The sequence below is a fragment of the Brachyhypopomus gauderio genome, chromosome 16 (genome assembly GCF_052324685.1).
Source record: "Brachyhypopomus gauderio isolate BG-103 chromosome 16, BGAUD_0.2, whole genome shotgun sequence".
In the NCBI taxonomy this organism is placed as follows: Eukaryota; Metazoa; Chordata; class Actinopteri; order Gymnotiformes; family Hypopomidae; genus Brachyhypopomus; species Brachyhypopomus gauderio.
Window position 1 is genome coordinate 21,550,251 of NC_135226.1, and position 115,000 is coordinate 21,665,250.

Below are 115,000 nucleotides of genomic sequence, written 5' to 3' on the forward strand. Positions count from 1 at the left end.
GAACGCCAAAGGTCATTGCACGGACCTCAGCAGAAAAACACCCAGGAATGGATTTTTCCTCATCCGCTTCGTTTCCTGTGTCAGAGTTTTCATGGCTCTCCCCACAACGGGGGGAAAACTCACCTCCAGAATAAAAACGCAGTCCTGCTGAGGGTGCATTATCCTCCAGGAAGCCACGAGTGTGGAAACCTAGAAAACCCTTCAGAGGGATCCGCCTGGTGCTGGAGTTATCACACACCTTTAAGGAACAATGGAACATTCCTTTGTTCTCATTAACTGGACCGTGGAGCAGTTTGTGAGTTCATGTCCGGATGAACGGAAAGCGATGCCGAACACACAGAGTGCCCAGAGAAACTGTTTCATTCATAAATCTGCCAGCACTTAAACAGTGTCAGTCTCCACCATGAGAACGTCTATCATATCCACGGGGGATCGGTACTGAGTGCCATGGTCACTTTAGTGCCTTTGTCACATTAGTGGGTGCACTCACTTCTCACCACATTCTGTCCACACTGGTCCTGAAGACAGCAGAGTCCTGAACCATTCGCTCATAATTCTCCTTATGCTCTAAGGACACTGAGACCAGCGAACGTGTTTTCATGCTTTTTCCCACACCTAAATGGCTTTGCCCACATTTGATGAGACACAAAATGCCCTCTCACCCTCCTTAAAATGAACCCTGAGCTAATCTGAGAAATTTGCATTTACAGAGACCAGTCAGCAGGAAATCAGACAGGGCTTTATTTGGTTGTACGTCGTACCGCATTGCACTACATTACGAACCAAGAGGCTAAAACCAAACATACAGCAGAGGTTCATTTGAGCTTTTTTATAGCAACTACAGCCTCTTCTAGGGGCGACTGCATCGTGTGCGATGAGAAAGCACTTTATCTATACCTAACCCTACAGCACACAACAATACAGATGATAGAAGTATATTATTCTAAAAGGGATCATAACCTGGATGAGTAAGCAGGACTCCGCTCTAGAGACCGACTGCTCAACCACCTCCTCGTCTCTCTTGCACCACAGACAGCTTGAGGACTACCTGCTATACTGCAGCGAGCCCCATAATCCCCCATCAGGGCTCAGCACGCCGCCACACCGATAACTGTGAAGTGTCTTTATGAGATCGTAAGAATGAACAAGTGCAAACAAGGCAATATGTGTATTTTAATTTTGTTAATGAACACAGACCTGCGGACACTCCAACACTGGAGTGGGAATGTGCTGTTCCTGGGTGTGCTGAAGTTACAGGGGGGGATTAATGGTACATCAGAAGTCGTCCTGGAAATATGCTCGATGGCTTTAACTGGATTGGCTAAAACTCAACTGCATGTCCTGCTGTCTGTAGGAGGCGCTGTTCAATGCCAAAACAGCAAAGCTCGGTTAAAAAGAACAAACGTTCTTTTTAAAAGTCACTTATAGATACTTTCAGAGATTAATAAGGATGGAAAGTGTTCTGAGGTGTTCAGTGATTTCAGTGGTGGGTCCTGAATTAATAATGAAAAGCCTAACATTCAGATTTTTTACTTTAATTTACGGAGATTTAAGTATGTTGTGCAGACATTTACTTAATTTCTGAAGTGCTTATTTTGGTGTCCTGCAGACTGGTTGGTTGTGCTCACACTCTTTATACAAACAGCCTTTTATAGTGGGGTTCTGATCACTTCTAAAGCATTTTTGCACATTTTCTACACATTCAGTAAATAAAAAACAAAGCAATCCATTTATTTGTCTATTTACACCAACCAAGGAGTATACTCATCCTAAATCAAATCAAATCAAAATCAAATGCAGTATTTGATGAAAATATGATGAATATATTGGTTAGATATTCATATTTCTCATTTGATGAGTAATATTAAGATGCGTGGTGTGAAGCAGTGATGGTCTAGCACCTCGCTATGACACAGTCTCGACACAGTCTCACCGCCATCTCACCGTCACTCCCACACAACAGGCAGGAGCAGGAGAAGCTGCAGTGGACCAATCAAGGCTCAGACCATTGACGGAGCCGCAAATGATCGCCAGCCTAAGTTTGGCAAAGGTCATTTCACAGAGAGCCAATTGGTTAGGTCAGTGCCATGCAGGAGACACACAGGCTCACATGAGAATTAATGACTGAAGAGAGCCCAGCAGGTCTGTGCAGCTAGACAGGTCTGTTCAGCTAGACAGGTCTGTGCAGCTGGACAGGTCTGTGCAGTCAGGCAGGTCTGCGCAGCTGGGCAGGTCTGTGCAGTCGGGCAGGTCTGCGCAGCTGGACAGGTCTGTGAAGTCAGGCAGGTCTGCGCTGCGTGGCAGGTCTGCACAACTGTGGCACTTCAGCCCCTGACTGTTTGACCTTCACATGCAGCAAAAATGGTACAAATTAAGCCGCCTATAAAGATGGAGATGGCTTCACCCCACCAGAACTCCAAAATGCTCCGCACTCCAGTACAGAAGCTGTTTAATAAACGCAGCACACTCCCTTCAAAGGTTCTGCTCCACTCAGCTCAACCCAAATCCTTTCAACATTGCATCATCAAAGTTACAATAGTTGCAGAACACACTCCCCCCAGACTCCAGAACTGCACAAAACCAGAAGAAGGAGAAAAGGAAGTGTACTGGAACCGAGACCTCTGGGATAACAGATGGTCACCCGCTCCTTTGGAAACACAAGACGCGGTCGCTTTAACAGGGTCATAGGTGCCCGTCTGACGCCCCACGAACGTCCCCATCACCCCATGCCATCTGGAGCCTGGTCTCCCTTCACAATCTGCTCAAGACTCTCACAGCATTACACACTAAACGGTCTTTCCCGGTACTAGAGAGAATTTTGAATATTATTTTCTCTTTTGCACAGCTAAAAAGGCTATTGTAACATAATTAAAAAATGCTTGTTAATTTGAGTGAAATGCTATGAAATAGCAGTAGGAGAGGCAGTGCTCATGGGAGATCCGTCCAGACCGGACAAACAGCTCCGTCTAGAATCCATAGAGAGGCGTCTGATTACACATCAAAGTGATGACAATGGAGAAAACAGCATCCTCGGCAGGAAAGACCATCTTGAGCAAAACAAAGTGGTGAATTGGCGGCATTCTCGTCATTAGACTGAAGTGTGATAATTATCAGCAAAAATGGCAGTGAAGCCCCACTGCGGTCCAGTCATTAGTCATCTGGCACGTGGTCTATTGTACAACAAAAGGAATATAATGTCCAACCCTGTGGAGGAAGCAGCTCCCCTTTAGGACAGCACCTTGTGCACAGACCTTGTGATGGTCCCATGAGGGCAAATCTTCAGGTGTGCTATCACCAAAACAAGGCGATCATTATAGTGCCTCACCAGAACAAAGAGACATGCCCAGCGGAAAATGGACCGGATGTAAGTGATCGCCAGACTTCCTGCTACAGAAGAGCTGATCCGTGCGGCACCTGGCAGGGTCAGAATAGGAGCCCGGTTTAACGTGGAGGGCTTTCCAGAGGTTAGCACCCCTCACCGAGCATGCAGGAGAGCAGTCTGGACTCTGCAAACGTCCTGATGAATATTTCATGGCCCTGGAGAAGAGGGCGTGGGCTGAGCTGACACGGCCCCGGCTGACGAGGGGGAGGTGGAGACAGGCTGTAAGGGGAGACGGTGGGGGATATAGAGGGTGGAGCAGGGGAGGGTGGAGCAGCTCGGGGGCCACGCCACACACCCTGACAGGAGGCTCCGCTCCACCCGCTCCGGGGCCACGGGGCACCAGACTCGCTAACCAGCGCACAGTCAGACTGGCCCCACCAACACACTGCTCCAATCACTGGATGTGTGGAGGGTATGAGGGGTGTGTGTGTGTGTGTGTGTGTGTGTGGGGGGGGTAATGTGGGGTGGTGACTGGCTGCACAGTTTGATTTCTTAATTCCAGACACAACCTTCAGTTATTCATCCCACAGCTGAAGTAGAATTGGGCTTTTTAACTGAGTAGTGTAGTAGCTGCCTGTGTTTGCTAATGCTAAGTGTATTTCATGATGAAGAATGTCTTCTCCTACATGGAATTCAAAGTGAAGGACTTCAGGGAATGTGTAGTGAAGAATCCCAACTTCCATGCAGTATTCCATTTTGTGTCAGTTTTTTAAGGCTGGATGTATTTAAACCTGCAAACTGCAGTGGTGCTAAATGTAAATGGATGTAATCTCTGGTAGAAGCAGAGACGCGTGTCCAAAGCACCACACTGCAGTTAAAACAGACAGAACGGGGGAAACGTGGGTCCATCATTTCAGGTAAAGGAACCTTGGTGAACTGGAGATGGAGAACCCTCCGCCCACGTGGTGTCCTCCGCCCACGCTGTGTCCTCCGCCCACGCTGTGTCCTCCGCCCACGTGGTGTCCTCCGCCCACGTTGTGTCCTCCGCCCACGCTGTGTCCTCCGCCCACGTTGTGTCCTCCGCCCACGTGGTGTCCTCCGCCTACGTGGTGTCCTCCTCCCACGTGGTGTCCTCCGCCCACGCTGTGTCCTCCGCCCACGTTGTGTCCTCCTCCCACGTGGTGTCCTCCGCCTACGTGGTGTCCTCCTCCCACGTGGTGTCCTCCGCTCACGTGGTGTCCTCCGCCTACGTGGTGTCCTCCGCTTACGTGGTGTCCTCAACCCACGTGGTATCCTCCGCCCACGTTGTGTCCTCCGCCCACGTGGTGTCCTCCGCCCACGTTGTGTCCTCCGCCCACGTGGTGTCCTCCGCTCACGTGGTGTCCTCCGCCCACGTGGTGTCCTCCGCCCACGTGGTGTCCTCCGCCCACGTTGTGTCCTCCACCCACGTGGTGTCCTCCGCCCACGTGGTGTCCTCCGCCCACGTTGTTTCCTCACAGCACTCAAGGGTCTGTGCCAACACGCGTTCCTCTTACCTCACTTTTTAATGATTTTATAATTCATGTGTTTTATATATCATTAAAATGTATATCTGCCCTTTCAAAAAAGCTTATTCCATACTTGATTTATCTCATTTTACAGAAACAATCCTAATCAGAACATTTGGAATTAGTTTAGATTTCTATTTCTTTATAAAAGGCAATTGATTTTTACAGAGATTTCTAACTAACACCTTTATCAGCTGGGCACATGGAGGAGGCAAAGAGCACAGCCCCATGGGTAATGACCCAGTCCAGCAGCACAGCCCCATGGGTAATGACCCAGTCCAGCAGCACAGCCCCATGGGTAATGACCCGGTCCAGCAGCATAGCCCCATGGGTAATGACCCGGTCCAGCAGCACAGCCCCATGGGTAATGACCCAGCACAACACCCAGTCCACTCTGTGCAGTCTTTTAAACACAGATGGCATCATTTCATATTTCTAGAAGACATTTCTTCAAATTGCAATCAAAGGTTTATTATAAATTATAAGTGTTCTGCAGAAATCCATGATTGCTCCCCAAACGTCTAATCCTATAGATATCACCCAATTAGATCTCTCAAAAAATAGCTTTGGATAGAATTACTGTTGTCATTATTGCTCTTATTTGCATATTTGAGACCTCACAGCTTGTGATGAAATCAATTTTCACCTTCACTGCTTCAGCTGTGTTTGCACCCCCCCCCCCCCCCCCCCCCCCCACCCAACCCACAGTGCGGCACTTGTCAGGTGTTCTCTGACTCAGTCAATTCAGCACTTTTCCTTTTTACCTTCTTTAGTATTATTAAATATGGAACATTGGAAGTACCTGAGCATTTTGACAGGCTGCACTGATACGTCACTACAAATTTCTTCAAGATGGCCTCTGAAATTACTTTGGCAATCATGAGAGCCCACTGTGTGTCAAGTGTTAGGATCTAATTCTGATGATGAGTGTTAGGTTCTAATTCTGATGATGAGTGTTAGGTTCTAATTCTGATGATGGGTGTTGGGTTCTAATTCTGATGATGAGTGTTAGGTTCTAATTCTGATTATGAGTGTTAGGTTCTAATTCTGATGATAAGTGTTAGGTTCTAATTCTGATGATGGGTGTTAGGTTCTAATTCTGATGATGGGTGTTAGGATCTAATTCTGATGATGGGTGTTGGGTTCTAATTCTGATGATGAGTGTTAGGTTCTAATTCTGATGATGGGTGTTAGGTTCTAATTCAGATGATGAGTATTAGGTTCTAATTCAGATGATGAGTGTTAGGTTCTAATTCTTATGATGGGTGTTGGGTTCTAATTCAGATTATGAGTGTTAGGTTCTAATTCAGATAATGAGTGTTAGGTTCTAATTCTGATGATGGGTGTTAGGTTCTAATTCAGATGATGAGTGTTAGGTTCTAATTCTGATGATGGGTGTTGGGTTCTAATTCTGATGATGAGTGTTAGGTTCTAATTCTGATGATGAGTGTTAGGTTCTAATTCTGATGATGGGTGTTAGGTTCTAATTCAGATGATGAGTGTTAGGTTCTAATTCTGATGATGGGTGGTAGGTTCTAATTCTGATGATGAGTGTTAGGTTCTAATTCTGATGATGAGTGTTAGGTTCTAATTCTGATGATGGGTGTTAGGTTCTAATTCTGATGATGGGTGTTGGGTTCTAATTCATATGATGGGTGTTAGGTTCTAATTCAGATGATGAGTGTTAGGTTCTAATTCAGATTATGAGTGTTAGGTTCTAATTCTGATTATGAGTGTTAGGTTCTAATTAAAATGTTCTAATTTGGATGATGACTGTTCTAATTCACTGATCATTCACTTTACTGTCTCTTTGAACCATTTAGCATCTGACGTTCCAGAGTCTCATCATTCTGTTCACATCTGTTGATGTGTAAACATGTAGTGGCTATTTTCACAACAGTGAGTTAATGTTGAGTAAGATTTTGTGTAAGGGGTTTAAAGAGTCACATAATCACATTCTGTGGTCATAAACCCATTTCGAGTATCAGCACAGGGAAAGAAAATACATGGATATGTATTTGAGCCTGAGATAAGAAATATGGCCTGCAGTATTTTTTCCATAGACATGCAAAGATTTTTGTAAGCAACAACACCTAGTTTGCACACAGCTGGTCCAACAGTCTACATTACGCATATAGCCTAATCACAACGTCCTTATAAATCAATATAACCCTTGAGCAAGTTTTAAACAGAAGGTAGGTTTACTACTATAATAATTACAAACTCAGCATGTGTGAGATTACTTAAGTATTTAACGAGTTCTGACTCCTTACCGAACCTCCCATTCAGCCCAATAGTCTAATTATACAGGCTCCGAATTCACCCTCGCAATTAGCGCTTTACGGTACCGAGGGAACAACCCCTCCTTCTGGGTACGTGCGGAAATACAAGGTTAAATAAGTCCATTGGTCAACAGGCTTCTTCACAATAGCGAAAATACGCGATTCGTCTAATCTCCAGTCTAAAACACACAACAGCGGTGTGTGTCCACGGCGCCAGCACGCACACACACACACACACCGCCTCATGCACGATGGCCACCGCGTCACATCACATCACACATGAGGACGGCGCTGGTTCCGAGATTGCGTCTACACACAACAGTAGTAAGAAAACAGCACGCAAGCACTATAGTCGGTGTAAATGTCAGAGCATCGTGTCCCAGCCTGCGACTCCCTCCATGTCATGCACGCCCCTCTCACACGAATTTGAATTCAAACGTGGATCCGTGCAGGACAACCCTTCATCTGCGAGGCTATCACGTGTGTATTTCACGCTGACATTTTCATTTAATATAATTAACCAACGGTTTGACAATGATGATCGATTGACGGTGAATGGTTTTAATAGCGCATAAAATCCTCTAAGAGCCATTTGTCATCCCGGGAGCGGTGGAGAGTGTGTGTGCACGCTGGTAATACGCCTTGTGTCTGCGCGTCTCTCCTGGCCTGGCCACACAATACATCTCCACGCGAATGGGCTTTCACTCTTTATTCATGCGCCCATTTTAGGAAAAATGAAAGAGATTCGCACATCGGCACACGTCAAACGGGAGAGCATAAAACCCCAGGCCAGCGTTAATAACACCATCCCTCAGACAATTAGACATCCTGCACTTCGACTCACCTTGAGCTGACGTTCCTCGGGTGCTGAATACACTTGCTATCAAAGTGGCCACATACCAAATCATAGTACTATTGCCAACCACAAATAATAGCTCAAAGTGCCCCTTCCGATAATTTGCTCATATTCAAATTCCTGGCACCGCTCCGCGTCCGTCCGACGGCCGGATGTTCATATCCTGCGCTCGGTCCGTTCAGCGGGTCCCTTCATGCCGCCCCAGCCCGTCCTCCCTGTGCATCCTCCCCGAACTCAGCGCACCTGCACCAGCGCGTTTGTGGAAGACGGAGACGCTCGAGCGCAAAGCGACACCGAGTGTGGGAATGTAGCCGCCGGGCCCGCCTCCTCCGCCGTGTGATTGGCTGCCGTCCCGGGGCTTTGGGGCGTGTATTGGTTAATCACCCGCCCCCTGGTAGTGAAACGGCGTGGCAGACGCTCCTATTCAAGGTGAGTTGGAGCGTGCCAGTGCAACCGCAGTATCATGCGCACTGACACACACTCGAGTCCGCGCCTTTATATATTCTCCGTTTTGTCTCTGTTTGCAACCGACCGTCGCTGCACTTTGCGTTACAAACCACCGCAGGGAGGATGCGATCCCCTCCATCGCTCTCCGCACCCGCGGATAACGTGATTTCGAGCCCGCACGGACGGCGAACATCTGTCGCGCACCTAAACGTTGAATCCCAGACACGCGCTCCGGTCTTTAGACACGCGCGGTTTGGAAGGGTGTGGCGCGCGCCTTGACGGACACGGCACGGTAAACCCAATTTTGACAGCAGTTGCACTAGACCTTCGCGCCACGCACTGCACGACACACGTTCATCTACCGTACACGTCCTCGCTAGGTGAGACTGAAGGTGCGAACTGCTTGGACAATTTCTAGATCTTTAAAGTAGATTCTGGCTTTCAAATCTTTTTTATTATTATTTTATGAAAGCAAACTAAATCATGAGTAAGGTGTTGGTCCTGACACAGCTGTGTACTAAATCCACAGGGAGATGTGGAGTGAGAACGTGGTGATCGAGGATAATGAATGATCTGGCATAAATAATGGCCAGTCACACTGGGGTCTGCACAAATTTTGTCACTTTTGTCAACAGGGAATTCACAGTGTCATCTGCACATCACATTAATTGTCCCTAATTGGAGGGGATTAGTCTACAACATAGTTGAAAATGCAGATATCACAAAAAAAGGTTTGGTTAGCATGCAAACAGTGTAATGAAACAAACTATTACAAATGATAATGGGTGTATAAAACAAGGTGTGTCCATACAGTACATGAGTGTAATTGGGAGAGGATGCAGGATTTCACCAGGTGTCTGTGTCTTCTGTGTTCCTCTGCAACAGAATGTGTGAAGGTAGGAAAATGTATGTCACGTGTACATGAGTGTGTCTAAAATATGGGTCAGTCATTTTCTTCTAGCAAGTGGCATGATTGCAGTGGTGTGTGCTTCCTGTGTGTATGTTCAGAGTGACTGAGGAGCGTTGCCAAATCCAGTCAGCCTTAAGACAATAAACATGTTCCCTTTAACTACACACATCTTCATAGCGGAGTACTAATAAACCCCTGGAAACACGCTCTTTCAAACAAACTGGTAAAGTCACAATCTTCAGACTCGTGGACCATTTTCATAAGGTGGCAAATATTGTTGGCAAATATTTATACGGTGGGAGAGAAGATGAATTCTGAGCCACAGAAAGTTCACTGAGGCTGGTCTTTAGTTTCATAGGTGTCCAGCTCTTTGAGTTTGGAATGTTTCCTTGTCTAGGTTCAGATGCCATAGCACTACTTGCCATGGAAACCCTCACCATGGTACCCATTCTGTGTCTGCCGTTTTGGGAGGTTAGTGTAGGGCTGTAGGAACAAACCGCTGGGTCCATTCGTCTCCATATTTAAGATGTAATCTGTGCTTGAAAGGTGAAATTGTCGTAGCTGTTAGAGAAGAATCTGTTACAAATGTGGGCGTAAAACATAATTAAAAGATGAGTTTACTGTCAGATGAGCTGAGCTAAATCATGGCAGCAGCTGGTATCTCTGCTCTGCACTGAGGTAGGACTTGGTGTTCCAACCCCTCCACAGAACTGCTGTCTTTTACAGACCTGCTCCTCTCCACAGACCTGCTCCCCGCCACAGACCTGCTCCCCTCCACAAACCTGCTCCCCTTAATAGACCTGCTCCTCTCCACAGACCTGCTCACCGTAACAGACCTGCTCCTCTCCACAGACCTGCTCACCTTAACAGACCTGCTCCTCTCCACAGACCTGCTCCCCTTAACAGACCTGCTCCTCTCCACAGACCTGCTCCCCTTAACAGACCTGCTCCCCGCCACAGACCTGCTCCCCTCCACAAATCTGCTCCCCTTAACAGACCTGCTCCTCTCCACAGACCTGCCCCTTGACAGTCCTGTTCCTCTATACAGACCTGCTCCATTTCACAGACCTGCACCTCCACAGGCCTGCTCCCCTTAACATACCTGCTCCTCCCCACATACCTGCTCCTCTCTACAGACCTGCTCCTCTCCACAGACCTGCTCACCTTAACAGACGTGCTCCCCTTCCAGACCTGCTCCTTTCCACAAACCTGCTCCCTCATTAAAGTGCTGCTCATATTTAGAAAGGCTGACCCACCCCGTCCTGACAGGGACTAGAGCATCTCCCCTGACCCTCTGGGGGAATAATGCCCAGTTTTGTAGGTCCAAGCCTGTGACTTCCCTTATGCAGGCGTGACATAATGACACTTACCCCAGTTCCACTGAGCAGGGGTGACACGCACGGGCTAATTAGGGTGTGGTCGGTTCTGCAGGGCACGCTGCAGACACAAATAATAGAGCTAAAGAAGACATAAAGATCTTCTAAATGAGGTCAGTGAAATCACACTGGCGGCGCTTTATCAGTACTGAACAAGTGAGCCAATGACATCATCTCTGTTTCTGCATTTAAGACTTCATCTGTCATGGTTGAAATGCCAGCATATAATCACTTCAGTGCATGTAATCCCTACAGAACACCACCACAAAAACACGCATATTGTCACACACACACACACACACACACACACACACACACACACACACACACACATACACACACACACACACACAAACATACACACACATACACACACACACACACACACACACTTCCAACTCATCAGTGTTACCACAGCATCCCCCCCCCCCCCCACACACACACACACACACACACACACACACACACACATACACACACACAAACATACACACACATACACACACACACACACACACACACTTCCAACTCATCAGTGTTACCACAGCATCCCCCCCCACACACACACACACATACATACACACACACACACACACAAACATACACACACATACAGACACACACACACACACACACAAACATACACACACACACACACTTCCAACTCATCAGTGTTACCACAGCATCCCCCCCCACACACACACACACACAAACATACACACACACACACACAAACATACACACACATACAGACACACACACACACACACACACACTTCCAACTCATCAGTGTTACCACAGCACCCCCCCCCCCCCACACACACACACACATGTATTTATAATACATATATTATATAGTATATATATGCACAAAGGAATCCACCATTACCACTACCACATGTCATACACATGAGCAGTTTGAGTTTAAAATTAAATAATCTTTCCAAATGCTGACAGTCAACTTTTTCAGTGCTTGGTTATTGATTTTGCACCACACCTGGTTCTAAATCAGAAAGCACATGCTAAGTCTTTAGCAGTGGACTTCTACTCTCTGCTAATCCAAGCAAGAGAGCATTCTTCATGTTCAATTCCAGAACCAGAGATACATGTGACCTTTAACCTGACTTGAGGCTCCAGTGTGTGTGTCTCCATAAGGGGTGTGTCCTTGACTCTTCCTCCTCTTACAGCTTAGCTGAAAATAAGCAGCGGGCATTTGCCCTCCAGTGTGTTTGATGTAGAAAAGTGGGTCTTTGTAGCCCTCCTCCTCTCAGACGTCACAGGGCTGCCCGGTGATGCCAGGAAAAAACCCACTTCTGGCATTTTAGAACCACCAGATCTCACACTTTAAAGGGGAACAGCGTCTGTTGTGTGGGGCACGTTTCATGTTTCAGAGTGTGTAAACGCGGCAGACCGAGTCTCATTCACAGTGAGTCTGCAGCTACACACAGACGGTCTGCTTGGGTTCACAGATCAAGCACAAAACTGCAATGATTTGAGTCTTTATGTCAGACAGAAATAGAAATACTGAGACATTTTACTAGTCAGAAGTGTTGCTTCGACAGCTACATTTTACAGGCATTGACTGATGTGTGTCACTCAGTTCTAGCACACAGTGACGCGTCTGTGCACACTTATTTGGTCCACATAAATTCCACCTGTGACAAAATATTCACAAGCAGCTTGCAGTGCCTTTGATGGATGGCAGTGAGTTCAGTATAATTCACCTCAAACAGAAGTGCTAACAGTCTCTGTGTTGCACCTCAGACTCATCGAACAGTGAAAGGACACAGGTAGCTCCGACACACACAAGGCAGTCAGGGGATTGAAAGGTGCACCTCAGGTTCCCAGCTCCGGCTAACCTTCCCCGGCACAGTGTGGCCCACGGCGTGGGGGCTCTGCAACTCTGGGGTGAGCAGGAAATGCCCAATGTTTGATTCTCGTCCCTCTTCTAAAGGAACAAGAGTGTAACTCATTCTGCGAACTGCAGATAAGCAGAAACCATGCTCTGTTCTCTTGAAAGGAGCAATAACTCATTTTTACCACCAAAATATAGCAAAGAGTATTTATAAAAGATTATTTATCATTTTTACTTTTTGAGATCAAAATCAAATTTCTTTGTATTTCTCAATGTCGCGGTGGTCCGGTCCCAATCCCCAGGGGACCCCTCCCTCACCCAGACACACCCACACCAGACTCCTCCCTCACCCAGACACACCCACACCAGACCCCTCCCTCACTCACAGTCCCCACCTACTGACACACCTCGTTTCGCTACTCCTCTTTCTGATTCTCTCCTTCCATAAACCTGCAGGTGCTGGTGTCCAGTGCTGTGCTGCTCCTGAAGAGAACTCAGTCAGCTCACCTCGTTACTCTTTATTCTGTTTCTGAGCACGTAAACTATTTAGTGTTTTGCGCTACGAGACATATTTAAGCACAACAACATTTTTGTTATTTGTTTCGTTGGGCATTATGGATATTAAAGAAATGCCACGACCACCCTCACCTCCTGCTGTATCCATCATTCACTCTCAAATGAACCGGGCTCCCAGCACGAAGGCGGCCATGGTTTAGATGTCTGAAACTTCCAGGCCACTAGGTGTCAGTATAATGGCTATTTCTTAATGTTCTTGCTCCTTTAAACTTTGAGATCATGTAAATGGGCAGCAGTGAAGGATGGCGTGGACAGATGAGAGATGTCATTGCTGAATAATTAACCCTAGCTGCAGAAATTATGTGCCTTAATAACCCAACAAACTGTTTTGCTTTAATTGACCCCTCTAGATGAGAAGACATGTTAAAAGTCTGTCGGTCGGTCTGATCCTTTACACAGAAAAAAAAGACACAAAGACATTTTCCCTATAAGTATGTATCCCAAAAATACCATTTGAAGTGTCTTTATTATTAGATTTCTATCCTCACAAATATACAGTACATAAGAATAACGAGAAGTTTCATTTTGTTTCGTTTGTTAATCTATTTGTGTATTTCACTCAGTCCTGTGTACAACATTACATAACATTACACAGTGAACGGTGTAGAGGTAATTAATACAAGGACCGTTTGGCTGTGCTGGAGTAATGGAATACATTATAGTGTAATGGAATACATTATAGTGTAATGTATGTAATGTATATAGAGGGTGTCATACATATTGCATTTGGTTTACAGTTTAGGTCACAGGTGAACTGTCACTGCTGCACTCTGAAAAGGCCCTTAAGTTGAGCTCAGAAAGCCCTGTTACCTGGCAACCGAACACACCATGTTAGAGAGTATTAACTGGCTCCCACAACAGTGATATGATGGGGGGGGGGGGGGGGGGGGGGGGGGCTCCAATGCAGAATATTGTGAAAGTAATCTTTGGCTCAAGGAGTGAAATGGCATTTGGTCTAGTGTAGAACAAACACGTTAACATCCCTATGGGATTGTTATAGGACCGAAATATGTGTCTGATTCACACTGTCCCCTGCACGACCCTCACAGGGACGGAGAGAGCAGAGACCCAATACCCGTAAGTCGATCTATAATCCAGTTTTATCCAGTAACGATGCAACTTGCAATAAGCCAGCTGTGTTAATGACACTGTCCAGCCGTGTTCAGGACTGGGGTCTGTGTGACGAACAGGTCACGTGATGCTGGTCACCAGCGTTTGTGATGACATTATGAGCAGCGCCAGCCATGCACACAGCCCGGCAGGCAGGACACAGGACCAGTCTAGCACCGGCACTGACGGTGTCACACCGGTGTTTGTGTAGAATAAGACAATTCTGCTGGTGACCGAGTTTGGGTCACACCTTTACAAGTAATTATTTTAGCCTGCCAAAGTACCCGAGGGACGGTTGCCATGGTTTCATGTTGACATTGTGCTCACGTGATGCCCACAGCTCCCAGAACTGCCTCTAAATCCATTTGAGCTCTTAAGAGCCCCCAAAATATTTTTGAATCTTCTGAATATGGAAAAACTTTCAAATGGAGATCATCCTCACCAGCTCCTCTCCCTCTATGTTTGGGCAACATGAAGACACGTTCTGCTGGTCGCTAAATGTGCCGGTTGGTGTGGCGTTGGCACGCGGACACGCTAGTGCAGTAACGGCCGATGTTAGCGTTGTCTCCTTGGCAACATCCACCCCTGGCAGTGTACCACTCTCCTGTCCAGACATATTTCTCTCTTTCATCCCCCCCACCCCGCCCCATTCGCTCTGCAATCATAAACCAAACTTCTCAGAAGCTGACAGCACGAACACGGGTGAGCGTATGGAGATGTAATGAAGGACCATAACCCAAGCATGGAACCCTCTCATCTGAAGAATGTTGGCTCCCCCGTTAACTGACGTAAAGAGCATTCATCCAATTCCTTCAATTTACAGGTGTCCATCTTCTCGGAAGATGTGGCTCATAATAAAGAGAGCTCAGTGAAGTCTCGCTATAATCACATAATGTTTCTAATGACAGTGTGTAGTCACATAGTCTAATACAGTCATAGTGTAATACAATCATACTCTAATACAGTCATAGTGTAATGTAGTCATAGTCTAATACAGTCATAGTATAATATAGTCATAGTATAATACAGTCATAGTCTAATACAGTCATAGTGTAATACAGTCATATTCTAATACAATCATAGTCTAATATAGTCATAGGGTAATATAGTCATAGTCTAATACAGTCATAGTCTAACATAGTCAAAGTCTAACACAGTCATAATCTAATACAGTCATAGTATAATACAGTCATAGTGTAATACAGTCATAGTCTAACATAGTCATAGTATAATACAGTCATAGTGTAATACAGTCATAGTATAATACAGTCATAGTGTAATACAGTCATAGGGTAATACAGTCATAGTCTAATACAGTCATAGTCTAATACAGTCATAGTATAATACAGTCATAGTGTAATACAGTCATAGTCTAATACAGTCATAGTGTAATGCAGTCATAGTCTAACATAGTCATAGTATAATACAGTCATAGTGTAATACAGTCATAGTATAATACAGTCATAGTGTAATACAGTCATAGTCCATTCCCATTGCTGAAGAGCTCTGAATTCCCTTTTTGTAGGCTCTAACACCAGGTCCTCTGTATTAGAGCACAGTCATGTAGGAGGGCCCTTTAAGCAGTGGTAAATCTCAGAGGTTGGACCCCATACTGTGACCCCGTACCCAATACCGACTACACCTCTGCAGTGCTAAGAAGAACCTTTACTACACCACTCTGTGGCACTCCTTCTGACTTTCTTAAGTTGGCAATCACGCATTCTCCAGAGCAATTAGCATATAGTAGATGAGTGTTAATGCTCTCTGGCTCTCATAATGCATATCACATGCAGTACTGTCAGCACAACCGTGTCCCACTCTGTGTCCCATCAAACCATCAAAGGGGACTAATGTCATGTGAATTGGTGCACTTTACTTTGACAGTCAGTATATATGAAGCTGTACATGTTTTAGAGATGAAAAGAAAGGCTTGAGCGTATGACAGTTTCACAGCTGAACCACTTCACGCTCTCAGTGAAATGATATGAGACTCATGGATCGCAATTTTCATTTAACAGTGAAATGCATCTCCGTGTCCCTTACACAAAGCTGCTTCATATGTGATATGAAAGCTTGTCATGATGTGCTGATTGCTGACTCCGTACTGGTGTACCCTACACTCATTCAGATTAATTCAGCATTCAGTACCTTTCCTAGCCCGGCAACCCAGGGTAATTCTACAAAACCCAGTGATGTAGAAACTCCAGTTAAAACCACCACAAAAAGAAGAACTTGAATAACATTAATACATGACATTCGTTGTATTGTATTTCATAATGTTTAATAATTCTACTTAATTATAATCATTATTGTTATAACTATAATTAGGATTGTATCAATATTATAATGAGTAGTAGTATTAGTATTAGTAGTAGTATTAATCAGTAGCAATCAAATGAACAAAGAAGACCTCCCTTTGGGTTGTTTTAATTAATCTCTTTTTTTAATCCATTTAATTTTTCAACTGTTGGAGTAGTGTATGATACCTACTTAAGCCACTGTCGTTAGTTTATGAATCAAAGAATATTGTATGCATATGTAGGTTACCAAGTGCCATTTTGCTATCAAACAGTGACATCTGCTGTTTGGATTCGGGATTTTATATCATGTGATGGAATATATGGCCGTGGGGGCTTTTTGCATTTAAAATAAAATTCACAGCGTATATATACGCTAAATATAGATGCAATTATTAGCAATCTGCATTTTCACACGGATGCTCTTTCTCGCGAGCACGCCTACAGGAAATGACGTTTCACCGCAGCCTCTTCCGCGCGAACGTCCTTGTAGCTATGGAAACACGAGCGGCAGCATCCTCCCGTTCGTCCACCGCGCGCTGAGTGTGTGAATCACCGCGTTCAAAATGGCGCTGGGACGGCACACGGTTGTGTTCGTGCTCTTCTGCTGCCTGTGTAAGTGTCTCTTCTTCATTACCCGCTACCTGGTTTGGAGTGAAGGGTGTTATTACGGTGAACGGTGTGTTACCCGACCGGGTGAGTCTGACTGACCAGCTGGCGAGCTGCCTGGTTCTGGGTATTACATTTAGATTAATGTTATTTACATGGAGGTTATTTAGATGAATGTCCACGTCCTCCTAGCTTATATAGTGTGTGCTTATATGTGCATGTTTGCACTACTGGTCAGAAATGTTACTCAGCCCGGCCAACAGTACACTGGTATATAGTACAGTAGTATCTAGTACATTGGTATATAGTACACTTGTATATTAGTGCACTGGTATGTAGTACAGTAGTATTTAGTACATTAGTATATAGTACAGTAGTATTTAGTACACTGGTATTTAGTACAGTAGTATTTAGTACACTAGTATATAGTACAGTAGTATTTAGCAGAGGTGGGGACTCGAGTCACATGACTTGGACTCGAGTCAGACTCGAGTCATTAATATTAAGACTTTTGACTTGACTTGAAAAAATATTCAGAGACTTAGACTTGACTTGGACTTTTACACCAATAACTTGGGACTTGAATTGGACTTGAACCTGTTTACTTGCAAAGACTTGATTTTTTTTTTTTTTACCCCAAATCTAAATTTTAAAACGCATATTAATATTTATAAAGTGTGCCCCATTAATTTCATTTCCGTCCTTCTGACGCAGACCAGTCCTCTGCTTTTCCACACTCTGTACGTGTGTGTGTGCGTGAGCTGCAGCACAACCAATCAAATGGGGGGTTGGCGAACGTAAATTTTTACCGGGCGGGGTGTAAAATGGACACAAATTAAGTATTATATCGCGGTCGATCGATCGCCAGTGGTTGGTGCCAGAGCGAACTAGTAACTCATTGAATCATAGATGTGGATCAGAGGTAAATAAACTAGATTTTTTTCCGGCGTGAGAAATCGGATGTGTGGCGTGAGAGCGTGTGAAGACGGTCAAATGCGTGTGTCTCACGCTTAATGCGTGAGAGTTGGCAACCCTGGGTTCTGTATCTGAACTCGGGGAAGAGAGCCTCTCTCTGTCACCATCATAATATCCAGTTCTATCTCAGCATGGATTGTGTATTTGAAGACATCTACGTCGAGAAAAAAATATATTGACAAAAGTGGAGCGAGTTTTCAGCTATGGGGACATCATTCATCATGCACAAATGACATACAGACTTTTGGCCAGCAAATGCAATGCAGAATAGTTTACTGAAATGTCAAAAGTTGCAGATTCCTGTTAATTGTTCAGTTCTTATATTTGTTTGTCTTGTGTCACTCACACATGGACACACATGTTCTCCAAGAAACCAGATAAGAGAAGAGAGGGAAAATGCTGGTTCTTTGTATTGTACTGTGAAAATATCAGCACTTTTTATTTGAACATGGAGTTCTACTTATGACTTTTTCACAGAATATTTATTTCTGGTAAATTGTAGTTTAAAGTATGAATATTTTTGCAGCTAAGTTTAACAAATTGAACTGTGCAATAAAGAGGTGTAATTTTAATTTTTTTTTATACTTCATGTTTTCAGTTGCACATGTTTTATCAAGATTTGAGGAGAATACAGATTTAAAAAAGAACGCATATTTACATTTAAAATATACCTGCAACATTGGTTAAATAAAAAAAAAGACTCGAAAGGACTTGAAATTCCAAGTTTCAGACTTGGGACTTGACTTGACTGTTGCCTGTCTTGACTCGAGACTTGACTTGACTTGAGTGTCTTTGCTTGAGACTTGACTCGGGACTTGAGGTATAAAGACTTGGACTTACTTGAGACTTGCAAAACACTGACTTGGTCCCACCTCTGGTATTTAGTACACTGGTGTATAGTACAGTAATATTTAGTACACCGGTATATAGTACACTTGTATATTAGTACACTGGTATGTACACTTGTATATTAGTACACTGGTATATAGTACAGTAGTTTGTAGTGCACTGGTATATAGTACAGTTGTATTTAGTACACTGGTATTTAGTACAGTTGTATTTAGTACACTGGTATTTAGTACACTTGTATATAGTACACTTGTGTTTAGTACACCGGTATATAGTACAGTAGTATTTAGTACACTGGTTTTTAGTACACTACTATTTAGTACACTTGTGTTTAGTACACCGGTATATAGTACAGTTGTATTCAGTACAGCAGTATTTAGTACACTGGTATATAGTACACTGGAATTTAGTACACTGGTATATAGTACACCCGTATTTATAGTACACTTGTATATAGTACAGCAGTATTTAGTACACTGGTATTTGGTACACTGGTTTTTAGCGTTTCACCACTACTGCCCAGCACTGGGGTTACACTGTGCTTCCTATATATAACTCTATGTTCCTCTATGTTAAAAACACAGTTTAAAGTGGAAATATATTATTAGTGTGTCCCTGTTTCTTTGTTACTGATGTTTAACAGCAAAACGGGAATGTGAAAAAAAGGTTTTTGGTGTCTCAGCGCTTGTTACTGAAATGTGTGTGTGCCTTGAATGTTGAAATGTGGATATTCAGCTAATGAGAGTGTTTACTCCGCAAAGACCAGCGACCTAACGCCACAGCGCCCGTGTGATTATGTATCGTAGCGGAGAGGCGTGAAACTGTTACAGCTTTACTTAACAACAAATCATGCCACCAAAACAATGCCCAGTACTTAATACTGAATCAATTTGACACTGTCTGGCTACATTTGCCTGGTTTATTTGTAATTGAAGCCTAACTTTTGAACCCAGACATCAGAAGTTTCTTCTGTGCACGCCTGTCTCAGTACGTGCTGCACCTTTAATGGGAAACGCATGTTAGAAACGTGTAGTAACAGTATACATAGTTTCACCACAGTTTTAGTCCATTAAAATGACTTTGATTTGAATAATAAGGAAACTAAAAAATGAAGTGTCGAAGTGTCTCGATTGCGCACTCGTGGACACCTGACGGGCTTTAGCGGAAAGTTCTGGGTCGTTTTCTGAAGTTCTGCAAGGTTGCAGGCCTGCGAGCGTGTAAAATATTAGGTTGGTTCAGGTGACCCGTCCCCAGCCCTGCGGTTCGGTGGTGTTAACACACCCTCGTCCACTTCACCTCACCTGTTCCTCTCGGATCATCCCTGACACCATTTTAAGGGCTGTTTCAATTCTGTGTTGACGTAAATCAGACGTGTGAGGTGTAATCTGTAGCAATGCTGTAATGATGATGAGGAAATCTCCGCTGACACCGTCTTAGTTGTATATAATAAGTTTATCACAATGAAGATCAGCATCAAATCAAGCACTGTGGACTGCTTCAGGCTAACTGACTGAATCTGCTCTACCATACAGCTGAATGTCTCTCACATATGCTTGTTGTTTTTTACAAAGCTGGAGACCCACATTCCAGCACAATATCTGTTTCATATAAAACAGATTTATGAAATGGAGAGAGAGGTTTCACAATACTGAGACTAAGAGAGAAGGAGAAAGATCGGGGTCCTCCAAACCTGGACCTTTGCCTTTTTAAATGAGGCCCCTCACTAAATGATTACCATATGGAGCCCCAGCGTTCCTAATATCTACACAATACGCTACCTAAACTGAATGTGTGACCTGAACCCTTGGAAGTGAATGTGTGGACATAAATGTCAGCTGCAGAATTTGCCCAGAATGAATGGCGACCTGACACAGTTTCCACTTCAGTGGCGACAGAGTTGGCAGACAAAGCCATTTATAAGTGTAAGAACACAGAATCTTAACTTTAACTTCAGTCCGTGCGGTTTCTCATTGCAATCATCCCCCTCTCATCGATATGACACTGTAAATCAGGTCAGCTCCTCCATGTGCTCTGTCAGTGTCCACCACTGTTACTCGTGTGTGGGTCTCAGACATGATACAAATACTACTGAAACGGGCCCCTGCTTAACGGGGATGCTGGTGGTAATTAAACATAGATGAATGCCATGCTCGTTAACATTATTTAGCATTTGATACCCGCATAAATCAGAGGCAGAAGGTTTTATTACCCAGTCCCATCATTCAGGCTCTTGTCTTATAGGACTAGAAGTTAGAGGTGTGCAATTTATTTTAATATTGGTTACAGAACAATTTACAGTGTTATAACAAAAATGTTATAGCCTGATATAGTTTAAAACAGTTACAATTTAACACACCTTATGTAACATATACTAAATAAATTGAAATAAAAGAATCTCTGGTCAAAATAATTACTTTTTTTGTTTACTTCATCACATCCATGTTTGAGAAATTCCACAAGCCAGGTTTGCTGAAGCCTGCATCGTAAGTGGACTATCTGGGAGTTTGCAGAAAATGTGCTCTATACCCTTAGGACATAGATCATCATCAGCCTAACTGGACACAGCCTTGGGAGCCTGCATGTGAATCTGTGAGTCAGCAAGAAGACTGAAGACAGGAGATTTAGAGTGGGAGTTAGTGTCTGACCTGTTGTCTTTCTTGACACGTTTCCCTCAATATCCATAAGTTCTTGAGTCTTCCTAAGTGTGGTTTATAATACTGTATACCGAAGGCCAAACATTGTAGAATCCGTACATGCTTTGCCAAAGAAAATAAAATAGGGCCATGGCCTTTCCATGGTTAAATGTCAACAACAAAATATAAATAGCCCAAAACCCATTATGAGGAAGTCTGGGAAATGTCATCTGAGACCTGAAGTCCCATCTGTCCCAGCTGTGGTAATATGACGGCCTGCTTCAGTTTCTCATGGTTTGTATATTAGTGGAATGTTTAGTTTTTGTAAGAATGAAAACACTGCATGACTCTTCATAGGGAAATGCAAAAAGAAATACACAGCACCCAGACCAAGGCTGTACTCTTACACACACCATGAAGCAGTCCAACAGTTCTCCACAGCACCCAGACCAAGGCTGTACTCTTACACACACCAAGAAGCAGTCCAACAGTTCTCCACAGCACCCAGACCAAGGCTGTACTCTTACACACACCATGAAGCAGTCCAACAGTTCTCCACAGCACCCAGACCAAGGCTGTACTCTTACACACACCATGAAGCAGTCCAACAGTTCCCCACAGCACCCAGACCAAGGCTGTACTCTTACACACACCATGGAGCAGTCCAACAGTTCCCCACAGCACCCAGACCAAGGCTGTACTCTTACACACACCAAGAAGCAGTCCAACAGTTCCCCACAGCACCCAGACCAAGGCTGTACTCTTACACACACCATGGAGCAGTCCAACAGTTCCCCACAGCACCCAGACCAAGGCTGTACTCTTACACACACCAAGAAGCAGTCCAACAGTTCCCCACAGCACCCAGACCAAGGCTGTACTCTTACACACACCAAGAAGCAGTCCAACAGTTCTCCACAGCACCCAGACCAAGGCTGTACTCTTACACACACCATGACCCAGTCCAACAGTTCTCCACAGCACTTGGGAGACCGGTGTTCCTTTTTAGAAGTGAGCCAAGTGTCTTGTAATAAAACACTGGAGCATGAACAAAAGTAAATCAGTAAACAGAAAATCAGAGTTTTAACAGAAATATTCTGTACAACATCCGAAGACACATAACAATAATTTCACCACTCTTTATTTCTGTATTATTTAGCAACCTTAGTTTTTTCCTGTGTTTTGTGTAAAAGAAGTTCTAAGCCACCCATCAGGGTCACTATGCAGTCTGTGGGTTGCCTGTGATGCTACAAATAGCACATGCTAGTCTGCTGGCTGGTCCATTTTTAAGGCTGTTGGGGAAGAATCTTAGGTTCTGCTGAAATTGCACTAAATCTGTCCGCATTCTTAATATTGCTCCAGTGCTGTGTGAAGTTTCCTTAAAACAAACGAGGATGAACAACTGCATGGTTTGGGATGAACACCAGAACCCCTAGCAAGGGTTTCATAAATAATGTCTGTGCATTCAAAGGTACAAATCAACATATTTTAGAAAGATAAGAGGAAAATTAGGCTAATATGGTTTTCCAGTAAGTAGTAAGCAGAGAGAAGAACTAAACTGGAAGGAAACCATCTTAAATAAATACCTCATATACATTCATTTTTCAACCCTATCAAATCAATACTGCACACCAAGGAACCTAAATCTGTGTTTTCTTTCTAATTAGGTTAAACTCTCTCTTCTAAATAGACAATGTACACATACAAAGAATGTCCTATAAACACACAAAGACGAGTCATTGTAAAATTGTTCAGAATTTCTCCCCCTTTTGATGTAAAATGTAATGGAGTTGTGCAAGACTTTGCTACCAGCAGTCAGAAAGCTGATGCCCACCTACATAGGCCCTGTCCTTCGGTGTCTCCTCCCACACACTCTGACTCCTCCCACACACCATGTCTCCTCCCACACACTCTGACTCCTCCCACACACCATGTCTCCTCCCACACACTCTGCATTTTTGCTTTCTCGGCCATTACCAGTCTGTGCAACCTAGCAAGAGAAAACTATCTAGCAAGCAAAGCTCTAGTACAGCCAGGCCAGTTGTACAGTGACCTATAACTGGTGTCTGTTGGATGGCTTTTCTAAGGGTGCATGTTTAGCACATGCTTAAGCAGTGTTTTGTAATATTTTTATTTTTATTGTTTATTGCTGTGCTGAATGATGTATGATATATCACTCTAGTTCAGTATCATACAAACGTTCATATTTTTAATATGTATTCTGGATCTTTAAAGTTATATATTAAATTGCAATTGTCAAGATGCTAAAGAGCTTCCAGTTTTAAACCAATGTTTAACCAAACAGGAAGCAAATATCAATGAAAGTCATATGTCAGGTCAGAAAGCAGGCGGTATCTCTAATGCCACCGGCGCTGAGTGAACGGATGGTGGACACAAACGCTGAGAAGAGTGAGATTTAATACGGGCAAATCCATAATCACGAACATCGTCATGGTCCAGTATCAAATAGCCAGGGAGATCAGAACAGAAACACGACTAACACGAACTACAGGGGCATACAACAGGGAGATCAGAACAGAAACACGACTAACACGAACTACAGGGGCATACAACAGGGAGATCAGAACAGAAACACGACTAACACGAACTACAGGGGCATACAACAGGGAGAAAACAGACCAAAATACCAGACAGGGCAAAAACAAACCACCAAAGACTCCTAGAAACTGTAAACCAGACCATACCTGCAAATAACTATAAGGCTGTATAACAAACAAATGATCACAAGGGGCGTGGCTACAAATGACTGGGGCGTGGTAGGAGAACACATGGGAAAACCAAAACATGAGCACATGGAAAAACAAAACAGAGGCATGACTGACAGGTGGGCGGGGCTAAACGTGACACTATAATGAACTGGTTCTTTGGCCGTTCTAATGATGTCCTGCAGATCCAGGTTAATCTTCACATATGTCCCTGATACTACTGCCAATTCATATGTTTGGCTGATACAAGTTCTGTTTTTTTTTCAGGCTACATTACAGCGTTTGCTGTAATACTCAGAACTACAAACAAAGACGTGTGGGCAAATGAGTTTGAGCGTAAGTTAAAAAGCAGACCTAGTACAGACCTAGTAGACCTTATACAGTTCATCATACCTGTTCATGCTGTTCATCACCCTGCTGGTGAAACCATTAACACTGTTTACTCTTATTTATTTCTTATTTGAAGCAATTGAATTGACCTGCCTGATAGAATCGATATCTACAAACAATCCCAGGATTGAATGGAAGAAAATAAAAAATGGGGTTCCCAGTTATGTATATTTTCAAAGCAAAATATCAGGTAACTACTAACATTCAGATCTTGATATTTGATATTAAAGGAGACATAGTAAACAAAACCTGTCGAGCCAACTCCTGCATGGCACAATGGATCTATAAGCTCAGAAATCTTGGAGTGATTCCTTTTTTATGGAGAGCACGAGATTCTCCAAGCTGTTGGGATCTGCTGCCTAGTGTGACATCACATGTAGCAGATGTAGTCACGCCCTCACAGTAAGCACTCACAGTAAACACAGTGAACACTCACAGTAAACACTCACAGAGAACACAGTGAACACTCACAGTAAACATTCACAGTAAACACAGTGAACACTCACAGTAAACAGTGAACACTCACAGTAAACACAGTAAACACTCACAGTGAACACTCACAGTAAATGCAGTGAACACTCACAGTAAACACAGTGAACACTCACAGTAAACACTCACAGGAAACACAGTGAACACTCACATTAAACACAGTGAACACTCACAGTAAACATTGAACACTCACAGTAAACACTCACAGAGAACACTCACAGTAAACACAGTGAACACTCAGAGTAAACACTCACAGAAAACACAGTGAACACTCACAGTAAACACTCACAGTAAACACAGTGAACACTCACCGTAAACACAGTAAACACTCACAGTAAACACAGTGAACACTCACAGTAAACACAGTGAACACTCACAGTAAACACTCACAGTGAACACTCACAGGAAACACAGTGAACACTCACAGTAAACACAGTGAACACTCACAGTAAACATTCACAGTAAACATTGAACACTCACAGTAAACACTCACAGAGAACACAGTGAACACTCACAGTAAACACTCACAGTAAACACAGTGAACATTCACCTTAAACACAGTAAACACTCACAGTAAACACAGTGAACACTCACAGTAAACACTCACAGTGAACACTCACAGTAAACACAGTGAACACTCACAGTAAACACAGTGAACACTCACAGTACACACTCACAGAGAACACAGAGAACACTCACAGTAAACACTCACAGTGAAAACTCACAATAAACACTCACAGTAAACACAGTGAACACTCACAGTAAACACAGTGAACACACAGTAAACATTCACAGTGAACACTGACAGTAAACACTCACAGTGAACACTGACAGTAAACACTCACAGTGAACACTCACAGTAAACATTCACAGTAAACACAGTGAACACTCACAGTAAACAGTGAACACTGACAGTGAACACTGACAGTAAACACTCACAGTGAACACTCACAGTAAACATTCACAGTAAACACAGTGAACACTCACAGTAAACAGTGAACACTCACAGTAAACACTCACAGTGAACACTCACAGTAAACACTCAAAGTGAACACTCACAGTAAACACTCACAGTGAACACTCACAGGAAACACAGTGAACACTCACAGTAAACACAGTGAACACTCACAGTAAACATTCACAGTAACCATTGAACACTCACAGTAAACACTCACAGAGAACACAGTGAACACTCACAGTAAACACAGTGAACACTCACCTTAAACACAGTAAACACTCACAGTAAACACAGTGAACACTCACAGTAAACACTCACAGTAAACACAGTGAACACTCACAGTAAACACAGTGAACACTCACAGTAAACACTCACAGAAAACACAGTGAACACTCACAGTAAACACTCACAGTAAACACAGTGAACACTCACCTTAAACACAGTAAACACTCACAGTAAACACAGTGAACACTCACAGTAAACACTCAGTAAACACAGTGAACACTCACAGTAAACACTCAGTAAACACAGTGAACACTCACAGTAAACACAGTGAACACTCACAGTAAACACTCACAGTGAACACTCACAGGAAACACAGTGAACACTCACAGTAAACACAGTGAACACTCACAGTAAACATTCACAGTAAACATTGAACACTCACAGTAAACACTCACAGAGAACACAGTGAACACTCACAGTAAACACTCACAGTAAACACAGTGAACACTCACAGTAAACACAGTGAACACTCACAGTAAGCACTCACAGTAAACACAGTGAACACTCACAGTAAACACAGTGAACACTCACAGTACACACTCACAGAGAACACAGAGAACACTCACAGTAAACACTCACAGTGAAAACTCACAATAAACACTCACAGTAAACACAGTGAACACTCACAGTAAACACAGTGAACACACAGTAAACATTCACAGTAAACACAGTGAACACTCACAGTAAACACTCACAGTGAACACTGACAGTAAACACTCACAGTGAACACTCACAGTAAACATTCACAGTAAACACAGTGAACACTTACAGTAAACATTCACAGTAAACACAGTGAACACTCACAGTAAACAGTGAACACTGACAGTAAACACTCACAGTGAACACTGACAGTAAACACTCACAGTGAACACTCACAGTAAACATTCACAGTAAACACAGTGAACACTCACAGTAAACAGTGAACACTCACAGTAAACACTCACAGTGAACACTCACAGTAAACACTCAAAGTGAACTCTCACAGTAAACACAGTGAACACTCACAGTAAACACTCACAATAAACACAGTGAACACTCACAGTGAACACTCACAGTAAACACTCACAGAAAACACAGCGAACACTCACAGTAAACACTCACAGTGAACACTCACAGTAAACACTCACAGTAAACACAGTGAATACTCACAGTAAACAGTGAACACTCACAGTGAACACTCACAGTAAACACAGTAAACACTCACAGTGAACACTCACAGTAAATACAGTGAACACTCACAGTAAACACAGTGAACACTCACAGTAAACACAGTAAACACTCACAGTGAACACTCACAGGAAACACAGTGAACACCCACAGTAAACACAGTGAACACTCATAGTGAATACTCACAGTAAACACAGTGAACACTCACAGTAAACAGTGAACACTCACAGTAAACACTGAACACTCACAGTAAACACTCACAGAGAACACAGTGAACACTCACAGTAAACACTCACAGTGAACACTCACAGCGAACACTTACAGTAAACATTCACAGTAAACACTGAATACTCACAGTAAACACTCACAGTAAACACTCACAGTAAACATTCACAGTAAACACAGTGAACACTCACAGTAAACACTCACAGTGAACACTCACAGTAAACACAGTGAACACTCACAGTAAACACAGTAAACTCTCACAGTGAACACTCACAGTAAACAGTAAACACCGTGAACACTCCCTTGCTGCAGCTGTAGATTCAGTGTGCTTCTGTATGAACAGCAGGGCTTTACACCTTTACAAAGTGCACCATGCCCGTCACTCAGGCAACCAACGAGTAGTGTACACCTTCACAGTCTAAAAATAGAAGATTAGAATATCTGAATATATTTTTTATTCTGCAGATATATTTCAAAGAGCTGTGTTGTGAAAGAAAAAAATGTGTCTCCTTTAATATTACTGCAAGTTAAGCTAAACATCCAAAAATTAAACCTCTTAAACCATTCGGTTTGTTAAAAGGACAGCGCTGGTCTTGAAGAATGATACATGTTCCTCCTCCAGGAGACCTCGAGGACAGAGGTGTGTTACGAGAACCTGCTAACCTACTGATCCTGAATGCCAGTAGATCAGACAGCGCCCTCTACAGGTGTGAGGTCGCCGCCATCGATGACCAAAAGCCCTTTGACGAGATACTCATCAGCTTGGCTGTAAGAGGTACTTTCCTCTGCTCCTGATTGTGGGTGTCTCTGTATCGTTGGTGCGCGGTGGTCTCGGCCAATAGCAAACGAACGCTCTGCCTCTCATTGGGATGCACAGTGAAGCCGGTGGCCCCCAGGTGCAGCGTGCCGGACTCCGTCATCGTGGGCTCCACGGTGGAGCTGCGCTGTAGTGAGAACGAGGCCTTTCCCCCGGCACACTACCAGTGGTACCGCAACACAGAGGAGCTGCCCGAGGAGCCCAAGACCAGCGCCCGCTTCTACAACTCCTCCTACGTCATGAACACCCAGACGGGCTCGCTGGTACAGCTACACAATCGTTTGCTTTTTCTAACATTTACATTCTACTTATTACTCCATTTGATGACCTTACAGAAACCAATGTTTTTATGATACTAACAATTTCATGTGTGTGTGTGTGTCTATGTTTATTATAACTTGTACCCTGGGCATAGGAAAGATGTTATATAAATGAAACAATGTTATTATTAACCTTAATAAAAGAGACCGACGAATGTGTACTGCTTATTGAAGTATACAAAGATACTTGTTTTATAGTGTATTGTATACATCTTGTCTTCTCTTTCTCAGAAATTTAGGACAGTGAAGAAAGAGGATGCAGGGGAGTACTACTGCCAGGCCAGGAACGAGGCAGGAACCTCCAGATGTTCCTCACAGCCTATGGAAGTCTGTAAGTCAGGGTTCCTCAGGTCTCTGGATAAGAGTCCCACTCCAAACAACAAAAATGTATGAGGTTGCAGGTGACCAATACTAACATGGATTCTCACTAAATGCCAGTAGGCGTCCGTGAGAGAGCCACCAACGAATGGAGGTGATCAGGGCCAAACCATTCAGGATCTTCCTGTAGTTTAAAAATATGTATTACACTACAAATACCAACGAAAACATACCTGGAGATTTCCTTCCTTTCTGCAGCAACCGGGCTGTGGGCAGCAGGACACTAACATCTCTGTGGGCATCAGGACACTAACATCTCTGCTGCTCCTGCGTCAGCTCACCAACCAATCAGCACTCAGGAGCAGAAATACTAGTGTTGGCTGTAGTAAAAGGAAATCTACATTTCAAAAGTACAGGAAGATCCTGGCAATGTGTTGAGAAACAAATCAAATCTTTCATTTAGTTCTATTGCACCATGTTGGTGTTGGACTCCTGCGGGTGCCTCTAGTGTCTGACAGACCCAGAGGTCATAACAGAGGCACCTCTGCTGTCTAAAACTGTCTGCTGGCTCCTCGGCTGTCCATCACACTCGGGGGTTGTGTTCCTGAAGTCCTGCTGTGATTTACCAGTGTGAGGTGTGAATGCCATGAACTGTAAAATAATAATAATCATCATCATCATAATACAAGCTGTGCATGGCCATCTCAACACTGACAGGAGCGATGCCTGAGATTAGATAGGAAATTTTTATTCAATTAATCAGTTTGATTCTTGATTTTTCCTCACACTGGTGTATGTTTCCATTCAAAGACTACAGTCTGAATACCTCTCTCCTCTAAAGACAACGTGTCTAGTCTTTAGTTACAGACCAAGGTTGTGCAAAATCTCAGGATTTTCACAGAGAACCTGAAAAATGTCCCAGTCTTTGCAAAATCATAGTCTGTGACTACACTGTCTTTAGAAGTGTTCTAGTGCATGATTAGCATTACATTACTACACAAGCCCTGTGTCTGCCTTTTGATGTGATTAATGATTTTGACCTGAGATTTTATTAGGGGTCCCAGGGTCACTTGTAACTTTTGCTGAATTTAAAACGGTGAAATACAGTGAAAGTGGATCCATGTAGTGCAGGCTCATCTCTTCGCTTCTCCTCTCCAGATGATCTCGACATCGTGGGGATTTCTCTAAAGGTCTTGGGTGTGATGATCGCCGTCATCTTTGTGACAGTCGGCCTGTGTCGCATTCAGAAACAAGGCTACTGTTCCTGCAAGGACCATGGAGACAGCAAGTGAGTAAAGGTTACGGGAAGAAACGAATGTACTGCGATCCAGGGGTCTGCAGCATACAACACCTCCACTGTAACACGTATGAAACCATGCAATGTTGGATGTAACGATCAGAGCTACTAATAACACACTCTTTGTTTCAGCTATAAAGTCCCTCAACACAGCAGTGGGATGGACTATGTGAGTGCGGATGAGGTGAGAATATGTAAAGGACTCTTCATGTAATTTAATCGAGCTTTGATCAGAATTTGTTTGTTTTTTTATCCAAAATCTTTCCGTTTTATAAAGGTGGACCTATATAAATAGCAAATCTGTTTTACCTTTGCAGTAAATGTTTGCGTTTGTTGTTGTTCTTTCCTTTCAGGGGCATTTTCGCCACAAATCCTCATTTATCATATGACCAAGAAGCGAAGCCAATGACATGACGCTCACCTGTGTGAGTGTGGACGTGCCCTTCTGAGCTATCACACTGTGCATTCTTGTCACAGCTGCACACACACCAGTGCTGTAGCTTGCCAAAGTTCTCAGTAACTCTCTCAACTACACTCTTACAGTTTGGGGACGTTTTAATCCCTTGTAATCTTCTTTTCATTTGAAAAATCATAAAAGACTCAACCACACATATTCCGCATTCTGCATTCAAAGACGACTATTGAAGGTGAATGATACTCACATCTGTAGATATTAAAACGTGCCGCTCAGATAGTGTGAGGCAGAGAAGTGCACGCAGAGTGTTTTTCGTGTTTTGTCATAGACCTGGATGTTGAACGTGTGTGCAGTCAGAAGCGGGTTGAGTGATGGTGTGGTGTGGTGCCGTGTGCAGACAGCATGGCTCATGAGAGTTAGCACAACATCAGAGCACAGGGCTGCTTATTTCTCTTACTGTGAAAATTCAGCTTGCCATGTATAACTGGCTAAGATGTCAAACTAAAGATGACTGAGCAAGATTTAGTTCATCGTTGAGCTAAATACGCTGTGTTCAGACACACAAAACGTCTGACGCCATACCAAGCAACTGAATGCACAATACAGATGTGTCCAGTGCAGACGTGTCCAATGCAGACATGTCCAATGCAGACGTGTCCAATGCCATGCTGTGACTGTTTTAGATGGCTTACTTTTGATGTTATGGAGGTAATGGGATGTCATGTGTTGGTGTTTAGTGCTAGTTTAGGCTGTACATTAGGATGTAAAATAGATTAACACTGTTTAGCCTCAAGTTCAATCAAAATACTTTAAGTCTACAGACTTGGTTCCATATGTCTGATTTCATCTTTATTTCATAGTTTCATTTTTTTAAAGAATTCTATAGATACAGATTTTGCACTTACACATTTCCAAGTGCTTTCTCTGTGTTTAAATGAACTTCTATACATTGTTGGACATATTGCCCTGCCTTTGTTTAAATCTGGTGGTGGTTGTATGTGGTGGCGTTGTAGTACACTCAAACTGAATTGTTGGGAAGGTTTTGTGCCATGAATAATAAATAATAAGAAAGATTTTAATGATTCTGTTCAGCCTTTCCCCTTCTAACTTTTTTGGTTGCTCTCTCTGTTTCTAACCAATGACCTAGCTGTTGAATTAGCTTTTTACTTGACATTAGTAACTTTCACCAGGACTCTGGCCTTGTTATCTATGGTTAGTGAATGTGCAAACAACTTTGCAAACAACTGTAATGTAAAATCTGCTATTTTTATTTTTTATATTCCGAAAAAGCTGTTGTTGACTGTTATTTTTCAAGTAGTCTTAGAATTAAAAGAATAGTGTTCAATCATGGCATGTTCCACTGTATATGAAGTAGCATAACTCACATTTTAGTTTGAATTCAGAGATGACCACTCGAGTGAGTGTGTGTGTGTGTGTGTGTGTGTGTGTGTGTGTGTGTGTGTGTGTGTGTGTGTGTGAGAGAGAAAGAGAGAGAGAGTGTGTGTGTGTGTGTGTGTGTGTGTCAGAGATGGCCACTCGAATGTGTGTATGTGTGTGTGTGTGTGTGTGTGAGAGAGAGAGAGAGAGAGAGAGAGAGAGTGTGTGTGTGTGTGTGTGTGTGTGTGTGTGTGTGTGTGTGTGTGTGTGAGAGAGAGAGAGAGAGAGAGAGAGAGAGAGAGAGTGTGTGTGTGTGTCAGATATGGCTACTCGAGTGAGAGAGAGAGTGTGTGTGTGTGTGTGTGTGTGTGTGAGAGAGAGAGAGAGAGAGAGAGACAGATAGTGTGTGTGTGTGTGTGTGAGAGAGAGAGAGAGAGAGAGAGAGAGAGAGTGTGTGTGTGTGTGTGTGTGTGTGTGTGTGTGTGTGTGTGTGTGTGTGTGTGTGTGTGTGTGTGAGAGAGAGAGAGAGAGAGAGACTTGAAACTCATTCCAAATGACAATCGACTCAGACTCATCCAAAATTACTAAATAATACGAATAATAGAATAATAATAATTAGAATAATAGGAGTAATAAGAACAATAAGAGTAATAAGAACAATAAGAGTCAGTCCGTTATCCAGACGCTGTATGCGGATTATAGAAAAAATACTTTCTTAGTGTATTATTTTTGACATTATTTAGAAATTGGAGAAAAGCATCAAATGTAAACAATCGAGGTTGCCATGGCTACGGCTGGAGTATCACACGCGGAGCCTTTGGCTACAGGGGGTTTAAATCATTGGACAAAACTGAAGGAAGAAAAGAATGTGTAAAGAATGTGGGAAACAAAAACACTGGGACGACCACATCAAACTTCATGAGCACTTGAAACACACCTGGATAGGTTAGTTTAGTTAGACACGTAGTCTTTACAGTTAATATACAGCATAAAACACACCCGGATAGGTTAGTTTAGTTAGACACGTAGTCTTTACAGTTAATATACAGCATAAAACACACCCGGATAGGTTAGTTTAATTTACGTTAGACACTTAGTCATTACAGTCAATATATAAAACACACCCAGATAGGTTTGTGTAGGTTATGCTAGTCACTTGGCTGTCAGCTAATATATAAAATAGTTTTTCCATCTCCTGTCCCTAAAGCTTATCCTGGTATTGACTTGAGACTTCACTTTGACTCTCGCCAAAAGACTCATGACTTGACTTGGACTCTGACCTAAAAACTCGTAACTTGACTTAATAATAACAATAATAATAATACATTTTATTTGTAATGCACTTTACATTTGAAACAAACCTCAAAGTGCAACATGGTAAAGTACATAGTAAGAAACATGGTAAAATATATGATCAAATATATGGTAAAATATATGGTCAAAATAATTCATTATTTTAATAGTTCATTAGGTACGGTGTTTAAAAGAAAGTCGTAATAAGTCGTAAAATTTCCTAAAGAGAAAAGTTTTAAGTCCCTTTTTAAAACATTCATTTGACTATGGTGACCTAAGATGGTCAGGGAGGGCATTCCACAGCCGAGGGGCAGCAGACCAGAAGGTCCGATCACCCATAGTGCTGAGCGTTGTCCTTGGTAGCGTGAGACAATGTGTGTTTTCAGAGCGGAGTGATGGTGAAGAGGTTAGTGGTCTGAGTAGTTCTTTTAGGTAGGTGGGTGTGTTGCCGTAGATGCACTGGTGGGTGAGGAGGGAGATCTTGTACTCTATTCTGGCAGAGATTGGAAGCCAGTGAAGAGAACGCAGGACCGGAGTGATGTGTTCATATTTACGAACTCTCATCAGGACACTTGCAGCACTATTCTGGATGTTCTGTAGCTGCTGAAGGCTCTTGTTAGGGATCCCGATGAGAAGTGCATTACAGTAATCCAGTCTGGAGGAGATAAAAGCATGAACCAGTGATTCTGCATCTGATACAGTCAGAGTCTGACGAAGTTTGGCAATATTTCTGAGGTGGTGGAAAGAGACTTTGGAGAGGTGATTGATATGGCTGGTTGTGGATCAAAATGGACACCAGGGTTAGTGAGTGAAGAAGAGAGTGGGATGTTCTGACCAGAGAAAGTGAAGCTGGTTATAGATGTAGACTTTGTCTGGTGTGTTAGCTGTTGGCTGTGGGAGGAATGCCGAAATAACCCTCCAACTCTGTGAAAAAACAGCAGCAGTTCAGCAGGGGGAGACTTGATGAATCACGGCGTCAAGGCAGATTTCAGCATGCAAAGCCCAAAAGGAAGGAAACGCTAACTTGGTGTGCATCAAACAATCGCTGCAACGTTCTGATTAAAATGTCAATAATATGTAAGAATACAAATCCAAAAAATGAGGGTAAAATAAAGGTAAAAAATAAAAAGGAATCAAATAAGTATTTAAAAACTAAGAGGTTAAGTTAAGTTGGACTTGACTTGGACTTGTATTTTGCAACTTTTGAACATCTATGGTATGAATACTATAAAAATGCACCCTGAAAATGATTTAGCTTGGGTGAAGTCAGTGCAGTGTTGAGATTTCTCAGATTAGACATGATGTATTACTGAAACTTGAACCAAATTCACCGTGATGTAACGTTTAATACTGTGCCGCGTAATGTCAGATGTAATCAGTGTCAGTTTAAATTGGAAAATAAGCTTGAATATGCATGCAGATTGGTGGCAGATTCATTATTCAAAACAAATGCTTACAATTATTTACTGAAAAATGTATATAAAGTATATAATCTCACCACAAATGCCTGTTTGATACTAAAGTATTTGGTGTGTATTATCAGAGCATTAATTAGAAATAATAATATTTATTACCCTCTTTTGAAACACTGTGTACCAATCATAGACGGTGTTTGTAAAGTTGGCTTTGCTAGTCGATTTGGGTATTTGGTATAGCAAGGTGCATTACTGACCAAACCCATTCTATAATTACAATAATGATTGTTTCAATTATAAATCTATTCAAATAAATTACAGTATAAGGCATAAGATATGTGTGATCTTCCAGATATAATACAGTATTAGCTAGGCATCATTTATGAATGAAAATTACAAGCTTGACTGCTGTCTAGTTCATTTTCTGTTGTCCACATTGTATTTTATGTGCTGCTGGGGAATATATTGTAATATTAAACATTGTAAAATTAATATGTATTCAGTCTATAAAGTATATTCTAATATTTCTCAGGAACGGTTTAAAATGCTATTTGTGTACACTGGTAAAGTTTTAATTATTTTTACCTTTTCATTTTAATAATAAAGACATACTTGTAATAGAACACATTACTGTCTCTAATAATAACATTAATAACATACAATACACAACGATCTGTTTTTGTGGGGTTGTTATTATTATTATTTTTTTTGCACTTTTATTATGAAATGCCGTGGTACTTTTGTTTTGCTAAAAAAAAAAAATAGTAAAAAAACAGACGTTAATACCCGGAAGTGTGTTGCACTTGTAAGACTATGGTTGATCACTAGCTAACGTTACACTGAATCGTGCGTCTTTTATTATCTGTATTCATTTAAAACAAATATCCATCCGCTGATATTGGGCAAAATATACTGATATGAGAATATCTTTAAACAGAAGTACGTACCCAGAGGATATAACAGGTCTTGTCTTTAGGTGACTTGCTAGCGTAGCTAACTCACCTGCTCACACCTGCACAGGTAGGAGAGTCTGAGCCAGAACAGGTGTGATACATCTCCGCTCACATCAACACTCACCTGGTCTGATCTGTGTGCCACATCCCAGCGTGGCGAACTAACTAAACCTGCCAGTGTGTCCTCGGTACAAACACAGACATGAGCTTTTTCGGGTTTGGCCAGAGTGCAGAAGTCGACATAGTGCTGAGTGACGGAGAGACGAGGAAGAGAGCGGAGCACAGGACGGAGGACGGCAGGAAGGACAGATACTCCCTGTTTTACGACGGAGAAACGGTCAGTGGGAAGGTGAACGTCACGCTGAAAAACCCCGGAAAGAGACTCGAACATTACGGGATCAAGATCGAGTTTATTGGCCAGATCGGTGAGTACAGACTCGTCCTGGAGTCCTGGTGAGAGGGGAGGTGGTGGGTCCGTACACTGAACAGAACCGACCAAAACTGACCAGAACCGACCTGTGTCCAGAGCTCTACTACGACCGAGGTAACCACCATGAGTTCGTGTCGCTTGTGAAGGACCTCGCACGACCTGGTGAACTTTCCAACTCCCAGACATTTGACTTTGAGTTCGCCCATGTGGAGAAGCCATACGAGTCCTACACCGGCCAGAACGTGAAGCTAAGGTGAAACAGCACACACACACACACACACTCCCACACACTCCCACTAGTGTATTGGTACACTGTATGTACCTCTTACATATGTGGAGTGTTAATGGCACAAATGTGTCCGTGTGCACTTTTTGTTCATCACCATCTTGTCCTTCGTAAGAGGTCAGTTACAGATCACAGGGTTACAGCTGGCTGTGTCATTTTTATGTTGCGAGTGCCTCTAAACTTAGTGAGGCTGATGTATGTAAACACTCCAGAGTCGTTACGACTTGTACCAACACAACGCCCACTGTCGTGCTGCTGTCACAGCTGTCTTGTGTCTGCTACTGTGATCATGAGTGTAGAAAAATGGTCTGTGCTTCTAATAAAGCAGTTGCTCCATGTATATATATATATATATATATATATATATATATATATATATTTGTATGTATGTATGTATGTATGTATGTATATGAACTACAGATGATGCGGACTACAGCCTGCGGTCCCATGCCAGGATACACATCTGAACGTCCTCTGTGAAAACAAAGTTCTTCTTAATGCCAGCACAGAGTTTGTTATTTGCGTTTGTGGTTGGCTGTAGTTTATGTGTGTTTGTGGTATTTGTAGGTATTTCCTTCGGGCAACCATAAGCCGGAGACTCAATGACATCATCAAGGAAATGGATATTGTGGTGCACACCCTTTGCACATACCCGGAGTTAAACTCCTCAATCAAGATGGAGGTCGGGATTGAAGACTGTCTGCATATTGAGTTTGAGTACAACAAATCCAAGTGAGTACTGTACTGACCTCAGATCAGACCCGTGGCAGCTCCCTCTATATTAGTACTGTACTGACCACAGATCAGACCCGTGGCAGCTCCCTCAATATTAGTACTGTAATGACCACAGTTCAGACCATGGCAGCTCCCTCTATATTAGTACTGTACTGACCACAGATCAGACCATGGCAGCTTCCTCTATATTAGAACTGTAATGACCACGGATCAGACCATGGCAGCTCCCTCTATATTAGTACTGTACTGACCACAGATCAGACCATGGCAGCTCCCTCTATATTAGTACTGTAATGACCATGGATCAGACCATGGCAGCTCCCTCTATATTAGTACTGTACTGACCACAGATCAGACCCGTGGCAGCTCCCTCTATATTAGTACTGTACTGACCACGGATCAGACCGTGGCAGCTCCCTCTATATCAGGACAAACCCTAATCTAACACATTTGATTTGGGCTCAGAGGTTCTTAAAGACACTTAAAGCAAACCATTTCAGCTGAAACTATAAAGTAATATTTCTTTATTCTTTAGAGTAATGTACCATTATTTGTTTCACTTAGATATCACTTAAAAGACGTAATTGTGGGGAAGATCTATTTCCTTCTCGTGAGGATAAAAATTAAGCACATGGAAATCGATATAATAAAACGAGAGACCACGGGCACGGGGCCTAGTGTGTACCACGAAAACGACACCATCGCAAAATACGAGATCATGGATGGCGCACCAGTGAGAGGTAAAGCTACACAGCTCTAGGTTAATATTTTTAAAAATGCAAGCAATCGTAGTCCAATTTACCCATTTTTCCCATTGGTTAATTAACAACTACGACATTTTCTTAATGGCGTTTTTCATGTATTGCATGCAAATCTCCACTAGGTGAATCAATCCCAATCCGATTATTTCTTGCTGGCTATGAACTGACCCCCACCATGAGGGACATTAATAAGAAGTTCTCTGTGCGATATTACCTGAACCTAGTCCTGATAGATGAGGAGGAGAGGCGGTACTTCAAACAGCAGGTATAGTGACTTTGATAACGTTCACACCTCACACATAGCTTCACCTGTGGCAGGTGGATGTGGGGGGCGGGGTCTTACAATCTGCTGATTTGGTGCCACTCGTTCCTGACTCCCTGAAGGAGGTGACACTCTGGCGTAAAGGAGACATCGTGAGACGGAGCATGTCCCAGCAGGCCACGGCAGCGGCCCAGAGATTCGAGGGCTCACGTACAGACACGCTAGCCAAGGAGGACAACTCCTAAGTACCTGCGCTGGAGGCCAAGGGAGGCGCTGTGGCCCCCGCTGACACGTTTACCCGTTTATCCTGAAGGGTCAGACGCAAGGTGAAGGTGTTTGGGGAGGTGGGGAAAAACATCAACCACAAATGCCAACCAGGTGCTGAGCTCTTAAACACATACACCACTTAAGTACCTGTCAACTTATGACACTTCTCTCAAATCTGCATGGCTAAACTACTTCTTTTTTGAAATATACAGTTTTTTAACCTAAGCATTTAAAAAATGATTTTTCACATGTAGTTTCTGAAACATTCCTATCTTTATGATGAAGTTACTATTTTTATGTAGCGTGTTCTGGTAAGTGAGCCTTAGGTAAACACTGGGGGACTGGTGTGTGGTGTTGGTGTCAAATGTTTATTTCAGTTCTTGATCTTATGGAATAGATGTCTGTGCAGTATTATTCTAGAACAGTGAACTTGGACAGAAAGGACAGCAGTACTGGCTCATCCATCCACCGAAAGGGAACAGTTCTCACAGGAACAGCAGTGGAAGAGCTTTTGAAATATTTGTACTCTCGTCAGAATTGTTCACCTTTCTTGAAAGACAAATTTTAATTTAAGAGTTCTCTCAAGCTCGCTGTATTCCAAATGGGTAATCTCTAAAATAATTTTATTATATGCTGCAAAGTCTAAGTTTTCTGATGAGACTAAGCTTTCTAATCATGTCTGGCTCTTCTGACCTGGCTCAGGAGGAGAGGTCATTCATGCTCTTATTCTGGAAAACACTTTGCACAATGAAAGCTTGATGAGCCATGGTGTAAATAAACTTTGCTAATTTGGGGGTCAATGAAACTGATCAGTTGCCTTAAAATGCCTATGATGTAATTCATATTAATGTTCTTTTAAAGTGCTTGGAATTTGCCATTTACTATACTTTTATTTTCAAAAATGTTTATGTACAGAATTACAATAAGTCTGACATGCCAACATAATCCTGGTAGCAGAATGTATTTTGAGAATATGAGATGTAATTCAGTGCTTGGGCTGCTGTGTAAATAGCAGCACAGTTGCATAAACTTGAGATATTTTCCAAAAAAAAAAATGTTGTCCTTGTTATACCGGATCAGTGTCTTCCAAAGTCAAGACAAAGTCAAATTCATCTAAGAACAAAAACAAACAAAAGCCAATCACATCATGAAAAAATTGTTCTCAAAATATTTGATGAATATTGCTTTGTGGTGTTTCAAATGCATTGTTACATTTATTGTAAGGCAACATTACAGTTTTTTTTAACAATCCAAAATGTACCTTTACAATGCTACTGAAGTGTTTGACAAAAATATAAGTATACCAATAAAGAATGGGAGGTTCTGGCTGTGTGACTGACCTGGTGTTAACGGCTGGACCGACAGTCTGGGCCTGGTGAAGAGAGCCAGGCCTCGGAGTGGACCACCTGTGCTCTTGTGTTTCAAGTGATATTTCTTCAGCTCAGCGAGTGGAATGAAACGCTTGGTCATCCTCTCAAACTTGACATCCACCTACACACACATGAGTTGACCGGTAGAATTCAGCGAACACTCATCTGTGAAACACCATCATTAATGATCATTATAAGTTACATTGACTGCTATCTTATTTCTTGCGCCTACCATAATCCATTTAGGATTTTCTGGTTTGCTAGAAGGATCGTAATGCACATCTTTCTTGTCAAACTGTGTGTGGTCAACGTATGCTTCCTTCACAATCTGGAACATTAATTGCACAGTTGGCTTCTTCAAAAGATGAAAAGAATGAACGCTGGATTGTGATCTCTAGAGAGGCACGTTCACCTTCATTAACCCAGCTATGCCAGGTTCTTTACAGTTGCTGTGATAGAAGAAGGCCTGGTGGTCCACCCTCATCTCCTTCATGAAGTTACGCGCCTGGACGGAAATGAAATGGACTGGAATCAAATATAAACAACATCAATGTGTGAAACGCTGCACTGCTGATGGAGAGATGCATCATTTCTGTTTTTTTTTTTTACCTGGTAGTTTCTCACTCCATCCCAACATCCAGTCTGACCAGGAAGACCTTTGAGGTCTTCAATTCCAAACTGAAACATGAATTTATGGGACACCCATGTAAACACTACTTTCTGCAAACACTTGATGGAGATCTTGGTGGGGTGGTTCACCTTCACATCCACTCCGTTCTCAAGCCGACTCTCTGGTTCAGACTTCATTAACCAGTGACTGTATGATGTTCCTGACGAACCGTCTCTGGTGTTTCTCTCACCCTCGGGTTGTTCTGCCGATTCCTCCCTCTTTCTTTTGCGGGTTACGTTCCTGGCCACAGTGGTCTCTGAAGACCCTCCAGGGACAACATCACCTGCGGGGCCGAGAACATTTGTTTCACCACCACATAGTGCAGTTTTACTTCAACACACGTGTGCACATCTCTCACTTTTCTTACCGGGTTTCTGCGCCACTCGTGTTCTTTTCTTAGGCGACATGTTTCTCACAGAACCGAAACGTTAGTTAACTAACGCTAGATGTCTCATTCAAGACAAGGATTGTTTCACCAAATGTTTAAGACGTTAGTGGCACACAAAAATACTACAATGAAACAACTTGCCAAAGCTGGCGCCCATTATAAAGTAGCCTCATAAAAAATATATTCAACGTATATGCGCAAATGAAGCGCGCACTTGACGTTTTTGGAGTGGCGTGACTTACGCGGAACTACAAGTCACGTGACGCCCAATCAGATCCCGTCCCATGAGTTTCTAGTTCAACTACATTTCCCGTCAGCAACGTCACCGTGAACCTCCACTACTGTGAGTCAACATGGCCGCGGCAGCTCTATCGAGACTTGTCCGATTGCGTTCATATAACATTAGCAGATGTAATGGTTTAATATTTAACACAGTACAGAGAAGGGGGATAGCAGCTTGTATTGACCGTAAGTAAAACTCTCCAAAGCGCAACAGGCTGATGGACTTGCCTTGTCTGGCAGTGCAAAGGGCTGTTGGTTAACTTAGGCCAAGTGTTATCAGGTCAGGGCAGCTGACAGTGTCATTAGATAACAGATAATAATAATTAGATAATAATTATTATTAGATAACACATCTGTCAGGTGTAAGAACATTACATTTAAATGCAGTCGATTTGAACACGTTTATTTATAAATCAAACGTTTATTTGAATCATACTCTCTTTGTCTCTCTATAGCTTCTGTAGGTCTCACAGATGAGCAGAAAGAATTTCAGAAAGTTGCTTTTGATTTTGCAACCAATGAAATGTCGCCCCATATGGCCGAGTGGGACCAGAAGGTAAGAGCTTCCTCCTCCTCCCTGGTCCTCCAAACCCTCCAAACGAAACATGTATCTGTTCACCTGTTGGCACACAGAGAGCACGCTGCTGTCTACTCCAAGGTCATGGGCACAGTTCCCATATTTACATATTTATCAGTACTCTCAGAGCTGATACATATGTAAATATGGGAACTCATGTAAGTTGTTCTGGATGAGAGCACCTGTCAAATGCTGGAAATGTAATGAAATGTGTGTGTATTTTCCTGAAGGAAATCTTCCCTGTGGAGACCATGAGGAAAGCTGCTCAGTTGGGGTTCGGGGGGATTTACGTGAGTCCGGACGTCGGGGGCTCTGGGTTGTCACGGCTGGATACCTCCATCATCTTTGAAGCCCTGTCCACCGGCTGCACCAGTACCACCGCCTACATGAGCATCCACAAGTCAGTGTCGTCGGACCACCGGGCCGTCCTGCTTGAGCGCGTCGAGCGCCTTTGAGAGCGCGAGTGCTCGATACGGCAGTACCGGCCGCTCGGTTCAGAGGATGTTTATTACTTGTGTTGCAGTATGTGTGCCTGGATGATTGACACGTTTGGCAATAGTGAGCAGAGAGAGAAATACTGTCCCCCTCTCTGTTCCATGGAGAAGTTTGCCTCCTACTGTCTGACCGAGCCTGGTAAGTAAGAGAGCGTATGGACACACCCCACAACACCCACATTTCCACCTCCTAGGAGAGAAACTAGATATGTGCGTGAAAGTCTGTGGAAACTGTGGATGACCTGTAGTTCAGGACAGAGAGAACTTTACCCACAGGATCCAAGTGGACACCTGTAACTGGTACCGTGTTTGTGGAGAAGTTAGTTAATGCAGGTGTAGAAGTCTCCACTTTGACCCAGTTGTGTTAATGACAGTCAGATGGCCCAGAGGTCTTACATGAGAGACTGAGACTTGACTTGTCCCTCCTTCTCCGAGGTAGCGGAAGTGATGCGGCATCTCTGCTGACCAGTGCCAGGCTGCAGGGGGACCATTACGTTCTGAACGGCTCCAAGGTACCGAGTCTCCCTGTGCAGGGTTCCTGGTGCCCTGAGCAGTCGGACCAGGGCTCTTATAGATGCGTGTGCTCTCTCTCTCAGGCTTTCATCAGCGGCGGAGGGGACACGGACGTTTACGTGGTGATGTGTCGGACCGGCGGGAAGGGCCCCAAAGGCATCTCCTGTCTGGTGGTGGAGAAGGGAACCTCGGGACTCAGTTTTGGCAAAAAGGAGAAGAAGGTGTGTTCAGAGTTACGAGAGAGGACACTGGATTTCTGCTGACCCTCCTGGAAAAGCGAGATGTTGCTTTTCTAAACATGAATAGTTGCTACAATTGAAATTCCATCTGTAATTATGGCATTCAGTGAATTATTTGGTTTATTTGGGCACATTGGACAAGGCTTGTGGGCTTCTCTAATGTCAGTGTACAGGTGACCATTAAAACAAGAAAATAGCCGCTAAAAAATAAGTCTTTCTTTTTATCATAGCCACTAGGGGGCAGTAATGGTCCACAATGCACTTCAGTTACCCTGGCTAATACCATATGTGAATGTTACAGGTGGGTTGGAACTCTCAGCCTACAAGAGCAGTGATATTTGAGGACTGTGTGGTTCCAGTGGCCAATCGTCTGGGCGCTGAAGGTCAGGGCTTCAACATCGCTATGAGAGGCCTCAACGGGGGCAGAATCAACATTGGTGAGTAATCACGAGGAAAAGTGAACAGCTGCTCGTGTGGAATCAGGTGTGGCTGGACTGGAGGTTCCTAAAAACCTTCTGATGATCTTGTGAGAGAGCAACCAGAACCATATTCTCACTGTATTCTCACCACATGTAATTTAATCTGTAATTACACATTTAGACGTCTAGTATTCATGAGGACAAGTGTGGCCATTCTTATCCCTGAAGTTGTGGCTAAGCATTCATTACTGTTTATATTAGATTTATCTAAACCTCATTGTGTCCTAATTTTGCAGTGAAAGTTTTAACATCCAGGATGAATTCAGGATTATAACCCGGTGTTGCTGCGCCCACAGCTTCCTGTTCTTTAGGGGCTGCTCACGCGTGCGTCCAGCTGACCCGTGATCACATGCATGTGCGCAAGCAGTTTGGAGAACCTCTCTCCAGCAGTCAGGTCAGGGAGTCCGCGTTAATCATGTCGTGGTCCAATTCTGCACTGAACAATGGAACTGACTTTTCCCCCAAAAAAAGGGATATTATCACCAATGTCTTGTCTCCCTGGCCCGGCTTGTCTGCCCACAGTTCCTGCGGTTCAAGCTGGCGGAGATGGCCACGGGGCTGGTGGCATCACGCCTGATGGTGCGGCAGGCTGCCCAGGCCCTGCAGGAGGACAGGCCGGACGCCGTGGTGCTCTGCTCCATGGCCAAGCTCTTCGCCACCGACCAGTGCTTTGCGGTGCGTGTCTGCTCCTGTGCTCGGCCCAGCCGCCCCTGCTCCTAGAGGACGGTCCCTCGGGCTGGAGCCGGCGTGTTGACGTCAGCGTTTCCTGAACAGCTGGTTTCTTTTTCTCCTCTGGGTCCGCAGATATGTAACCAGGCCCTGCAGATGCACGGAGGGTATGGCTACCTCAAGGACTACGCAGTGCAGCAGTTTGTTAGAGATATCAGAGTCCACCAGATATTGGAAGGTAAGACCATCATAAACATGTATGTATCTAAAATTGTTTTATTAAAAAACATTTTTTTAATTGGCCTTTGGCAAAATTCTGAAGCGTAGTGGGTTTCCCAGCGATACTGAGAATGTTTTGCAGGGTTGTACTAGTTGATTAGTCGTGTGTTTACTGGCAGTGACCAAAGTGTGTGTGGTACATGTTTACTGGCCAGTGACCAGAGTGTGTGTGGTAGGTGTTTACTGGCCAGTGACCAGAGTGTTTGTGGTACGTGTTTACTGGCCAGTGACCAGAGTGTGTGTGGTACGTGTTTACTGGCCAGTGACCAGAGTGTGTGTGGTAGGTGTTTACTGGCCAGTGACCAGAGTGTGTGTGGTACATGTTTACTGGCCCGTGACCAGAGTGTGTGTGGTACATGTTTACTGGCCAGTGACCAGAGTGTTTGTGGTAGGTGTTTACTGGCAGTGACCAAAGTGTGTGTGGTACATGTTTACTGGCCAGTGACCAGAGTGTGTGTGGTAGGTGTTTACTGGCCAGTGACCAGAGTGTGTGTGGTAGGTGTTTACTGGCCAGTGACCAGAGTGTTTGTGGTACGTGTTTACTGGCCAGTGACCAGAGTGTGTGTGGTACGTGTTTACTGGCCAGTGACCAGAGTGTGTGTGGTAGGTGTTTACTGGCCAGTGACCAGAGTGTGTGTGGTACATGTTTACTGGCCCGTGACCAGAGTGTGTGTGGTACATGTTTACTGGCCAGTGACCAGAGTGTTTGTGGTAGGTGTTTACTGGCAGTGACCAAAGTGTGTGTGGTACATGTTTACTGGCCAGTGACCAGAGTGTGTGTGTGGTAGGTGTTTACTGGCCAGTGACCAGAGTGTTTGTGGTAGGTGTTTACTGGCCAGTGACCAGAGTGTGTGTGGTACGTGTTTACTGGCCAGTGACCAGAGTGTGTGTGGTAGGTGTTTACTGGCCAGTGACCAGAGTGTGTGTGGTAGGTGTTTACTGGCCAGTGACCAGAGTGTGTGTGGTAGGTGTTTACTGGCCAGTGACCAGAGTGTGTGTGGTACATGTTTACTGGCCAGTGACCAGTGTGTGTGTGGTAGGTGTTTACTGGCCAGTGACCAAAGTGTGTGTGGTAGGTGTTTACTGGCCAGTGACCAGTGTGTGTGTGGTACATGTTTACTGGCCAGTGACCAGTGTGTGTGTGTGGTACCGGAGCACACGTGAGCAGAACATGTGAGCAGGCTCGATTTCTCTTTTAGGTACCAATGAGGTGATGAGGATGATCATTGCTAGGAGTTTATTGGCTGAAGCGTGATCACGTGAGACGTGAGGGCCGAACGACGTCTCACGCTGCTGCTGCGTCTGCCGTCACCATCAGTCTGTTACAGGAGCGCAGGCTGGAACTTCTGTTTCTGGTCATACGTGGGATCTGAAGATTTGAGTTCACTCCCCAGAAGTGAAGAATGTTCTAGAGAGTTTTTTACCAAGCTGGAGAACAATTCTGCTGTACTTCACAAAACTCCTTCGAAAGCTGAGGCATAACTTTTAACCAACGTAACACTTGTGGTTTGAGTAAAGTTGAACAGACTTGTCTCAGTTTTGTATATTTCCTAGAATAAATATAAACTTTGTCATTTCTTGATAAATTATAAAATGATGCTGTTCAGACTTTCAGATCCCACTGTATAGTTTTTGTCTGTATATTTCCATGAACTTGTCCAAGAAGAAATGTTGATGTGGACATTGGTCAGATTACACTGCAGGGCCACACACCCTCCTGTTGTGATTTGTGTAGCGTTTCGTTTTTTTTTTTTGTGGTCTTCACTTTAGATGCCTCATATGTCCATTTGTACATACACAGGCCTGTTCCTCAGTGTGAAGATTCATTGTATACAGCAATAAAAATGTACTGAGCTTTAAGGATTTAAGAAACACTACATATGTGGTTCTGTGGGGAAACCAAATGATCAGGAGAGAGAGGATGAGGAGAGAGAGGAGAATGAGGAGAAAGTTTTGCCCTTGAAGTGTTTGGGTGGTTGAACTGTTCAGAACGTTCAGCTTTTTCATGGCTAATCCTGTAATTATGACCAGTAACTGCAATAAAGGGGTCCAAGCACGAAATTACAGTGATGATTGGATTAGGAATTAAGCAGTTTGCCAGTTCCAGAACTTGAGTTCACAGACACGTCCACCATGGAATGAGAGGAGTCACCCTGATTGGTTGTGACGTGTGCATCACGACTCTTCCATGGAGCCCCTGGACTGACGAATCAAAGTAGTTTTAATACTAGTGTCTTCGTTGTTATACTGGCCTTGATTCCCAGAGGTCACCACAGAGTTCGTGTAAAATAAATATTGACATGAGTATAAGGTATTGGCTCAGTTTCAGGTAATTACTTTAACAAAACGGTGTTCACATTACAGGACGTTAATGAAAGTTAAAATGTAACCAACCCTTGCATTCTTTTGTATGCACACAAATGTTTTTATTATTTTATACTTGAGACAATATCAAGTTCAGTAACAGTTGGAACTTAGAACAGTTGGAAAAGCCACGTCATTAATAAGATCTTTATAACTAGCCATCAAATATAATTTTTGTTACACACTGAAGTACCTACTTACTTCATGATGTTTTATCATTCAGGTTCTTACATTTTGCACACAATGATACACTGCAGTATTAAAAAAGTAAACAATTTACAAACTAGTACGAGTGGTGGAGATCCCATTAGAAGACTGTGTCCTTAAACGAGAGGGCTAAAGTGTGACACTCTGAGCTGTTGAGGGTGACCATCACTGAGATTAGCAGAGAGCAACGAGCCCTTTGACTGACGTCTCTCCGATGGATCCATAATCATCCTGAAGAAAAAACAAAACAAAAAAAAACTGATTTGTACTAGTACCTGATCCTGCAGGCCCGGGCTGGTATTTGACTAACACACCTGAAGTGGTTCTCGGCGTGTCGCTGAGGCCTTTTCTTGTAGCAGAGGAAGTGTGTGGTCACCGCCCCCACCAGTAGCAGGAGAAGGAACACCCCCATCAGCACCCCACCAACCAGCGCTGCGTCACCACCATCTGACACACATCACAGCTGCAGGGAACGCTCCGGGCTATAGAACACTCTTCAACTGGACTCTGGTGAGGAGGGTGTGATGTGCTACTCACGGGCCACTTTAACCGCTACGCTGCATGCCTCCACGCCCAGGGCGTTAGACGCGTGGCATATGTACGTCCCCGCGAAGGCGGCCGAGAGGTTGGTCAGGATGAGGGCGCCGGTGTGCCGATCTGGAACACAACGTTTACATGTTTCCCTTTAAGCGGACACTCCTACCCAGATGTCCCTGTGGTCAATAAACGAATAACGTCATTCGTTCCAAATCGCACAACAGTATGATGAAATGTACGTGAGACTGGACCACACAGGTCACAGAAGAGCACAGAGGATTTAAAATATCAAGAGACGTCTAAAAGTCTCGACCGAACAAGCCAAGCAGTTTAATGTTTGGTTGGCAAACAACCACCCACTGATTTCAAAAGGTCGCGATACGGCAGGAGTGGACTGTGTGTGTCACGCTGACCCAGAGGGCTTCAGCTGAGGACAGAGGTCTCCAAAGGTATCAACACGTATTTATAGACATTTAAGGAATTTAGTTGGTGCCTCGATTCAAAATGACTTCGAATTATGAGTGAATACAATTTAGAAGAAACTTGGTGTGGCTCAAACTGGTAACTGCTTACCAACCAAGTAGCTTAACCCTTGTGCTAACCATAGACATACAGCACCTTCCACAACACTGCTGGAGGGCAGAGGCTCTGACATCTCTCGACTCCAGGAATAGATGGGTGTTGGAAACCCCTCTGAGCTCCGACACGTCAGTGTGACGTCGTCTCCCACGTAGGTGCTGCCAGTCAGCTGACATTCTGGCACAGACGGTGCAACTGCAGGAGACGTGAGAGACGTATTTAGGTACACGTGAGAGACGTGTCCAGAGTATTTAGGTATAGGTGAGAGACGTGTCCAGAGTGTTTAAGTACACGTGAGAGACGTGTCCAGAGTGTTTAGGTACACGTGAGAGACGTGTGAATATTTAGGTACACGTGAGAGACGTGTCCAGAGTATTTAGGTACACGGTGATGCAGACTGATGTTACATAGTGGTCTTCATTGGTCACCTTTTTAACTGATATATTGAAATATGCAGTGTTTATGTAGGAATAGCACAGTAGCACAACAGAAGCACCTCATCAGACTTCTCACCTAGTGTAATCAGGCTGATCAGACACTGTCCCACCTAGCACAGTCAAGTTGATCAGACCCTGTCCCGCCTAGCACAGTGTTAAGTTGATCAGACCCTGTCTCACCTCTCACCTACCACAGTTAGGCTGATCGGACCCTGTCCCACCTAGCACAATTAAGTTGATCAGACTCTGTCCCGCCTAGCAGTTAAGTTGATCAGACTCTGTCCCGCCTAGCACAGTTAAGTTGATCAGACTCTGTCCCGCCTAGCACAGTTAAGTTGATCAGACTCTGTCCCGCCTAGCACAGTTAAATTGATCAGACGCTGTCTCACCTAGCACAGATAAGTTGATCAGACCCTGTCCCACCTAGCACAGTTAAGTTGATCAGACCCTGTCCCACCTAGCACAGTTAAGTTGATCAGATGCTGTCTCACCTAGCACAGATAAGTTGATCAGACGCTGTCTCACCTAGCACAGTTAAGTTGATCAGACCCTGTCCACTGCCAGCCCAGTTGTTCGGATTGGTGACGTCACATATATACAGTCCGCTGTCAGATGGCTGAACGTTGAGGATCTTCACAGAAGCAACGCCGTACACTGGAGGGTTCTGCACCAACACCATCCTCTGCTCCCACGAGTCCGCCCAGTAGAGTCTCCCGTTGTAGTACAACACCTACATGAAAAACAAGTCCCACTAATTAAAAAGCATTACAACTGCTAGTGATTGGTTGAAGTCTGGGTCTGACGGGACAGCTCACCCTCTCCGCGTGGACGGCGGGCGTCCCGGGGGCAGCGTAGCGCCACTCCAGGGTGAAGCCGGGGGAGATGAGGGTGGTGTAACTGCAGGGGAGCTCCGCTGGGTATCCATCACGGGCAAACACTGAACTTTTCACCACAACCGCCTCCCACGACCACGCCTCGTCTGCCAGAGCAAAGGGACGACTACTGTTGTTTTCACGTTCAGACTTGAAGATCTTGGTACAGATGTTCTCAAAGAGCAATATGCTATCACATTTGAGCTGATAACTGACATTTATTGGTCAACCTCCAATATTAGTCAATCATGTAAATAGTACAAATCAGACAATCTATGCCTGAGAAAGCACTAGATAAATGCTACTGAAACAGACAAATTTTTCAGAGAAACCTAACCTTCAAGACTAGCTTTATACAGCCCGCAAACTTTATTTAGTTTTGAAAATGAAAAGACTAAGACTGTTTCTAACCCATGTTTTCCGGAAGCAGTGAATGTCAGGGAAATAATTCTCACTTACCAAAACACTGAATCAAAATCCACAAGACGAACACTGTGTAATGGTGAGCCATGTTGGGTTGTTTCCTTACAGGCAGGCTTCGTCACCTTTCCTTAAGATAAAGCAAGGCTCCCTCCTGCTTGCTCCTGGTTATCAGTGAGGACAGACCTGCCCTGGTTGTGCTTAGTAAACAGGCAGTCAGGTGTATTCTCATGCCAAAAAGTTCAACTGTGAACTCTGCAAGGTTTCTCTTACAACTTTTAGGGATTTAATTTTATTCTGTACTTCTCTAAAACAAATGTGAGTGACTGCTTCAGTATATATCATATGTCATAATCGAAAAACTATAATGCATAGCAACAAGTCTTAAATGAACCAACAAGTACAACTGTGGTTTACTCAAAACAACATGATGGTTTATTGAACAGAACATCACAGACGTGGGCGTTGTGTTCCCAGCCCAGTAAAGCAGACAGATCCTTTACATCGCTTTGCTTCCATCATGTGGACAATCATGGAACAAATTCACGTCTCCAATCAAAAACTACTGAACTTCTCGTGGAAATCTGAGAAAAGAAGAAAGCACGAACGATTCGACGCACACAGCCACAGGACTGACATCATCAGTGTCTTTCAGAAGAACAAATGAATCTCAACACCCTTTTTTGGTCCAGGAGAACAGGAAGACCACAGCCTCCGTAATGTTGTCTTACATCCTGCAAAAAATACCATCTAGCATCTGACCATATAAACATTTTAATTGAAACCTACTGGTCCAACTGAAGAATCTGAGAATATTTCTGTGATTCACAGTCTGTGAATGTTTCAGTGAACACTTTTCAAATATAGAAACTCCTGAGTAAAAAGAGGCACGATGTAACATTTAACGTTTTAGGAACATTACTAATGTAGCACTGTTCAATCTAGTCAAATAAGCAGAACACAGACATCTATAACCATTCAAATGACTAATGGACCACTCAAACCATTCAGGAAACATTCAGAATCAGTACTCAAAGGGACTCTGGTACTCAAAGGGACTCCGGTGCTCCGAAGACACTGACCTAATGGTGATCAACAAAAATTGAATGAATGAAATGAAAATATCAAATAAAGATGGAACAAAATGAATATATCATTCTTCATGTCTTTTACACATCACGGCATACTTGTAAAACACATGAAAAATAACAAACATATTACAAAACAATAACTTGCCAGAATTGTATATATATGTGCATATACACACACACACACACACACATTTGAGTCTAGAATAGAAAAGTAATTTTGTAATTTTAAAGAACTCAACCCATAGATTATTAATTGCTATTTGCCCTCATTGTTTATTTTTGTTTTTAGTGTTGAACCTTCATGATAGGAACGTGCCTCTTAAGATGCCCCTGCTGGCCTTCCAACGCAGTCCAGCAGGGCAACTCTGACAACCCAGAGAAACGTCTGATAACCCAGAGAAACGTCTGATCAAAACTCAAGTACTCAAGTACCGTCAGCTGATGGCCTACAAAAACAAATGAAATCAAACAAGCTGTTTTTTAATGTCAGTTTTAACTGACTTTATTGTAGCAACTGCTAAAATTCTAAGTGTTTAATATTAATTACTAATATTATCAATATTTCAAAACAGGTATTTTGAGTTCCCACTATATGTTAGAAAAGCTGAGATGTTCCTGCAAAAGTTCCTCCTCACCCAAAACTGCCCCGTTGGACTGGGCTTAAACCCAGTGAGGATCTAAAGCAGAATGGCGAGTTTCTTAGTACAAGAGTGATAAAAGTTCTGTGCATGACCGGTGGTTAGTAAACTGTGCCTTTAAGTGACCTCTGTGACCTGTTAACTTCCGTGGCTCTGACGCCGTGAGCCGGGACTCTGCTCCGTCACCAGCAGAGGCGAAAACGCTGGTGTGTTGGTCACTTCAGTCACAGGCTGGACATGTGTGTTGTTTGGGCTACACGAGCGACCCGGCCTGATTCGGACAGGGCAGCACGATTGGCACGGCGCCCATGTGAGACAGCGCGGCACAGACGGTGAAGGGCAGGGCGGGGCAGAGAGCCCTGGGTACGGAGCCACTGTCTGAGATCACGGTGGGTGGTTGTGGGCGAGCTGGGCGGTGGTGAGTGAGGGTGGAAGCCTTACCCCCGTTATACCCGGGCAGCCCGTGGAGCGGGTTACTGCCCGCTGGGTCCCCCGGGCCTAAGGGGTAGGCTACGGTGCTGCCGGACGCTGTGAGCACGGAGGAGGTGTGGCATGTCCCAGGGGGGTATGGGTACAGCACATGGGGCGTGTCCTGTGGTGGAGGGCTGGTGGAGAACAGTGGGCCGTTCTTGGAGACGATGTCGGAGCTGGTGGCGCTCCGGGCCCAGGAGACCATCTTTGGAGCTTGGGCATCTTCCCTGTAAGAGGAAACCACACCCATCAGGGGGAAACCACACCCATCAAGGGGAAACCACACCCACCAGGGGGAAACCACACACCGCAGACCCCAAAAACTTTTTTTTTTTTTTACATGGGAGTAACCAATATTCCATTTAATGCAGGATGCAGCACCATTGCACTGATCATGAGGCTGACAGGACTACAGACCTGGGCTTGGGAAGGGGTGTGGCTTACTTTATGTCATTGGCTGTCTCCTCCTCCTCGTTGTCGTGGCTCCTCCTCAGGATGAAGGTGAGGAAGAAGAGGAGGCCGGCGAAGCCCACCAGCGAGCCCAGGGCGGCTCCAGCGGTCAGCCAGGTGTTGTTGGCTACACCCGGTGGGTGGGGGTGGGGGGAGGGTGGTGTTAGTTACTGGGGTCCGGGCGACAGGGCGCTGCTGGGAGAACTGACCTGTGACGGATACTTACGCGTGGACACATCCAGGATGACGTGGCAGCTGTCGCTGCCGGCCGTGTTGCTGGCCCTGCATACGTACTTGCCCGACATGCCGAGGGACAGGTTGACCAGCCTGAGGGTTCCCTGCTGCTCGTCTGGAAACACGACAGAACCGGGCGGCCTTAACCAGCGCCACACTCCCCAACACAACCGCACCGCACAAGCTGGACGTGATTCAACACATTAAAAAATAATAATCCTGCCGGTTGTGCCAAGACTGTCGTCCTAATGAGTCCCACGGTGTTCAGTAGCGGAGGAAATACATACAAAAACATAGAAGTGAAGAGGCATTTAAAAGACGGACCCTCCCCAGGGAACAGAGCCATGGAGACCTGCTGCTCTCTGACAGGCAGACAGAATGTCCCACACGCTCACAGCATCATAGGGACAGGAGATCTGGAGGATGAGATGATTTAAGTTATAAATAGACCCGGGACACTATGGCAGTTTTGCTAGTATTACTGGACAGGCAGAGACTTGCACACACTGAGCACCTGTCTGCTAAGGTGAGTCTCGTCTCTCTCTGATTGGCCAACTGCCTGTTGGAGGTGAAGAGCTCTAAGAAGCTGGAGTTTAGCTGCTGAATCTAATCTTTCACTGGTCATTGTAATTTTATTCACTGACATAAAAAAAAAATACAGATCAATCTAAAGCAATATCTACAAGCCAACGCACACCGAGTTCTCAAAGCACAGGCAGTATATGTCTCTGCACTACTGGTTTAACCTCATTTATCTATCTGACACAAAGAGATCCTATTAGAGGATTGATGTAGGTCTATACACAGAAATGACATGTGCTACCACCTCAGCCAAGAGCAATACTTAATATATTTTCCTACAACGATTCAGAATTAATGGGGATTTATTTGAAGAGCTGCAGTAGAACGCTCATTCGCACAGAAACATCTGCCTGTACGTTGGGAGTGACACACAGACTTAGGAAGTTCTAATGCCACGTGTAGCTCAAGCAGAATTGGACGGGTTTTCCTGTAGGCTACATGGGCGGACGGGCAGGGAACATGACCCGGGGCCTTACCCAGGTAACCCAGCACGAGCTCGGGCCAAGGACACGACCTCACCTCTGCAAAAGCGGTAGAGATAAAGAGTGTCAAGGTTGTGTGTGTGCGCACGTGTGTGTGTGAGACAGGGAAAGAGTAGAGACACGGAGGAGGAGAAGGAAAGATGGGGAAGACAGACAGAGAGAGAAAGAGAGACGAGCAGGACAGCACAGGAGATGCATTATTTATTCAGAGGAGACTGACAGTGATGGTGTGCTGGGTTCGTTCCCCTCAGTACTGCAGGTTGAAAGAAACGCCAGTCCACATGAGTCCCAGGTGTCTGGGAGAGGAAGGTATTCAGCGCAAGACTGAGGAGATGCAGCACACAGCTGGCACTGACGTTTATGATCACTCAAGATTTGCACTAAAAATAACCAACATTAAAACATTCAGAAGACCTAAAGACCTAAAGACCTAAATGACCTAAAGACCTAAATGACCTAAAGACCTAAAGACCTAAAGACCTAAAGACCTAAAGACCTAAAGACCTAAATGACCTAAAGACCTAAAGACCTAAAGACCTAAATGACCTAAAGACCTAAAGACCTAAATGACCTAAAGACCTAAATGACCTAAAGACCTAAAGACCTAAGACAACAAGACCCAACAAGACCTAAAGACACAAAAATAGTTCTGCTTTTAATTCAGGTGTTTTTTTTATGGTAAGATTTCAGTTGGTCATTCCGTGAATGAAAAATACAGTTTATATGATAAAAACACATCTGTAATACTGATCATTAAGTACAAAAAAGGAAATAACAAAAAGTAAAGAAAAAACAGAAAAGAAAGCACATAACCCTTTATGCGACTGCAGGACCGTTCAGAAAGCCGTCAGCCAGTACACGACAGGACACACGACAGGACACACGACAGGACACACGACCGACTGGCTAAACGATCACCAGCTGAGATATAGAGGCAGCATCTCATATGATTTTCAGGATCTCTGCTATCTCAGAGAATTAATGAGCTCGCCCTGAGCCGAGGGGCTGGGACGGTGTCCAGTTATACACATATGACCACAAAACGCCCTCTGGTTCTGTTTTAGATTGAGGCTGTAAACCAGCGTCCCATTTGGATTTAATTCATAATCCCTGCCGACGGCTAGAGAGACTTCTCCATAAAGTGAATGCCATTATGTCATAAACTTTTCCAGTAACTGTTACAATAACCAAATAGTTCTCTGTAAGAACATCCATTATTCTAGTTGTTTAGGAAATGATGCGTCTCTTGTTAGACTGGAGGTATTAGATATAGTTATAACTGTTTTAGATTATTATTATGGAGAATGGGCTCATGTAATTAGAAGTGTTCAGTCACACAGAAGGTAAAAGGGAACTGGGTATGTAGCGCTATAAAAGATGAAACAGACTCACTCTGCGTCGGAGAGAAGAACACCTCTGAGAGGGGAGCCGCCCTGGTCCAGCGGTACTGAGGGACGGGTTTTCCGTAGCTGGACTTACAGTTGAGCGTTACGTTGCCCGTCACCACAGGGTCACCAGTCACGGAGCACGTGGGGGTGGAGGGCGGCACTAGAGATACAGAGAGGCACCACAGATCCCATCACCACCTGTTCCAGCCATACTAAGTCTAACAGTCATCCTGCTAGGAACACCAGTCATATAAACGACAGTAACGGGACATGGGGTCCGGACCCGGCCGCGTACCCTTCACACTCAGCCTGAGCTCCCCAGACAAGCCCGGCGCCCCGGGCACGATGACGTTGCAGAGGTAGCGGCCCGAGTCCGTCTCCTCCGTGCTGTTGATGTAGATGGATAGATTGGCCGACGGCATGGGTGCAGCAAAACCCACACGCCTCCAGAACTCAGGGCTTCCCATTCCAGTCTGGCCTGACGTGTAGGAGATGATCTGTTCCATGACGAGACATAAACGACACCATCAGCAAAGCCTCGGAGAGCACGGACCTGGTACTGGAACCGGTACAGAGATACGCTGCCTTGGACTGGTTAGTACTGACCAATTTTTCACCTGAAATGAACGCTCTAGCAAAGCAGTGAGTGGGCAATAGCAGAATAATTAATGTTTAATTTGGAAAGCATATGCTTTGAGGACATTAACGTAACACTGAACCATTTAGTTTAGCACAGATAATTGTCCTAATAATCTAACTGCAGTTAATCTTTACTGACGGTCCCTTCAAGGAGGGAGACCAGTGTGAGTTCATTATAATTATATTCATGCGATGCGCACCAGTGATTACAGGAGGCCACAGTTACGATTTGTAATTTGAGATAAGCGGAAGAGTTTCACTTGTGTTCGGGCTCATCATAATCACCACACAGATGACACAAGCATGACAACATAGAGGCAGAATGCGTAGTGGAGATGTAATGATGAAGCTCACCATGAAAACATCAACTCTGCTTTAATATATAAAACAAAGGTATTTGACATCAATCAGAAAGGTCTGGAGTTACCAGAAGGAGGCAGCCTGTGTCTGGTCTAAACATCCATATTACATATTACACACGTCTATTGTAATCCCTAAATTATCACTTTATGATTCTGATTAAATCATGTATGACAGTACATGAATTTCCAAGAAACTACAAGATGTATTTCCTATTCTAAAAGATTTAGGATAACTGCTCCAGATCATCCTGACATTTGGCCGTCATTTTTATCCAGAGCAAAACACATCTTTAAGTTTGATAACAGCCATACTTCCTTGGGAATGAACCCACTGACTTTGCTGGTTTTAGCACTCTGGACTACAGTAATTCATGGGGGATGGAGTCCAAACTCTCATATTGTTCACATCTGAACTGCACTCGTATGATGGAGGTCCTACAATAATGAAATGATCCCACAGGGAGTCACGGTGAAACACAGGAACATCTATATCAGCGTCAGCCTTCACGATATTAGAGGCTGAGAACAAGTACTAAGAATGAAAAGATGTCAGGATCCTTCATCAGAGACGTGGAGATGTCGACACTCACTTGTTTGGAGTCGTTGGCCATGAAGTTCCAGATGACGGTGTTCTTCTCGATGGCGGATGTGGGCGTGTACCAAGCCTCCAGAAACACCACCTGGCCCCTGATTACCTCCAGGTCCTTCTTTGGCATTTCCACTCGCAGCGAATCAGCTGTGGATGGAGGCGGAGTAGAGCAAGTTAAGGGTGTGTTTAGGGTGTGGTTAGGGCGTGTTTATGCGAAAACTGACACAGTCAGTCTGACACAGTCCTCTCAGTCACTATCATCTAAAGGTAAACACAGATATGCACACATACACAATGCCCAGACCTACAGTGTCCAACATGGACATCAAAACTACTGTACAGAACAGAAGATAAAATATAAACCAATGCAAATATCAACATATTACATATGGTGTTTAAACTGGAGCACTTCTCCAGCTGATGGTGTAAGGGTCACTTCATATGTCACCAGGACAACAATCACTCTGGACACTACACAGTGCACTCCTCTCAAATAAAATGCAAATAAATAACTTAGCAAAGTAAATAACAGCTAAAATGTTCTGGAACATTTCTAGAATGCTTTTATGCTTATAGGTATTATGCATTACATCTTCAGAACTGAGGTAATACACCTCAGTTGTATGTATAAGCAACTTCTGCAGATTCACAAAAAGGAGCAGGAAACTGAAGCTGGATCAACTGATCCCAGGTCAGCCGGCGTGGCTGGATCAGCAGATCTCTGCTCTGCTGAACTGCTCCACCATTCCTCCTGTACTTTAAGGAATTAAAGTGAGTTCAGCTGTGGGCGTTAGTGGGGTGTCAGATGTCTTGTTTCGACATACTGAGTCTGGCTCTTCTTAGTGCTCACAGGAGTCTGTGACCTCTCTGCTGTCTCCATCTTATTTTTTCATTTCAGTCGTAAATCTGGTCTTCACTGATATACCCTCTAATCCGAACAATCCCTCTGCTCAATCTTTCAAGCCATTCTTGAGCCTCACGTGAATTAAGAACGGCTCGATCAGACTAAACTCGGATGTAGTGTGACTGCTTTGATACACTCCAACAGAGGATTGTCACATTCTCAGCGTGATGGGAAAGATGGTATCAGTACCAGCGCACTAAGACAGGACAGGGCACATAGCAAACTCCTGGACATGCTGAGAGTTCTGGAGGACTCCTCAGTGTGTGAACGTGCCATGGAAGTTTTATTAAACCAATATCTACCCTAATCCCCCTGCTCCAGCTCCACCTGCTCCCCCTCCAGCTGCCCGGGGTACGGAGCAGGACCGAGTGGTGTGTCTGGACCAGGGTCTGCACAAGGAAACAGGCCCCTCACAGCTGAGCTCCAGTAATACCGCCTACAGAAGCAGGCCGGACTCCACAGACAACCTGTATCTCATGCTTACTAGGATATCCTGGTTGTAAATGTCATGTCAAAGATCGTTAATAGGAGATTCCATATTTAATTACACTGAAGGATAATTAAAAACTAACATCCACAATGATTAACTCAAACACTTAAAATCTGAACTTAGGGTGAGCATAATGAGGACAGCACCATGCTGACCAGATAAACAGATTCTGGCGGAAGAGGCTGGAAAAAACCATGAAGACCATAACATTGATCCTGAAAGAAACATTTGTTTTGATGATAGTGTCTAGCATATATACTATATATGTCTAGCATAATAATACACATGTACTGTGCATTCTTGTTCTAGGTTTTGGTCTTTCGGTTTCAGCTCATTTTAAGAGTGTGCAAATTGATTTTGATTTTGTTTTAGAACAGAGAAACATTAAAGATCACGATGACCACAAGTATTTATATTTCATGCTAGATTAAATAGGTGTTGTACACACAAAAATCTAATGGTAATGAATCAAAACTAGGGGCTGACCATACGTCACTCTCCAAGAAGCCACTGATGCTTTGGACATTTGGAGTGATTCTGTCATTTTCTTTTCAGTTAATGAGTGTTTCTGATAGATTTCGTTAACAACAGACCTGACACAGATAGCTTTGAAACAAATGAAGGAACCCTTCAAGCACCTACATGTACGGTAATTCATCCATTCCAGTATCTGTTGACCTCATTCTACTTAACGAGGTGCTAATTAGTTGATCACCTAAACCAAATCTGATTTAACGAGCTGTGGGATGCACGAAAGCTCTGGAAAATCATAATTTTCATTATTTCATATAGGGTTAGTCACCAAATATCGATTTCTAAAGTCTAACTTAAAACATGCTAATTGTGTTATGAACTTGTTGATTGTGTTAATTTTTTTACGAATTGTAATTTTTTTGTAAATAAATGCAATAAATGACTGCATTTTTATTTGGAATCTGGGACAAATGTTGTTAATAGTTTATTAAATGAAAAAGAAGTGTTTATTTTACTCAACGACAAACCAGAGAAACTTGATTTTGCTGTGGTCTCTTAATTTATCTAGTTGTATATATAACAAAATGAAAACACCCTTATGTTGTACGGTCAGACCTCAGATAATAGTTTTGTTTTGTGATATTTGTTTTTCGATTTATTTACTAAAGCTTTTATTCTAAAGGACATGCCACAGGTGTTTTACTGAGCCTAGTAGTGTGGGAATGTTTCAGTGTGAATTATATCCAGCACAGTGTGTTTCAATACAGAGATAATTAGTTTCTCAGAACGGTGCGTGCAGTGGTGCACCTAAAAGCCCTTGTAAACATGCGGATTTCTAATTGCACCCCAGGTGTTTGAGTGAACCTACAAGCCTCCACCAAATACCTGGATGAAAGCACTGAGATTACAAACACACACAGGATACACTCTCATTAAGCAGACATGCACTGCCGTCCAAAATAATCTTCTCTTTCATTCTTTTCCAGCTCACAAGGGTCCTGGAGATAAAACCTCAGTGCAGACACATGGCCTCTGGCCTCTGAGCCTCGCCTTAAAAATAACCGTTAATCTCTAGCGAGTGTGGGCGGCAGGTTCACATCAGAAAGCACTTTAGAGAGGAGGGGTCACCTCCACCCCTACACACGGACCCTCTCCTCCACCCTGGACCCTCCCATGCATGGCCCGCCGTTCATTTTGGCCTCAATGGTCTCCATTGTTGTGTGGACGGTGGGTTTAATTACCAGAGGGCTTTCTGCTGCATGTCTTGGAGTGCGGAGGAGGGGAGGGGGTCTCAGGACCTCTGGAGCCCGAGACGGAGCAAGGCTGGGCCCAGTGAAGTTTGCGGGAACTTGGGGAGTGGCTCCGGAGGCGTGGCTGGCTGGCTTGAAACAATGGTGTTTGTTGGTTGACCTGGAGTTTTTAGCCAGATGGTGCTTCAATAGTAAGTAGGAGAAGGCTCCGTTAAATGGGATTACATTAGCTTAATCTGACCTGCTATTTTAAGCAATTTTGAATGTGCTATCTTATCACAGGGCCTGTAAATCCCCGCTTACGTTTTGATGGTGTTTAGATTGATTCTTCATGCACACATGGACACAGCAATCTTTCTCTCTCTCTGTCTCTCTCTCTCTCTGTCTCTCTCTCCATCCCATCACTCTGTGACTGGCTCTCTCCCTGGACCACCGTATAAACCACATGTCCATATACTTACTGCTGCATTACAATACAGTGTGAAAGAAAATGACAACAGGGAATAAGAAAACAATATTAAGAGCAAATCTGACCTCAGATCAGTCTGTCCTCGGCACTATTGATCTGTGCCTCCATTAGCTGTGTTCCTAGAGCCTGCACATGGCTCCACACCTCACCTGAATGTTAATAAATCGTGCCATCACTACAGATGGCACAGTGATAAGCAGCTGATACAAACACATACTGCAAAATGCCTTACGGTTTGTTTTTATGTTTAACAGGCTGAATAGGGATCATTCTTATTAGCTTATGTGCCTCTCTCGTCTTAGCAAAGCACAAAGGTTTTGTTTTTATTTGCGTGGCGTTCGGTGAGAGCTCCATAAATCCATAGGGGGAAGTTTGGATGTGACCCAGAGCATCAATCATGCTGAATATGACGAGGCTGAGAGGTTCTCCATCTCTGCCCTGCAAAGTCTCAGGGAAGAAAATGATAGCATTTCACAAAGCCCCTCTCTCCCCTGCCTCTGGCGTATGAAAGCAGTCTCCTCCCACAAAATCTGTGCAAGAAATATTAATCCATGCAACAGGCAGATGGCCTAGGCTTGAATTATGGATTGCGAGAGATGCTGAAGAAAAAGTCCCAGTAGGGCAGAAGAAGCGAATACTGCTTCCCCACAAAACCATGAGCTCCGAACCACTACAGCAACACAGAGACTGACCAGAACAGTCACGTCTTAGAGACGTTCATCCCTGCAACACCACAGTGAAACGTGAGACGTCCATCCCTGCAACACCACAGTGAAACGTGAGACGTCCATCCCTGCAACACCACAGTGAAACGTGAGACGTCCATCCCTGCAACACCACAGTGAAACGTGAGACGTCCATCCCTGCAACACCACAGTGAAACGTGAGACGTCCATCCCTGCAACACCACAGTGAAACGTGAGACGTCCATCCCTGCAACACCACAGTGAAACGTGAGATGTCCATCCCTGCAACACCACAGTGAAACGTGAGATGTCCATCCCTGCAACACCACAGTGAAACGTGAGAGACGTTCATCCCTGCAACACCACAGTGAAACGTGAGACGTCCATCCCTGCAACACCACAGTGAAACGTGAGATGTCCATCCCTGCACACAGACACAGTCCAGAGACACTTGCTAAATGGTTGTGAAGGGAAGGAGAACAAGTGCACATGCTGTCTTAAGCTGTCCAGATAAGCAGAGATGAGCACTAAGTGCCCCATGGGGAGATGCAGCAGGCACCTGTGTTCTCAACAGCTCCCCCACCCCATCAGCCTCTTTTGATCTCTGTTCAACGTAGCGTCCCCATGAGTGTTATGTCCCCCGTCCCCATGAGTGTTATGTCCCCCGTCCCCGTCGTTTCCTGTGTACTTAAATGGATGTAAATCATGAAGTCACTTTGAAGAGGGCATGTTCTCATGATTGCTTTGGATGAGAATCAAACCTTTGATATCCACTATATGGACCACATATTTACCATTAAACCAGAATCCTTAAACTCCCAATCCCAATTAATCACATTATAAATTTAGTGAAAGACAGGAATCAAACATATTCAATGCTCCTTTAATATCACAAATAACAAATCAGTTCACTAATTAATGACTTTGTTAATGACTCCTTCACCCTGGTTTATTGCTCGGAGACCCTAATACATGGTTAAAATTCCCCGACTGATCAAAAATTTCAAAAATTCTAAAATTAAACATCCTGTCATCTCTTTTGATTCAAGGATAATTATACTTCCCCCACTTTCAGAAGGGGCATTCATCCAACATCATTGCCACTGGCACCTGTTCTCACCTATGAGTTTACGCTAGTCACTTAGCCATTACAGCTAATAAATAAAACACACCTGGATAGGTTTGTGTAGTTTACGTTAGACACTTAGCCGTCAAAAAGCCACAATTAGTGTTGCCACTTATAAACAAACATCAAAACAACCATTGACATTTTAAGTTAACTGTAAATTTAAATATTTTACTCACCACAATTATTGTTTTACAGGAGGGATACAGGTGTAAATTCATGTCCAAGACTCATTTAACTTCATGAGAAAACTTTTCTCTAATGATATTTTTGTTTACTTTGACGCTAGTATCTCGAATTAAGATGGTCGTCCCCCAATATCACAAAGACAAAAACAAAGAAGCCAAAAAACATCACGGAAGGAAAATGAGTGATGTGTTCTATACGTTTTTCAGCACACAAAATTACTCCATTGTTATTACACCATTGATGTTTCAACAGTTTTCCAATTTTTTGCTAGTTTAAATGTCATTCTAAGACAGGAGCGTACTTTTATTCTCAATGGTATTGGCGATAAGAGACACAGAAACTATGAAATACGTGGAAGTGGCTGATAATCGGGGACGTTGGACAATAGGAGCGTTATTTTCAATCTGCTGTCCCTAAGCTTATCCTGGTATTGACTTGGACATGACTTGGACTTGTATTTTGTGGCTGTTGAACATCTCTGGTGTGTTGTGTGAGTCCTTCATTGGTGTTCCTAGTTAATGTACTTAGTCACTGTAAATTCTGCTTTTCCCTCATAGTTTAGAAATTATCGTATATTGTCCATTAAGCACTGTTATTGCTTGTTAGGTTGTGTTAGTCTATGAGTTCAGTCCTGAGTGTTTAAGCCTAGTTGTGTGTCTTGAAAGCTGTGCTGTATATCTATTCTCCTAGTAACATTCCTAGCTTATGTTTCCATTGTTCACCTACTGATAGATACAACACCACTGAACTACGAATGCACTTCTAGTTGTGTTCTTGGTAAGAGCCTTAGTCCTGTACCTCATAAAATCTATTTATGTCTGTGTTGCTCTTTGAATAGGAGTCTATGATCTAGGAAGTTCTTCCTTACTGTAGGTGCACATGTGCTTTTCACATTCCATTTAGGATGTTTTGTATAATGCTTAATGTTCTATTTAGTTTTATTAACCTTATTTTATGTTTGCTTTCTTCTATTTATTCCGTGAAGCACTTTGAGTTGCATGTATGAATGAAAGGTGCAATACAAGTAAAGATTATTATTATTATTATTATAGCATTCTATTGCGAAATCCTCTGTGTATGATTATCCTATTGTGTTATCTCTACAGATCTTGTGTGTGTTTGTGTGTGTGTGTGTTACTTGGGTTTTATGTCATGTTTCTTGGAGTACCTGTTTGTAGTCTTGTCTCTATTTGATTTTAAGAGGCGGCCAAGAAAGTGGCACTCTAATCATGAATAAACCTGCAATTGTGTTTGCTCATTCACAACCGATCATTACAGAGGGCTGACACGCTTACCTAAGAGCATTTCAACCTAAATATATCATATGTTTAGAAATGCCACTTTTAATGCAATTATACTTACAACAGGTTCAAATGCAATGAATGACATCACAATGGCAAAATGATGGATGACATCACAATGACATGGATCAAGCCAAGAATGATCATTTGTTTATGAACACACACACACAAAATTAGGTTCCTCACATACAGTGAGCCTGTGTTAATGTCAATCATTTTCAATTTAGCTTTAGTCACAGTCATATTTCATTGATACAGTTTTCATTTTCAAGACATTGCTCATTAATGATACTGTTTAATCACCATGATTAAAGAGTTATCAATTAATAAGCCTACTTATTATCAGCACTACATAATCCCTCTTCTTTGTTCTTTTTAACTGTAGCGGTTTTCCTCAAAATTATTTTTTGTCACTTTTATTGAAAGTGTCTGTATATTATTGGTCTTTAACGTGAACTTAAACAAATGTGGTAGTGGTAATGTTTAGCACTTAACAGAATGTGCCTCAAACTGTGAGGCATTAGCTGTACCCAGGCTATGCTGTCATCCATAAGTAAAAATATCATTCCAAAGTGCAAAAGAAAAGGCAAAAAGATAAGCTAGAAGTTTAGTGTGTTCAGACCTTTCTGAGCAGCTCCAGCACTGTAACGCAGTAGGTGTGGGTGGAGTAACGCAGTAGGTGTGGGTGGAGTAACGCAGTAGGTGTGGGTGGAGTAGACAGCGAACGCAAGTACTGAGAGAATGTAGTTTTATTTAGCCCATGAGGAAACTTCTCCTCCGGTGAACAAAGAGATACACAGCCTAACCTAACATGAGAAACTCAAGGCAGGCTAAAACACAGACGCTTACACAGACGAATACAAAGGCAGGCTAAACCACAGGCAAAAACACAGATGCATACTAAAGCAGGCTAAAACACAGACGTGGACTAAGGCAGGCTAGAACAGACGTGGACTAAGGCAGGCTAGAACACAGATGCGTACTAAGGCAGGCTAAAACACAGACACAAACTAAGTCCATACAATAAAGAATACTTTGGGAGCATTACTTTGGGAGCATGACTAGAGAACAGACAAACGCGAAGTACATACATACATACTAAGAAAGATTAAACAAAAACAGAATCAAAGAAAAGACGAACTACTACGAGCATCAGGGAGAGCAAGGTAGACAACAAGGACTCAAGGAACCTGGAGACCTGCGAGAAACGCGGGGTAGTGACGGATGGACGAGACACGAAGGAGAACAGCAAGGGACCAACGGAGTAGGACGCAGAGGAACAAGAGAAGAGGAAGAACGAAATCAAACCAAAATGTCAGGATGAGGCATGGAGCAGGAACAGGCCACGGAACCACGAGAGACATACAAAACAATGATGGACAAGGACTCAGGACACACGAGGAGTGTAAACACATGAGGATGTGAGCACAAGGACGAGACGCAGGTGAATCACATGACAGGAATGAGGGGCTGAACCGTAGCGGGAAAAAAGATGAGCAGAATACAGAGAACGAAAAACACGGAAAAACTGAGGCTGTGAGAGACAGCGGGGGCAGCACGATCATTACAAGAGCATAACTAGCAAACGCTTATCATCTCACACACACACCTTGGTGAGACCATCTCCAGGGCAGGCCGTCTGGAGCAGAATGAGAAGATATATTGTGTGTGTGTGTGTGTATATACTAGTGCCTGGGCCATTTTATATAAATAAATAAATATAAAAACACATTATATATATATATATATATATATATATATATATATATATATATATATATATATATATATATATATATATATATATATATATATAATGGCACTACTCTCCAGACCCACCAGCTGTCCGTCTTTGGCTTCAGGGTGAATATTTCGACGTCTGCGGTGGGACTGCAAGGACAGGTTTTTAATCTCCGAGCTGTCATATCCACACAGATGAGAGAGGGCTGAGAGGTGGGGGTGGGGGTGGGGGGGGGGCTGCTATGGCAACCCCAGAGGATACCATCCGAGCCTGCTAACTTTAGCTAGGAGGTTAATTGGGATGGTCCTCGCCATTCAAGTCAACTGGAAGTAGCTTTCGTTTAAAGCTACAAATCTGATTCATAAAAGGCTGTGATGAAGAATCAAAGACACATGTTTAAAAATGAAAATGGAAAAATGTTTGCCATCAGTGTCTTATCTTGTGTCTGTGGGGAGATAGCGGGGTGGGTTCAGGCTGGCCTGCACCAATCCACACTTCTGAGTTTATTTTGCCACAAGCACTGTGTTTTAAATCAGTGCCAGGAAGTATTTGTGATGGTGAATGCAGGTTTATAGGTTGAAGTCCGTTCTCTGTTCGGCCCTACACTGAAAAATGTAAAAATCATTCACCTTACTCAAATATCTGAATAAGTAAAATACACCGATCTGAAAATGAACGTGACCGGCCCTGTTGCCAACTGTGCATAGCAACCAACGGGTTGTAACTAACTAAACTAACTAAAGGCGTACCTAATAACACTTACCTGGTATGTACAACATTATCTGATTAACACGAAAAAGACAAATTAAAGACAGCCACATGGACATGTAAAGGAATCATCATATAGTGATGACAGCAGTCATGGCCTGGTGGTTAGGGAACTGGTCTTGTGACCGGAGGGTCGTGGGTTCGATCCCCAGACCTGAGGCCATGACTGAGGTGCCCCTGAGCAAGACCCTTAACCCTCAATTGCTCACTTGTATAAAAATGAGATAAAAATGTAAGTCGCTCTGGATAAGGATGTCTGCCAAATGCCGTAAATGTTAATGTTAGTGAACAGGCCAAGCTGTTATTCTGGCACAAGGACACACAGTGGCAATGTGACACGGTCTGGGAGAGCAACAACACACCTGGGCCAGAGACTCACGGGCATAACCCCCCCCCCCCCCCCCCCTACGTTCACTCGGATGCTGAACGATGTGCGTGTGCAGTAGTGGAGACTGTTGGTTTGCATGAACCATTTGTAGATCTCCTTAACCTAAGTAACTGATTAAACCATGCGGCAAAAATGACCAATTTATAGGTTGGTAGGTTAAACTTAAGAGGAAGATGTCCTGTGTTTAATGACTAAATAAATTACAATCACCAAGTTTTTGCAGTACATTTTTTGACAGGTGAGTTAGATCCCTCTGGACATTCATTTAGGCTGAAAAGATGTTGTGAGGATCGTCACCCATCCATGATCATTTACATAGCGGAGGTCGTGTTTACCCAAATACGTGTCACTTAAAGCTGCAGTCAGTAAAATTGAGGAGAGCAGACATCTTGAAAATTCCACCGTGCATCTGCCATGCTCCGCCCCCTTTACACAGAGTTCTAGACCCGCCTCCAAAAGCCCCTCCCTGCTCCTGTGCATGTTGGGAAATAACACTGCTGATCAAAAAACAGAAAAAAAATCTAATTGACATGAAACGTAAATAAAGCTAAATATATTGAAACATATTTAGATTTTGATCTCAGATGCTGTAGTGAATAGTGCCATGCAAACATCAACCCACCGGTGAGAACAACTGATGAGAACAAAGTTAAGAATCAGGAGAACCTGAACACAGTTTCCCTGCTGTTGCTTTACATGCAAATCTCACATGGGACATTTGTAAATTACATCTCCTTACAAGCAAATGTAATTTGCCCTCTCAAGATTTTGTATGGATACCATGGAAATTCAAGACAGACATCTGTATTTCTGACACACAGACTGAGGTGTAGTCCTTCCATAGCAACAGCTTTGTGGATCAACGTGAATCAAACAGAAATGAGACGTATGTATGATAATCCTGGTGATAATACTATGATCAGTGTGTCTTTATTACTAGTTTAATTTGTGAGAAAAAAAATCCTATAATATATATTTACCAACTTTTAGGATTATATATATATATATATATATATATATATATGAATATCTCAATAACTGGATTTATTTTTACTGGACATGAACCAAAGTAATATTCACAGCCTCACAAACAGAGGCCTTAGGATTCCTTTTGTTAATTTGTGAAATTTATTTATTTATTTAACAACACAAATTGTTCTTTGGATCGCTGAATATACGCATCAAATGTTACACAGCGGGGGCCAGGATTAGGCCAAAGACATCTGTGTAACGCATCAACGGAGGACGGGATGACGCAAGTGCAGAAAAGGAAGAGTTATTTAAATAAACTAGAATACTAAACACCAAGTACGGGGGCAACACGAAACACAGGGAAACACAATGACTAGACACAATGACTAGACACAATGACTAGACACAACTAAGTCAGTACAATACACTAAACTAAACCAACAGGAATCAGAATATACATGAGCGATATGATGAAACGTAACGAACAGAGTACATATAAAACAAATACCAAACTAAGCAAAATAGACCACGTAAATCGAGGAGAGTACCGAGTACGAATGAACAACGTAACAGGCACAACAAATAACAAAACACAGCAAGTGACAACGCGGCTGAAGAACACACACACACCAGGGCACGAGTAGGCTATAACGGGGGGCACACACAGACAAGTAGCTAGGGAAAGGGAGAAAGCTACGTGGGGAAATCCAAAAATAATACGACAGGAACACGAAGACCAAATACACAGGTTACCGAAAACACGGAACTATCGTAAGAGGTACAAGGGGCGAGAACTAAAGGGAAAACAAAGATACACAATAGCGAAATCACAGGAGAATATCATACGTGGAATCAGGAGACAGAGGAGGACGAGAGCAGGGAACAGAGAGGACTGCACAGGACTGGGGAAACTAAACACACTGAGATAAAGGAACGTGAACGAGGCACAGCTGAAGAACACTGAGGGCGGGGGCGCGGCAGACGGAGGGAACTATGGAAACGGGGAAACAAGGCGGGACAAGGGAGGAGGGCGGAGCTTGGCGTGACAATCTGTCTGCATTCTCCGTCCTATGAGAGAGAGGAAACCTTGAAGAGAAACAGAATTTGATCTGACAGTCAGGAGATCAACTGTCTAAAAACCTGTCAGATCTGTGGTAGTCTGCTTTGTCACTCTCTTTCTCTATGATACAATTGCTGACCCAATTCCACTACCATGGATGTACCGGATTTACAATTGCTGAGATTGAGAGGTCTTTACATGCAGTGCAGGTATGTAGAGTCATACTGCATCACTGCGGTGAGTGAATCAACAGGCACTGTTGTGTATTTTTACTATAAGGTGTCTGCATGTATTCCTCTTTGTGTCAACAGACTATGGCAGAGACAGACTGAGTCGATCACAGCATTCGGGGCTCTATCCCTGTCCCACCGCCACATGAATGAACATGAATACAAAATATAATAATACAAAATACAATACAGGACAAAAACGTGTCCAGGTTGTAAACCGCAGCAGTGCTTTCTTTAAGTTCATTGGTGGCGTTACCCCCTAAATCCTTCTGTGATGTGGGGGGTGTGGTGTTACCAATGGGTGGACACACTTGCTGAGAAGAGCATTTTATATAAGGGGGTTCACATTTAACATTAATTTCATCAAGTAACTTAATAGAAGACCCAGGGACAGCACGACCATGACGAGGCATGACTATACTAAACAAATAAACAACTAGACGAAACCAGAAACCACTACAGCGACACAACAGATGACTATAACGAACATACCATAGAACGCGTACAGATAAACACTCGTACTCACTCATGCACACACGACATACTCTGAAGCAAAACGCCTACGACTCTTTCAACAGCATAACACCATAAAACACGGACTTCACAACTATTAGCAATTAACTCTTAAACCTTATCGCTTAAACAATGATTCAAAAAGGAGACATAGTGAACCTTACACAAGATCTCAAACATAAGTTCTGACACTACTTTAATCATGAACCCCGAGGGTAGAGTTCAGACTACTGCTACATACACACACACACACACACAGGGGCGTGGCTACGAAACACACTCGAGAAAGACAGAGGTAGGTGTGACAGGCGGGGGCGGGGCCAAGTGTGACACATTTACATAGTTAAACTCTGTCATCATCACAGATCACAAAACCCTATAAAGATCTTTCTTATACGTTATTGCCCACACAGGCCAGGCAGACCCATATTAAATTTAATGAATATCTCCATTTGCAAACGTTAAATAGATAGATAGATAAATAGTTCAGTAGTAGTTCAGCTATTAGTAACTATGCATCCAAAAATATTACTGAGCTAAATATCTTCAATCCTATATCGCAAAAAGAGCTCACAACATTGATTAATTCGTCTAAGCCTACATCATGTATATTTGACCCAGTTCCAACCCGTCTATTTAAAGACCTACTCCCAGCCACTGCAGGGCCCTTACTTAATATGATTAACTCCTCCCTTAACCTAGGTTACATGCCCAAACAATTAAAATGCGCCGTAATTAGACCCTTGATTAAAAAACAGAATCTCGATCCGCAGATTTTTGCCAACTATAGACCCATTTCTAATCTCCCATTTATCTCTAAAATTTTAGAAAAAGCAGTTTCCAATCAGTTAAACCACTATCTCCAATCAAATAGTATCCATGAAAAGTTCCAATCAGGATTTAGACCAAACCACAGCACTGAAACAGCTTTACTCAGGGTAGTGAATGATCTACTAATATCGGCCGATAATGGGCTCGTCTCGTTCCTTATACTGTTGGATCTTAGTGCAGCTTTTGATACTGTAGACCACAACATTTTGCTGGATAGACTAGAAAACACAGTAGGTATTAAAGGAGTCGCACTCTCCTGGTTTAGATCATATTTAACTGACCGCTTCCAATGTGTAAGTGTTAATAATAAAACCTCTAAATCTGTGCAGGTTAAATATGGTGTCCCACAAGGGACAGTCCTAGGACCACTTCTATTCACACTGTACATGTTACCCTTAGGCGAAATTATGCATAAGCATGACATCAGTTTCCATTCCTACGCAGACGACACTCAGCTATATTTATCGGCAAAACCCGATGATTTAGGCGCAAACAGTAAGATTGAGAAATGTGTAGAAGAGATAAAACATTGGATGGCATGTAACTTTCTAGCACTAAATGCCGATAAAACAGAATTGATAATAGTTGGGTCTAGGGCTGCGAGAGACAAGATACATAATGCAGCATTGAATCTACATTCTTTTACTATAACCCCCAGCGCAGAGGTAAAGAACTTGGGCGTCACAATAGACCCAGATCTCTCGTTCGATACACATATTAATAATATAACTAGGGTAGCGTTCTTTCACTTGCACAACATTGCCAAAATTAGAAACATATTAAATATTAGTGATGCAGAAAAACTAATCCATGCATTCATATCCTCTCGTTTAGATTATTGCAACAGTCTCCTAGCTGGATGTTCTGGTAAATCGATAAACAAACTCCAGCTGGTTCAGAACGCAGCAGCACGAGTTTTAACAAAAACTAAAAAGTTTGATCACATTAGTCCCGTACTATCGTCATTACACTGGCTGCCAATTAGATTCCGTATTGACTATAAAATACTTTTATTAACATATAAAACGCTGCATGGCTTAGCTCCAGACTATCTTAGTGAACTTATTGAACAATATAACCCAGCGCGTTCACTTCGCTCGCAGGACGCAGGGTTATTAACTGTTCCTAGGATCAAAAAGATCACAGCAGGTGGAAGAGCCTTTTCTTTTAAAGCTCCACAATTGTGGAATAATCTTCCTGCCTCTATTCGGGACTCAGACACAGTCTCAATGTTTAAAACTCGATTAAAGACTCATCTGTTTAGTTTGGCCTTTGATTAATCTGTTACATATTTACTACATCTCGTATCTTTTCTCCGAGGTTCACCTGGAGAGTAACATTGCAGTCGGAGCCTACAATACCAGCATCGCTGCTCCGACACGGAATGAAAGCCTGGCGTTCATCAACAGACATTTACAGTGACAATATCATAACCCAGAACTTTCATTTTTACCTTTACTTAGTCTGATTGTGTGATTTGTGTGTGACTTGTGTATTTGTCTGTATTTTGTGTAATCTGTGTGTTAACGGGCCGCCCAATGGAGGATGGGTTCCCTTTTGAGTCTTGGTTCTCCCGAGGTTTCTTCCTATTCCCCACTATCTTAGGGAGTTTTTCCTCGCCACTGTCGCCCTTGGCTTGCTCATTAGGGTTCTGGACCCGTAGTATTGTTAACCTTTTAAATCCTGTAAGGCGCTTTGTGACAACATGTGTTGTGAAAAGCGCTATACAAATAAACTTTGATTGATTGATTGATTGATAAATGAATAGCAAGGCGATCAATTTTAACCTTGCTTAAATCCATCAGAAGACACAGAATGAGAGGGAGACATTGCTAGTAGCATCTGTAACCTCCCTGGAGAGCCATACAATTATTCCAACGATAACAATAATCTTGGAAGAAATCTGCATTAATCTGCGTAAGCTGTTGACAGTTGCCACGGTGAAGCTAGAAAGAACAAGGTCGCAGGTTTCAAGTCCTTTCATGATGTAGAGGAGGAGGAAGGTGAAAGGTCAGACTGCTGCTACATCACATATGTGGCATGAAAGACGGGTGACGAAGGATCTGATAACCATTCAGAAATGTCATAGTACTACACAGAATCTCATACGGTCTGAATTTTCAAAGAATGTTTCCATTTACACATTCATTCACAACATAGTATTATTTCTCCTGCTTTTTGTGAAAGAAACATTGTGTGCAGGATTTGCAGGATTTCTGAGAGGCCGCAGGTGTCCCATATCTAACGCATCTGCACACCACGATCCGCACACACACACACACACACACAGCTCCTTACACACACACACACACACACACACAGAAGAACAGAGTTTCAGCCTTGTTTTGCTGCAGATGAGTAACCGTCTCACTCCTCCACCAACACTGCTACTGGCACAAGGTTCCTGCCTCAAAAGCGATTAGACAAAAATGTTCAATGACCCTGTCTGTCTGTGCCGCAACAAGCCTAATCTCTAAACATTACAATTCTTTAACATGTTTAACCTGCACCTCCAGGCCAATGAGGCTGCTTCAGTGAGAATGTTCAAAATTCATAAAACGTCCTTTTTACAAAGTTCTATTTTGACTGTCACAAATTTTTATTACCATTGTTCATAAAAGAGATTATTAGAACATGCATTTTATTCATGCCAAAATAAGCACAGATAACCTAAGGAACAAAACAATCTTCCATTCAAACTGCTCAGTAGAATGGAGCTGACTGGACACTAGCCGATCATACGGACAGTTTTGGAGTATTCTGTCCAGTGTTCATTCTGTCAAATAAACATTTATGAGTATTTGAGTATTTCTGTCATAATGAAGACTAAACAATTACATTTATGAGCTACTTCTTGAAAAAGAACATCATGATAAATGAATATTACTAAATATAAATAAATATAAAACTCAAGACAACTACTAACACTGGAATTCTTGTCAAAATAAACTCTATTATTAATTTAGCAACTTCCACTCCACACAACCAAAACACTCAATATTATTATAAACTGTATGTGTGGTGAAAATGATCTTGCAGTATCCATCTATAAGCACAACCACCCCTCCCCCAAACACACACACACACACACACACACACACACACACACACACACACACACACACACACACACACACACACACACACACACACACACACACACACACACACACACACAGAGGCATGAACTGCTCTCCTCATACATTAATCATATCAGCCCAAGCTGTTTATGGGAAGGAGGTATCATCCATATCCTCCACTCTGATACAGCACAGCTGCACACAGACCCACACATGAACTGGTTCAGTACTGTGTGTGTGTGTGTGTGTGTGTGTGTGTGTGTGTGTGTGTGTGTGTGTGTGTGTGTGTGTGTGTGTGTGTGTGTGTGTGTGTGTGTGTGAGAGAGTGCGTGCGTGTGTGTATTAATATTTACATTACGTAGGGCTCAATAATATTTGTCATTAACTTTAACCCATCTGATGGTAATAACCAGATTATCAAACAGTGAAATACATGGCGAGAATGACCTAAACTATCACATGAACTGAGACATACGGAAAGGGAAAATGGACAAAAATACACAACTTGATACTAGTCCAATACTAATATAATTACTGAAATGTTACTGATACACAGTCTGATACTAGTCCAATACCGATATAATTACTGAAATGTTACTGATACACAGTCTGATACTAGTCCAATACTGATATAAGTACTGAAATGTCTCCGATACACAGTCTGATACTAGTCCAATACTGATATAAGTACTGAAATGTTACTCATATACAGTCTGATACTAGTCCAATACTGATATAATTACTGAAATGATGCTGATACACAACCCGATATTACTCCAAGAATGCACACTATACCTAAATAGCTGGATTCTGTCCACTGAGGTTAACAGGAACTGGTCACCCCACCTGTGATGGACACCGTAGTCTTGTGTTGCCCAGTGGGAACCTGCAGATTTAGGCAGGTTCCCCAAAATACAACAATTTACTTCCACATACCTGCCGCTTGAGAATGTCAGTGTTGCAGAACCCTGCCTGTCTTCATATAGTTCAGCTGCATTTCCCATATTCATGTTTCTGTTCATCAACACGTCCTCTTCAATCACTCATCTCCACAGTCAGCTTGTCCTGAAGCTTCAGTGTAGGAAGAGCAGACCAACGTGGAGCAGGCCCTCCCCACGCACCATCATCCTATCTAGCACAACAATATATACGACAGCTGGTAATAAAACCATCATCCCTAGGTGATGTAAAGAGAGAGAGAGACAGAGAGAGAGAAAGATATAACTAGCCAGAGAGGCCAGAGAAGCTTTAATTGATTTAATTCGGATCATTTGCATTTTTCCTGGTTAATGGAGGTTAACCAATATGTAAAACATCACTGTTGGTCTGTCTGACCTAAATGGCCCAGCGTGGAGAGTACAGCGGTTTATTCCTGTTGACATCTAAAGATATAAAAAGGTGTAAAACACATTTGTTGTCACCCTGAAAAAATAAAGGGTGCTGAATTTTCAGTACTATGAAAAGGCACAGAATGTGCTAAAGTCACATCACACTGTCCCGTTCTGTGTGCAAAGAAACAGCTGGAAAAATCTGTCCAAAGATGATACTGTCCCTGCACAGTATCATAATGCGCCATCATTAATACCACCCTAATACCTCAAACAGGTGCTTAGATATTTCCTTAAGAAACCACACGCGTTCACTTCAGCCTTAAGTATCACTGCGAGATGTGCTACAGTAGATTGAGATGCCCATCTCCACATGGCAGGGAGCACACCGCTCCGTTTCAGTGTTCCTGCACTGCACATGAACTCGCTGGGATTATGGAATGTGCCATATTTGTGCTGACAGGCTCACCGTTCTGGCCTGCTGCACTGGAACAGGCTGCATCTCTGGAATAATACGCGCTGTCTTAAAGAGCGTCCTGCTCCCTACAGCGGAGTCAAGTCCACGGAGAAGCCACGGAGTCATGGAGCCGGTCTGCACAGGAAGGGCAGACATTTCAGAAATGCCACTGATCTTAGATTAGAGCTACATTCACACATGACACACTGCTTCACAAAGGCCACAGACACACTCTAATCCACTTTCTTTAAAGCTGGATTTGTTCCACGCGTTTTGATCCTGTCCAGTTCTGGACTTGACTACTAAACCTTTCAGTCCTGATATGAGCAGAACCAGAGGGACGTGTCACTGGGACAGGACGCTGGGACAGGACGCTGGGACAGGACGCTGGGACAGGACACCCAGCAGTGCAGCACAAGCAGGTGTTTTATTTTAACAGGAAACCAAAAGCAGGCGGCCGAACAAGCAGCGAAACAAAAAGTCCACAGGTGGGTCAAAGCACCTAACGGGTAACCAGGCAACACGGAGGCTCGGACACAAGTGAGACGAGCACAGTCTGCTGCAGAGGCAAAGCGCTGAGGACCTGCAGGAGACCCAGGGAGGAGAAGACAAGAACGTCCCAGGGAGGAGAAGACAAGAACCACCCAGGAACTAACCACCCAGAACACAAGAACTAACCACGCAGTTGTTGGTTAGTGTGTGGGTGGCTGACTGGGGGCGGGTATCGGGGCGGGTATCAGGGGCGGGTATCAGGGGGTGGGTATCAGGGGCGGGTATCAGGGGCGGGTATGAGGGGCGGGTATCAGGGGGCGGGTATCAGGGGGCGGGTATCAGGGGGCGGGTATGAGGGGCAGGTATCAGGGAGCGGGTATCAGGGGGTGGGTATCAGGGCACATCTGGCGTTTTTGACGAAATACTGAAAATAGAAATACTGAAGCATAATTCACATCTTCAAAACAGCCTGACAACTACAAACTTAACATACTAAACTGTACCACACTTACATTTATGGCATTTGGCAGACGCCCTTATCCAGAGCGGCTTACATTTTTATCTTATTTTTTATACAAGTGAGTAATTGAGGGTTAAGGGCCTTGCTCAGGGGCACCTCAGTCATGGCCTCAGATCTGGGAATCGAACCCACGACCCTCCGGTCACAAGACCAGTTGCCTACCACCAGGCCATGACTGCCCACACTTCAGAGGCAAAGAGGGTAAATAGGGTAAAGAGGGTAGAGGGTAAAGAGGGTAAAGATGGTAGAGGGTAAAGAGGGTAAAGAGGGTAGAGGGTAAATAGGGTAAAGATGGTAGAGGGTAAAGAGGGTAAAGAGGGTAGAGGGTAAATAGGGTAAAGATGGTAGAGGGTAAAGAGGGTATATAGGGTAAAGAGGGTAGAGGGTAAATAGGATAAAGAGGATAAATAGTTTAAAGAGGGTAGAGGGTAAATAGGGTAAATATGGTACAGAGGGTAGAGGGTAAATAGTTTAAAGACAGTAAAGAGGGTAGAGGGTAAATAGGGTAGAGAGGGCAAATATGGTATATAGGGTAAAGAGGGTAGAGAGGGTAAATATGGTATATAGGATAAAGAGGGTAGAGAGGGTAAATAGTTTAAAGAGGGTAAAGAGGGTAGAGGGTAAAGAGGGTAAATAGTTTAAAGACAGTAAAGAGGATAGGGGGTAAATAGGGTAAATAGGGTAAATAGTTTAAAGACAGTAAAGAGGGTAGAGGGTAAATAGGGTAAAGAGGGTAAATAGTTTAAAGACAGTAAAGAGGGTAGAGGGTAAATAGGGTAAATAGGGTAGAGAAGGCAGTCCCAGCTCTTGTACAGCTGCCAGCTCACTTTCTAATGGGATATGACCTTCAAGACCATGAAAACTTCATCCAGGCTCGATATTAAGGACAGTGAACTTGATGGACAGCACTGAGTGTGAGCAGTGAGATCTTCTGGAGAAGAATTTGGGGCATTTTGCCCCTCCACGGAGGATCATGCTATGCAGGCTTATCAGCTGCAGGCAGGTTCACCAACGCTGCTCAGTGCAGAAAACTAGGACTGGATCAATTTAGCAAGTCAAGTGGGCAAAATTGGTGCCTGAAATAGTAATGGCAAGGTAAGAGATTGGGATGAGAGGGGGAAAAACGCCTGACGTTCCAGGCCAAATGAAGCTATTCTAGTTTCAAGTTCTCGCTAATCCTCTGTCTGTGATTAAAGCCCCTTTCGTGATGTCCTGATGTCACACTCCTGTGTTTCCAGAATGATGCTACAACTCATCAATAGATGAACCTTTCCTTTCATGTGGTTCTAAAATCAACCTTTACTTAATAGAAATTTTAAAATATTGGCAAATGTGCTAAAGGCAAGACATTTTTATTAAGTGATTTTAGATTGCAAAATAACATGAAAATAATTTTAGTAGCTTTATAATTTAAAATAACAGGCGGATGGTTGCTGTTGCTTATAACCAACTAGTGGGAGTTAGACACTGACTCGGAGGTCAGTTCCATCATGGTTGATTATTCCACTGAATGGCATTCACAGGTGACAGGCAGAGCGTCCCTGTCTTTGTGTCCTCCAGGGGCGATGCTATCATTTACACTACCATCCCACAAGATCAGGAACATCGCAGTAATTGCTAGGGCTGCAAGATGGACAGGCGTAATAAAAATTTATTTAAAGATAACAGCCCAAGCTGAAGCGTCAAATGTGACAGTCTCTCACGAGCCTGAGTGGCCCTGTGGAGCAGACGTGAGGAAGGACAACGACCAGCAGCACACGTGAGGGAGGACAATGACCAGCAGCACACGTGAGGGAGGACAATGACCAGCAGCACACGTGAGGGAGGACAACGACCAGCAGCACACGTGAGGAAGGACAACGACCAGCAGCACATGTGAGGGAGGACAACGACCAGCAGCACACGTGAGGGAGGACAATGACCAGCAGCACACGTGAGGGAGGACAACGACCAGCAGCACACGTGAGGGAGGACAACGACCAGCAGCACACGTGAGGGTCGGGCGGAGCAGAGGTGAAGGGGTTAATAAGGGGGCTGGAGATGGCGTCTATCTGTCACAAGAGGCTGAAACCCCACCAGGTGTGGTGGGCAGAAACTAGGGGTGCACAATATACCTGCGACCCACATTGTATTTACCTAAAAGGCCAATTTTCAATGTTATTATGTTATTTTACACTGTTAACATTGTCGGTTTCATGATTGGAATTTCAGCTGATTATTACCAACCAATAGTTTTCCGTCTATCCAACTAGTTAAGCCTTCTGTTTAGTTAAGTCTTGGGATTTTGCAGTTATAAGGAAAATGCTTATAATCAGGATGAACTGTCACATATGATTTCAATGTTGTCTTTTAGTTTTTGTTATTTTGTTGTTTACTGTCAAGAATTCGAGATGATGCAGATGTGACTAAATATGTGAGTAAAACCTCCAGGTTTATTGAGGTCAGTAGCATCCAAAATCAAAGATGAGAATTAGAAACAAGTCTCATATCAGGTGAATCAATGGCCAGAACAGAACAATAAAAGGTCAATAATAGATCAAATCTTGTAGAAATCAGACAAAATGAGACAGAACAACCCAAGCTGGAAAACTGCTCGAGAAACAGGGAACAATCACGGAGTGCGCTTGGGAAAACCATGGCAACACCTCGCAATGAGGGAGAGAAACAAACCAGATTACACAGACGGGTTGGCAGGTGGAGACAATAATCAGACAAAGTAGATTGTGTCAGGCACCTGTGATTGGCTGAGGAGTGTGGAGTGACATGAGGCCCAGAGAGCAGGGCGTGACTTAGACCAGGAGACGTGACATTTACTCACTGAGCGCGGTGACTGTGTAGCGTTGCGTGAGACTTTTCACTCACTTTCTTACGCCTGCACCAGCTGTTAACATTTAACATTTGAGAAAGGTTAAAAAAAATTTATTAATGATAGAACTATTTTTGTTGGTTAATTAATGAATTTTGTGTTAACCGCAAAATACATTTAACGGTGATGTCCCATTTACCTGTGATATGTCTGTGTGAAATTAATTAATGATACATTTTTAGAGTTTAACATTCTTATATTATAGTTTGAACATCCTTTGAAATACATAAAATGATCAGTCACAACAAGGTGTTAATTATCGGTTATCACATTGGACCAGCGACATGGTGGTGTGGCGGTAATCACTCCTTCAGGGCAAGAGGTCTGTGTGGAGTTTGCATGTTCTCCCTGTGCACCCCCACCTCCGGATAAAAGGGTAAAGAAAATGAATGGATGGCTCTTATTGGCCCAAGAACTTCAATATCAGTTCATCTCCACCAGAAAGCGAGGTGGACTGAAGTCTAATAAGTGCATGTGAGTTAAGGCGGATAGGAGTTTAATCTAGTGGGTATGAAAGCCTCTCTGTGGAGGTCCCCACCTGCCCCACCTGCCCCCTCCGCCCCTCCTGCCCTGCAGCACGGCCTCCTTAAGGCCCGATTAGCCTCAGGCGACCAGGGCCGATACGTCTGAGCTTCCATCTGGACGCTGCCGAATCAAACCCAGGGAGTGTTTTCTCACAGAGGACTGACAAAATGTACAAGCCCCATCCCATCTCGGCAACCGCTACAGTAGGTATTACAGGTGTGTTTTGCACCTTACAGGTGTGTTTCACAGGTGTACACCTGATACAAGCTGGGCAGCATGTGTTGTGAACACAAGGCAGTAGCGCAGACATGGCTGGGGGGGGTGGACCAAGCACTATTGGAGCTTTACATGTGGCCATGTGACTGCTGGCTTGAATATGGGCAACCAACAGCAGCCCTGTGGTCAACAGACTGAGCACTGATGAAGACCTGGAAGACCTAACAGGTGGGCTGTAGACTCTGGCTGCGCACAGACGAGGCGTTTGTAAGGAATAAAATCAGAGTGTGTGCAAGCGGAACAAGTCCAAATCTCAGACTGTCTGGTGGTCGAGGACAGGGAGAGCTGGACCACTACAGCGTCTGATTCACAAACGCGGCCCCCCCTGGTTGACTGTAAGGAGATGTGACCCCCCCCCCCCCCCAGGCGTCTTCATGCGAGTCTCATTATCGTGGTCTCTCCTCCTGCTCTCGCCTGCTGTACATCATCACTGCCCTCACCCACGCCTCACGAACATGACACCACCGAACCTTCTGACCCGCTCATCCGTGACGGGCTCCCGGCAGGGGGTATCTACACTTCTCCAACTCCCATACTTCTAAAAAAAAAAAAAAAGGTTGCAAACGCATCCATGCCAACTACACCGCTATTTGTGTAACGGATCAAACGATGAGGGCACAGGATTCGAGCTATAACAAAGCCATGTACGTGCACGCAGACGAGCTCTACGTGGGGTCTTTAACCTTGACTACAGCATTCCTCCCAGCAGGGTGCAGAGAGATGAGAAGGTTCAGGCCTACACACACAGCAACACACACACACAACACACACACAACACACACACAACACCTGTGCAGGTGGCGTGTACATGTGCACGTACGTAGGACTACTGGTGTGGAAGATGAGCCTTGGCTTCCTCTCACTCATTAGAGGAGACGACCTCTATCATTGCCTCCGCATGGAGTCAGGTCTGGCCATGGCATTTAACGCCCTGTAATCACTTAAAATTTTAGAATTATTAAATCGTATGAGTCAGCATTCGAGGAACTGAGTATTTTAGTAAATGTGGCACTTCAAGTTCACTGAATAGTTACTAGTAGAATTTTTATACAACTACAGTGAAAACTATGGTCACTATCTGCTTTTACAGGTCCAACACGTTCATGCCATTCATCTGAAGCATCTAAGTGCACCTCTCCTGTAATGGTGTAATTATCATATGCAGAGCTGAACACAAGTCACTGGCCAATGTAACCTGAGCCTTTTATCTGCTGTACATGAACATAAAACATATTTAAAGACTTTACCGGAAATAATTATTTTAAAGTGCAAGCAATAAAAACATTTATTTTTATTTTATACTGTTCTGAATATGTAGCCATATCATGTTTTGCACAGTTCTGCAAGTTATTTTGTGGTGAAATGCACGCTTAAGTAAAAACAAATCATCACAGCCAGTGATTCAGCTGGAAACACAAATCACCAATACAACAGATAATCAACACATTGATTTCAGCGGTGAAACTGCTGCAGTCTTAATGAACTGAAACATGTTTTCTTTTTTCAGCTGGTGTGTAATTTTCTGTGCTGTGTCGGGAGCAGACATAATTGTTGCAAGCAGTGGAGCACTGGCCTTCGTTTGTGAGGAGAACTGATCCCTGATCAGTTCACAGACACTCACAGTCTCATCTGTTCCTCCCTGTCTACCCAGTGGAACACTAGTGCTTAAACTACACAAATCGATGTAAACAAGAAGGTTCATCGAATCCAATTATCCTCAAAATTAGCTGTATTCTGTGGATTGTTTGTGTAGATATTAAACACACTTTATAAGACTATCTGGATTTCAATTTCTGAGTTGCACACAACCTGCCTTATGCAGGCAATGTGGTTCAAGCTAAATCTTTGCAACAGCATCAAATAAATACAAACCCATGAACAGACAACGATTCACACATCTGTAGGGAGGCAGAAAAGAACTTAGAGCCTCAACTCTATGATTACAGGCCTGTTTAAATTTCAGTGGTGAAAACAACCTTAAAATAGCCTAATTCTAATAACATTATAACAAAATGATTATAATTTAATGATTTTATATATAACATGCATGAGACACTGAGAATGCTCTATCCACATGTTTGCTGAGGGGCGATGAGAATGTACATGTTGTTAAATGTTCACTCACTCAGATATGAGGAAGGGATGATTAATAACATGGAGGATTTCGGCAATCCCATGTCAGGGAATAAATTGAAATTGTTAGTTCAGCCTCACGGTTATCCAGTCTGACCCAAATATGAACAAGAGAAATAACTTTTGCAAGGAGGAAAATGTGTATATTCTGTCTGCTTTAAAGAGACCTTCGTAAGACTAAAACCATGGCATTCTGTAGCAGTATTTAAAGCACGTGTGTTGTTTGGGTTTGGTGTCGGAGGGCACTGTCAACAGGTAATAAACATTTGCCCAAAATCAGAGCAAACACACACCAACCTAGTGTTCCAGTTCAACTGTCTGCCATGTGCCTTTTTTTCTTCATTCTGTCCCTCTAGTGTAGCCACGCCCCCTCATTCAGGTGTGTCTTGCTCCTCTGCTATTAGGTTTCATAAGTCTCACCTGTACCTTGATGACTCCTCCCTCTGAATAAATCCCTTCTGTCTGTCCTCAGTGTCAGTGATCGTGTATCTGGATGTCTGTGCGCATGTCCTTACATGTTCATTCACCAGTTCATTTACATTCATGACACAGTCTCACACCTGCTTCAACCACACCAGGGTGACCCTGATGGAGTCGAACACCTCCACCTGCTCCAACACGAACCCAAACGGCTCATCCACCCGAGATGCACAGCAGAAGCAGAAAGCTTGCATTAACATTTATGATGTTGCATAGTATCAGGACGTCCAGTATACATAATGTAGTGTAGTGTTCACTGGTCTGCCGGATGGCTCGTCCCGAGACCTCCAAGGTTTCTTTGCTATTATTGCCACTTGCTTCCTCATTAGAAACCTGCTTCCAAAGTGATGTGTAAAAGTGGGTGTGCCACCATGTGCTGTATAAAGTGCTGTATAAATATATTTTACTTAATGTATTCGGATAACATTCATGCAGGACATGGTCATGTCTGCTGTAGAACCAGGTGCTACTAAAGACCTGAGTTTGACCTGACGGAGCAGTGTGTGTGGAGGTTATACTGGGGTCAGTCTCTGGGGTGGTGTACTCTGGAGGTTAAACTGGGGTCAGTCTCTGGGGTGGTGTACTCTGGAGGTTAAACTGGGGTCAGTCTCTGGGGTGGTGTACTCTGGAGGTTAAACTGGGGTCAGTCTCTGGGGTGGTGTACTCTGGAGGTTAAACTGGGGTCAGTCTCTGGGGTGGTGTACTCTGGAGGTTAAACTGGGGTCAGTCTCTGGGGTGGTGTACTCTGGAGGTTAAACTGGGGTCAGTCTCTGGGGTGGTGTACTCTGGAGGTTATACTGGGGTCAGTCTCTGGGGTGGTGTACTCTGGAGGTTATACTGGGGTCAGTCTCTGGGGTGGTGTACTCTGGAGGTTAAACTGGGGTCAGTCTCTGGGGTGGTGTACTCTGGAGGTTAAACTGGGGTCAGTCTCTGGGGTGATGTACTCTGGAGGTTAAACTGGGGTCAGTCTCTGGGTTGGTGTACTCTGGCTGAATAAGTCAGCACACCTGCTTTCTGACAGCTATTCTAGTTGATTTTGGATCCACGTTTGTAATCTACACAATCTACACATGTATGTACATAGCACTGTAGTGGCAACAAAATCCACCCCAGACACCACTGCAAAGCACCAAGCACAAGCCACCTGGCACACGTAATACTCCGAATAAACGCGTACAAACAGAAACAAACCAAGAAGGGATTCAGAAAACTTGAAACGTGATGACAATCTGTGTCTTCCCTAAGCAACAGCGAAACACCATGAAGGATTTCACCATTTCAGTCTGGGCACTGACAGGGTTCTTTTCTGATTGCCTCATCTTAATTGGGGCAAATCCACAGTGTCAGAGTCAGAGTGATGTGTCACCGGTGAAGACAGACGTATTTGGATTCAACAGCATTTATACGTTACTGATACGGTGCAGTGGGTGGCATGGTGGTGTGGTGGTTAGCGCTGTCGCCTCACAGCAAGGCGGTCTGGGTTCGATTCTCATTCTGGGCTGCTCTGTGTGGAGTTTGCATGTTCTCCCTGTGCCTGCGTGGGTTTCCTCCGGGTACTCTGGTTTCCTCCCACAGTCCAAAGACATGCGTGTTAGGTTGATTGATCACTCTAAATTGCCCGTAGGTGTGAGTGTGTGTGTGCGTGTGTGTTGGCTATGCGGTGGACTGGCGACCTGCCCATGGTGTACCCTGCCTTCGCCTGGAGATGCTAGGATTGGCTCCGGCCCCCCCGTGACCCTGACTAGCGGGATTAAGCGGTTCAGATAATGGATGGTTGATACGGTGCATTTGTAATTCATATCACTTCATTTCTGTCAGAAGTAAAGACAGTATGCTGCCATGAATCACCCTGGTTTGACTTTAAAAGAGGCTTGGGACCAGACTCTCTGAATCTGTGCCACGAAGGATTAAGGCAGTTCTGAAGGCAAAAGTGGGTCCAACCAGGTACTAGCAAGGTGTACCTAATAAAGTGGCTGGTGAGTGTATGTACACCATACAGATTTTGATTCTATGCCTCCTGTTCACAAGTCAGTTTGCTGTCATCCGTTCCAAGCAAACACACATTCAAACAATATTTCCAAAGGATGACAGTCATCTAAAGTCCAATTCTAAAATCAATCTCTTCCACAGGTATATTTAAATAAACCTAATTGTCATGGTGAGGGGGCCGGGTCGCCACCAGAGGGCGCGCATCCCGGTCAGCAGCCGATCCCAGCAAACACCCCCGAGCACGCAGCCACTCCTACCATCACAATCACCAGAATACTGATGCACCTGTTTCTTGTTACGTTGCTCTTTTTAAGTCCGCAGGTTGTCCGGTCCAGTGCTGCACATTCACACTACGAGCCTTACTGGACCGTCAAGCGCTGTCTCAGAGTCCTCCTGCCTGTTTACATATTCAGAGTCTCTGCGTATTGCCTTGCTTTCTGTCAATATTCTATTATGGAGAATAAACCCCCGTTCATTCCACCTGCGTCTCCGGCTGCCTCTGTTACGACGCCTCCGGCGTCACAGAATGTGCAGCCTGAAGCTGCCGGAGACGTGGGGGCTTCTCCACTGGAGGTCCTAGCTCACCAGGGTCTCCTGCTGGGGAGACAACAACAAGAGCTCCAGGAGCTCCGCGCGCTGATGACAGGTCTGACGACATGCATGCAGACGTTGTCTGTACAGGTGCCTGCATCGACCATGTCAGCTCGATCCCCGAGGGATGCGAGGGGTTCCTATTGCAGTGCAAACTGTACTTTGCGAGCTTGCCGTCTCTCGGGGACGCTCAGAAAGTCGCGACCCTCGTATCCCGCCTGAAGGGCCGGGCTCTGGACTGGGGAGCGGTGCAGCTCTCGAGTGAGGCTCTCTGCTTGCGAAATTACGAGGACTTCGTCAGCGAGTTAAAGGCGGTCTTTAACCACCCTCGCCGAGGGAGGTCCTGCGGCCAGAGCCTGCTGCAGTTGCGGCAGGGAAACCGAAGCGCTGCAGAGCATGCTTTGGAGTTCTGTACCCTGGCTGCCAGGACGGGGTGGAACGAGGCCGCCCTCATCGACGTGTTCTTGGCGGGGTTGAAGCCTGACCTGAGAGCAGAGTTGAGCTGTCGGCCCGAGGAGCTCGGGTTTAATCAGGTCGTGCATCAGGCTATCACCTACGATAGGCTGTTGCAGGAGAGAAGAGGAGTGGCGCGCGTCGGTACCCCCGCAGGCTTCCGTGTCCACACCACCCCAGGAGACTCCCACAGCAGAACCCATGGAGATGAGGAGGGGGCGGCCCAGGGTGAGTACGTCCGTTATGGGAGGTTTGTTGACTTGGGATGCTTCGGTCTCTTACGGGGTGGTCTCTCTTAATACCTTCGCCCTAGTGGACTCGGGAGCCTCGGGGAACCTCATGAGGAGGAGCGTCGCGGAGGAACTGGGGGTGCCCTTGAGAAGACTGGAGGAGCCACGCCGCGTGCAAGCACTGGACGGGCGGCCTGTGGGCGGGGGTTTTATTTATCACCACACTGCACCAGTCACGTTAACCGTTCAGGGTAGAAGTGAACATATTAGTTTTTATGTCCTCCCTTCCACACGTTATCCCCTCACGTTAGGTCTCCCTTGGTTTAAGCTTCACAACCCCGTTATCGACTGGCCCACGGGTAGGCTGCTGAAGTGGGTAGAGCCTCTCCAAGGCACTCGGTCTCCCTCCCGTGTGTTCGCGCAATCCACCAACGTAGAGAGCCCTAACATCAGCACCACTCCGGTCATTCCCGCTCCGTACCAGGATCTAGCGGAGGTGTTTAGCGCTGCCAAGGCCACCCAGTTACCACCCCACCGACCCTGGGACTGTCACATCACCCTCAAGGCAGGTACTACGAGGCTCTCGCTCAGGGCTATATTACTCCCTCCACCTCTCCCGCCTCAGCCAGCGTCTTCTTCGTAAAGAAGAAAGACGGCGGTCTGAGGCCATGCGTAGATTACCGAGGGCTCAATTCCCTCTTAGTGAACTTTGCCTACCCGCTGCCTTTAGTGCCGTCGGCACTGGAGCAGTTAAGGAGGGCTAAAGTCTTCACTAAACTGGATCTACGCAGCGCCTACAACCTTATTCGCGTACGTGAGGGTGATGAATGGAAGACGGCGTTTAGTACCTCTACGGGGCACTACGAGTATCGCGTCTTGCCTTATGGCTTGGCGTCTGCTCCGTCGTTCTTCCAGGCGTTCATTAATGAGGTCTTAAGGGAGTATCTGAATAGATGCGTTGTCGCTTACATCGACGACATTCTGATCTATTCTCCCTCCCACGACCAACATGTGCGTGATGTACGGGCAGTTCTGGGCACGCTCTTGCGCAATCGGTTGTATTGCAAGCTCGAGAAGTGCGAGTTCCATCTCAGCGAGATGAACTTCCTAGGCTACACCATTAGGCCAGGCTCTGTGCACATGCAGCACAGGAAGGTGGAGGCGGTCGTGAAATGGACGCAGCCTCACACACGGCGCGAGCTGCAGAGATTTCTGGGCTTCGCGAATTTCTATAGGCGGTTCATTCGCGCATATAGTCAGATCGCAGAGCCCCTTACTGACATGCTGAGAGGGGGAGGAGTTAAGCTTCGCTGGACAGAGAGATCTACGAGAGCGTTCAACCAGCTGAAGCAAGCGTTTGTCGACGCGCCAGTTCTGCACCAACCGGATCCTAATCGTCCCTTTATATTGGAGGTGGACGCGTCGAACGTGGGAGTAGGCGCGGTGTTGTCACAACGGCCGAAAAAGCATAGCTCCCTCCGTCCTATAGCTTTTTACTCTAAGAAGCTCACCGCCGCCGAGCGCAACTACGGGGTGGGAGACCGTGAGTTGTTGGCTATGCGTAAGGCGTTCGGTGAGTGGAGACATTGGCTAGAGGGAGCTAAGCATCCATTCACCGTGCTTACTGATCACAAAAACCTGGAATACATCAGGACCACGAAACGGATGAACGCCCGTCAAGCCAGGTGGTCTCTGTATTTCTCTCGTTTCAAGTTCCAGGTGACATACCGGCCAGGAGAGAAGAACCAGCGTGCGGATGCGCTGTCTAGATCCTTTCCTGGCAGTACGGAGTCTACGAGCGAGGAGCCGGTGCTTACGCCTGAGTGCGTCGTGGGAGCTTTGGAGTGGCAGATCGATCGGGAGATCAAGGCAGCGAACCCGCATCCAGGTTGCCCGCCGCACCGTAAGTACGTTCCCCCCGCGCACCGTAGTGCCCTCATCAGCTGGGCTCATACGTCAGTGGGGACGGGGCACCCAGGGGTGTCTAAGACGGCTCAGTTGTTGGGGGCTCGCTACTGGTGGCCGGGGCTGCACCGGGACGTACTGCAGCAGGTGGCGTCCTGCGCGGTGTGTGCGCGGTGCAAGGTGCCACACACTCCTCCTGCGGGTAAGCTCCTCCCTCTCCCTGCACCCAAGCAGCCGTGGACGCACATCGCTTTGGACTTCGTCACGGACCTCCCCCCGTCCGAGGAGAACACGGTCATCATGGTGGTGATAGACCGGTTCTCGAAGATGGTTCGCTTCCTTCCCCTGCGGGGCCTGCCCACTGCTTGGGAGACTGCGGATCTTCTGTTTCGACACGTATTCCGGCAGTTCGGTCTGCCTGAGGATATCGTGTCGGACAGGGGACCGCAGTTCACCTCGCGTGTGTGGCGGGAATTCCTGTCCAAGCTGAACATCACGGTGAGCCTAACCTCTGGTTACCATCCGCAGGCTAACGGACAGGTGGAACGCGCGAACCAGGAGGTGGGAAAGTTCCTGCGCGCTTACTGCAGCGAGCACGCGGACACATGGTGCGCCCTTCTGCCCTGGGCCGAGTACGCACAGAACTCCCTCACACATTCCAGCACGGGGATGACACCGTTCGAGTGCGTGCTCAGTCGCCAGCCGCCGCTCTATCCTTGGAACACCACGTCCTCAGACCAGCCCATCGTCGAGGAGTGGTGTAAGAGGAGCGAGCGGGTGTGGGAGGACACCCATCAGCGGCTGAAGGAGGCGATCCGGCGTTTCAAGAAGAAAGCCGACCGTCGGAGGGGAGAGGCCCTATCTTATCAGGTAGGGGATAAGGTGTGGGTCTCCACCGAAGATGGACGCCTGGGCAGGAGAGGTAAACTGGGGGAGAGATATGCCGGCCCGTACGTCATTTTGAGGCGGCTTAACCCAGTTACATACCGCATCAGTCTGCCCGAAGACAGACGTGTGTCACGTGCATTTCATGTGTCCGCTCTCAAGCCATACAGAGCAGGTGCATTGGAGGAGGCCTCTACGTCACGGCCGCCCTCGCCGCTGCAGTTATCGGACGGACCCGCGTACCTCGTGGAGAGGTTACTGGACTCGAGGCGCAGAAGAGGTGGCTTACAGTACCTGGTGGACTGGGTCGGATACGGACCGGAGGAGCGCTCCTGGATACCGGCCTCTCAAGTGGTAAGCCCCTCCCTTATCGCCGACTTCCACAGGGCACATCCAGACCGGCCAGCTCCGCGGCAACGGGGAAGACCGCGTGGGAGTCGACGGGAGGGGTCCTTGGGGGAGGGCTCTGTCACGGTGAGGGGGCCGGGTCGCCACCAGAGGGCGCGCATCCCGGTCAGCAGCCGATCCCAGCAAACACCCCCGAGCACGCAGCCACTCCTACCATCACAATCACCAGAATACTGATGCACCTGTTTCTTGTTACGTTGCTCTTTTTAAGCCCGCAGGTTGTCCGGTCCAGTGCTGCACATTCACGCTACGAGCCTTACTGGACCGTCAAGCGCTGTCTCAGAGTCCTCCTGCCTGTTTACATATTCAGAGTCTCTGCGTATTGCCTTGCTTTCTGTCAATATTCGATTATGGAGAATAAACCCCCGTTCATTCCACCTGCGTCTCCGGCTGCCTCTGTTACGACGCCTCCGGCGTCACACTAATACTGCTATAGAAGTGCCTTATTATATACAGAATTCTGCTGTCCCTCAGCAATACCAATTCACCCTTCTTAAGTGAATCCAGTCAAATATCTTCAGGTAGGATTTGCAAAATACGAAAATGAATCTTCTTGCTGACCACAGAACCTCCACCCCAGAAGATCAGACATAAACTCAGTATAGAGACCCACCACACTGAAAACACTCTACATTAATAAAACTCAGTATAGAGACCCACCACACTGAAAACACTCCACATTAATAAAACTCAGTATAGAGACCCACCACACTGAAAACACTCCACATTAATAAAACTCAGTATAGAGACCCACCACACTGAAAACTCTCCACATTAATAAAACTCAGTATAGAGACCCACCACACTGAAAACACTCCACATTAATAAAACTCAGTATAGAGACCCACCACACTGAAAATACTCCACATTAATAAAACTCAGTATAGAGACCCACCACACTGAAAACTCTCCACATTCATCATTTAGAATCTCCCCCTGCTACCACCATGTATCCCAATCTGACAATATTCCATATTCAAAACACGGAGGAAAAGGTGAACTCACTATTTTAATCTTGTCGGGTGATATTATAGTGAGTTTGAACCTTGTACTTGCAGGACAATTCATGGGATTATAATGTCCTTTGATTTCAACGGTGCTAAAGAATAATCTTGACAGTGCACACAATGGCTCTAGAAATGAGTTACCTGGACAGATTAGTGCACCTTTTTCCAGCCCATAAAGTAGCTGGAAATAAATTAATTAATTTGCTATGCCAAGAAAAGTATTATACACATTATATATACATATATAAATTACAATATGGGTTAAAAATTGTGACATTTTAATCAGTTTTATATGCTGGAATGAATCTCTGCAGATAGAGAAGTTACCTACAGGTTTAACAATTCTGCATAATTTGTCCCCTTTTAAAATTCTTACTACACATTTCATTTCATTTTTCTCTGACTGTAGAGCATTTCTCAAAGAATCATTACCAGGTACAGAACAGTAAGTGTATTTCTCAGATGTCATACAGACAGCAGTATCACACTGGCTCACCTGCAAACCACACACACCTCTCTCAGAACCTTCCGCCTACGTCTCAGAAGGAAACTTTTATACCAATAAACATGTTACTGTCATCATTAACGGCAAGTCAATGTGTCACTGTTTATGAATGAGAAAATATTTAGCCATGTAGTCATTATGAAGGATTTGATCACAATGACTGAAGATGTGCTGGTCGCACTGTGTGATATATGGCCTCTCTGTGCTAGTCACATTATTACATGTAGGAGACAGGATTCACACAAATACTTTTCCTGTTGGTTACCATGTTTTTGGGACACAGAAAAGAATAACACTGCGTTTGTACATACATCACACACACATCACCCTTCACATGTGAAAGTCGAGATTCCCCGGAGGGCAGTTAATCTGTTCAGGACACACTTACCAAAAAAAAGTCTAATATAAATGTATAACAGATGTATAACAGAGTATGAGAACTGGTTCAACATTTTGAGTGCAACGACTGATACAATTAACTAATGCCTACATGTTTTACGGGGGTAAGACAAGTCAACAGAAAACATGTATAACATATTTTTATCAACATAACTAATGTACGACATTACAATAACAATAATTTGCATGAACGTGTGTGAGGAGTGAAAAATTACTTTATGGTGTACACAAGCTGAATAAGTAGTTTTGAGAACTTCAGTTCTGATCGAAGAAATGTACCCGAGGCTAAGAAAAACTGCAATCATTTTACACTTTAATCACGACTGTGTTATTTCAATGAGAGAGAGAGAGAGAGAGAGAGAGAGAGAGAGAGAGAGAGAGAGAGAGAGAGAGAGAGATTGCTATTGCCAGAAACATTCTCCAGCTCTTTTTTTAAACTGACATATTTCTTCTTGACAAGAACATGTACCGGGCTGAGTTTATTTATCTGTATAGTGAGTTTAGTCCTACATGAAGTTAAACGCATCAGTTATTAGTCCCGTTAGAAGTAAAGATATAAGACTAAAGTGTCCTCGCAGTGTCCTCCCAGTGTCCTCGCAGTGTCCACCCAAACGAGCTGTTACATTCACCCTCCACCACCCAGACAGTATCCACGATCTTACCTGGGAACACCCGCACAGTCACACCCAGCAGGGACACAAGTCTCCACAACGCCGCTGTCTCCATGTCCCCGCACGCTCGCGCACAGACATGCAGGGGGACACTTCTGTCCTTCACCGCTGGAGAACTAGAGGGACAGTCCTCGCGCACCTCCTGAGACGATTACTGCAGACTCCTTAAGGAGAGGACAATTCGCTCATTGAGTTCATGTTCTTATGGACCGTGTTGGACTCGCGACTCGCTTCGTCTTGGTGCACCGACGTCTTGCGCTCCAACCCTTCTCCTCGCGCGCCACGCCTCCTTCTCTCCACAGGTGATGCGCGCGCTCTCACAGATTCCCAAAGTGCAGCGCCGAAAATCAAGTTTTTTATTAACAGTCAATATTTTTCTTGCACATAATTAAGAATGAGATGTTTAATTACACGCTCTCGTGGTAAGAGAAGTGCATGGCCGTCTAGACAATCGAATTAAAGTAATTACAGCCTAGGTCACTAATTAGAACCTCTGCGTGGTCGCGTGCGTGGTCGCGTGCGTCGGTGCGTGACGTTGGACTTATGGGTGCAGGAGGAAGCGCGCGCTGACCGCTCATACGTCAACCCTGTCGTCTGGACGGTTTCCATAGAAACGTATATCAGAAGTTCAGGCATTAGGATTGGTCGATTAGGGCCCAGGTGAGCTGAGGGGCGTGGTTAGGTGGTTTGTTGTAAGGTTCGTGGTTAGCTTGTTTGAGACCAGGGGCGAGGCTAGGGTATTTTTAGTGGTGCTAGAGCACCACCGTGAAGTTGCTTAGCACCCCCTGGCTCAACACATTTTTTAAATATTATATTTTGCAAAAAACTTGCTCTGCACCCGCGCAATACTTTGGTATTGTACCTCTGTGAGCACTGGGGGCTGGGCACCCCTAAAGACCAGATCCTAAAATCGCCCCTGTTTGAGACTAACAACTTTCTGTCTTGAAATACTGTTAAACGATTAAAAACAGGAATAAGGCAAACTCGTGAATCTGATAAACTTTTTTCCAGTATTAGAATAGGCTTTGTGTTATAAATTCTATAGTAGAATAGACAGACAGACAGACATCTGTAACAGGCAGATGTGCATTAATGCAATATAATTTGGGACAATTATTTAGTGTCATAATATGCAGTGCACTGTTTCATAGAATAGTGTTGGTTAACATGTGAGAGGTAAAGGGTTTGGAGCAGCTCACTCAGCTCAGTGTCTGTGCCACTAACATCTGGGATTGTTTTATAAAACATCTTGTCATTCTCACAGCACTCTCACAGAAGTACATTTCAGAAGATGATTGAGTGTTTCTCACAGTATCAACCCTAATGCATATTCACATTTATATTAATAAGATGGATATATATTCACAGTAACTATGCAATGGCTGGAGCCAGAATTTAAATAATTTACTTTGAAAAGCATGCATTTTTCATGTCACAAGGTATATTCTGATATGTTCTTTTGTCAAACATGGTCTAATTTTAGCGTGAGCTAATCGGACAGGCTTGTCATATTTTGACCTAGAGGAGAGTTAATATCAGCCTACTCAACAAACATGGCTGTGGTGCTTCTTTAAGTGTCAGCTCTGTAGACCTCAGTGAGTTGAACAAATGGCCTTAAATACTAGAACCCGTCTGTTTGTAAAGTGGAATATTTACCCTCCAAGGAAAACAAGAGTTTAAAAACCTCTTAATCAGGTAAGAGAAAATGTAAGTTTCTCCAACAATTTCTCTCCATCATTCTCTCAACATTCTCAGCTGTTTGAATGTTTTGTATTGGTTGCAGGGTGGAGCACTTTTACAAGCTTAAACTTCAATATGAACTATTCATGACTGACAGATTTCACAGACGTGTTTGTTATGATTGTTGCTGTCATTTTAACTGATCTAGAACATTACTCATCCAGAAGATATCCTGTACAATTTCTCTGACAGGTGCACACAGTCATTTAAAGCTACTGGTTCAGTCTTCTTGTTTCTCTTATGAATTTCTAACAGGAGCATGATGGGAAATAATCTCCAAAGGAATCTAGTTGCAGTCTTGCAACTTGTGATCCCCAGTCTAGATATAACTAGTCTGAAATTAAAACCTCTGTGATTAATTGATACGTTGTATCTAAATGCGAGAGGTTGTCAGACTTTGGTCTTTTAAAAGTATTTTCAGGACTTTTGCAAATTTCGGTTTCTATATTCTATCAGGTTCTTTTACAGTAAAATATATGGCGTGGTGTCTTCCACCGACCTATGAGTCTCCTCTGCCATCTAGTGGTGATGTGTTGATATTACGCTGTAAACTTTATTTTTTTTATTCAGACACACCTACATAAAGCCAACATAGTACAACTGACTAACTGCATTGCTTATTTTCTTGCTACTTATATGGACTGCATATTAGAGTGAAAGATTGAAGAAACAAAAACAGTGAGAGAGAGAAACAGAATGGGGGGGACAGAGATGTAACCTGTACAGTAAAATAAAGGAAATACTTACACCCTCACAAATGAAAGCTAAACATTTCTTGCTGTGAATGAACAGAGAAAACATGGCCACATGCTATGAAAGTGTATTATGTACAATAAGAGATTGTAAATATACATATAAATGTTTAATGTGATAATCGAGTGGCTTGGCGAAGTATAAAACCCTAATTAACTTCTCACACAATAGTCCTCGTTATAAAACAATTACACTTATGTTTAATTTTATGATCATGTGCACAGCCTGTTAAACACAGACAACAGGTTTCCCGTGGCTGGAAGCTCACCCCCTTCACAGAAGCAGGCTTTAGCTTATGGCTTAAAGTACAAAGAATTGGTAATCAATTTCAGAGTGAAACGGCCTGCAGGAGGAAGTGCTGTGTAATTGGATTTTGAAAGATCAGACACAACCCACTAGCAGTGGAGCGTCCAGGCCAGACAGAGAGTCACAGCTCAGAGCGATTTATTGATGATAGTGATCGACTAATGGCAAACCAACAGACTCCTTCAGAGACCACGAAGTAGAAAGAGGAAATTGTGGAAAACTGCGTCAGATGGTCACTGGGTTCTCCACAGAGGGATCCTTCACGCCTGTAACGCTGGTCCATTCTCATTCTCCACGCTCCACTTTGGAAATGGGAGAAGAGCTGTATCAGGAAGCAAACAGGAAGAGGCGGGGCCAGGATCCAGCACGTCGCTTCAGTGAACGTCAACCAGAACCGTTATGTTCCACACCCAACACACATCTGCAGATTGACTCTCTATACCTTAAAGCTTCATTGCATCTCTGTATGGCTTTTTGGCCATGAAAAGTGGAACTAAAGTATTCCTGTGTGTTTCTCTCCACAGGCTGTCCTCAGATGCATCACACACACACTCTTCCTCAATAGCTCCAGTCTAGACTGAAGTGAATATCAGTCTGTTCTCCAGTCTAGACTGATCTGAATATCAGTCTGTTCTCCAGTCTACACTGATCTGAATATCAGTCTGTTCTCCAGTCTACACTGATCTGAATATCAGTCTATTCTCCAGTCTAGACTGATCTGAATATCAGTCTGTTCTCCAGTCTAGACTGATCTGAATATCAGTCTGTTCTCCAGTCTACACTGATCTGAATATCAGTCTGTTAACCAGTTTAGACTGATCTGAATATCAGTCTGATCTCCAGTCTACACTGATCTCAATATCAGTCTGATCTCCAGTCTACACTGATCTGAATATCAGTCTGTTAACCAGTTTAGACTGATCTGATTATCAATCTGATCTCCAGTCTACACTGATCTCAATATCAGTCTGTTAACCAGTCTAGACTGATCTGAATATCAATCTGATCTCCAGTCTACACTGATCTGAATATCAGTCTGTCAACCAGTTTAGACTGATCTGAATATCAGTCTGATCTCCAGTCTACACTGATCTCAATATCAGTCTGATCTCCAGTCTACACTGATCTGAATATCAGTCTCTTAACCAGTTTAGACTGATCTGAATATCAATCTGATCTCCAGTCTACACTGATCTCAATATCAGTCTGTTAACTACTCTAGACTGATCTGAATATCAATCTGATCTCCAGTCTACACTGATCTCAATATCAGTCTGTTAACCAGTCTAGACTGATCTCAATATCAATCTGTTAACCAGTCTAGACTGATCTCAATATCAATCTGATCTCCAGTCTACACTGATCTCAATATCAGTCTGTTAACCAGTCTAGACTGATCTCAATATCAATCTGATCTCCAGTCTACACTCATCTGAATATCAGTCTGTCAACCAGTTTAGACTGATCTGAATATCAGTCTGATCTCCAGTCTACACTGATCTCAATATCAGTCTGATCTCCAGTCTACACTGATCTCAATATCAGTCTGTTAACCAGTTTAGACTGATCTGAATATCAATCTGATCTCCAGTCTACACTGATCTCAATATCAGTCTGTTAACCAGTCTAGACTGATCTGAATATCAATCTGATCTCCAGTCTACACTGATCTCAGTACTTTACAATGGTTCAAATCACACCTTTACAATGGTTCAAATCATATCTGTCAAACCGCACACAGTTTATTCAGCTCAAAATCTTCACTTCACTTTCTTCACACCAGACTGAATAGAATCCTCTCATTTGTTTAGTCCCTGTGGTTTAGTCCCTGTTGTTTAGTGCAGCAGGTCATGTCTATTTCTTTCTTCATGCACTGGCAGTATGACCCTCACTGAATGAAGTTCCACAGCAACAAGTGCCCGCCCACTCTCCACTCCACAAACACCACGTCTGTGGCAGCTGACTGGATCAGATGTTCAGGGCCATTTTCCTGAGAATAAAGCTATTATTGATTAGACGAATTACGCGTTCCACACAATTTGTGGAAGAAAAATCCATAAAACTGTTCGTGTTTATTGCTTCTTCTGCCTCAAGGCTGAAAGGGACAATCAAAAGGCAGAGTGTCTAACAAAGCTGCACCTCAGCTGTGAGCCGCCAGCTCATCGCGCAGACAAAAGCAGCTATTGTTGCCGTGTTCCTCTCCATCACACCTCCCTCACACCCTCTTTAATCTGCTCAGATGTTCAGTCCTCTGCCAGATGGTGTGAAGTGTCAGTTTTAGATAGTCACAATAACCTAAGACCAGACTTAGACTGTTTTGACACTTCTAGATCTGAAATAATGAGACGTTCACCTTCAATGTGCATTAGTTCAATTTTAAAAGTATAAATGTGTGCGGTGTGAAAGTGAAATTTAGTGGAAGTTCTGCGAATGTCCCCTGGGAATGTCAGTTAATCATTTTTAATGGTTGGGATGTTTCTCCACCTCCACATAAAACTGAGAGACGAGAGAAAGAGAGAGAAAGAGAGAGAAAGAGAGAGAAGGGGAGAGATTACAGAGAAGTAAAACCATTTCAAGTGTTGCAAATGAATAATTTGGAGCACTGTAACATCTTCTTTCCAAGACAAAACCAAAAGAGTTTCTGCCCTTTAAAGGGACGAGCTCTCACACAGGCCATCACTCCCTTTGTATTAAAAGGACTTTCTATTCCTTCAGAAGAACCAGGAACATTTCAAAGAAGAAGAGAGTAGGTGTTTCCACAGAGAAGAGGGAGATGTTTCTCCATCTTCTTCAAGTTCTTCTACAGCTGAACGCTCACGGTGAGCTGGCAGAAGCAGCTCTCCTCCACACGGCCGTCAGGTTTGGTATCTTCTCACCCAGCAGGACGGTCTCCCTCGATCCGGAGGATGTGAGTGGCTTCAGCGGTGAGTTCTGGGACACCTGTCTCTTCTGTGTTATTCTACACAGCCCACCTATCAATGATACAGTAAGGTGTAGACGTTACATGGAAGAAAACTTTGTATCTTCTGATTATTCTCATAAATTGCATAAGCAAAATAGACTGATGCATATATTTAATTTTGAAAGAGCAGAAATGATTACTCTGTATATAATTTGACATCATAATTTACTGCATATTATAGAAATTTTCACTTGTCATTGTTTTCACAAGAAGTGCAGTGAAAGATGAAATTTGTGTTACTTTTGAATCATTATTATTACAGTGACATATTCAGGACAGGGATGAATATTTATAACCACAAACTACTCCAGCGTGATAGTAATTTTACTTAGAGTCTCCATCATAAGCCCAGCAGAAGCCATGCTGTTACCATAACGACACTGGGACAGTGTGTGAGGGGAAACGTATCCGGGCTCATTTGGACAGAGCCGGACTGCAGACACCAGTGAGTAACAGCAATGTAGCACCAGGTTATCAAGTGGCCAGACCACGTGGATGTCTGTCATCGGACCTCTGACTGTAACTATTATAATGTCTTTGCCCAGAATCTGGTCACAATCTATAAAAAGAGACATTATCATACCTTAAAAATAACAAATCCAATAACGAGTGGATTGAGAGAGGCAGGAAAAGAAGAAAAGAAATACAACAAGCACATTCGCAGTGTACAATAAAAAGAAAAAAGGTTGTCTGGCCCCTCTAGTGTGACGTATCCTCTCCTTGGGCTTTGTGAGACTCTCTCTGAATCTCTCGACCTGTCCCTTGAGCTTGGCTGCACAGCAGGTCTATTCAGCAGGTCTGTATAACAGGTCTATACAGCACATCTGCACGGCAGGTCTGTGGAGTAGGTCTCTGCTACTGTAGCAGGCTGGTTGGCATAATCAAGCAACATTACCTGTACAACATTACCTGTTCAACAATACCTGTATAATGCTGGAGACACGTACACAGCTTCTCTTAATTCTTCTTCACAATACTCATTCAGTTTTGGCTTTTTTCCATACATTTAAATTTCAGCCTTCCAGATTAAACTGGCTACACTCCTGTATTGTTACAAATATTCCGGTTGGGGATTTCACTGGCTGTATAATTCATAGGATGGTTTGTATTGTATTTTTGTGTATTCTGTTCTCCACACTTTTGATGCTGTTGTCTAACTGCCACAGTCGCTTTATAAACTCTCATATTATGCTACATCCACTAGATGGCAGTGTTATATAAATGCATATATAGATGTTAAAACTATGGAAATTCTGGGATTTGTCTTATTGAAACAGTCTCTCACACTAAATAATTTTTGCAGAGTCGTATATTCTCAATAGTCTTCGATTTAAAGTACAAACAGGTTTTGCATCAGTACTGACACCAAATTAGAACTGTTTTCCTAATTAACTGAATTCACTGGAGGTTTGACCAGAAGTGGCGTAATAACTCCGCACAGTGCGGTGTGACCATGACTAAATGTAGTAGAGGTGAAATGGTGTGATTCCATGGATCTGGCAACCAGAAGCATCCCTCTCTCCCCATAAATATCCTGACATGACAGGATTTACGCCCGGGACAGACACGTCTGCCCTGCCACAGAGGTCTTATTGTTCTTGTGCCAGGCAATAACAGACTGCTGTAGGCTTTTGTCTTCTTTCAGTGTGTGTGTGTGTGTGTGTGTGTGTGTGTGTGTGTGTGTATGTGTGTGTGTGTGTATGGCCAGCAGTTCCTTTTGTTCCTTTAAATGTGAATCCTGCCCTGCAGTAACCTGCAATCTGTGGCCCCTCCTCCCCACGGATGGCCCCTCCTCCCCACGGATGGCCTCGCCCTCCTGAAGGTCAATAGCCAAACAGATCTTGAGGAATAGCCTACAATGCCAAAGCCAAGTGGCACCTCAAATGGCCTGACAACCTCAGAAGAAGCTGACACGCAGGTCGCAGGCCTGGCGTGATCCTATTCTGTGTTTTGCTTTTACAAAAGTGGTGATTTAATGGCCAAAATCTTGCATTTCAGAACAATGCATCCCTCCCACAGGTGCACCCCTGTTCGGAAGCATCAGGCGGTGCTTTTGCAGTGTTGAAACGCCTGCCGGTGTCATCTGTTGTTTTTGAGGAATGGAGATGACTCAGTGTGGTGAGGGTTTCTGGACAGAGAGCTGCTCGCCATGAGAAGGAGGGGGATGGTGAACTTCTCTCAGGGCTGCTGGCCCAGATCTGTGATCGAGAGCGTGTTACACTCCAATTCCTTTGATTTCTAAAAATCAGCAATATTGCGGACTAAATGTTCACACAACTCATCAGAAAACGCTGTTCTCCCAAAAATGTGTGTTGAAGAAGAAAGAACCCCTCAATTTTCATGTCCCATGAAATGATCAGATAGCTCTTCTTCTACAAGTCTGAGTCTAAATACAAACATTGATTCTACGTCCTGCATGGGAGCAAAAACGTATTTCTCCCACCTTGGAATCAAGCGAAATTCAGTCCCAAGAACCGATACGAAATAATATCGCACATGGGCTAGTTAAGCAAGCGCGAATGAAACTTTGAAGCACTTTTTTGTGACAGAGCCACTATGTCATTACCGTGTTGCTGCAGCAAGAGAAATGTCAGATATATGTGACAGGATTCTGCCTCATTTGGCCGCATTTGTGATTAGAGGATGACAAGCTGGTTATTAGGAATGGACGTTGTTGCCGCAGTAAGAGGGTGTGTGCCGCTGCCACCAGCCGTCATGAGGTTGAGCGTGGTTTGTGTCCAGTAGAGACCGGACTAATAGCAGGTTTTACACCTCACATCACAGCTGTCATGAAGTGACTGCAAGCATTCAGCGTGTATGCAAACTTGCCTCCGCAATTATGCATAAAGCGTTGCTAATTAAAGCTTGGAAGAAGCAAACAAACAAAACACAGATCTGTGGGTTCTGTAACTCCGACTAAAATTCTCCTTCCACACTCCGAGTCCTATTTCGCAGCACGATCTTTCATTTGAAGCGAAGTTCATTTCATCTCAGTTTACCGCACGTCTGACACGCGCTCCGTGGCCTTTTCTCTCTGTCCTACAGGCGTCCCTGTCCAATTTTGGCTTACAACATGTGGAACAGGAAGTTTGTTTCACACGAAGACCTCAATTATGTTGCCCCCTCTCAGAAGACACATAGTCGATGCGTGAGGGAGAGAGACTGCAGGATCTCTGAGGCGCCTTGTGTTGACACATCAGTGGATGTTGCTCTGGGACTCGCGGCGCATGTACCGAGGATGCTTTCTTCAATATAACCGCATACAATTCTTAATAGTCTGGATAAAATAGAGTAACATATCTTAAACGTGGTGAAGCCCGTGCCTAAATATGCAGATATGCAAATATAAGTTTGAATAGACTACATGACCCATCCAGAACACCTTTACCTGTAACTAATAACCTAATTTGTCAACAGATCGCACGTCAAAGACTCCAAATGATGCAGGAACGACTGCGTGGCGCTCGAATGCTCATTTGCATTTGCCAATTAAAGTTCCCCAGGTCGACAGGTGTACCGCCCACCGAGTACTGTCACTTTAAGATTTGTTTTGTGCCGCGCGAAGTGTCAGATTTTGGAGAGCAGCGCGAGCGCTGTGCGTCTAGTCGCGTGGACGGGGCGCGTGGACACCGAGTCCGCGCTGGACGGTCAGTAGCGGCTGCGTGTGGCGCGCGCGCGCGCGCGGACTCGGTGGGGTAATCGAGTCTACGTCATACCGACAGGGCGTGGGAGGTAAACGGACACAAAGTCCAGCAAGAAACGCCGTTCGTCATCGTGCCGTCTTCTGACCTCATCTCGCCGGTGTTCTGGTCCAGACTGAACCAGTCTCTGGTTGGTTATGGCCACTGGACGCGTTATAGTGAGGTGCGGCGGTGGTGGGCTGTTTAATTGCGTGAAACGTTCGTGTCTTCGTGATTCTGCGTATTTCTGCGTATGCTGAGAGCCACTTTTCGCCTCCTTATTCTGATAATCCCGCTCAAGAACTTAACGGTCCGCCGGACACGCGGGACGATATGCCGCGCCACATCCGACCAACCTTGTTATTTTTGCTCGCGCTGATCTGCACATCTACAGGTAAGTTTAAAAAGTCTTATAAAAGTTAGTTTTGATTGCGCTTCTGAGACGTAACAGGACGTTTACACAACGGAGGTTTACTGATACAGTCATTTTAAAGCATATACGATAAAAAAAACAACAGTATTAGTCACCTGTCGCACACTTAACATTTTTGGATAACCACTATTGATGCGTACAGGAACACGTGTTCAGTGTGATGGGTTATACTTGACTATAACAATTTACTGATTCTGATCGAGTAACATAGATTGGTATAATTCATATTAATTAATGTAATGGTATGTACTTTATGCTAGAGTAAGACGATGTGGTAAGACGTGCCCGGTTCCGTGAGGATCTGGAGGCACAGGAGGCCTCCACACGGATGTTGAGTGTGTATTCCCAGAGGTGGTGGCACCTGTTGCAGTGACCAGACCTTCACTAACAATGCGATCCGTACGTTTCGGATAAGCCGAATGAAAAACCAAACCATTACGCGTCAAATCATGCAGTTGTGTAAATGGAAGATATCTAAACTGTCTTCGATCAATTGCAATATCTGTGGGGGAAAATTCTGCGCGGCAGAAACTTTTCTAAGCCTGTTTTGATGGTCTTAAAACAGCTGTCCGACCCGTAGATATGGCCGGGATGTGCTCGACCTAGTGTGGTCTGAGCTGCCTGCACTGGGAACAGCAGAGTACCAAGAGTATCATCGGTCTGGTGCATCGCGGCGCGTCCCCTGCCGCGCCCGACTAATGGCCTCGTGCATTAATGGAGACCAGCTGCTGTACATCGCACGGATTAGACACGAACCTGATGCCTTCGGTCCGCCAGCGTGTAGTTGTGGACTCACGTGATTCGTTAATGCAGCGAAAGAGATTTAAATATAGAACGTCGTGAGGTTTACTGCTGCGCTCGCGCGCGTTGCTCTAAGGCTGTTATGCATATAAATACCAGCTCGGTGAGGCACGTACGTGTCGGTTCTGTAGGTGGTGTGAAGCGTTTGTTGAGAAAACGTGCGTTTCGACAGTCTTAAGTCAGACATAACGGGTACTTCATGGTCCGGTTGCTCAGAGATAACCACACCACACACTAAGACAGCTGTGACAGCCCAAATTGAGGTGCTTTTTCCTTTCATTTTTATGGTCTGCCTACACTAACCATTGTGCCTGAAATCTTCAGTGTTTTCAGATGTCACAAAAGTTGTTTTGTCTCAACATCAAAATAACTTTTATTTTTAAGCAACCATCATTTGCTTTATTGATGTATACTTCAGATAGACCTTTATCTTTCCTGATGACTACTGATACACACACACACACACACATCACTGTTTAATGCTGATTTTTATACCATGTAGGACACTTCTGCTGCAACCATAACTAAGAATAAGCAAAAGGTTTGTCATTCTGCGTCCTGTGAGACGGCCTGTCTGCTTCAGCAAGCAGGATAATGGCACTTATACGGTATTACACAGACACCCTCCCCAGCAGAGCTGCAGTATGTGTGTGTCTGTCAGGGGCAGCTCCAGTGGGCTGGTAGCATTTCAGTGGCTCTGGTGTTCCCCTGTTTGACCACTCAATGTCAGGACACACGACCTTCTGACCTTTCTCATAAATGTCTGTTTTCATCCACGGGCTTTGGATTAAACTCATGTCACATCCCTGTGTTTTGTCGTGTTTGTAAAGCCACACCCTCTCGGGACCCGGTGTTTACAACATAAGTGCTTCATAAGAGTGCAGCAAGCCCTAAAGAGGTTTAAAGACCCCAGGCACGTGCAGAACATTTCTAAATATTAATTGCCACGCAGCATTAGTTAATGGCGCAGCTAGTGTCTACCTGCTGAACCAAAGTCCCAGGGCTGTGGTCCCTGTTCTGTTTGGTCAGCGGTCGTCTCACGCTCTGTCAGGACTGTGTGAAAGCTTCGGTCCAACATCAGTTTAAGTTAGCGTCTGACGCTCGCCGTCTGAAGCTCGCCGTCTGACGCTCGCCGTCTGACCTCGGCTCCAGCGTGTCACACCTTACGAATTCTTAGCCAGTGCTCAGAAGCAAAGCATCGTGGTCGTTGTTACTTTAATCTTATACTGTCATGTGTTGCATTCATTGTTTGCGTAATTTGTGTAAGCTAGCTATGCATTATTGTACTTGTTATTATCAATACTGGATTAATTTTGTTCTTGTATGTAGAAGGTAGCAGTGTTTTGTATTTTTAAATGGTTAAATGAGAACCTTCAGAGCAAAACTGCTGCTTTAGAGCCACAAAAGTGAATTAACTCATAATTTGTGTGCATCCGGTGTTTATATTTGAGCAGAGCAGTTCTCTCAAGCCCGTCTGTGCTAATGCAACACTAGATGTTGGGCAAATGAAACACGCCTTGGGATTTCTGAAGCAGAGAGCCAGACTGAGAAGATTCCTGCAGTGCTTTCTCAGGGTGTGAAACAGCACAACAGTGTTGATTTAAAGTCAGCTGTGTCTTCTGGGACTCATATCAATACAACAGGTCAAACCAACACTGGAGGTTTTATCAACACTGTTAAAGCACTAGTGTGTTTATTCTGTGTAGTGTAAGGCTCATGTTCATTTTCATATAGATCAGTCCAATGATTTTTGAGGAAGAGACTCCAGCTGTTGCCGTGAGTTACAATGTGATCCTGATAGAGGCATGAACTCCACCACCTCCACCTTAAACATCACCACCTCCACCTACTACACCTCCACCACCTCCACCTTAAACATCACCACCTCCACCTACTGCATATCCACCACCTCCACCTTAAACATCACCACCTCCACCTACTGCATATCCACCACCTCCACCTTAAACATCACCAGCTCCACCTACTACACCTCCACCACCTCCACCTACTACACCTCCACCTACTGCATCTCCACCACCTCCACCTTAAACATCACCACCTCCACCTACTGCATCTCTACCACTAAAACATCACCACCTCCACCTACTACACCTCCACCAGCTCCACCTACCTCATCTCCACCACCTCCATCTACTACACCTCCACCACCTCCACCTACTACACCTCCACCACCTCCACCTACTACATCTCCACCATCTACACCCTACTACACCTCCACCACCTCCACCTACTACATCTCCACCACCTCCACCTACTACATCTCCACCATCTACACCCTACTACACCTCCACCACCTCCACCTACTACATCTCCACCACCTCCACCCTACTGCATCTTTACCACCTCCATCCTACTGCATCACCACCTCCACCTACTACATCTCCACCCTACTACATCTCCACCACCTCCACCTACTAAATCTCCACCCTACTGCATCTTTACCACCTCCACCCTACTGCATCTCCACCACCTCCACCCTACTGCATCTCCACCACCTCCACCTACTACATCTCCACCACCTCCACCTACTACACCTCCACCTACTACATCTCCACCACCTCCACCTACTACATCTCCACCACCTCCACCTACTACATCTCCACCACCTCCACCCTACTGCATCTTTACCACCTCCATCCTACTGCATCACCACCTCCACCTACTACATCTCCACCCTACTACATCTCCACCACCTCCACCTACTACACCTCCACCACCTCCACCTCCCCCACCTACTACATCTCCACCCCTACCTCATCTCCATTACATCTACACCGCCTCCACACTATCCCATCTCCACCTCCTCCACCTACCACATCTTCACTGTCTTGGCTCTCCTCAGACAGACATGCTTATTTTTTAGATAATGGTACAGCTGAGCAAGTTTTAATTGCAGTTAAATATTAGCAAACTTCTGTCCAAGTGGTCATGAGTGTGAGATGGTGAAGATATCGATGTCCTGATATAAAAGCCTGTTCTTAAGAGAGCAGGCAGCTATCAGCCTTTTCCTGCCCCATTTTCTATGCCATTATCCTTAGCTCAGTGGTGCCATGGCAACGGTCGAAATGGTCCATACACACATTTTCCGCTGTATGCGACCACGAGACGTCGGAGGCTTTCTGCTCATGTTCCACACGTTCTCTTTTTCGGTCGTTCTCTCTTACGGACGCGCCCCACGGTCTCGCCCTCTCTGCTGTGTGGACATGATCTCTGTAAAGCCCCTGGGCTCCAAGCCCAGACCCCACAATGGCAGTCTGTCACCCTCATCTAGAGGTTCCTGCCCTGATGGGGACACAGGGCCGTGATCCGTCCCTGTCAGAGACTCCGAATCCCATGACCAGTGTCAGTTTCACTTCCGCCTGCTCCGGTCTGGTCCTCCATGCTTACCAGACACTGAGTCATCACCACACCAGACTGTGTTCCCTGGACTATTAGACGTCCACTCAACAGCTGAAAAAAAGCACTGATGTCCTTTTAACTTCAACACAAGGGCCTGTTTGAGATGAATAGAGACTGTAGAGGGACAAATACACACCCACAGCAGTCAAATGGTGATCTAAAACGATCTAATTATAACCAATCAGGTAGTCTGACAGTTAGAAGTTTCTCAAACCCCTGGTCTTATAAATGTGGGTGCATCATTGGTGACGTGGTGCGTAATCATGACCAGAGAGAACCATTGAACGATTGATTGATCTGGGGTGATTTCCCGCAGGGTCACGACCTCATCTGGAGGACACCCCGCCGTGGATCGCGGAACACCCGTCTGACCTGATCGTGTCAAAGGGCGAGCCGGCCACGTTGAACTGCAGGGCGGAGGGGCGGCCGCCTCCCACCGTGGAGTGGTACAAGGACGGGGAGCACGTGGAGACGGACCGAGATGACCCACGTTCGCACCGCATGCTGCTGCCCACCGGCGCCCTCTTCTTCCTACGCATCGTCCACGCCCGCCGCATCAGGCCGGACGAGGGCGTCTACACCTGCGTGGCCAGGAACTACCTGGGAGAGGCGGTTAGTCGCAACGCCTCGCTGCAGGTCGCCTGTAAGTGCTCCTTCTTCTTCTGGTCTACAGCTGGATATCTTGTGCTGCATGTGACGTACAAGTTGCTTTGAGAGAACGTGACCGAGTGGCTTTTTACCGGGTACATAACACCTGAACGAGCTGAGCAAAAGAGCAACAATAGAGGCCAGAAGGATGTATGAGTCAAACGTGTCTCACTCAGAGGTAGAATAATCACTCAGGTTCATTACTGGGATCAGACCTGAGTGAGATCTTTAAAATCTTTTGGTTTCTCCATCACTTTGATGAAAGCATTTCAGGTCAGCATAGTTTGTTAGAAAAGTGCTTAATGATTGTAAAGTGTGTGGCATGGAAATGCAGTAGATGTTTGATAGAATAACGATGAACATGTTTGTTGATCAGGAAAGAAGCTTCAGAAATTAGATTACCAAAATACCCTCATTAAAACACACAAAAAAACAGCAGTGTAGTCTCCATCTGTCTTCTGCTAGACTCCCCTGGGAAGGCAGGATAACTAGTGGATGCAGGACCTTGTCAGTAGGACAGTGTGGGGTTTGGAGTGACGTCATATACTGCAGGATGAAGGAATAGTGTTGCTGCAGGACTGACTAAAAGGTCGAAGGTCATGAACTGTTGTCTCACCACCGCTGTACACTCCAGTCAGTATTCGTCCATGTCAACCAATCAGGAGTCAACCAATCAGGAGTCAACCAATCAGGAGTCAACCAATCAGTGGCTCCGCCCTTGCATTTGTTTTATTTTGGGTTCTTTTCTGGCTAACTTTTCATACAAAGGTCGTTATGCTCATAAATTCAATCGATTCCTGCTCACATGAGCGGGCAGACAGGGTTGACGTATTCATTTTAGGAAGCTTTTGAGAGTCGTGTAAGATTACGTCTAGCGCACTTCAGGAACTGAAACCATACTCTCTGAAGCCGTAACAATGTGGTTGTCTTGTTTCCCAAACCCGTCTGTTCGCTCGCAGCTACGTATTTCAGTGAGTTATTTTACATCGGGGTGTTGAAGTCGCGGCATCGATGCCGTAAATTGTGTTTATTGATTTTAGAGATCAAGTGTATTTGAATCAAGAGCAGCACACGATGCTACAGTGAATAAAGAACAATGTCACTGTTTATTCAGGCACAATATCCTCTGTGTCTGTGTGACTGCACACTTCCTGAGCTAAGCACTGCAAAAATAAATGCATAATGTATGTATTGATCCAGACCTGAAAGACAAGTGAATTATTTATATTCAACACTTAGAGGCAAATGAAATAGCAGGTAGGGTGATGTTTAACCCTCGTACCACTGCACCCGTATGGGAAGGTATGTTCAGAAGACGCTGCGCTGAGGTGTTTGTCCTTGAAGACGCTGAGATCAGGACCATGAGCTGATATGAGGAAGACCAGCCTCTCTGCTGCCTGCTTCCTCAGCAGGAACCGTGAGTCATGTGCTAATGAGGACGGGACAGGGGTCAGCGGTCCCGCGTCTCGCGTGGCGGGTAGGAGCAGCCGTGTGAGAGCGGGGGGGCTCGTACAGGGGGCAGGTGGAGGCAGTTTGCTGCCCACACCCCCTGTGTGTTACTAACACACCGCCATTTTCCAGCAGTGATGAACCTCAGAAAGGATGTGGTGTCTGCAGCTCAGATCACAGGAGAAGGAGGACAGAAAATATGCTGCCTTTAGTGGAAACCTGAAACCCTGGGGGGTTGATAGGTGCAACCCTGGGGGGTTGATATGTGAAACCCTGGGGGGTTGATAGGTGAGCAGTGTTTGGTGTGATAACTCTTCACTCTTCCACAACGGCAGACGATAAATTTCAGGAAAACAATGCAGTTGTCAGTCCATCTAGAAAAGACTGTTTATGGTTTGTAGTAGAAGTGCATCTAGTGAGTCCATACATGACTAAATTATGCACACATACTGTATTCAGATAGAATAATAATGTTCATATGCACTATGACAAGTAAATATTCAGTGGAGAATTCAGTAGGGGACCCACAGAATGCAAAAAATGAAGCAAATAACATGATAATTGTGTAATTAAGATGGACTTTAAATCATTACATCTAACAATGTCCCTTCAATTGATTTGATTAGGTCAACTGACTGGAGTTAAAATGTTGAATTTAGTGGAGCTGAAATGAGAGGAGAACAGATTTTGGAAATCATGGAGACAACGTGACAGCTCCTTCAGGGCTTTGTGTGCAGTCATGTTGAATGGAGAGAGAGAGTGAAGAGTTGAAGAGAGAGAGAGAGAGAGAGAGAGAGAGAGAGAGAGAGAGAGAGAGAGAGAGAGAGAGAGAGAGAGAATAGATTGGAGAGAGGGAGGAGAGAGTGATAGGGTGGAGAGAGTTGAGAGAGTGAAAGAGTGGGGAGATGGTGGAGAGGGTGAAGAGTGAGAGGATGGAGAGAGAGTGCAAGGGTGGAGAGTGAGAGAGTGAGAGGGTTGAGAGTGAGAAAGTGAGATGGTGGAGAGTGAGAGGGTGGAGAGTGAGAAAGTGAGATGGTGGAGAGTGAGATGGTGGAGAGTGAGAGAGTGAGAGGATGGAGAGTGAGAGAGTGAGATGGTGGAGAGTGAGAGAGTGAGATGGTGGAGAGTGAGAGGGTGGAGAGTGAGAAAGTGAGATGGTGGAGAGTGTGAGAGTGAGAGGATGGAGAGTGAGAGAGTTAGAGGATGGAGAGTGAGAGAGTGAGATGGTGGAGAGTGAGAGAGTGAGATGGTGGAGAGTGAGAGAGTGAGATGGTGGAGAGTGAGAGGGTGGAGAGTGAGAGAGTAAGAGAGTGAGATGGTGGAGAGTGTGAGAGTGAGCGGATGGAGAGTGAGATGGTGGAGAGTGAGAGAGTGAGATGGTGGAGAGTGAGAGAGTGAGAGGGTGGAGAGTGAGAAAGTGAGATGGTGGAGAGTGAGAGGGTGGAGAGTGAGAGAGTAAGAGAGTGAGATGGTGGAGAGTGTGAGAGTGAGCGGATGGAGAGTGAGATGGTGGAGAGTGAGAGAGTGAGAGGGTGAAGAGTGAGATTAAGGTAGAGAGTGGAGTTTGCTGATGTCCTGTATTTCTGTCTCAACATTTGCTTATTTTTCAGTGTTAATTAAAGCGTGTGTAAGGTGTAAATGTGTCTTGCACTGAAGCTTCTGCGTTTGTGTAGATGAATTAAGATAAAGACGTTGTTGAGCTGTTTTAACAGCAGAAGGCACCTTGGACAGTGAGTCTGTTCTGTCCTGGTCTACATCGTCTACCCAGTAGACTCCAACCACCTCATTTCATTCATATTGGTAAGAAGCTAAAATGTCTGAAACTACATTGTCAAGGTACGGCCAGAGACAGTATGTTCGCTGAAAGAGAGCATTCATCAGCTACACTTTCAAGATGTTTCAAAATGGCACAATACAAAATTTTCTGTAGAAATTGGATCTTAAATTTCAATATCGTCTGACATCAATATAGATCCAATATGAAAATGTGGTTTAGTTGTTTGGGTGGGATTTAGATTGTTGGGTATTTTATGTGTGTGGGATGTATTATATATGTTATATTTTACATATATCATGCATGGATTTCACAGAAAATGAAATTATAAAAAAGCAGACAAAATAGAGAGAGAGAGAGAGAGAGAGAGAGAGAGAGAGAGGCTGTATTATCTCTCTTCAAGCCACCTCTGCAGAAAACCAACAGACATTCAATCTGATTATGATTACAAGATGGTTATTTTTTGTTAGAAAAATTGAATTTGCAAGTTTATTGTCCAGCTTCTTATACAACATTCCAGTCCACCTTAAAACCTCACAGGCTGATGGCAACATTCCAGTCCACCTTAAAGCCCAACACATCCAGTCCACCTTAAAGCCCATCAGGCTAATGGCAACATTCCAGTCCACCTTAAAGCCCAACACATCCAGTCCACCTTAAAGCCTCACAGGCTAATGGCGACATTCCAGTCCACCTTAAAGCCTTACAGGGTAATGGCAACATTCCAGTCCACCTTAAAGCCTCACAGGCTGATGGCAATAGTCCAGTCCACCTTAAAACCCAACAGGCTGATGGCAAACTGCTGCTTCGCTGGTTTGAATATATTAGAGGTACGTTAATTACCCACATTAATGTAGGAGAGTTGTTAACCTGATAATTTCTTCCTTCTCTGGCTCTGTTTGTGTGGTGTTTCCTCAGCTCTTTCTCCGTGTCCTGACCCTGAAGGTCCTTTACTTCACAGTCAACTTCACCAACAATCAACCAAGTGTTTAAAAAAAGATCAATTAAAAACAGTTTAATAAAAAAGTCACATTTGGTCATGGCTCCGTGTGAGTGGACAGTGCTAAGATGATATTTTGTCTCGCACTAGAAGGCAGTGGGTTATCAAAGCTACACCATAGAAATGCAGGTGTTGATATGTGTGTGGGTGCACATCATAGTTTTAATCATAAATGTTAAGAAGATTTGTCTGTATGTATTTGTGTTCAAACTAACCCATGTGTCATCACATGACCTACTCAAACAAATCTGGCTGTTGTCATGTGACCTGTGATGCCACATAACACTGCTGTGCTATTTTCAGGCTGGATTTATGATGATATTGGATCGGTTTCCCTTAAAACGTTTCTCCCCATAACCCTGTAGTATTTTTTGCAGATATCGACCCGATTCTGATACGTCGTATCATATTGTTACAGACATAGTTCATATTCAGTGCATCCTTCCTCAAGGATGATAGTCCACACCCCTGCCATAAACATGCATTTAGAGTGTCAAATTAAAGAGAAGACTCTTATCTGTTGTAAGGCATTGTGGATGTAGCAACTCTGCACATTTACAGTTTCAATAGCAGAATTAAAGTCCCCGGGAAACAGTCTATGCATGTCTTCCTGTTACATTCAGATGTCAATAAACAATACCTGATTGGAGCATCCAATAAACAATTAAAATTCTCCATCTCTGCTTGGCCTTGCTAGCAACCCGGAGTGGGTTGATGCTAAAAGAAGAAATATTTTTGCATGTTGTTTTGTCCGTGGTGTTTTCTCCATGTGTTTACTGAGTAGAGACAAATGGGTGATGAATGTGAAGTCATTTATGTCGTTAGCCCTCATATTTATCTGCAGTGCAGGGTTCAGGGTTCACGTGGTTCCTATCCAGGATAGAGGACGTTCCTTAAGCATTCTGGACTATCGGCTGTAAGCGCTGGCAGTATGATTTGGGTTCACTCAGGAGCAAACAGCCGTGACCTCTCCCTCAGACCCAACAGCAGCGGACGCTAATGAGCATGGAGAAGGTGCAGGTATTCTCTCTGAGAGCAGGTTTATTGTGTGGCTGTGTGGGGTCGGTGGACTGCAGAGAGGTCCTGTTCTCCTGCTGCTGGTACACCATCCAATTCCCCTCAGAGCTTCTTGGCATCACCACTGTCAGTGTTCCTCTGCCTCACTCATTTATATGACTCCTGAGGTGTTTATTCTGGACATAAATGTGCCCATGAAGACTTCACACCGAGTAGGACGGTTTGTTTTCACATGATAAACTGTCTGACTGCTCCAGTAATGTGATGTTTGACTGCTTTTTAATGGACTTGGTTGGTATAGCGGAGCTGGTATAATGTTGAGTGTAGCTGGACATGGGACACGTCCACACAGCCCTTATGGACATGGGACACGTCCACACAGCCCTTATGGACATGGGACACGTCCACACAGCCCTTATGGACATGGGACATATCTGAGGGTTCATATGACATTACTTGACTTATCACAGGTGAAATGGTTCATTCCACCTGTTTATAATATACATAGTTCTGCTCTTCACAGAGATTCTTTCTTTTGTTCCTGCGAGACTGCGAGTCATTTTATATATTTTTTCTTCCTTCTATTTTAATTTTATCTCCATAATGTCTTTGTTTATTAAAGAGATTTACATTTTTTGTAATGTTTATCTTTAGCTTGTCTCCCTTTATGTCTTATCTTCGTCAAAGCATTTTGCAAACTTGTTTGGAAAAAGTGCTATAAAAATAAATTGTATTGTTGAGATTATTATTATTATTATTATTATTGTTGTTGTTGTTATCATTATTATTATTGTTATTGTTGATATTTTGCTTTTGTATCTGTTTCAAAGCTATGAATGCCCTGGTCTGTGTAGGCGAGTGAAGCGTCACTGTTCTCTGAGCCAGGATTAAGATAAAGTAGGACAAAAAAAATCTAACTCGCTTACAAGGTTTTCAAGGCTGTTCCTCTTCCTCTCAGTGTGGGATTATGAAATCATAACGCTTTAAATGCAGCAGCTGTGCCAGTGTCTTCCCACCGCAGGCCTCTAGGGGGCGACTATCACAGGGTGTTTCATATGCACCACCAGCTCACCAAAAGTAACCATATTTTACAAGCACTAACATTCTCCTTTATGGTCTTCACATGTGTAAAATGAGCATGTTTTTCCTAGAAAAGTGCCATGAAATGAAGAAGTTGACTTCTACTTCATAAAAGGATCAGGATCAGCTAATCTTCATCAGATCTTCTTAAGATGGATCCGGCATGCTCTCTTTGACCTGAACGTTTGTCGGATGATAAGGGGACCGTTGGAATATAAGCAGCTCATTACTGTGGGATTCGTTCTTCATCCGTCACAGGCAGCATGTGCGTTCTTGCCTGCGATCTGTCTGAGCCTCTGTAAACACATGAGCTGATGAACCCGGCGTGCTGGCCCTGCAGGTGGAGCCTAGCTGGGCCTGTGGTCAGATTAACCCAGTGTGGTCAGATTAGCCCACCCTCGGAGGGGATTTACACGTGCGGGTCTTTTCCATGGTAATAAGGATGAGCTGCTCACTGTGACATCTCCAGCCTAGCGGTGGAACCTTCTCTCAGATAGCACCCAGCAGACAGTCTCAGCTGCAGGGTTACAGTGGCTGTCAGGCACCTTGTGATGTTGTGCATTATATGGTGTTTTAGTTTTTTTTAAATGACACACACATTTTTACTGATGGCTCCTTGCTAAAAAAATAATTTGTTTCAGCTTATTCCTCTGAAATAAGCAGCCAAGGTAAATGTTTCAAGGGGGCCAGAAACGTGTGGTAATTCACCCTTGGCACATTAATAATGCACTGCCCAACTGGCGTGACGTTCGCTGCCCCTCTATGGTCCCCGTGGGGCGGGCAGAGAAGAAAGCTGCTCTGGCCTTTTGAAATGAGATCAACCAGTGTGAGGCAAAGTCACAGTGGGGGCCTTCATCACCAGACCGGGGGAGCGCAGGGTCACCTGCACCAATGCTGCCGGTGTTCAGTACTGAGAATGAGATTCGGTCGCAGCACAATTCTTAGCATTAAGGTGTCTGGTTGGGTGTGTTACAAGTGGAGGACTTTTGACCGCAGGTGCTGCAGAGATTTAATGGAAGGGATGCGTGAGAGGTGGAGTGTGTGAAAGTGGAGCAGAGCTCACACACCGGTCAGTTATGCATAGTGTTATTATCTGACTTTGTGGAGCAACGTGGGCTAACGCTACGCAGCCTGGTGAACAGCTAAAAATAACCCTGCAACCCCGAACTGACCTCTGAGATAGATGGGGAAAAGGGATGAGAGGACAGGTTGTAGGAGGAGCTAGAACAGGTTGTAGGAGGAGCTAGAACAGGTTGTAGGAGGGGCTGGAACAGGTTGTAGGAGGGGCTGGAACAGGTTGTAGGAGGGGCTGTAGGAGGGGCTGGAACAGGTTGTAGGAGGGGCTGGAACAGGTTGTAGGAGGGGCTGTAGGAGGGGCTAGAACAGGTTGTAGGAGGGGCTGGAACAGGTTGTAGGAGGAGCTGGAACAGGTTGTAGGAGGGGCTGGAACAGGTTGTAGGAGGGGCTAGAACAGGTTGTAGGAGGAGCTGGAACAAGTTGTAGGAGGGGCTGTAGGAGGAGCTAGAACAGGTTGTAGGAGGGGCTGGAACAGGTTGTAGGAGGGGCTGGAACAGGTTGTAGGAGGAGCTGGAACAGGTTGTAGGAGGGGCTAGAACAGGTTGTAGGAGGTGCTAGAACAGGTTGTAGGAGGAGCTGGAACAAGTTGTAGGAGGGGCTAGAACAGGTTGTAGGAGGGGCTAGAACAGGTTGTAGGAGGAGCTGGAACAGGTTGTAGGAGGGGCTGGAACAGGTTTGCTGGCCTGGTTTGAGTTCTGTCCAGGTCACAGGGGTGATTCACAGCTGTCCTACATGGGGTGGAGCTCCAGCAGGGGACAGGGTGGTGTTCAGGGCAGTAGAACACATGTCTCCGTCCACCCGCATACCTCAGCAGCCCTGCAGGTCTCTGGTGAGGACCTCTACACACACACACACACACACACACACACACACACACACACACACACACACACACACACACAGAGCAAGGGGACATGCATTATCAATGAGAATGGCCTGGGGGGGGGCAGATCACGTACTGGGTCAGCAGTGGTCTGGCACAAGGGAGACTAGATTATGTAGCTAAAGACGCAGCTAACTCGTCCCCCTCCACTGGTCATGTTAGCGGCGTGTCCTGTGGCCATGTGGCCTATTGGAGAGACAGCTCGTGTACTCACTCCATCTTTCTCACTCCATCTTTCTCACTCCATCTCTCA

The 115,000-nt window shown here is 44.4% G+C and overlaps 8 protein-coding genes and 1 long non-coding RNA gene across 10 annotated transcripts in view; 4 read left to right on the plus strand and 5 right to left on the minus strand.

Annotated features, from left to right (window-relative positions):
* LOC143477769 (protein turtle homolog B-like) overlaps positions 1–8,309 on the minus strand; it is a 47,476-nt gene extending 39,167 nt beyond the window's left edge. The window contains 1 exon segment of the mRNA XM_076976516.1: positions 7,996–8,309. Coding sequence (XP_076832631.1) covers positions 7,996–8,059 — 64 coding nt within the window. The 5' untranslated portion in view covers positions 8,060–8,309.
* Positions 8,310–17,076: 8,767 nt separating this feature from the next.
* jam3a (junctional adhesion molecule 3a) lies at positions 17,077–31,348 on the plus strand. Its single transcript, XM_076977423.1, has 9 exons — positions 17,077–17,193; positions 24,638–24,706; positions 24,837–24,950; positions 28,507–28,659; positions 28,762–28,964; positions 29,253–29,352; positions 30,498–30,627; positions 30,769–30,820; positions 30,990–31,348. Exons 1-9 carry the CDS (start codon positions 17,145–17,147, stop codon positions 31,023–31,025), a joined length of 906 nt encoding a protein of 301 aa, XP_076833538.1. The 5' UTR covers positions 17,077–17,144; the 3' UTR covers positions 31,026–31,348.
* A 2,387-nt stretch (positions 31,349–33,735) lies between these two features.
* Positions 33,736–35,203, minus strand: LOC143478464 (uncharacterized). Its single transcript, XR_013121753.1, has 2 exons — positions 34,557–35,203; positions 33,736–34,376 (listed from the first exon to the last, which is right to left on the minus strand). It is a non-coding gene; the product is annotated as an uncharacterized LOC143478464 (long non-coding RNA).
* A 732-nt stretch (positions 35,204–35,935) lies between these two features.
* vps26b (VPS26, retromer complex component B) lies at positions 35,936–40,153 on the plus strand. Its single transcript, XM_076977421.1, has 6 exons — positions 35,936–36,514; positions 36,616–36,772; positions 37,373–37,537; positions 38,105–38,280; positions 38,424–38,566; positions 38,686–40,153. The coding sequence occupies exons 1-6, from the start codon at positions 36,292–36,294 to the stop codon at positions 38,806–38,808; spliced, it is 987 nt and encodes a 328-aa protein (XP_076833536.1). The 5' UTR covers positions 35,936–36,291; the 3' UTR covers positions 38,809–40,153.
* On the minus strand, positions 39,695–41,490 carry thyn1 (thymocyte nuclear protein 1). Its single transcript, XM_076977424.1, has 7 exons — positions 41,238–41,490; positions 40,960–41,153; positions 40,810–40,878; positions 40,613–40,705; positions 40,433–40,528; positions 40,171–40,321; positions 39,695–39,943 (listed from the first exon to the last, which is right to left on the minus strand). Exons 1-7 carry the CDS (start codon positions 41,275–41,277, stop codon positions 39,897–39,899), a joined length of 690 nt encoding a protein of 229 aa, XP_076833539.1. The 5' UTR covers positions 41,278–41,490; the 3' UTR covers positions 39,695–39,896.
* Positions 41,491–41,566: 76 nt separating this feature from the next.
* Positions 41,567–46,650, plus strand: acad8 (acyl-CoA dehydrogenase family, member 8). The gene is made up of 11 exons (XM_076977420.1): positions 41,567–41,726; positions 41,996–42,096; positions 42,348–42,517; positions 42,641–42,750; positions 43,047–43,123; positions 43,208–43,345; positions 43,665–43,800; positions 44,139–44,236; positions 44,365–44,517; positions 44,647–44,749; positions 45,990–46,650. The coding sequence occupies exons 1-11, from the start codon at positions 41,612–41,614 to the stop codon at positions 46,043–46,045; spliced, it is 1,257 nt and encodes a 418-aa protein (XP_076833535.1). The 5' UTR covers positions 41,567–41,611; the 3' UTR covers positions 46,046–46,650.
* Positions 46,651–47,246: 596 nt separating this feature from the next.
* LOC143478460 (V-set and immunoglobulin domain-containing protein 2-like) lies at positions 47,247–50,385 on the minus strand. Its single transcript, XM_076977422.1, has 7 exons — positions 50,246–50,385; positions 49,730–49,893; positions 49,440–49,644; positions 48,517–48,672; positions 47,899–48,018; positions 47,676–47,808; positions 47,247–47,592 (listed from the first exon to the last, which is right to left on the minus strand). Exons 1-7 carry the CDS (start codon positions 50,295–50,297, stop codon positions 47,478–47,480), a joined length of 945 nt encoding a protein of 314 aa, XP_076833537.1. The 5' UTR covers positions 50,298–50,385; the 3' UTR covers positions 47,247–47,477.
* A 223-nt stretch (positions 50,386–50,608) lies between these two features.
* On the minus strand, positions 50,609–92,226 carry esamb (endothelial cell adhesion molecule b). The gene is made up of 7 exons (XM_076977419.1): positions 91,716–92,226; positions 57,134–57,279; positions 55,838–56,039; positions 55,547–55,702; positions 53,083–53,205; positions 52,851–52,983; positions 50,609–52,633 (listed from the first exon to the last, which is right to left on the minus strand). The coding sequence occupies exons 1-7, from the start codon at positions 91,777–91,779 to the stop codon at positions 52,189–52,191; spliced, it is 1,269 nt and encodes a 422-aa protein (XP_076833534.1). The 5' UTR covers positions 91,780–92,226; the 3' UTR covers positions 50,609–52,188.
* A 4,626-nt stretch (positions 92,227–96,852) lies between these two features.
* The window catches only part of LOC143477895 (roundabout homolog 2), a 44,933-nt gene continuing 26,785 nt past the window's right edge, over positions 96,853–115,000 (plus strand). Inside the window, exons 1-2 of one of the 2 annotated variants that reach the window (XM_076976754.1) lie at positions 96,853–97,447; positions 106,136–106,462. In XM_076976754.1, coding sequence (XP_076832869.1) covers positions 97,297–97,447; positions 106,136–106,462 — 478 coding nt within the window. In that variant the 5' untranslated portion in view covers positions 96,853–97,296. Of the gene's footprint in view, positions 97,448–101,062; positions 101,560–106,135; positions 106,463–115,000 lie in introns of those variants that run through there. The other variant, XM_076976755.1, reaches the window with a different exon arrangement.

Bases quoted from the DNA above. Each gene is read 5' to 3' on its own strand.
- esamb (XM_076977419.1), bottom strand. From the start codon at position 91,779: ATGGAGACAGCGGCGTTGTGGAGACTTGTGTCCCTGCTGGGTGTGACT. The intron at 57,280-91,715 runs GTAAGATCGTGG...CTCCATCCACAG, and splicing joins GACTGTGCGGGTGTTCCCAG to CTGATTCGCTGCGAGTGGAA. The intron at 52,984-53,082 runs GTAAGTATCCGT...CACCGGGTGTAG, and splicing joins CATCCTGGATGTGTCCACGC to CCAACAACACCTGGCTGACC.
- thyn1 (XM_076977424.1), bottom strand. From the start codon at position 41,277: ATGTCGCCTAAGAAAAGAACACGAGTGGCGCAGAAACCCG. The intron at 40,879-40,959 runs GTGAACCACCCC...TTCATGTTTCAG, and splicing joins AGAACGGAGTGGATGTGAAG to TTTGGAATTGAAGACCTCAA. The intron at 40,529-40,612 runs GTGAACGTGCCT...TTAATGTTCCAG, and splicing joins GCATAGCTGGGTTAATGAAG to ATTGTGAAGGAAGCATACGT.
- LOC143478460 (XM_076977422.1), bottom strand. From the start codon at position 50,297: ATGGCTCACCATTACACAGTGTTCGTCTTGTGGATTTTGATTCAGTGT. The intron at 49,894-50,245 runs GTAAGTGAGAAT...TTGCTCTGGCAG, and splicing joins GATTTTGATTCAGTGTTTTG to ACGAGGCGTGGTCGTGGGAG. The intron at 48,019-48,516 runs GTGCTGTATGTC...GTTGTGTTCCAG, and splicing joins CTCCAGCAGTGTTGTGGAAG to ATCGGCACACCGGCGCCCTC.
- acad8 (XM_076977420.1), top strand. From the start codon at position 41,612: ATGGCCGCGGCAGCTCTATCGAGACTTGTCCGATTGCGTTCATATAAC. The intron at 43,124-43,207 runs GTACCGAGTCTC...TCTCTCTCTCAG, and splicing joins ACGTTCTGAACGGCTCCAAG to GCTTTCATCAGCGGCGGAGG. The intron at 44,237-44,364 runs GTCAGGGAGTCC...GTCTGCCCACAG, and splicing joins AACCTCTCTCCAGCAGTCAG to TTCCTGCGGTTCAAGCTGGC.
- jam3a (XM_076977423.1), top strand. From the start codon at position 17,145: ATGGCGCTGGGACGGCACACGGTTGTGTTCGTGCTCTTCTGCTGCCTG. The intron at 28,660-28,761 runs GTACTTTCCTCT...TGGGATGCACAG, and splicing joins CATCAGCTTGGCTGTAAGAG to TGAAGCCGGTGGCCCCCAGG. The intron at 29,353-30,497 runs GTAAGTCAGGGT...TCTCCTCTCCAG, and splicing joins CTCACAGCCTATGGAAGTCT to ATGATCTCGACATCGTGGGG.
- vps26b (XM_076977421.1), top strand. From the start codon at position 36,292: ATGAGCTTTTTCGGGTTTGGCCAGAGTGCAGAAGTCGACATAGTGCTG. The intron at 36,515-36,615 runs GTGAGTACAGAC...ACCTGTGTCCAG, and splicing joins CGAGTTTATTGGCCAGATCG to AGCTCTACTACGACCGAGGT. The intron at 37,538-38,104 runs GTGAGTACTGTA...TGTTTCACTTAG, and splicing joins TTTGAGTACAACAAATCCAA to ATATCACTTAAAAGACGTAA.